Source organism: Syzygium oleosum, unplaced genomic scaffold (assembly GCF_021117445.2).
Source record: "Syzygium oleosum isolate NSW1041296 unplaced genomic scaffold, Sole_v2.1 Sole_v2.10, whole genome shotgun sequence".
Classification (NCBI taxonomy): Eukaryota; Viridiplantae; Streptophyta; class Magnoliopsida; order Myrtales; family Myrtaceae; genus Syzygium; species Syzygium oleosum.
This window is the reverse complement of record NW_026607494.1, coordinates 4825777-4965149: the sequence shown is the minus strand read 5'-3', so window position 1 is coordinate 4965149 and position 139373 is coordinate 4825777. Positions and strand designations below refer to the sequence as shown.

At 41.2% G+C, this 139373-nt stretch overlaps 14 protein-coding genes and 3 long non-coding RNA genes across 37 annotated transcripts in view; 10 read left to right on the top strand and 7 right to left on the bottom strand.

Moving 5' to 3' along the window:
- LOC115683377 (probable protein S-acyltransferase 1) overlaps positions 1-3116 on the bottom strand; it is a 3823-nt gene extending 707 nt beyond the window's left edge. The window contains exons 1-5 of one of the 2 annotated variants that reach the window (XM_030607906.2): positions 2779-3116; positions 1553-1732; positions 1158-1466; positions 670-891; positions 1-213 (exon numbers count right to left, since the gene is read on the bottom strand). The exon at positions 1-213 is cut by the window's left edge and continues 707 nt beyond it. In XM_030607906.2, the coding sequence (XP_030463766.2) occupies positions 1-213; positions 670-891; positions 1158-1466; positions 1553-1732; positions 2779-2889 (1035 nt within the window). In that variant the 5' untranslated portion in view covers positions 2890-3116. The remainder of the gene's footprint in view (positions 214-669; positions 892-1157; positions 1467-1552; positions 1733-2778) is intronic. The other variant, XM_056315458.1, reaches the window with a different exon arrangement.
- Positions 3117-4729: 1613 nt separating this feature from the next.
- On the top strand, positions 4730-13600 carry LOC115683363 (alpha-L-arabinofuranosidase 1-like). Of its 2 annotated transcripts, none has more exons than XM_030607871.2 (18): positions 4730-5026; positions 5875-6076; positions 6343-6397; positions 6886-7097; positions 7276-7397; positions 7491-7644; positions 8560-8629; positions 9150-9295; positions 9420-9465; positions 9566-9618; positions 9841-9985; positions 10797-10915; positions 11002-11073; positions 11149-11252; positions 11914-11970; positions 12082-12277; positions 12764-12910; positions 13285-13600. In XM_030607871.2, the coding sequence occupies exons 2-18, from the start codon at positions 5882-5884 to the stop codon at positions 13480-13482; spliced, it is 2091 nt and encodes a 696-aa protein (XP_030463731.2). In that variant the 5' UTR covers positions 4730-5026; positions 5875-5881; the 3' UTR covers positions 13483-13600. The 2 variants fall into 2 exon arrangements, with proteins under 2 accessions (XP_030463731.2, XP_056171155.1); XM_056315180.1 differs by lacking the exon at positions 4730-5026 and adding an exon at positions 5104-5242.
- Positions 13601-13963: 363 nt separating this feature from the next.
- LOC115683364 (50S ribosomal protein 5, chloroplastic-like) lies at positions 13964-15721 on the bottom strand. Its single transcript, XM_030607873.2, has 2 exons — positions 15464-15721; positions 13964-14424 (listed from the first exon to the last, which is right to left on the bottom strand). The coding sequence occupies exons 1-2, from the start codon at positions 15657-15659 to the stop codon at positions 14090-14092; spliced, it is 531 nt and encodes a 176-aa protein (XP_030463733.2). The 5' UTR covers positions 15660-15721; the 3' UTR covers positions 13964-14089.
- Positions 15722-16090: 369 nt separating this feature from the next.
- Positions 16091-23014, bottom strand: LOC115683382 (aladin). 3 transcript variants are annotated; one of them, XM_030607914.2, is made up of 15 exons: positions 22814-23014; positions 22655-22710; positions 22345-22536; positions 21817-21931; positions 21612-21711; positions 21291-21470; positions 20936-20994; positions 19592-19679; positions 19425-19500; positions 18191-18290; positions 17631-17682; positions 17234-17371; positions 17024-17111; positions 16718-16785; positions 16091-16512 (listed from the first exon to the last, which is right to left on the bottom strand). In XM_030607914.2, the coding sequence occupies exons 1-14, from the start codon at positions 22869-22871 to the stop codon at positions 16723-16725; spliced, it is 1365 nt and encodes a 454-aa protein (XP_030463774.1). In that variant the 5' UTR covers positions 22872-23014; the 3' UTR covers positions 16091-16512; positions 16718-16722. The 3 variants fall into 3 exon arrangements, with proteins under 3 accessions (XP_030463774.1, XP_030463775.1, XP_056171156.1); XM_030607915.2 differs by having other exon boundaries at positions 16091-16353; XM_056315181.1 differs by having other exon boundaries at positions 16723-16785.
- Positions 23015-25329: 2315 nt separating this feature from the next.
- LOC115683407 (protein sym-1) lies at positions 25330-31530 on the top strand. Its single transcript, XM_030607954.2, has 8 exons — positions 25330-25808; positions 26488-26575; positions 27084-27178; positions 27536-27608; positions 27732-27824; positions 29041-29127; positions 29780-29860; positions 31317-31530. Exons 1-7 carry the CDS (start codon positions 25423-25425, stop codon positions 29858-29860), a joined length of 903 nt encoding a protein of 300 aa, XP_030463814.2. The 5' UTR covers positions 25330-25422; the 3' UTR covers positions 31317-31530.
- Positions 31531-32309: 779 nt separating this feature from the next.
- LOC115683267 (protein ROOT PRIMORDIUM DEFECTIVE 1) lies at positions 32310-37386 on the top strand. Of its 6 annotated transcripts, none has more exons than XM_030607735.2 (3): positions 32310-34107; positions 35357-35443; positions 37083-37386. In XM_030607735.2, the coding sequence occupies exon 1, from the start codon at positions 32615-32617 to the stop codon at positions 33884-33886; it is 1272 nt and encodes a 423-aa protein (XP_030463595.2). In that variant the 5' UTR covers positions 32310-32614; the 3' UTR covers positions 33887-34107; positions 35357-35443; positions 37083-37386. The 6 variants fall into 6 exon arrangements, with proteins under 6 accessions (XP_030463595.2, XP_056171010.1, XP_056171012.1 ...); XM_056315035.1 differs by lacking the exon at positions 37083-37386 and adding an exon at positions 36822-37003; XM_056315037.1 differs by lacking the exon at positions 35357-35443.
- A 5862-nt stretch (positions 37387-43248) lies between these two features.
- Positions 43249-44511, bottom strand: LOC115683261 (calmodulin-binding protein 25-like). Its single transcript, XM_030607725.2, has one exon. It carries the CDS (start codon positions 44285-44287, stop codon positions 43478-43480), a length of 810 nt encoding a protein of 269 aa, XP_030463585.2. The 5' UTR covers positions 44288-44511; the 3' UTR covers positions 43249-43477.
- A 16374-nt stretch (positions 44512-60885) lies between these two features.
- LOC115683397 (mitochondrial import inner membrane translocase subunit Tim9) lies at positions 60886-63596 on the bottom strand. Its single transcript, XM_030607938.2, has 2 exons — positions 63290-63596; positions 60886-61254 (listed from the first exon to the last, which is right to left on the bottom strand). The coding sequence occupies exons 1-2, from the start codon at positions 63382-63384 to the stop codon at positions 61068-61070; spliced, it is 282 nt and encodes a 93-aa protein (XP_030463798.1). The 5' UTR covers positions 63385-63596; the 3' UTR covers positions 60886-61067.
- A 163-nt stretch (positions 63597-63759) lies between these two features.
- On the top strand, positions 63760-65667 carry LOC130139111 (uncharacterized). 3 transcript variants are annotated; one of them, XR_008817334.1, is made up of 4 exons: positions 63760-64086; positions 64202-64263; positions 64301-65234; positions 65323-65667. It is a non-coding gene; the product is annotated as an uncharacterized LOC130139111 (long non-coding RNA). The 3 variants fall into 3 exon arrangements; XR_008817333.1 differs by having other exon boundaries at positions 64202-64377; positions 64559-65234; XR_008817332.1 differs by having other exon boundaries at positions 64202-65234.
- A 1134-nt stretch (positions 65668-66801) lies between these two features.
- On the bottom strand, positions 66802-67453 carry LOC130139140 (uncharacterized). Its single transcript, XR_008817361.1, has 2 exons — positions 67237-67453; positions 66802-67131 (listed from the first exon to the last, which is right to left on the bottom strand). It is a non-coding gene; the product is annotated as an uncharacterized LOC130139140 (long non-coding RNA).
- Positions 67454-72580: 5127 nt separating this feature from the next.
- LOC115683369 (probable E3 ubiquitin-protein ligase RHC1A) lies at positions 72581-77670 on the top strand. Of its 9 annotated transcripts, none has more exons than XM_030607886.2 (4): positions 72581-72741; positions 74000-74065; positions 74238-74278; positions 76508-77670. In XM_030607886.2, the coding sequence occupies exon 4, from the start codon at positions 76528-76530 to the stop codon at positions 77449-77451; it is 924 nt and encodes a 307-aa protein (XP_030463746.1). In that variant the 5' UTR covers positions 72581-72741; positions 74000-74065; positions 74238-74278; positions 76508-76527; the 3' UTR covers positions 77452-77670. The 9 variants fall into 9 exon arrangements, with proteins under 9 accessions (XP_030463746.1, XP_030463750.1, XP_056171185.1 ...); XM_030607890.2 differs by having other exon boundaries at positions 76459-77670; XM_056315210.1 differs by having other exon boundaries at positions 74195-74278.
- Positions 77671-78367: 697 nt separating this feature from the next.
- LOC115683368 (transcription elongation factor SPT6 homolog) lies at positions 78368-89555 on the bottom strand. 2 transcript variants are annotated; one of them, XM_030607880.2, is made up of 17 exons: positions 89431-89555; positions 89139-89228; positions 87956-88091; positions 87616-87697; positions 87352-87505; positions 87134-87269; positions 86809-87055; positions 86530-86718; positions 86332-86454; positions 85830-86222; positions 85634-85741; positions 84738-85517; positions 83965-84106; positions 82716-83890; positions 81477-81686; positions 79708-80203; positions 78368-78993 (listed from the first exon to the last, which is right to left on the bottom strand). In XM_030607880.2, the coding sequence occupies exons 1-17, from the start codon at positions 89459-89461 to the stop codon at positions 78557-78559; spliced, it is 4929 nt and encodes a 1642-aa protein (XP_030463740.1). In that variant the 5' UTR covers positions 89462-89555; the 3' UTR covers positions 78368-78556. The 2 variants fall into 2 exon arrangements, with proteins under 2 accessions (XP_030463740.1, XP_056171040.1); XM_056315065.1 differs by having other exon boundaries at positions 78949-79087; positions 89431-89498.
- Positions 89556-100802: 11247 nt separating this feature from the next.
- Positions 100803-105614, top strand: LOC115683357 (uncharacterized). The gene is made up of 5 exons (XM_030607862.2): positions 100803-101291; positions 103114-103226; positions 103301-103672; positions 104022-104775; positions 105104-105614. Exons 1-5 carry the CDS (start codon positions 101054-101056, stop codon positions 105172-105174), a joined length of 1548 nt encoding a protein of 515 aa, XP_030463722.1. The 5' UTR covers positions 100803-101053; the 3' UTR covers positions 105175-105614.
- Positions 105615-111246: 5632 nt separating this feature from the next.
- On the top strand, positions 111247-119957 carry LOC115683353 (4-alpha-glucanotransferase DPE2). The gene is made up of 23 exons (XM_030607855.2): positions 111247-111338; positions 111430-111826; positions 112645-112762; positions 112866-112921; positions 113007-113134; positions 113251-113377; positions 113462-113658; positions 114310-114388; positions 114517-114555; positions 115406-115525; positions 115664-115765; positions 115888-115971; positions 116067-116309; positions 116423-116548; positions 116668-116742; positions 116880-116951; positions 117726-117842; positions 117963-118060; positions 118308-118467; positions 118537-118635; positions 118942-119139; positions 119319-119412; positions 119565-119957. Exons 2-23 carry the CDS (start codon positions 111473-111475, stop codon positions 119807-119809), a joined length of 2931 nt encoding a protein of 976 aa, XP_030463715.2. The 5' UTR covers positions 111247-111338; positions 111430-111472; the 3' UTR covers positions 119810-119957.
- Positions 119958-122228: 2271 nt separating this feature from the next.
- Positions 122229-123293, top strand: LOC130139055 (uncharacterized). The gene is made up of 3 exons (XR_008817308.1): positions 122229-122473; positions 122972-123015; positions 123183-123293. It is a non-coding gene; the product is annotated as an uncharacterized LOC130139055 (long non-coding RNA).
- A 553-nt stretch (positions 123294-123846) lies between these two features.
- On the top strand, positions 123847-125936 carry LOC115664066 (phosphatidylinositol 4-kinase gamma 8-like). Its single transcript, XM_056315244.1, has one exon. It carries the CDS (start codon positions 123986-123988, stop codon positions 125639-125641), a length of 1656 nt encoding a protein of 551 aa, XP_056171219.1. The 5' UTR covers positions 123847-123985; the 3' UTR covers positions 125642-125936.
- Positions 125937-126664: 728 nt separating this feature from the next.
- On the top strand, positions 126665-127723 carry LOC115664065 (3'-5' exonuclease-like). Its single transcript, XM_056315247.1, has 2 exons — positions 126665-127362; positions 127575-127723. The coding sequence occupies exon 1, from the start codon at positions 126711-126713 to the stop codon at positions 127335-127337; it is 627 nt and encodes a 208-aa protein (XP_056171222.1). The 5' UTR covers positions 126665-126710; the 3' UTR covers positions 127338-127362; positions 127575-127723.
- The last annotated feature ends 11650 nt before the right edge of the window (positions 127724-139373 follow it).

Below are 139373 nucleotides of genomic sequence, written 5' to 3'. Positions count from 1 at the left end.
TTCTATGTCAAAGTTTCCTCTGGAAATTACATAGCCTTTCTCAAACTCGGAGGTAACGGATCCACTGGTCTCGTATTCTGATGTCCAAGTTCTAAAATTGATCATCGAAGGTGGGATCTTGCCAAAGACAAGTTCCTTAACATTTCGTAGCATTCCCTTACTATATGGATTCTCCTTCTTTTCGTAGCGGTAGCGGAAATTTTCATATGTTGTCTGGAAAAACCAAATGCCAAAGAAACGACGAAATTTAGACCACAAGTTCATAGGGTTGGACTCATGGAGAAAGCAATGAGAAGCCGATATTTATTGGTTGTGTTAAATAAAAATAGAAGAAATCATGCAGACATAAAGGAAGAAAAGGGAGATCAGAATTAACCGGCCCTGCAAAAAACCAATGACTCTTTCTACTACGCTGGACATTTATTATGAGAAGAGCTATCTGATAGCTAATGAAGTGGGGCACCACGCGAAGCTTTCAGAATTGGAAAAAAACATGCAGTGCCCTCTCCATAAATTAGAGATTCTTGCGAGGGGCAAAGGAGAAACCAAAGGAGATGGAAATCAGAAAAGCAATCAAAGAAAAAGAAAATTGAATGTGAAAGAGAATCCTGATTCAAAAAATTAAATATTTTGAACAGCATGGGGAACAGATAGCATCAAGAGAGTTACCTGGTTGGTGCTAATCAAGTAAAGATGGAACACTGTGAGCCCGCCAACGAACCAGAAAGCGATGAAGCAATATATTATTAAAACAACTGAGAGGACATCATGCGACATGGCCTTCCAGAGATTGCCTCCTTGTCGAAGAATGTTGATCCACGAGAAGGTAAACACATATATGCACAAGATGGTTGATGTAGATATGAAACATATAAAGAACGGATAGTTACGCTGCAACAAAAGTTCATATGAATGATTCTGTTAGTTTCCGGCACCATAAGTACTTCAAGTGCTCGCACAACAACAAAATAAATATGAAGGATTAGGGTCTCTTTTTTATAGCAAAAAAAATGCTCATAGCAGCAAAGTGTGTTTCCAGATGCAGTGACAAATACAAGATGTAAGTTACGAAAGCACATTGACTTAAAAGTTCCAGAATAAAGAGTTTAAAAGTGGGATTGAACAGCATAACTTATGGTAACATGCAAAAAACTTACTAATGCGATACACTGACCAACCCATGGACAGTGATGATCGAACCTTTGCACACAGTTGTTGCAGATGGAGCAATGAGAAGCCCGTGGTGGTCGATATAGCAAACAAGTATCACAGAACTTCACTTTTACTGTCTGACCATTCACTTGTACATCCTTGGTTCTTGGCAATTTCAAATCTGGCATTTTACTATTGACCCACTCTGTTGACGGAGTAGTTGCATCACATACTTCATCTGATTCGGGTGGCTGTGAATTTCTTGGAATTATACCGGGATCTCTACCGGAGGTAAGGAACAGAAAAATGAAGTCCTGCACAGATTTTGGACAGCTTAACCCTAATAACTAAGTACTGCCATTAATTTGCAACATGCGAAAGAAACATTACATGAACCAACCAGAAAAGTGAGGACTAATCCCATGATCAGAACGGTGTACCCAAAGAGTGGATTCACTACACCGATAAGCAAAAGCATTTTTATGCAGAATGTTATTGTGGGACCTCCAATGAGGGTAGCGGTCAACAACACCGATGCAGCATCCGGACCGAAGACTAATCTCCCACCGCAGAGGAATTTCTGAGAGACAAACAAAATTCATCAATCAACTTGAAGACGAATAAAAGGTGAAAATCTCATCATCCACATCAAGATGGCAGATTAGTCGCGCTACTTGAATAATAGACTGGTAATTCATTTCTTTGAGTAGCTCTCCATTGAGCTTAACCCCTGAGGGAAAGAAGTCGGTCTTTAGATCAGAGAAGCCCTTATAATCGTCTAATAATTAATTCCTGGATTTTATTGGGTGAAAACACAAGGTCCAACTAAAGCTGCATCAACTTGTTCTGGTCTCAAACTCATTTGTGAGTCCACGATATAAGATTTTCAGCTGCAAAATGACATGGTTAAACACAAACGACCAGGATATAAGAGCCATTGAGCAGGCACTTCCTAACACCACACACCAGAATGTCAAGCTTCGAACTGAATACTCGAATGCTCATCAAGATAAATCTGCAATTACTCATATTTTTTGGCTTATCGATGTAGCAAATAGAAATTATTGAACATGCATAATGTCCTTGTAGCATCTAATTTGCAGAAAGGAGATGCCAACATGACAAATTCTACTCAACAAACGGAGTGATCACTCTCAGATTTATTCAGACAAGCATGCAAAGGATGCTGCTGAGCGGTGAGGATTATATGCAAATTGAATATGCATTACATTAACAACAGGAACAGTAAAAAGTGGCTCAAGTACATCAAATCATGAGGAGAGGGAAACCAATAGGGCTAAAGAGGTATCTTCTCTTTCTCAAACTATTCAATACCAAATCAAAAAGAATCTGCCGGCAGCGCCAAACACAACCGAAATGAAATCGAACCAAAAATGGGCCAATGCACAAAATGAAACGATATAATAAAAACGGAAAACCAGAACATCACACGACGCGATAGTTTAATTGAGAACCCAACCCAACTGGACAGATTCCATTTCAAGAACAAAGGAATGCTCGACAGGTCAGATATAAAAAAGAACAAAAACACCACCACCTTTTAGCAGCCAACGAACGATTACGACGCGCAAACACAAAACGAAACTCGGGGACGAAAAAGATTACATTGTTACCCTTCCAAACTTGGTAGAGCCTCCTGGGAAGGGGTCCAGGGGAGGCTATTTCTTTGGAGGAGAAGCCACCATCGTCATGGCTGTGGACTTTGTTCCTGCTCATCTTCTTCTCTATCGTCCGCAACGATTCCAGCCCTGTTCTCTTTTTCTAATCCCCGAAAACACCACTTGGTTTCTTCGTCCTGTTATTTTGCAGGGTTCCTGCGGATCAAAGTTTTAAGTATTCGGGAGGTGGTGTTTTCGGAATCCCCACGTCTTTCTCCTCTGTTTTGCCAAAGAAATAACTGCTTCCCCCCCTTCACCATTGCCCTCGCAGCGCCATCATCCCTACAAACACCACGTCCTTATCTCTCTCTCTCTCTCTCAACAGTTTCTTGTCCAAATCCGGCAAAGAGCTTCCAGATTGGTGCGACATTTGCGCGCGCAAAGCCTAGTAAAGAACACGTACGGAAAGGACGAGACGAAGACAAGGCACGACACCCCATTCGGAGGGCCGGGCAGTTTACCGTTGCCGAGCAGGTTTGAAAAACTGTCCTGACTATCAAACGAAATCACTTGGTAAATGTTAATGTCACGAAAAATCCTCAAACTGGTAAAAGATTTTCAAATTGATATATCTATGATAAATTCACCATCGTTAGTTTCCATTGAATTTTACAGTCGAATTGCTGAGTTGGATGACGCGTGATAATTGACGGGTGTACCAGTTTTGTGATTTTTCATGATTATTAATCTAATTTAATTAAAACTAATTGAGGGTAAATTTGTCGCAAATGTACTAGTATGAGGTTTTTGGCGATCGAAAAATTAATTTGGGATAAATTTGGTCACATGTGTATCAGTTTTGAGTTTTTTTATGATCAAAAAATTAGTTTGAAGTAAATTTATTATAGGTGTACCAGTTTGAGATTCTTCGTAGTATCAAACCTATGATAAAACCTTTCAAAATTCAAATATCACCTAATCATAAATTTTCCCGTCCGACCCTTCTAAATATATATATCCGTTCACCGACCATTCACGTGTCGTTAATCTTCGTGACAATCGCCCATTTATCATTAGTAAAAGAATGTTCGATTATGTCGTTACTTAAACAATGGTATTTATCTATCGCGCGAACGTAATACACACATCAAAATAAATTTGGACCGTTGCTAATGGTAAGTTCCATGTGGACCCGAGCAAATCTGTTGGTGGTCCATGTTTATTTTCCTACATGTATTGAATTCACCTTATAATTTCTCGTACCTACGTTCTTATATCGTGTCGTGATTGGACACACAATGTTTACAACTTCTCATTAATGAAATTTGATTTGATATTAGGGTTAATACCATAAAAAATCTCAAATTTTGTCCATTGTGACTCAAATACATTTGAACTTTTTTTTGTGCGGCTGAAAACTCTAAACTTGCCCATTGTGACATAAATACCCAAGAACTCCAAATTTATACCGGTGTGACAAATAGGCCCTAAATGGAAATAAAATAGATGGCACATATATCACACGTGTATAATTTTGGGTATTAATGTTAAAGTGAGCAAGTTTAGGATTTTTGGCGACACAAAAAACAAAGTTTAGGATATTTATGTCAAGTGAGTGTAGTGTGGGATTTTTTATGATATTTACTCGTATTATAACTCAGAAAAAATTAGATATACTATCGTGCGCCACGTCACCCCTGATGCTTTCCACGGCAAATAGCCGAAAGAACAAGTCAGAAAGCTATATCCCGAACGGTAAGTGGGCCAGGCGAGCTTCGCAAAACAAGGAAAAAACACGCATCATCATCATCATCATCATCATCATCATCATCATCAAATGTTAAGTCCTATTCCCTAAAAGATTTCTTTATGATCCGACTGTTTCCTTATCAACACCATCATCATCATCACCACATTGTGCCCAAGCATCTACGTTCAGCACTGAAATTGACATCTGAAAGCTGGCTTGCAAGACAGGACAAGACCCTTTTTGTGCTGCCTTGTAATCCACTGCCAAACGAGTCCGTCCCTTGGAAGCAAACCCAAAGGCCACTAATAAGCATTTCTTTAGTAAATGGCATTGTACTGACCAATTCCACTTGCTCTGTATTTGTGTGTATAAGAAGTCAAAACCCATTCATTGTATATCCACAACACCCAATCATTGCTTTCACTCATCTCTGCTTGCAGATTCCAGTTTCTCCTTCCCTCTCTTGAATGCCCAAGAACAGAGGCCTATCAGCTACACAGTCCAGGTAACACCATCGCTTTTGGCTTTTGAAATCCCACACTTGGTAATGGTAGCTGGGTAAGATTTATTCATGCTCTTAGACTACCGATGAACAAAGTCTAATGATCTGTCCAATGTGTCCGTTACTAATACTGTGTCTATTTTGCCGGCATTAAGAGAAGCATTTACATATTGAATTCTCTAACTTGTGCAAGTCATTTGCCTCCACCCGCCTGGCCAAGTGAGTTGTAGATGGCTCTTTGACGTACCCTCGTATGGAGAATTGAGGTTTACACTGGCGATTTGTGTTTAGTCTTTGAATGTTTCAATGTATAGCCACATCCAGACCCACCTAGCTATAATTCTTCTTGATTCCTCTTATTTGGTTCCAAAGACTGACCTTTAATTACTTGAACATACTTCTGTGTGTGTGCGCTTGTGTGTGTGCACACCTGTGATTGGACACCACACATATGTATGTGGCAGCATTCGCATCTGCGAGACAGGATGTTTGTTTATGCGTGTGAGGAAATTTTAATGTTTTGGCTTTGGGTGTGGTATTGGTGATGTATATGCCTTGGTGCGAGTCAACAGTTATGTTTGCATTTATCAGCAGGAAATATCGTGACGTCTGCTTTTCTTCCAAGAAGATTGCGCATGTCATAATTTCATTAGTACACTTTGAGCCTCAAATCGCATACCCGTACTCATGCCTGCTGAGCGATGAGTTTTGATGTCCTCAGTTGTCACATTATGTTGTCAGCGAAGTCATAAAATTGAATGGATTCAGTGACGAAACACTAACAAAAGACGAGGTCTCTAAAGAGACAAATCAAACAATAACTAATTGGCAACTCTGTCTTTGATTTCCAGAGATTGAATGCAGGAGGAGAAAATGGGTTCTCACAAGGCCTCATCTAACAGATTTTTTATCGACGTTTTCATTGGCATCTGTTTTGTATGGCAAAGCTTTGCTCTTGAAGTCGACAAGAACCAAACTGCACAGCTCTTCGTAAATGCCTCCGAAGCAGCTGGTCGGCCGATACCAGAAACTCTGTTCGGTATATTCTTCGAGGTTTGTTCTTGACCTGCCAGACCACGGCTATAATCAGTTGCTACAGTTTCCTTCCTGCCACGATCCATTTGTAATTTAACAGCATCGAGTTCAATACTGACTGCTTGATTAGCTTCTAATTTGCTCGGTCTTAATTTGTTCAGCCACTCAAATGACTGCCTCATTTTTCAGAAGAAACAGCGCCTTTGATCACATATTTGTTTATGTCTGCTTTGTTTGGTCCTGTTATATATTGGGAATTCAGCATTTCTTTGACTTTTTGGCAGGAGATCAACCATGCAGGGGCTGGGGGATTGTGGGCAGAACTTGTAAGCAACAGAGGTCACATATTCTTCTTGATTTTTTTTTTTTTTTTTAGGACAGTGTGTGAATATGGAGTCACATGTCTTTTTCAAGTAAATATGAATATTAGATACGTACGTGAATCTGAATGCAAAATTGCTGGTCATGTGGCCACCTGAGTTTAATGAGCATACTTTTAGACCAGGCTCTAAGATGAAAACCTCTGGACTTGGATGAGCACCAGCAGCTGTTTAAGCACTTAATGTTCTTCAAGCATACAGACTCGCACACCAATTGCCCACGTGCACGTGCTCTCATAGTTAAGCAAAACATGCGCGTGGAGAAAATATTCATCCAAACACCTTCATGCCATTCCTGCATATAGAGAGGCACAAAATATGTGCTATGATTCACAAGCCCATCACAGAATGTTTTGCATTTGAATTGTTAACTAAGGCATTAAGATGTAAATATTCTTTCTCAGATCAACCACACATTGAAATCCTGATTATACGTTGGATTTCCAGGCTTTGAAGCTGGAGGCCAGAACACCCCCTCAAACATTGACCCTTGGTCTATCATTGGCAACGAGTCATCTCTAATTTTATCAACGGACCGGTCGTCATGCTTTGAGCGGAATACTGTTGCCCTGCGAATGGATGTGCTCTGTGATAACCAAGGAACCAAAGCATGTCCAGCTGGGGGAGTCGGTATATATAACCCGGGCTTCTGGGGCATGGTTAGAACTTGGATTTCTATTCCTGTCAGATCTTGGTCAATTCGTTTTTGCATCTACTTTGGTATTAGTTTCCTTAATAGTCCCTGATTATACTTGCTTCGCTATACTCTCCCCTTCCTACAGTGATTATATTTTGCCTGCCTTTAGAAGGCTTTTAACCATCATTGCCTTTTTCCAGAATATTGAAAAGGGAAAGACTTACAAAGTAGTGTTTTATGTTCGGTCATCAACGTCAATCGATCTATCCTTGGCCTTGACCGGCTCAAATGGGATGCCATTGCTGGCTAGTGCCAACATAAGGTGCGCACCGCTTGCTATTTTCGTCCACATAGTTCTGTAAATTGTCCCTTAGCAAATGTATGTTGCCTTCTTAAATTCTAAGTATTTTTGTAGAGCATCTGCTTCAGATGTTTCAAGCTGGACAAAGATGGAGGTTCTGTTAGAGGCAAGAGGAACAAATCATAAGTCAAGACTTCAATTGACAACCACCCAAAAGGGAGTGATATGGTTTGATCAAGTCTCGGCTATGCCTCTGGATACTAACATGGTATGGTATGCATTCCTTTGCTTGAATCATCAGTGATTGTCATACAGATTATAGATATGACTGCAAATTCTCTAAGTGTAAACAAATGGTTGAGTTTATAAAATCTTTGGAGGAGAAGAGTTTTTTTCTATGTAAGACTCCACTATAATTCTTTTAAGCATAAGTCGAATCATGAAAGAAAGTCTTTGGCAAACTTTGAACAACAGCTTTTGTGTGACTGGGAAGGATTGTCCTTCGATTCTGAATGTCCGTGTAATCAGATGATGAGCATAACTTTATCATGACACTGGTTTCTACTTATATGTTCAAAAAAACCCGTGTCGGACTTATTTTGTGGTGCGATGTTACCGAAGTGTGATGTCATCATGCCATAGATGCCTCAGATTCTTCCAGTAACTCATAAGTTATCAATAAAGTACAAAAGAGTTGGCAAAATAAAGTGACGTGATCTGTAACAGTAACTTGTAAATCTTCATGTGCTAATCAAATGCATTCAATTTTACAGCTTTTGTCATTTATTGTGCATCCTTGCTTGGTTGCATGTTTAGAGTGCACCGTGCACCAGTAAAATTTTCTAATTATATGAAATTATAAAAGGCCATGCTTTAATGCATAACAGAAGGAAGATATAGTTTGCCACAATGTAGCATTGATGGACTGAATTTAAAATTGGAGGATGACTAGAAGATTAAAATATGAAGATGTGCAGTTTCTGGGCATATGCTAATATTGAATAGCTTCACACCGTGAAAAAACAGTTGAAAGCTAATCGATTTAGCTCGTTTACTTTTAGAAGATATAGGTGTTTAAATAATACCATCTCGGTGCTTCCGAAGTAGAAAAAAAATTTCAGCTTAATCATGTTCATCTGTTTCATAATTTGAGTCACGAGATTTGTTTTTTTGGGAGATGCAGGGACATGGTTTTCGGAATGATCTTTTTCAAATGCTTGCGGAAATAAAACCACGATTTCTGAGATTTCCAGGTATACATGGCCTTGCCAGTCGAATTCTTTCCATCTTTACATTTGGAACCTCCTTTCCCCTCAAATGTTAGGTCTACAACTTAATTCAAGCCCTTAGTTTGACAGAAGTACATCAGCCTCCACACGACTATGGTCTGTGCTTTGATACCATTTGTAGGATCAATGCCCGAATCCACATGGAACAAGCTCCAAAGGGAGCACTCAAGTGTGTTGCCTGGATATATCTCTTTTTATATATCACTTCACTACCTCTCTCCGTTTCATCTAAGACTCGGGGTGCTGCAGATTACATTCTAAAGTTATGTCCCTGTGATGAATCTGACATATTACAAGCCATTAAACCAATGAACCGAGTAACTTTTTGGCTCTAGCTCAGAACGGAACAATTACAGATTGTTCTGTTGCTCAAAAACGTTTCCTCTTCACTTCTGGTGTCGATCTTAGTAAACTGGAGCGACACCATTGTTTTATTTAGTCCCCAGAAATTGGGATGTAATATGTTCCCATACATCCATTGTAGGTGGATCTTTTGTGGAAGGTGAATGGTTGACAAACGCATTTCGCTGGAAAGAAACTGTGGGACCCTGGGAAGAGAGGCCAGGCCATTTTAATGATGCATGGAAGTACTGGACTGATGATGGACTTGGCTATTTCGAGTTCCTCCAGGTTGGTATCTCATGCTTCCTATAAAACTGTTTAGTTTCTGGACTGTATAAAACCCTCCCTTTCAAGGACTTTAGTTAGAAACCGCTTTTTTCTCATATAATTATTCTCACAAAGTTATCTACAGCTTGCAGAGGATCTTGGTGCTTTGCCAGTCTGGGTTTTCAATGGCGGTAATTTACATACCTTTATAATATGTTGATTCCATTTACCCTTAAAAAAATTGAAGAAACCTAACTTTTTCCATTTTCTATGACCTTGTTTATTTTTCAGGATTCAGCCATAATGATCAAGTTGAAACTATCAGTGTGCCGCCTTTTGTAAAAGTATGCCCTTATCCTGATTATCGTGTTTAGTTGTTAATTTCAATTCTAATACTGCACTTGCTAACATGAAGCAAGTGGGTGGTAGAGGTGAGAACTTTTAAAGAGCAATAGATTGTTAGCAATTTAAGAAGTAGCTTATAACTTAGTTCTGGTTTATACTGCCCTCGAAGCTTTTGAGTTGATTTGTCCCTAACTTTAAATATTTCGCCACCTTTGTCATAGGAAATCCTTGATGGTATTGAGTTTGCTAGAGGTGATCCAGATTCTACATGGGGTTCAGTTCGAGCTGCAATGGGACACCCCGAACCTTTTGACTTGAGATATGTTGCTGTTGGGAACCAAGATTGCTGGAAAAAGAACTACAGAGGTTGCTTTCTATTGCAATCCTCTTTCTCCTAATATTCCCTCTATTCTCTTTTCATCTTTTTGTTACATCTAACAAGTGATTGCAAGGTAGACCTCGGTTTGAAGTAGAGATGTCTGGTACATATTCTCTGTTAATGAATAGAAGGTCATGCCTATCTCAGCATATTTCTTTATCTTAGGTGTAGGTAGTAGGTAGCTCTCTGCATTGAAGGAGCGGATCAAATAATTATGCAGTGTTCTTTCAATTATAGTAATTGATTTAAACTTGATCCCAGTCGCACCTGCTATTTAATTTCATGGACAGATCATCTTAATAGAAATAAGTACATCACAGGATCGTCATCATCTCGGGACCTTGTGGACAGATTTTATATTTGAAGTAGCAAGGATGAATAAACATGCCATCAAAAGTAATATGTAGTTATGCTGATGTCGAGGCACTAAATCCAACTTTGACCTGCCTTTTCGCCTTTCGCTGAGGTTTTTCATGCTCTAGTTGCTTTACATTACTGACATCTGGACTAGAGTTTCTTTTGCTCCCCCTTGTGATATACCCTGATCAAATTTTGCCTCACATAGAAGCAGGCGATATAATTTCCTTTGATCTGAACAATTCAAATACCGTGATATTGCACCTCCTTCATATTATCTGGAATCTACGCCACTAGAATATTTGTTACCATTTAGTCTGTGCTATTAATTACGGGGATGGGTTGTGTTTTGCTCGAGGATCAGTGTAGTAGCTAGGTCATACCTATTTCTTAATATTGCAGCTAACCAGATTTTCCTCTTTCATATTCATCAATGACCAGGGAATTATCTCAAATTCCATGACGCTATAAAGCATGCTTATCCAGACGTGCAAATCGTCTCAAATTGTGATGGCTCTTCTGGGCAGTTGGATCACCCTGCCGATCTCTATGATTTTCATGTAATGTCTGTTCTTATCTTTCCTGTGAAGAACTCTTCTGTAAATACGAACCCCATTAAACAATGACATTATTGCTTCTTGATAAGGTCTACACTTCTGCAAGCAACATGTTCTCAATGTCTCAAAAGTTCAATCAAGTGTCTCGAAATGGTCCGAAGGTGCGTTTTACGTGCCTTAATGTATTTGAGAGGTCAAGTGTGCACACGAATAACCTTCAATTTTGGTGCTTTCAGGCTTTTGTCAGCGAGTATTGTGTTACAGGAAAAGATGCAGGCAAAGGAAGTCTCCTGGCAGCCCTAGCTGAAGTTGCATTCCTTCTTGGGCTAGAAAAGAACAGGTCTCTCTAATAATACATCTATAAATAAAGACCCTGTGATATAATCTGTATCATAGTCTAATTTAAGAGAAAACATGAAACACGATGGCATGTATCTTTTTGTTGAATCAGGATATATTGCTGAAGTGTCCACATGTGATGCTCGATAGTGAAGCCATAATTTCATCATCATCTCTCATACCACTAAAATGAGCGCTTTCATTGGTACCATGCATACAAATATGTACTTGTTTGTGTTTGAATGAAAAACCAATGCCAACATAAATAATATTGCAGATACGATATATCCATATGTTAACACTTGCCCACACGTGATCACACATTTTTACCATAAGCTTCAGTTGACATCTTCTCATATACAGTATACCTGGGTAAATATTAATCGCTACCAAAATTATTCAACAGATTTCACTCTCATGTCTGAGATTAGTTCGTATGCTCCAACAATATTTCAGAACTAAACTCCCACTTAATCTAAATATGAAAAAGAAAAATAAAGTGCTTTCGCAATTTTTCCATACTGCTAGACAAACTACACTCTCAGCTGCATTAAGTGCCTTAACAAAGTACTAACCCTTGAATGGCACTTCAGGTTAATTTTCCTCTTCATGCAAAAAGAGTAAATACTACTTAAATCTCAAAATTTTCCAATTTTTCGCAGTGATGTTGTTGCGATGGCAAGTTATGCGCCACTACTCATGAATGCAAATGCCAGAAGGTAATTTCTCTCATTCTTTTACTTAAGATATCTATCGGTTTATCGAGAGATTTGAAAAGCACAAAAGAAAGCAAGATTCTTCCTTTCTGACACCAACCTGCTTCATTGAAGTTTCACTCCGGACACGATCGTGTTCAACTCTTCGCAGCTGTATGGAACTCCCAGCTACTGGATGCAAAGTCTTTTCACAGAGTCAAGTGGAGCAACCCTTCTTGACACAACATTGAAGTCAACCTCGACACTACTTGTTACATCTGCTATCTTATGGAAAGATTCCACAAATGAGAAGAATTACATAAGAATAAAGGTTTGAAGTCTGTCCTTGACAAACTCAGAATTCTCGCTTACTCATGAACACATCCTTGTGTTGTCTCTCTCATTTGCCCATCGACCAATACCTTTACAACCAGACTCTGGTGGGATGAAAAGTAAATTCTGAACAAGGAAAGGAAAAGTATGAAGACAATAATCAAAGCTCTATTGCTGTTTGGTGCACAGCCAATCACAATCTTTGGCACAGTAATTTTTAGCGTCATTGTCATGACAAGACCGAAGTTATACATTGAGAAGTATCTGGTTGAGCATCATTTGGTAAAATAATTAAACAGCGACTCCATATGCTCCATCATCACAAAAAATCATGCATGTTATATTGGTTTCTGATTTCGCAGATTCTAATTCTTTGTTTGATTAGATTTGTCAACATCCTGCTCCTCTCGAGATTGATTATGCATATAATATATTCTTGTTTGGCAATATAGTGGCGGTTGAGTTCAGAATCTTGATTTTGTAGGCTGTGAACTTCGGAAACAGCTTGATTAATCTCAATATATCTGTTGGAGGATTTGATACAAAGTCCATACAATTGTCCAGCTCTTCAAAAACTGTCCTAACTTCTGGAAATTTGATGGACGAGAATTCCTTTGAACAGCCGAAAAAGGTATCTTCTTCTCTTTTTCCTTGCATACGTAAATTGAGTTATCACGTCCTAGTCTCCGACACTTCTGTTGAGGTCATGCTGTCTGGTGTCTCCATCGACCTGGAGAGGTCATTTAACACTAACAATTCTAGCTGGTTCATTTGTTGAATACAAGCCATTATTTTTCTTTGAATTATCTTCTTCAATCAAACTCTTACCAAAGGCACCTCACGTATAGGAATATTTCCGGAAGTATATGATTCAATGCTTGCTGTAACTCACTTAAAAATCATACAAGCAGAGTCGTTTCGAGGACCAGGAAAATGATGAGTTTATGCGGAGGTGAGTTGCATCGCAGCAGCATATTTGATGCATCTCTTCCTGATTGAATGCAGGTGTCTCCAAAACAAAGTCCGCTTAAAAGTGCAGGAAAGGACATGCAAGTCATACTCTCCCCGTATTCTTTCACTTCATTTGATTTGTTAGAAGAATATACCAGCTCCCAAGATGACGAAAGGCTGATTCATCTTCAAGATCCAAGTACTAAAAAAGGTCTGAAGGTAAAGATGAACGATAATATCAGTGACTCCTAATGGTTAGACCTTTTGCCTGCCAACCCTTCAGCTGGCAGTAGCATGCTGTAAACTCATCGATGTTGCATCTTCTTAATCCCAGCTCGAGTGTTAATTCATAGAATTTCTTTTAGATCCACTTTGTGATATATGATCAGTTTCTCGCAAAATTAAAAGAACGACGACAAAGATTTACTTTCCACTTGCTTGCAGCATTGTGACAGATAGTTTTACTTTGTCTTCTGATGCCCATGACAGGAAGTATGATGAGATGAATTTGCACATGCTCCCACAATTAAGGGTGACAAACCGTCCCATGCAGTATAGCCAGAGATTGCAATTTTCTAGGAACTAGAAGCAAAAAACTCCAAATTTCACTTGATTCTACAAGCCATTTCATACAATTAAGGGTAACAATAGTATTGGACAATGGAGCGAATCCCGGTGAACAGATAGACAGCTCTCAAATGAACGAGCAAGAATAGAATGGACAGATTCTACCTATACTAATCAGGTTTCAATTGTAATTACTCTATGAACAAGACATAAATGTCAATAAAAACCTAGCTCCTGAACTTCTAAGGAGCAGAAGGCGCAGAAACAAAAATGGAGTAAAAAAATCAGTCAACTACTTCATCTTCGAGGGCGGCCACCGACCTTTCTTCCTCATTCTTCTCTTGCGGACAAGTTTTTTCCTCCGGAGCCGTATCCTCTTCGGCACTTTCATCCTCATTTTCTGTTCAAGCTTCAGCTGAAGCTTTGCGTCCAACCAACATGTGTCGAACGGAAAAGCACCAACATCAGTGTCCGAGTAATACTCTCCATCATTCTCAGCAGTCTCTTCAACGTCCGTTGGCTTGACTAGCATCGCAACCCTTCTCTTGCCAGGCGAGATCACACTAGCACTAAGTGCTCGGATGTACTTCAGATGACAATGAGCGGGTTCCCTGGTCAACAATGATACTGAATACAAGAGCAAATTTAGATACAGTGAGCAATTACAAAGAAAGAAAAGATAGAATAATGTAATCGACATAAAAGAAGAGACATCGGCAGTCGTGAATAAATGACTCCTGGAGCTGAAATAATCGAGATACTTCCATCCAATTGCACAAAATATGTAAACAAAGTATAGGATAAGTAACCAGTATGGTGCCGTTGCATTCTCTATATCCGAGGCCAACTGTCAGCCTTCTTTAAACAACTTATTATCATGGAGGAAACATCACAAATCTACCATGGACAGTTCCAAGATACGTGGATCGACAGAATCCCGGAGACCGGGTGCATATAAACTGAAAGTGAGTCCGCAAATTGCTCCACCACGTGAAATGTGGCCGCTAGTCGAACCCTGATAACAGCTCGCATCGATGAGATATATAAAATGCGGATACTAAGACTCGGGATTCGAAAGGCAAGCTACTGCTAGCGCTGTGCGCGGAGTGAAGCCAACTACACTATGAACCTTTGGATTGAATTGATTCTGCCACTCTAAAGACCCAACAAACTTTGGTTAACCCCCGCACCCGTGTTTCAATCACTCTAAACCAGCAATACCCCTGACGAATTCAACCCGAGATGATTCTTCAAACCAAGACATTCTTCGAGAGAGCACGATCATCGTTAGAAAGATCTTGAGCCGTGCCCACAACTTCCACTCCCTCCTAACTTCCCAAATGAACTGAAACAAGCAACGAGCGAACCAAACCCCCCACACCCACATAGACATATCAAAAGACTGTCCACATAAAGTCCTTCTCGACCCATGATCATGCACATTCGTATGCACAAGCCCTCTCACGGCATACCCCACAAAGATTCGCCAGCGCACAAACAAACACAAACAATCAAGGCAAACCCACTTCGCCAATACACATAAGAAAGGAGATACGCGACGATCAAATCACGGACGTCGGGAACAGACAAGAAGCAAGAGCGATACGCGAACGTGGACGGAGGGGAGACCTCGCGATCGTACAAAAAAGAAAAGGGAGAGACGTACGCGACGATGACGACGAAGCAGTAATAGCGGCGGGAAGAGAGGAGGTGCGAGAGGAAGGGGACGACGAAGTGGAAGAAGGAAGGAGAGCGAGAGAGGTAGGTCTGAGAGAAGTCGGAAAGACGAGCGGCGACATGGTCTTCCGGTGGGAGCATGACGGAGGTCCGACCGACAAGGCAAGAAGGTTGACTGACAACATAGCCCAAAGCTTCTTGGCATTGCCTTCGGCTTATGAGTAAAAATGAAATATTTTCTATATTATTAGAATTTTATCCCCAAAGATATCATTTTTTTCTAATTAAAAATTTAGAGGCCATACCTATACCATTCCACCCGCAAAAGCCCAAAGTTAATGAATCCGTCGTCACAGCCCACTACAATCCTTCCAACTAGAATAGTAGAATGTCTCACCACCCAAGCTATTTCGCAACTAGGCAACACAACACGAGTTATTTCAGAAATTTGCTCACGACGTTAATCAAACTCGTGAAAGACGGATTACCCATATACCATTATACCATCCACCTTATACCATCCACCTTATTAAACTATTGAAGAGTTAAATGTGTCAAATTGTTCTCAACAAAAACGCAAATCCACCCTGACAGTATATTCTGTAAAAAGCCGACAGACAAAATTAGTATTCTCTTAGTCCATTCACAAAAATTCTTTTCCCTCTACATCGTTTCCTTTTGACAAACATAGAAACCAAAGATAAAGGCGGAGAATAACCCCGTTCAGTCGTTCACTAAGAGATGAGGATCACAACACTCTCCAGGTGCATTATCATTTCTGAAGACTGAGATAAACAGATGAAATTTTCACGACACTGCCTGCCCTCTGGTTTAAAGACGATTTCCACGGCAAGCTTTATTTCAACTTTTTGCGGCATCCTACATAACAATTTGTTCGATCTGTCGGATCAGTGTGTCAATGGCCAAAGTCTCGAGCTTAAAGGAGAGAGCTCAAGGGCCAGGAGAGGGGAGAAGTGCTGAGCAACAAGTTCACCAGAATCAAAAACTGAAGGATGGCTTCGCCAGCTACAACGCTTTCTGATCCAACCCAATAGAGAACCCAGATAAACAACAGTCAGTTGCAGGCTCGACCTGAGATTCTTGCTATCAGAAAAACCTCCTAAACCAACAGTTTAATCTTTAAGTTGACAATATAGACTCGATGTACGGTATCTCTAGGCACTAATGATATTAAGCTGACATCAAACTGCAAAATGACATGTGAACCACCACAAAGAAGTACCTTACTTAAGGAAGAGCATGAGAACGAAACAGGAGAGGGTAGGTACAGCAAAATCCACTGCTCCAACACTGCATGAAATTGCAGACAAACAGTTGAATTAAATAGAGCTGCTTGAGTCAAGGAAAACAGTGCATCGACATATGTAATGTCATTAGATTGCAAAGCATAATTCGGACAATTGCCCATAATGAAGCAAAAGCAAATACTTTGTGTTCCCTATACTTGAGTTTGCATATTCCCGTATTTAAGGCAAGATTTCCAAATCGGCTCAAGCACAATAGAGACATCATAATCATGAAGACTTACCACAGAAAGCAAAGGTCCCTGCTTGAATTTATCATGAAATGAAAATGTCATTGGCTTAGGATTATCACCAGGCCCTCTGATAAAGCCGCTGTATCTCAAGACAACATGAACAAATCTGTCAGTACAACAGTTTAAAATATACAGAGTAAAAAGCTCACCATCTGAAAAGTAGATGGACAACATCACAGGTATTGCTTATCCGAAACTCACACTAGTGAGGCAGAAACCACCGGTGTTCTTCTGGCATCATAAATGGCAATCAGACCCCTGTATATTTCATCCCCACCTTTAAATGATACCGCCAGTCGTTCGCCAGAAGCATTCCATGCTACCTTCTCAATCCCCTGACTACATGATATCACAAAAGTGGAGTCAGCTCATGCCATTTGGTACAATAAGTCCTGCCCAATTGTTTTGTTTTTTAAATGTGATGAATGCATAATGTTACATGTAACAATTTCTTTTGCTTCAATGATATGCATTTATACAGATCTGATTGATACGGAGGAATTATCACATTGCAAGACGAAGAGGGGGCAAAAGGAACATGTTACACTCCAAGATACATAACTAACCAAAAATTCACATTCGCACTAGCTTGAATTACCTGCCAGGCAGGGATGACATTTCTGGTAATTGAACTGGCAACAAGAGCGCATCTTCATAGCATCACCCAAAAGTAAAATAAGTCACGTTAACAATGGACTGGTACAAAAGAGAATAAGTATTCAAAGTTGCCTAGTAGATAATGAATATACATCAATTGATCGAAAGCACCTCAAATCAGTAGGAATTTCCCAGTTTAAGTTCCTTCCATGAAATTTTACTGTTTTTTCTCTTATTAACGCAATTATAAGAGATATCTACTCCATTGAGTTTCTCTAAGGATTTCCCGCAATGGAATTAAGTATGCCCCAGCTCCATCAAATCGCAAATAATCCACTCTGGTGTAAACTAACGCTGAGAGCCAAAACATCATATTTGTCTATGTTTCTTCTTTTCCCCCTCGTAAGTTATGCACAAGAAATGTGCTTGAGTTAACCGTACAAGTAACAATTGAGGAACATAAAATTTTCCATCATTTTATCGAGTCATAATACCACCTGCGTTGCCTTGGTACTTAATTAGTGGAGTCTAGAAGTACACATCTTAAGCAAAACTGGTTACCCAAAGATGGAGGCTTTGATGCAAAGTGAACAGAAGCCAACGTTGGAGATTTGGAGAAAGCAATCAGTATCATATGCCCATCAGAATCCCATGTTGCCCCCTGTTGCAACACGACTCCAAATTAAAAAAGTTCAAGGAATTGTAACATACAATTGAAAGATGCATAAAGAAGAGCAAAAAATTGAACCACTGGATAGATTAAGTGCACCAGCTGCTTAACATACAATGCAGCTTCACTACTTGCATACAAAATTAAAAAAAAAAAAAAAAAAAACATGTCAACAAAGATAGCCAAAGGTCTCTAAAAGGAACACATGTAGTGCAGGAATGATTGCATAGACATCAAACATATGACAAATTATTTTATTTTGTATAATGAGGAGTACTGGGAAATCAATTAGGCCTCTCCTCAATACAAAGTCACTGAAGAATTAAGCCCAACATTTAGCAGAGGGCATGCGCCTGCTACTCAATCAAGAATTGATTACACATAGTGCCTCACCGATTAAACCTACAGAATTTTCATATGGTGATGGCACCACAAGAGCAAAACACCAACAAAACTCTTAAGTAGAGAAACGCAATGCCGTCAAGCCTAGAGCACTCACCAAGTTAAATTTTGTTCCAGATTTATATGCTCAAAATCAACTAAGACACTAATATTGAATGCTAATCGAAGTCAAAAGTGGAGTGAGACGATTCAACCCTCATTTTTTTGGCGATAGAGATAAATATCACTAATTAACATACCAACATAACCATTGTCAGCTTTACAGTGCAGACACTTTTTCAATGTCTAGGAAAGTTACAGTTTTGACGCACAGATCTCATCATGAACTCCAAACACAACCCCAGCTGTTTTGACCAGAATTCTCATCAGGACATCAGGAATCTTCACCAAGTAACTAATAAATAGAGAAGAAACTGGTACAAACTTTTACAATATGCAAGCAATTCTGAAATAACAGTGACAGATTTAAATTTTCACTGCAAGAGTCATGTAATTTTCTACCTCTCTATGGTGCAAAAGCTGAAAAACTAGTCATATTCTCATATATCTTAGGCAGAATCTAATTGAAGGCAGAAAGAGTGCACCAATCCAAGAAATTAAAAGGAAAATCGTTCAAATTTTTTTTGTTAAGAGGCACAGCATTTGAGCAATGCACCACATCATTATTCAGCCTCTGATCCTATTTGCGGCAATCATGACAAGCCATCTAAATCACTTCCTCACCGTGACAAAACCACTAGTTGATGACCAAGGTTCAGAGGTCCACGTGTTTGTCTCCCATAGATAAAATGTTCCATCACTGTAAAGGACGACAGCGATCCAGATCAGACAGACAATGTTATCCATATTTGTCCACATGAAAACAAAGTAACTCAGCTGAATGACCATACAATTTTGCAGAAAAGAAGTAATCTCCAGTAGGAGACCACTTTAGCATGGATATGCCCCCTAATCCACGTCGAATAGGTGTCCCAACACCTGCAAATAAACAACACTTATAACTAACAAAACAATGCCTCAGAGAGAGAAACTTACTACTGTATCAACAGCACGATCCAAATATGAATGGCAGGAAGGGGGATAAAATGAAATCCAGAAACACTAAGTTCCAGTACTAAAATCATATCGATCAAGCTCCAAAATTTGGGTGTGCAAGCACACGCATGTGTGTTTTTATATAACTATTGATTAGAAAACAGGCAAAAGTTATTGTCAATGATATTTGGTCATTAACTTCCAAAATTTCACGTTCAAGAACCATACTTGGACTAAATAGCAATTGTTTGAAAATTTATTGTTTTAAGTGCTTTTGACCGACAAATTCACTCAACGCAACCATTGCTCTTCACTCAAAAACTTCAGAACCACCTCCACAGTCAACATTTTCAAAATTTAAAAAATCTGTTCCTATTTTTTTTTCATGCACATAAGATCGATAAAAATTTTCATCAGAATATTTTCTTTTTTAGCACATGGGAATTCCAGAAAAGATCCTAGATTCCAGTACCAAAGTTACATGGATCAAGCTCCAAAAGTGTGTGTCTTTCAATTTTCATGTACATATAGTCAATTTTAAAAACTCATTTTATTAACACTACAAATTTAATCAGAAGTGCGTTCGAAATAGAATTGCAACACAACTAGTTTCGAGTTTATCTTTCAAACAGCACCTTAAAGCTTGGACTCCATGAGTTATACCACTCCCAGTCTTATCGTATTAACTCTATGAACTATAGTTATATTTGCTGCCCGGGCAGGAAGCAAATTCCAATATGAGCAACCAGGAGTTAATTTCTGGCAGGTGCTTGTTTTTACGCATATGACAATTATAAGTGTGACTAAACCTTCATTTAATCAGAATAATTATAATTTAATTATTGAAGGCTAGGACTCACAAAATTAGTCCAGCAGATGCATGATGACCATGAGCTAAACCCATCATAGATGTGTGACAAGTAGATTCCTTTACCAACAAATAGTGCTATGGGAAAGAACTAAATTTTGGCAAAAGACTAGACTACTAGTTTTGCATGATCACTGGAAAAAGTAGAGTAGGAACTAGGAGCCCTAGAAACAAAATATAAGAGGTCCATTACAATATTAAATGAAAACAAACTATTAGATATACAATTTAAAGATATAATTGCAAAAATGAACATACACTCAATATAATTGCGAAAAAAAGTAGTTGATGAAATAAAGGAGACAAAAGATTTATCAGAATATTGAATGACCTTGTGCCACGTCCCATACAGTGAACGACGAGCTTTCACAGGAGGCTGATGCCAAGTACGTAGAGGTAGGTCAAGGAAACAGGCTATCAAGCTACACATGCACCACGATAATAGAAAAACTGGTTCTGGGTCCTCTTCCAGTCAAAAGAGTTCAAACATATGCCTTGGTTTAACTAAGTGCAAAAACCCTAGTAATTAATATTGAAGATCATAATATGTCCATCATGCATTCTGAAAACTGCAATTGGAAATTGATTATTAAAAAGGGGAACGTATGAAACATCTGGCGACTACTAAAACCATTGTTAGATGGTACAAAATGTATGTAAACGGGGCTTTTTCGTGTGAAGGATATCTTCCATCAGGGCTCCATGAGAGTGCAGTTATTTGCTCATCAGCATCACTGCGAAGAAAATCAACCAAAGTCCATCGGACACCAGTGCCTCTCGGTAGGGTCCCAACAAAACAAGGAGCACCAGATCTGATAGATGCTGCATTGCCAGGGAAAGAAGCAGCCCAAATGCATATTCCACCCCTAAAAAATAAATTGATTGAGCTTTCCATTGTTTTCGTGATGCTGATAAGATGAAAAAAACACTGAAAAGAATAATATGGTAGAAGAATATTTATGACCAACTAAACTTTAAATGAGAAAAAGACGAATCGTGGTACTTGCTTGCAAGACACAGAAAGCACCCTTCCACCATTTGGTCTCCACTCAAGAGCTTTAACGTCCTTTTGGGACTCATGAGTCAGGATACAAGGTTCCCTGCACTCTTTTGAAGATAACATTGCAAGCATTTTCAAAGGACGGAAATGAGATATGCGAGTATAAACAAGATAAGAATCAGCACTGGAGACAGACTATGAAAGATACGGACCTGCATCATCATAATCTCGCACTAGAACCTGATTCGGAGCAGAGATAAGCGCTATAATATGCTTATGCTGGTGCCAGCTTACTCCTTTTAGATCGACTTCAGGTAGCAAATTAACCTATAAGCATAATAAAGTTGTCGGTAGGCAGAAAACCAGAAATTGATCACATCTGCCGTGTAAAGTGCGTGTAAGTTTCTTTTACATTACGTCTCTCCATTGAGGTTTGAATTCAAGTTATCTGGTATTAAGGAAGCAATGACTTGGATAAGCTAAAAAGACCTCCCCTAATGACTAGAACTACATTTTCTATGATCTCATAAGTCATCTGGACAGCAAACTCATACCAGAGCTCTAGAATCTGATCCTCCCATTTGCACAACAGACCCAGAAAAGATAATTTGAAATGGGTAAAAGACTAATGGCGGCCAACTCAGCTGCAAGACTATTCGATTTTCAAAATGGGTTTGCTATATTATATCTCCAGATATTTTTTATGTATTTACACACAAAAGGGCACAAAGAAAACTCACATCGCAAGGATTAAAGAGCCGCTTGATACAACCGCTCGCGATCCCCTGCACCATCTCCACGGCGTTCTTCCTCTGAACAGCCACTCCATTCCCCGCACCCTCCTCCTCCACCTGCGGCTGCTCGGCGTCGAGCTCCGGCCCCGACCGGCCCGGCTGATCAGGCTGGAAGGAGACCGGATTGAACACCATTCTCTGCGATTCGGAGAACAATCAGGATACCAATGCCAGCAAACGAAAGCTACCCTATAAAGCAACATTCGCCAACAGATGGACCCATGCCGTCGCAGCGACTCGAATGAGAAAGACTCACGAGCAGCTTCCCGTAGGTTTCTTTAGCTTGAGTTTCCGACAGGCTATCGGCGGTAACTGCAGGATTTCAGGCGTTAATCGACACAAAAACCCCGAGTCCCGCGAATGAGTCGACGACACTCGTGCGAAAGCGAAGGAGAGGGAAGAGGGTTACACGTACGGAGCTCGCGATTGATTTCGCAGACCGTGACTGAGCCCGGGCTGGGAAACGAAGGCATGGCTGCGTTCTAGGGTTTTTGCTCGTCGCGCTCGGAGACTGGTCGAAGCTCGCTGAAGATGATGATGACGATGATGGCGACGGAGCTCCAGTTTTTGGGGGGAAAATGCGCTCGCTTCTCCTCCTTTTCCTCGCTCTATGAAGTATGGACGAACGACCGTACAGATTTTATTGCCTTCAAAATTTTTGGGATGAAACACGAAAAGCAATGGGCCGATGAGAAATCTTACGCCGTGGAATGTTCTATATTTGACACGAACATTAACTTTTTAATTTTTTTCCTTTGTTGCTTTTTTCTTTTTTTCCTTTTTTTTTTCTTTTCTTCCTCTCGGCCATGGCCGAGGCCGACGGAGTTCGTCGGCCTCGGGCGAGGCCGCCCTCGCCGCGTCGAGGCGAGGCCGCCCTCGCCGGTTGCGGCGAGGCTCGGCCCGCGCCGGCCGGGTGAGGCTCGACCTCACCGGTGTCGAGCGGCCGGCCTTGCTTTGCGGGCGAGGCCGGCCTCGCCCGTCGCCACGAGGTCGAGCCTTCGGCCGCCACGGCGGATAACCCTCGCCCGGCGAGGCTCGACCTCGCCGTTCTTGGGCCGGTCGAGCCGCGGCTCCGGCGAGGTCGAGCCTCGCTTATTTATTTCGAGAGAAATGTTACAACTTCAGAAAAAAAAAATGTTAAAAGATGATAATATTTTCGGTGTTTGGAAAAGAAAACATGATTTAATTTTTTTTAAATACGCACATTATTTGGGCTTTAGCGACTTGTGCAGGAGCAGCCAAGGAACTAAGCAAGGGCACCAGAATCCCTGATCCAGTCTTGATGGATCCCAACTCGGGCAAGGTTACTTGGGTCCCAGCAAGAGTGTCATCCATAGAAGCTGAAACGCGCCCGGGCAGTGTTGTACGTGTCCCCCGGTTCTCCCTGTCGGCGTGCGGGAGTTCCCAGGTTACCAAAAAAAAAAAAAACAACCATACAGATTTTATTGCCTTCAAAATTTTTGGGATGAAACACGAAAAATTGTAAACTTTTTCGATGACACGTTAAAGCTCTGTTTATTTATTTCGAGAGAAATGTTACAATTTCAGAAAAAAAAAATGTTAAAAGATGATAATATTTTCGGTGTTTGGAAAAGAAAATATGATTTAATTTTTTTAAATTCACACATTATTTGGGCTTTAGCGACTTATGCACGACTAGTCAAGGAACTAAGTAAGGGCACTAGAATCCATGATCCAGTCTCGATGGATCCCGACTCGGGCAAGGTTACTTGGGTCCCAAGCAGGAATGTCATCCACAGAAGCCAAAACCCAATGCTCGAACACGACTTCTTGGCACTTGGGCCCGGTTCCACAGAAGACGAGCTCGAGGCCCCAGTGTCCATGCTCAAATCTCCGGCACTCGAGCTCGGGTCCATGAAGGCCAGGCACAGGACCCTGATTACGCGGGTCCTCAACACTTGAGCTTGGTCCATCGAGGTTGGCTTAGAGACATTGGTACCCATGCTCAGGTCCCTAGAAACCAGGCTCGAGTCCTTAACGACTGAACTCGAGCCTATTAAGATTGGACCCGGGGTCCTAGCATAAATGGACACGGTCCTAGGCCCCAAGCACTCGGGCATTTTGTACTGGGATCCCAAACTCGGCCTCGATGAACTCGAGCATGAGCAATGAGGTCTCAGGCTTCAACCTCAATGGATCCGAGCTTGGACGTGGGAGATCGAGGCACTAGCACTAGAGCCTCAAGCACGAGGACTGGGCACGGGTATTGGGGTCTCGAGCTTGGCCACAATGGACCCGAGCCAAGGTGCTGGAGACCTAGGGATGGGCACTACCCATGCCCCGCCTCAATGGACCTGGGCACCGACACCGAGATCCCATGCCTCATCCTCAATGACTAGGGCTTAAGTGCTGGAGATCCGAGCATGGGTGCTAGGCTTTGGGCCAGGCCTCGATGGACTCGGGCTCGGCCTCTATGGACTCGGACCTGGACACCAATTTCTCGAGTCTATCAAGGCCTGGCCATTGTGGACCTAGGCCTGAGTACTAGGTTCCTAGTCCTAAGAAAACTTACTTAGATAAGAGTGAATCAATTCAAAACCGGTTCGATTTTAGATTCTTTGATAGAACCGCCGGTTCAAGGTATAAAACCGGAAAGCGGACCGATCACCTTGTGAAACGGCCCGGTCGCTCTCTCCGGGGCCACTCTCATTTTTTTACGTTCCATGGAGAAGAGAAGCATCAATTGGTGGCAAGCTCAATCGATTTCTGTCCCGTCCAGTAGCTACAACTTTCCCTCCTGCATGAATTGGATTCTCCTTTTCATTTCTTGTCAGAAAAAAACCACAGTATCAAACCATGGCTAGATTCAGAATATTAAAAGGAATAAAATAAATTTTCCATTGGAATGTTGGAGCCGGCAGGCAGGAGCTGCATTGCCTCTGTCTCTCGCGCCAAGCTGCAGCAACCTCAGCTGTCCAAAACCCTCACAAAACCCAACCCCCCACCCCCACGAGCTTTCCTCTCGAGTTTCTTCCCAAGAATCGATCTTTAATCGCAAAAGATATGGTCCAGTTCACCGGTAGCATCGCCCGGCAATCCCCAGCCGTGTTCCGGTTGGTGAGCCTCTCCCGCGCGCACCCTTTACATTTCGCCCCGGTTCATGCCAAGGCGGTCCGGAAAGGCGTGTTCTGGAGCTCTTCCTCGTGTCAAAATCCTGCCTTTCCTCTGAATTATGGCCGCTCCGGGGTTCTTAGGGACTCGGGTAAGGTTGAAATTGGGTTCAGGCAACTGGGTTTCAACCGGGCCCGGTTTTCGGCGGTTTCGGACGCGGGGTCTGGTGGAAGTGGTGATAATGGACGATCTGGCGATGGGAATTATGGAGGAAGAGGTGAAGGTGGCAGTGGCGGAGGCGGTGGGAGCAGTGGAAATAACTGGTCCTTGCTTTCTTGGTAAAAATGCGTTTCCTTTGCTGAAAATTTTTTGCCTATTGTGCCTCTCTCGTTAATTGTTTGTTGGCTTCAGAAATCAGAATTTCATAACTTGTCGTGGTCCTTAGTGGCTTTTATGCATAATCGTGATTGCTGACGGGGTTTTGATGATTGGCCTAATTATGTATTGGTTTAAGGATGCTGTGGCAGGGCATAGTGAATGTTTTCATGGTTTTAAGTTCTAGGACTGCAAGGAGGCAACTTTTCTCTGTGTATGTGGGTAAATCAAGGAGTGCACAAGCAAAAGTTGCTTCCGTCACGTTGTCTTTGATGAGTTAAGGCACTGAGAAGAGACATGACTCCTAATTTCATAGAGGCAAATTCAGGAAAAGGGGTGGGAAAAACAAAATCACATTTATCCGATGATTTGCAACGCTGATGAAAATGCGTTGATATAATAGTCAATTCAGGACAAAGGGAGAGATCGTCAACTTAGCATCTTCTTAATATATGATTTTGCTGTTATACTTGTTGCAAATGTCCATCTTGTACAATTCATTTCATTTTGTGTAGACAGACTGCAGTAAGGTTGTTCAATGCAGTATATGAATTCATTTGCTCAGGCACCTGTCTGACTGTCTGTGCTGTTTAAGTGAGCCATTCCAAAACCATTTCTTCTGATTTAATTTTCGTACTGCAGGTATCTGACCCTACTTGCAAAATATCCTGTGGCAACAAAAGCAGTGACTTCTGCATTGCTAACATTCCTTGGAGATTTGATCTGCCAGGTAGACTTTGTTTAGCTGCAACCATTAGTAAAATTTTATTTCCTCCCCTTCTAGGTCCTGTACTGATGTTGTTATACTAGACTTTGCCATAATTTTGACATGTTTTGAAGGTCCATGGCTGTATGATTAGCTCTGATCCTATATGTTTCATTTCATATAAACAATTTATTTGCGTATAAATCTATCAAGATATGAATGACAATAGGAAGATACCTGAAAACTATTGATTGCATACGAAAACACTTTTACTTACCACTTGATGCATCAGTTGAGATGAACTCTCCAGGGTGATTAGACAGGTTCTGGAACTGTTTTTAGTTTAAGCTAGTATAACTTTTAATGAAGGCCTTCCATTGTGGTCAGTGTTACTAAGCCCTCAGATTTGTGTTTAGTAGGTCGTGATCTGGATATCAGTCCTCTTTGTTTGTTGCCAGAAAAAATGAGCACTTCGACTACAATATGAGATTTTACACTCGGTCATACTAAATCTCAATCTTTTTTGACACAGCTCGTGATTGATCAAGCGCCATCATTGGACCTGAAAAGAAACTTCTTATTTAGTTTTTTGGGGCTGGTGTTAGTGGGTCCTACGCTTCACTTCTGGTAATGCCTCATTGCTTTTGTCCACTAAAGCAGTTAGTCGATGCTTCCTCTGGGTATTGTCTGTTCTATTTTCTGTAAAATCTTATGGTAGAAAGAATGTATCTCAGGTTTCTTGTAGTTGATAATGTGGTGTAATCTGTAGTTGTCTGCTGGGCGAACACTGGAATATCTTGGTCTCAACATGATTAGTTTTTCCATTGGTTATGCTGCATGTACTTAGATGATATATAGGAACAGCTAGTGCAATCACCTGAACCCATCTTGTTTTAACAGCAGAACATACTTAAGATAAACTATCCTGTGCTTCTTTGGAGCTCTATCCCCTGCATTTTATGACACCATTCAGTGCTCCTGCAGGTACTTATACTTGAGCCGCTTAGTAACTGTGCCTGGTGCATCAGGAGCTTTTTTGCGCCTTCTACTTGATCAGGTGATTCGGCGAAGTCTGTTTGATTTCTAAGATAGACGACTAGGTTCTTTATGAGGTCACTGAACATTCAGCTTGATATTTTGCTAATGAATCAAGTCTAAGTGTGATCAAACTTTTGTGCAGTTTATTTTCTCTCCTCTGTTCATTGGTTTTTTCCTAGCTACGTTGGTAACACTGGAAGGGAGGCCATCAGACGTTGTTCCCAAGCTGCAACAGGTAATGCTCAAATGACTTTGAGATGCTCCTCGTTTTGCTTCAGTTTTAAGGAATCAGGTGTGTCAAAGGGAGAGATAAAGGTGGAAAGCGAAAGTCTTCAGAACATCAGTGCGAAAAAAATCTAAAGGTGCAAAGTTTAGTGTGTCAAGGCAACGTTATTGGATCCTGTCCAGGTTATACCTAGCTATTTATATTATGAAGTAAAATATCTTACCAAGTAATTAATATTTCGATATAGTATAACCAAATATTTGGGTTGGAAACATATCTTCGACGTCAATTTTGGTACTAACATATTGACTAACTAATAAAAAAAACCAGTATGTTGATATTATGCAGCCTATTAAATGTATTGTTTGGTGAAACAGTTGTTTTTCCTAAAACCTTTAGTTGTCACTTCTATCGAGTATCTTAACACTCCCCATTTGCATGAAGCCGGACATTACTCTTGTTACACAGGATATGGATGTGGCCACATCATTCAACAACCATAGGACAAAGGGGAGTAGCATCCATAATGAAAACAAGAGGGAGTGTCAAGATTGAACCCTTTACATGATGTCATATGTTGAACAACTGTTTTGGTTAAAAGCCTGAGTCATACCAAATCACGCCCATAATGTGTAGCAAGGATGTATCTTCAAATGCCTTTGACACAGAATTTTCGTTCATTTTAAAGGAGCAGAACAAAAGAGCTTTTGACAGAGAGGAATTTTCCATTTCTGTTTTTTTTTTTACACTTTAGTTAAAATGGAAACTTGCTTATGCATGAAAATGCCTAGGTTGATTTAGTTGATGATTTGTCTTGTAATTGAGCTCCCTTTTGGTTGAGAGCTGTTTCATATATGGCTAGAAGCATTACTACCACTAGCAAAATGTTGCCTATTTGAGCGAGGTGCATCACCCCAACTAGTGTTCAAGTTGGATTTGGAACTCATACGGTATTTAGAAAGGGAACAAAGGTTAGTGCTAGGCTCTTAGCAAACTTGTGTCGATGCAGGTGTTTGATAAAATGTGAATGCCTCTATCCACCAGGCAATTGAATTGCCAAATTGGTTGTGTAACTGAGTTAGAGAGAGTTTCTTCTAGATAAGCTTATAGAAGAGGGACTCTCTTTCTTTTGTTGTTATTCTTCCTGTAGTAGCAGTTAATGCCCTTATCTGTGTTATCAATGCTATATTTATCATGGTTCTTATGATGGTTCTTTTGCTTGTAGGAATGGTTTTCTGCTGTTCTTGCAAATTGGAAGCTCTGGATACCATTCCAGTTTCTCAATTTTCGTTTTGTCCCACAGCAATTTCAGGTTCTACCTGCCCCTGTATCTGAAATTTTTGTTAGATTAATTTATTTAGCATCCGTCCATTTCTTCCATTAAGAACCGAATGATTCTCGATAGTTGTAAGTTTGCCTGTAAAATTTTTTGGGGATAAAGAAACTAATACGTTTTCAGCAGGAAAGATGAAATTTCTGTGCCAAATTATTTGAGTCGGTCAGCATCTGGACTCACAAAGGAATCTGGAATTGGAATGTCGAAACAGAAGCATAGTATTTAATGGGCTCCATTTTATAAGTTTGTTACTATAAATTTGTCTATGGTGGTGTTTATATATAACAAAATCTTTTACGATATTTGGAAGTAAGGACAAGAATTGTTGAAGGACCTGGAGTTATAATTCTATGAGGTCCTGCTCTCCACTTTCGATCTGATAAGCTCCTTTGTCTTTGGTGAGAAAAAGTAATTGCTGTTAATTGGTCTGTCATGCATAAAGCTTAGCACTCGAATTCTCAAGTTGCAGAAAATTTCATGAATACCTGGTAGATGATGTTTTGATGATATTAGCAAAAGGGAATGGGTGAAAACCAGCTGTTATTGAGTTTTTATTGAGTTCTTATCTATTACCATAAGTTTGCTTCTTGAACATATCTCAAATCTTATCTTATGGATATAATTTCAGGTCCTTGCCGCTAATGTTATTGCTTTGGTTTGGAATGTGATTCTATCATTCAAAGCTCATAAAGAGATTCTTCCTAAATAGGTACTTACTTCCTGGCTGCTCATTGCATTTTGTGGGGAGCTCTAAGTTTTGCTATGTATCATCCAAGTTCTACTGTTTTGAGCTTTTAATTAGAAGTTTACACTAGTAGAGGATGTCTGGCTTTTGAATAGCAATGCAGCATCTAAGACTACTTTTCTGCAATCAAGAACATGAGAACAACTTTAACCTTGTGAAGGCTCTCTACATAGCTGATGTTGCCATTTGACAGTGCAATTTCTAATCAGAATAAGGAATTGAGATTATAAATAAAAGATATTCTTTTCTTCTCTCTTTTTGTGGTGATGGCCGTTAGTTTGATGCATAGATTACCTTATATAAACAAATTCGACAGAAAGGATTACTATCAGTTCATCAAATTACGAATCAGACTTCAAGTTCACGATTCACATCCGCTAGTTAAAAAAACTCACGAAAATGTCTATCAAAGCGCATGGAAAACACGCCAGTCTTCGATCATTGTTGTAGGACAGTAATCTGTCTGCGGATATCACCTGAAATTTTTGTTACTTCACTAACATACAAATGCACCTTTGAACGGTTGTTGCTTGTGAAAAACAAGTACTTCTCGAGATTTGGTGCCTTATTGTATGTTCACAACCTGGAATGGAAGAGCAGTTTTGTGGCTGTCAAGATTTTCTTCAATGTGGGTCTCCACAAACATTAGAAGCAGACTAGCGTTTTCATGATCTTGCATCTTTGTGAGCTCCAGACCACCATCAGTGTATATGCAACAGGAATGTTTTGATTGGAAGAGCTTTTACCACCGAAAACTTTTGTGAAGTCTTGAACAGTAAATTCCTATGAAAAAACCATATTCACTGATTTCTCGGATAGTTTTTGTCTTCGAAATTTCAAGCATCTTAAGATCTTGTGTGGGTGGTGGCTGTGATTATATCTTCTACTAGCCAGCTGTGTGATCTTGCGACTTTGTGCGTAGACCTTTTCATGAACAGCCTTCAGAGTTGATGATCTGTTCTAAGGAAGCTGAATAGAATTGAATGCAGTAGTAGTGTCACCATTAGTTGTTAGATTGTCGGATCATGTCATCTTGGCCTGAGGAAAGCTCTCTGATCTCTTCATTAGCCTTTTTCTTTTTGTAAGAGAAACTAGAAACAAGTCCTCGAAAATCGATGAGATTATGTCACAGGCTTGAGGGATAGAGTGAACTGCATATAAAGTGCCAAAGGCACACCAAAATGGGGAGTTTAGACTACCCCACCTAACCAGGCATATGTGCAGCATCACTTTGGCACACCCAAGCGATGTGCGACTATGTCTCTACCCAGAGGCCTACCTGTCCTAAAAAAATCAATGAGATTAACTTACAGGTTTGAGGGACAAAGGCGAACTGCATATAAAGTCATTAGCTTATGTGATGTGTCCATGAATGCGACAACTTGCTGTCATTTATGGAATTGTGACTTTGTACTTGCAGGTCATTGTTCTTGAAGTCAATTTTGTCCGCTGTTGATGTCGCCTCATGAAGTTTGGTGGCTCAGGAGATGGGAGAACGTAATTTTTCTCATGTTTATGTTGGTTTGGATGGGTAGATTGTGATCTCGTGTTCATTGGTATGGAGATGTAATGTGGGAATGAATGGTTCAGTTGCTTTAAGCTTTCTTCCTTGCAAGGTGCATTAGTTTCTATCACGATCTCTCTCTGTCTGTCTCTCTCCCTCTCTCTCTCTCTCTGCCAATGTTCTTTTAAGGTTTCTTGAATTTGCCTTTCTTGCTAGACATGCTCGGAGGTTGAAGAAAATAGCAACAAATCATCCAAAGCAAGATGGATGTTTTAAAAAACGTTGACCAGAATGTCAAAGAACTTTGTTACAGGGCGGCTTTAAGGAATTTTAAGGTTAATCCAGTAAAACGGGTTTTGTAGTTTTTAGTGAATCGACCTTTTAGGTGCGTTAAACAAGTCTGATAAACTCGGCGAGATTAACATGACAAGGGTCTTGTTAACCAGGGCACTAGCTAAGTTTACTCAAAAAAGGAATAAAATTATTTTTCGAGACATTTCAAAAATTGGAAAACTACGCAATTTAAGAAGGTAGATTGATTTTATATTATCAGAACACATTTAATAAAACTTAACGAGTGTTTTAAGTAGGGATAATGGTTTTCAGATTTTGGCTCAATGTGCAATATATGATCCTTAAACTTTAAATTTATTTAATGAGGGCGCTAAACTTTAGCCAAATGTGCAATAATTGAATATTTTCATATAGTTCAAGGACTAAATTGAACATGTACCACAAGTTCAACGATCGCATTGAATAAATTAAAACTTTAAAGAACACATTACACATCGGGTTAAAGTTTAAAGATCGCATTGAACAAAAATTTAAAGTTTAGAGATCATATCGCATGGCCAAAGTTCGGGACATGCTGCACTCTTACGACATTTTCCGGTGGAACCTCAACCTGAAATGGGGGTGGAAATGGAACAGGATCAAGTGGAGTACGACGTTGGTTGCTGATCCATGAAGGAATCAAGAGATAAAGAACAGAGAAAGCCCCCAAAAGGTGGAATTTTTATCCCCTGTTTCGGTTGGGCCGTTCGAATGCACCGTGGCCAAACGGTTGATCGCTCTCCCTTTCCCTCTTCTTCAGTCCAGTAGTGTCTTCAAGTTCATCCCCTCCCTCCCTGTATCTCTCTCTCTCTCTCTCTCTCTCTAAGCCTGCGATTTCGAAAGGGCACTGCAGAGTCACCGGCCACAACACAACCACGAGAATGCTGCAGCTGCGAGCGCTCGTCTTCAACCTCCCGCGAGCACGGCTTCCGTCCAGCCCCTTTCCGACACCCTTCGGCCCGTTCAACTCGTGCATGCAGAGGAGATGGCGAAAGCCGGTCGCCACCGCCCAGACTCGCTTGGAAGGCCGAACCCGAGACCCCAAGCTCGACAGGCTCGCGACCCGCCTCGCCACCCTCAAGACCGTCCTCAGCCTCCACGCCCTCATGTCCGCCCGCAGGAGAGGGCCCTTCGTCTCGCTCCAGCGCGTGTCTCGCTGGAGGGGCCTCGTCGGGCTCAACGTCGCCGTGGGGGCCTTCGTCCGCAGGCACCCCCACGTGTTCGAGGTATTTACCCACCCGCTTCGTAGGAACTTATGTTGCAGAATTAGGCGTGGAATGAAGGAGCTGGTTAAGGAAGAGGAGGGTGTTGTCAAACGTATGGAACTGGAGTGTGTGCAGAGAGTGAAGAAGCTGTTGATGATGTCGGTTAATGGGAGAGTTCATGTGCACGCATTGAGGTTGATTAGGAGGGAATTGGGTCTACCCGAGGAGTTCCGAGAGTCGATCCTTGTCAAGTACTCGCGGGATTTCAGGCTTGTTGACTTGGAGGTTGTGGAATTGGTGGAGAGGGATGAGGATTTGGGCGTGGTCGAGATTGAGAAGTGGAGAGAGAAGGAATATAGAGAGAAATGGTTGAGTGAGTTCGAAACTAGGTTTGCCTTTCCAATTAATTTCCCTACTGGTTTTAAGATCGAGGGAGGATTTAGACAGAAGATGAAGAATTGGCAGAGGCTTCCATATGTGAAGCCATACGAGAGGAAAGAAATCGTTAAAGTGCGTACCTGCGGTGGTGTAGAGCGATTTGAGAAGCGGGCTGTCGCGATTATTCACGAATTGTTGAGCTTAACTGTGGAGAAGATGGTGGAGGTGGAGAGATTAGCTCATTTCAGGAAGGACTTTGGGATGGAAGTTAACATGCGTGAATTACTTCTGAAACACCCAGGAATTTTCTATATATCTACTAAAGGGAGCTCACAGGTTGTCTTTCTCAGAGAAGCTTATAGCAAAGGGTGTTTGTTAGAGCCAAATCCCATCTATGCTGTTCACAGGAAAATGTTGGAGCTCCTTCTGTTAAGACGCCGGAACACTAAGGTATTATCAGTTATTGAGGAGAACAATTTGGTCTATACTGTAGATGAAGGGCATAAAAGAGAGGGAGATTGGGTAGTTCCCATATTAGAGAGTTTGGAAAATCACGGAGTTGAGAGATGATCTGATTGCCATCATTTACATCAAGAGATGATATTTCTGGACATGAAAATGAAGTGGACAGCTTGACGCATGTGGTAGAATGATGAAGTTCCACCGTCCATGGTTCAGACACGTGCTTTTACAAGAGAGAAGTTATTTAGTAAGTTAATTTTACTGGACATTAAGATGGTTGGGATTTACTCAGATGACGTTGAATTACGGGCTGAAGTAGTCATGCCGTGGTGAGTGCATTCTTCTAGAATAACATTTGCTCAAATATCTCGTAATTTAGATGCATCTCTGACATGCTTTCAAATCTTGTCACTCCTAAGTGCTTTTCCTTAAAAAATTACTAGTTCCACGATAAAACGTGGGCATCTTGCCCTGCCATTTCTCGATTGCCGCTGTGAAATTTTTAGGGTGTACTCTCTCCAGTAAATGTTTTCAGTATACATATTAAATCTTCCCATCCTGATGTGATCTCAATGCAATGGTCTCTGATGCACGCTCGCTTTTTGTATATGAGCAGCTCAATCTGTGCTCTCGTAGGCAGTAAAATCTTAGTTGGGTTTTGTTTGGTGATGGTCTAGTTTATGCTTTTTGTTTATCCTTTCCTAAACACTGATTTTCTTTTCTTTAAATTGTTCAGTTTGCTGTGATTTTATTTTGATGGCATTGTGTATTCCATTTTTCTCTAGTGGATTAACACTATCTGTTCATTGATTGAGAAACGAGTTCGCATTATTTAAGCCTGCTTCTCCATCACAGTTTCTCAGAGGACGATCTTGTCATGGAAAAGCTTGTGTTTTGTTCTGGAGGGGATACATGTGCTTACCGTTTGGTTACATGATCATAATATCATGCAGAAAACCCAATTTGCATTTCCTTATTCCTCTTTCTACTGAAACCTGAAGTTTCTTCCGGAAATGTATATACATCTCATTTTTTAAATTGAAAAATTGGTTTACAGTGATCTCCTTCTATTCTTGGGAATACAAAGTGAAGTAACCGGAAACAGGGAAGATGAGGTTCATATGTTGGATAACCAGATCAGGTCTATTCAGTTTAGTCTGCTGAAGAAAATGAGTTGTGTACACTCAAAGAAATGTTTTAGTGTGCAGAGAAAGCTGCATAAATAGCTACTGCTCATTAATTAAAGCAACATGCTTAGGTTTGTGTGCTTTTCTACCTTTGCTTCAAAATGGTAGTCTAGCATTTTGCTTTAAAATGGTAGTTGGAGCTTCAATTCGGGGATCCCATTTACTGGTTAATTCGCAATTGCCATGACTCATATTTCATCAAGCTATGAGGGTGCAGCACAGCAGTTTTTTATATTTAACTTTCGCTTATGTTAGATTTTCATTAGGATTACTTAGTTTAACCAATGAGGAAGCATGTATTTCAAGATTATTCTTTCTCAGAGTTACCTGATTTCCGTAATGATCATAGCTATCACTTCGATTTTCACTTTCCTATGTCTACTTACTGCAGATGTGAGTCTCCTGACAATGTAAACTTGTCCTAATAAAAAGTCAGGATGTCTGCTGTTGGACATGTATTGGAGATTTGACCCGCCAGGTAAACTGCATATGATTGTATTCATTGGCAAGAGTTGTTAGGCAAGTAATTATTGTCAGGATCGTTGGCTTATAAGAATTGGAATAGAGGATTTGGCTCAGTATCATGGAAATTATGCATTTTCAATGATATTCAAATGGGTAACTCGTATATTGTCAGCCTTGGAGCATTGTGAAATTACGGGTAGATTTTAAGGAGAGAGAAGTCTTTGCACAATGATGCTTATAAGGATATGTAGCACCCAATGGAAATGAATAAAAAGAATTGGTTGATGATTGTTTTTCAGTTTCGTCTGAACCCATGATGATGCCCTCGTTTTTTTTGCTTCGAAGTGCATAGCAAGGCTTTACAAGTGCCTTATCTTTTGGGTAGTGGAAGATCCTTATGGTTTCCTGATAGAAGACAAATGGTCAGTTGTTGACAAGAGTGCGTTTTTCTTGGGTACTTGGAAAGGTGCGCAATCATATAGAGTTTGAATATTAGCAGGTCTCTTAACTGCTGGTAGAGGACATTATCGTCCCTTATTGACCAACTCTTTGAAAACCAAACTAGACCGGCCAGTTCAGCTGGGTGCAGGAGCCTGTTATAGTACTGTTCTACCACGAAACTCACCCAGACATTGAACCAGTCAAAACCGGATGTTGGTCAAACTGGGTGAACTGGGAACTGGTTTGACTGGATCTGGGAGATATACTAATTAAGAAGACGGGTACGTATCAAGGGGGTTGTAGCCCTGACCTGTTTGATACTGCACAAGTGCTCAGCCAACTAAGTTGTGTACTTTTGTTCATTTACCAAAATTAAATAGTATTTTCTTGGGTCAAAAGATTAAATTGTTATTTAAACACTGCCTCTACGCCTTTTTGAGGAAGAGAATGTAAAATTGCCACAGAGGCAATTTGAACTCACGACCACAAGCTTCATGCCAAACATCCCTAATATCTTCAACTGGGGATAAGTCAGCGTTGAGCATAATATTTAGTATGAATTCCATGTTCTATAGTAATGAGTTATTTTTAGCAAACCAGATAATCGGTTGAACGTGCATGCAAGGACTCATTTGGTTTATTCTCCATTATGGTCTTAGAAACACTGCTATTGACTTAAAAGTATGGTGTTACGCCGAGCGTGGAAAGGTGATTCAGTTTCGCTCTAGATTAGCTGAATGGGTCACATAGCTTGGGGCGCTAAAGCAGAAAATGCGTGTTCAATTAAGATGTCTCGAGCATGTCTTTGGTCTGTAGTGTAAGATTTCTTTCTATCCATTTGGGAGTGTCCTAAGCTTCGAGTTGCGGAATTCCTACATTTCAATTTCTGATGTAGCCAATCCGATAGCTTTTTGGGATTCTAATTTTCACCTCATGTTGGTCTGTTTCAGTATTGTCTAACGTTCTTTTGAGCGGAAAATGTGACATTATCATCTCTGCTCCAGAGCATGCTTAGTTTGAGCTTCTAGCATGTAGGAATACAAAGACTGGCGACCTTTAGGAAAATTGCTGCTTATCTATGTGCCTTTGCCTCTTGGCGTGGTATCGAGGCATGAGAAGAACTGTTATTACCCGTTACTTGTTTTGTTTCACCACGCGCCCGTGAGAACTTGGTTACCGCAACAATGACCTTTGAGAAAATGAACACGCAGGTTCTTTACCATCAAACTCCAATTGTTCCCACGCAATGGCCTCGACTCGAGGTCAGTGAATCTCAGGAGTGCGCGAGCGCGGGAGTTTTGCAAGGAAAAATGAAGGCTCCGAAGGGGTTTCCATCCGTTATGTGCAGCTAGTAACGGTATGGCTAATCTGCTCAGCTTTATCTGCATCGCTATCGAATATGACATCGGACAAGAAACGAACACTGACTAAGCACTGCTACGCGTGGCCGAAACTCAAAGAGTCCGGAAATGTTGCGAACTCGACTCTATGGGTAATGTGACGGAAGAGAGGGTCCGGTTTTTTTTTACCGTGGGGTCTCGCGACTTCTTTTCTCCGGCCGGCCCGTGCGAAATGACGGAGACCGCAGTCTGATGAAAGGCTCCATATCGTGTTTAGATTCGGGCTTCATCTCGTGGTCCCGAATAATCTTTCTTAAGTTCGTGAACATTGCCCAGTTTTTTTGGTCTGCAGAATATGTCCGTGCGCGCGCACGGCACGCAAACACGAAAGCTCGTCCATCCTTTCGACAGCTGCAAACTTTGTCCCATACGGGGGCGCGCGATCTCAGCTGTCGATCTTTTTTGCCTCGTTGGCCATGGAGGGCGGCTGCTGCCGCTGATCTTTCGCGAAAAGCGCCCCCTCCCCCAAAAAAACAAAGAAAAAACACGACCGAAGAGTCGAGCTGAGGGCGAGTGCAGTGACGACATGCAATCGCCAGCACGCGGTCATGCGTGACGGCCCAAGGGAATCAACAACGTTGTGGGTGGCAACACGAAAGGACGAGGAGGGCCCCACCCCCTCCTTAAATGCCAGTCCGACGTGGACGGCCCCCGCCAAAACGTCAAAACGCCACGTCGTCACCCGACGACTTTGACTCTCCCCTCCCCCCTTCACCCCCACCCCTGCTGTTGCTGTTGCTGTGCGTGTAGGTCAACAACCTCCCTCCCCCGCTACCTCCCGCCCCCACTCATCATTACGAAAACTACGACCCCCGAAAGGAATCCCACGTCATCGGTGACGCCGCGCGGCCCCCACCGCCACCCCGCGCTCCGCCGCGTGGGGATGGCGATCCGACGGCGGAGGAGCGGGGGTGGGGGTGGGGGGGACAGGGCGGAGGAAGTCAGAGGCGGAATCATGTGTTGGGGGTGGCTGCGGTAGAGTAGGCGAGTCAAAGAGGAAAAGAACGAAGACTGGTACGATCAGAGGTACTGCCTCTCCCTGCTTTGCCCATCATCTTTGACCTTTCTTTTCTTCGCTTCTGCTCTTCCTCCTCCTTCCTCCCTTTGAATCGTTTGGCTAACTTGGGGTCGCACGTCTCCTTTCGGGTGGTGGGCGGGGGGTTGCTCTTTGACGTTGAACTGAACCCGAAATTGCTTGAGAGATGTGGTGGCAAGCGGATGGACAAAGGGTTGTGTTCCGCTTCTTCTTCTTCTTTTTTATCGGGGCTAGCGGAATTCGAGACTGTCCCGATCGAGTGCGTCGGAACGCGGTGTGTGTGGACGGCAGATGGATGGGTTAGAGTCGGAATTCGGATGGACCGCGATACGCGTGGACCATGTCGGACCTATTCAACCGGTGTTATTCCATTCTCGCGTACGAACGAGAAGATTACCTTACCGACCCTATCCGGACCCGTCCGACATCCCTTCCTGAGTGACCCTACTGCTAGTGTGAAGAAAGATTTTCGCAAAGGTTCCTAACAAGCAACACTCGCATCAACGAGCAGAAAATTTCAAGTTCGTCCATTTTATAAGCGGCGTGGTGGGGGGTGTGATTAGAGATTCCCAACCCCTGGAAAACCATTTCGTGATGTCACAAGATCAAATGTTTTTCGTATTTATTCTATTACAAACATCGAAAATAAATAAACTATTACATATTTCGAGACTAGCCATTCGAGCGTCGCCAGAAACATAAAAACCGCCTGAAGACTGATCAGCCAGTTCCGACCTGGATCGGTTTTTCAGACCATTGATTTTTTTCATTCGCACCCGTGATAACAAAGATCTTTTTTCATCGCCGGCCAGTCCGATCCGATCCGATCCAAATAGGAATTTTTAAACCTTCGATTCTCGCATCATACCACACGTGCCGACCATCACATAAAATACCCTGCCCCTCTAGCTCCACCAACCCTTTCAATTCAGAGCTTCTATAAACGTTTTTCCCAATACCCTTCATTTATTTATTTATTTATTTATTATTTTTTTGATCAATACCCTTTAATTTAAGTCCTTAAGTTTTATACATTAAATTTATAAATCTAATTATGTGGACTTAGCTTTCCTCGCTGACGTCATAGCGCCTGTCATCTTGTAGACAGAAAAGAGGATTATTCCTTGTTTCCAGAACGGTGTGATTTGGACAGCCACGCGATGTGTTTGTCCAAAACAGCGACGTCGTTTTGTCCTGATCCTACCTTTTGTGTAATCCCCTTTGCCTTGTTCCAGAAGGCTGGGTTAGCCTCCATCTAATTTAATTAATTAACCAGTTGCAAAGATCCAAGCACACCAAAGTCACAAGATATTTAACTTTTGGTAGTTGTCATCTCCGCTGTAATGCGGGGAAAAAAGAAATCGCTAAAAGCTCGAAATTATATCGATCGCGACGCATTCACCGTGAACTCTCTTTTGTGACGTCAAAAACCCTAGACCATGCTCACCGTAACACATTTGCTCCGAACTATTTTCTTGTGGCACAAAAAACTCCAAAGTCATTCACCCTTCGTCAAGGTTCCGTCTGATGATTTTTCAACAGAAAACATCATTTTCCTCTTCTTTTTTAAGCCACGTGAGAGCCATGTCAACACCGCTTGCTATCCGGTGTTCATGTAGGCAGATTTTTAACGATGCTCATCGGTGAAATCTTGACGAAGGATAAACGCGTCACACGGATACGAATTCGGGATTTTTTGTGTCACGGAAAAAAAGTTTAAGGTAAATATGTCACGATGAGCAAAATTTGGGATTTTTTTTATGGCTTTTTGCTCTATAAAAAACTTTTTATTAAATTTACCCCCCTGCCCACACGAAAACACAAACATCTTTTTCAACGACCAGTATCAGATTAACGATAATCATGTTACTGCATGTGTTACATGGGTATGTATTTTTTCGACATTGTCTTTTTGTTTTCGTTATTTCTCATCATCCGGGGTCTTGGGAAGCTTGGCTAACCCCACCTTCCTTTCAATCTAATGAAACGAAGTTCCAGATACAATTAGAACAACAAATTCGATCGTGCAAAGGAATATCATTTCGTCTCCTTTTTTTCTCAACTAATTACAAAGAGAGAGAGAGAGAGAGAGATTTCTTGCGAAGATGAATAAGGATAATTTTAAATTAATTAACTAATTAAGTAGCTAGAAAAGAAGGAAAAAGGAAGGGAAAAAGAGTCGCGCTCGAGCGCGACACCGCCACCACCTCGCGCCAATGTCGCAAGACGTTTTGCGTGATTGATTCGACAAAGTCGCGTCAACTCATGTGATGCGTCAAATGGCTAAACGAATTAATTAATCGATCCCACTTTAGGCCATTCTTTATTCCCCCAAACTATAGATTAAGATACTCATTTAACTTAGGCGTGGCCACGGTCTTCACGTCCTAACCTTTCCTTGATTTTTTTTATTTTTAATTTTTTATAATTGGATGTAATATCCCGATCGTCGTCTGCTTTTTTTACTAGAACAAAAAAGGGTGGTCGAAGAGATGTTATCGAGACCTAAGTCAATTATATTTTAGCCTAAGGCGTCGCCCACCTAACGCATTTCGCGCTCGAGATATTATTATCTTACGCAGCTTTTTGACTCGACTAGATTAACTCTAATGAGTCGAGCAAAATAATTTGAGTTGTTTTTAAATCTTTTGATACCGGCACGAAAGCTTAGTACGATCGATCTGGAGACGATCGGAAAGAAATACCGAGTAAAACCGTTTCTCGCATCTGCCTACGAGGGTTTTTCGCGGGTCGAACTCTTAGGTTTCTTTCGATCGGGGCGGCACCGGCGAAGCTTCGATAGCAATAGATTCGTCTGGCCGAGGTCTTTTTGGCACCGCTACTGCCATGCACCTAAATATCATAAGACAAAAGGACAAAAGCCACCAAAAATCCTAAATTATGTTCACTGTGATACATTTTTCCTTATTTTTTTCCATGACACCAAAAATCTCAAACTTGTAAGCCCTGATAAATTTACCTTCAATCAAAGTTCTATCAGTGAAAACCGTTAAAAATGTGTGTTAACATGAAGTGAGATAAAAACGACGTTCGTTTGGCTGAAAAATAATTTTACGGAACATTGATGGAGGATAAACGCGTTACATACGTACAAGTCTGGGGTTTTTTATATCGCAAGAAAAAGTTCAAGCTAATCGTATCACGATGGACATAATTTAAAGTTCGGGCTAAATATATTATAGCGAACATAATTTACAAATTTCTGGGACGTTTTCGCAAGTCGAAAAAACGAGGGAGAGATATTTATCATCATCATCTTCGCCAGAAGGGTGCGTTGCTTAATGACAACAACCCAAGACGTATCGATCTCTAATTAAACCACGATTTTTGAACTTTTTTAAAAACCTGTCCAATCTGTCTTATGGGGGTTGATGGGTACGTCTGCGTTTGCATGTGAGGGAGTTTATCTAGGTGGCCGAGCTATTTCCACATATGACAAGAAATTGATAGTCTAAGACACTAAGGTCCAATTCTGCGAATATTATTATTATTATTATTATTATTATTATTATTATCATTACCAAGATGGGATTTGCCCCCTTTTTAATCTAATATTGCGTGTCGTTTTAAAACTATTTTTTCGATGGGAGCGTTCGGTAAGCAACCTCACAAATTTGGGGCATTCCTTGTCACCGTTTTATGCAATCATTTCATTGTTTGAAAAAGAAATATCTGATCGTTTCATTGGAGAGCCGATTACATCGAGTTCCACGAATCATAGTACAGCAATTTCGATCCGGGTTCTGTTAGTTTTCGCGAAAGAATGAATGGTTTGAAAAAAATTTTAACCTAAAAACGGTCGCTTGTATCGGTTGAAATAATTGGTCGACGAAAAATGTTTTCATTAACGATGACAACATTTTTGGTTCGTCCATTTTTGTACGCGATACAGACGATCGTTTTTAGGAAAATATTTTCTAAATTACATTCATTTTTCGCAAGACAAATGGAGTCAAAAATTAAATTTATTTCACGAATTCATAAGCAGAATAGTTCATAAGCATGGAAAACGAGATCTCTTCAAATTAACGAATGGTTCGGAATAATTTTGACATTCGAAGTTTCTTTCTCAACTACGAATACGAGAGGGGAAAGTACTCCGACCCTTCACCTCCGGATCTCACACGGGAAAGATTGAGGAAATCGCTCAATCATATGTTTCGTGCCACGTCTTGCAAACAACAAAGGGCATTAAAAAGACTTTCAAAAGAAGGAGATTATGCTGCACGACGAATCGAAATCATGTGAAGCATTCGAAGTTTGTCATTTTAAGTAGATGTCCAGAGGAATCACAACAAAAAGGTCGAGCGACTTTGAATCGCACGAACCGAAAAACCGGTTCAATTATGTGTTTCGAGGTTTTCTCATACCGAACATTTTTCGACGGTACCAATGACTCGACCTAAGAGCAACCTTCCCTCGTGTGCCCCACGAAATAACCCTAATTTGGGGACACAATTTTGCACGGTCGGGCCGGGTCGGATTAGGTTTTTTTTTTTCACATTTTACACGAAACCATGACTCCGAGGGCTGCCCGTTGCCACGCGGACGCCCAACGCACCTAACTGTACGGGCTTCTAGATCTTCTCCTGTCCACGTTATCATTCCGTCCGATGCAAGCCACCATACCATTTTGCACTCCTCTTCCCCAATAACTCTGACAAAAATTTCCATTGCCCCAAAAGACACCACCCCCGCTTTCATCCATCGGAGAGCCGGTTCTTCTTCTTCTCCGGCGACGACCCTTTCGCCGTCGGAGAACCGGTTCTTCTCCGACGGCCCCTAGTAAAAACCCACCCCCCCACGGATCGAACCGGGTCGCGAGGAGGTTTCGCGGGTGTTCTCCCCGCCCCCTTCTCCCCGTTTCGCGTGAAATTTCATAACTTCGCGTGCAAAAATTGGAGTAAATCAAGGCTCGAATTCGAAGAAATGAAGAGGACTATGATATACCATAACTATCAACAGATCCGACCCGACCCGACCCGATCATGCCACCCCGATGTCTGCTGCAACAATTACAAGAACTCCGACGTACGATCCCATACGCAGCATCACAAAACAGGGGGCAATTTGGAAAAAAGAAAGAAAGAAGGAAGGATGACAAAAATAAAATATAAAAAAAAAAAAGGAGGGAGCTAAAATTGATCCGTCACATGGCGCTAGCGCTCCACGACTCTAGAGTGGGAAACCCGGCGAACGACCCGAAATCGTAGCCGCCGGAGACGGAGCCGCCGCCGCCGCCGCAGGCCACGTCCGCCGCCTCCAAAAATGACAGGGGTCCCGGCGCCTCGCCGCGCGCGGCGGACATCTCCTGCTGCTGCTGCTGCTGCTGGTTGTGGTGGCCCGCGGCGTGGTGGTCCAGCAAGAACGCCGACGTGTCGAGGGTCGGCAAGCACCCGCTCGCGGCGGCGGCGGCGACCAGGCGGGCCCCGCCGAGCCTCTGCGGCTCCGGCTTGAGGATCGGGGCCGACACCTGGAGCCCCGCGCCGACGAACCTGGCGCCGGTCACCTGCTGCACCATCTGGCGGAAGTTGGCCGGGTCGGCGTTTATGTAGGTGGTCTGGGACCGCTTCGAGGCGCGCGACTTCCGCTTCGAGACCTTCCCCGACGCGCCGGGGACGGAGGCCCGCTGCCGCTGCTTCGACGCCGCGGCCTCCTGGTCTGAGGACCCCCAGCTGGGAGCGGCGGCGGCGGCGGCGGGGGTAGAAGGGGCGGGCTCGGGGAGGTGTTTGAGGAAGGGGGAGACGACGTCCGGGGTGAGGGTGTCGGAGGAGTTGTTGGAGTTGTTGGAGGTGGTGGCCGTGGCGGTGGCGGCGGAGGAGGAGATGGATTTCTGGAGGGCTTTGGTGAGGGTCTCGGTGTCGCGGGAGTAGGCTTCGGTGAACCAGGGGTCGATGAAGCTGGGGCGAGAGAAGATCCACGTCGGGTCAACGCTCGCCATGTGGTCGGACGACGCCATTGATGGGGCTACCCTCGAATCGCGCTCGCGCTCTCTCTCTCTCTCTCTCTCTCTCTCACCCTCTCTTCTCCCTGCGTGTCGATGGAAGATCACCAGGAGGAGCTTCTCGAAAGGGGTCCGCCGGACGTTAGAAATGGGTCCTCCGCTGCAGCAGCAGCAGCAGCAGCGGCTGGTGAGACTGAGGGGGAGGGGGAGAGGGAGAGGGAGTCAAGAGGGGGGTCAAAGCTGAAGCGGAGGACACTCCAGTACGGATACGTCCGTCGCCGCGAAGAAGAAGACGAAGACGAAGACGGAGGAAGAGGAGGAGGAGAAGGAGGAGGAGAAATGGCGAGGGATCAAAGGCGCAGAGAAAGGAGGGAGGGAGGGAGGATGAAATGGGAGAGAAGGGAGGATGGGTGGGTTGAGATTTATATAGGGCGGTGTCTCATTCAGTCAGTCAGTCAGTCAGCCAGTCGTGTTGAGAGAGAGAGAGAGCGAGAGAGAGAGAGGATGAGAGAGAAACCGCGTCGTTCGGGGGGGACACGCGTCAGCTTTCCGTACGGAAATCGATAACACCCGATGGCAAACCTCACCTCCCCCTTTAACCATGGTTTGTATCTAACCTCACCTCCTCAGCTCTTGTTCGTATATGTGCGATGCTCGACTTAACACACATCACATAGATTCTTTTTTTCTCCCCCCCAAAGGCAACATAGATTTTTTTTTTTCTCATCAAAAAAAAAAAAAAAAAACGTTCTAATCCGTCGTCTTGTTTCGAAAATTCCACTCGACGAAGCCGCTTTGATTGCAGCACATCGCAACATTATCTCCTCCCCGAAAAATTCGGCCGGGCCAGTGTGAACAGCAATCTCGCGATGCCTTTCCCTGAGACGTGTTCGATACGTTTCGAGAGGGAGACGAGAACATTAATCCTACGATATGCTAATAAGCAGGTCTTTAATAATATACAGGGGATCGTCCTGCTAAGTTTTCCTCTCGAATGTAGCTATTATTGAAGCATCGGAGAAAGCGAATTTTGGTTTTGGAAAATCCCTATTACAAAAACGGGGAACAAAATCTAGGGATCGAAATAAAGGCTGCACTTCTGTAGTTAATACAGGATTAGCGCGGTTAATTGGGAATTAAGCAAATTAAGGAAGAGGCGAAGGCGAGCGACTCAGTGAGTGAGTGACCCGAGCGAGGCGGCTCGCGAGCTCCGACAGGCGCCGAAGCCGCGTCGACGGCGCTCAGCTTTAACGCGTAATCTCGCCTCTCCCCAGATGCTTTTCTTTTCGCTCCCCGATCCTCTCCCATCCTATTTCTTTTATTATCTTCCCCGTTTTTTTTTTTTTTCTCTCGCTACTTATTTCGTAATATTTTTTTTAATTAATTCCATTTCTTTCTCTCTTTATTGCGCCATTGATTTTCGCGCCGTGGGAGACCATTTTCCCGTCAAACCCACACGCACAGCTCAGTGGAACTGCCGCAAGGAAGAGCGGAAAAAATCTACTAAAAGATTTATATAGAAAAAGGAAAGAAAGAATAAATAAGCTAAAAAAATTTTAAAAAAAAATTAAGAGAAAAGAAAGAGAGAGCTTAATTTCAACATAAAAAGCAGCGCCGGATTATTCATTCGTTTTCCTAATTTGAAATCTTAGGTTTTGGAGAGTAAAATAATGAGTACGGACTAGCGGTGCCATTTTGTTTTTTACAAAATCATGATAACATAGACTATTGCGGAGCCAAACGATGGATTTGCAAATCGCAGCAAAAATCTTTTAATTATTATCGAGCGCCGCCGAAACGCTGGTCGACGAAATTCTACGCGCAAACAAGCTTTTTTTTCGCTAACTTGTCTTCAGTCGTCGAATCGAGTGGCTAGGGTCGCCGGGCAAAGCGGGAACACTGCTCGGTATAGCTCCTATCGCCCGATCGTGCCTATTTCGAGCGAGACCGGTCTATCAAAATTCAAGACCCATGACGTGTAACAATGCTCCTAAATACCTTGTGAAGTAGGAGAAAAAATTTTCAGACCAAAAAAAAAGAGCAGGAGAAAAAATTCGATATATCAATTGGCATGCGCTCTTTAATTAATTTCTTCAGTGCAATACTGTTACACCATGATATCCTTCTTCTTTTTTATGACTTCACGATGCTCTGCAGTAAAAATAATATCACCTTATTCTTACAATGTGCCATGAATTTGTCGTGCCATTGTTATGAAAAATACGATGAGACGAGAGTCAAATCCAAAGTTTCATGTCTCATAAGAGTTGCAGCTTATAAAACATAATAAATAAGGAAAGTCCCGTTTGTTTCGTAGGAAATGAACGATTTGAAAAAGGTTTTTCATAAAAATAAAATCGCATGTATCGTTCAAAATAATTAATCAAAGAAAAGGTTTTGCAGAGAGCGGTACTCCCAGCAGCATGGACAGTGACGGATTTCAAAAATTAAATTTGAGACGTTAAGATCAAAGCGATTGACGAATATTTTCAGTCAAACGCTGCGGTTTAAATTATATTATTATTCTTGACCCCCCAAAAAAATTCACATTATTATTATTATTATTATTATTATAATTATTACTTTTGGGGGGGGGGGGGGGCAGAGGAGGAGATCGATAGCAATCTTGTAACTTGTGGCGCTTTTTAAAGCCGAAATTTTTTTACATAAAACGACAATCCATGCAAAGCCGAAGGTGGGGCCCAAAGGGGAGCTTTGAAAGCGCGTGGGTCCCACCGCCCCTCCCCTTCCCCTGCATTGATCTCGAGGAATCTCAGTTTTCCCTTCTTCTTCTTCTTTCTTTTTTTTTTTTTTTGTTTCGTAATTTTTCGCTTTTTCAATATAATATATATCAATATCCCCCCGTCATCTTCACCGGTGCATACGTCATATATTCCGAACCTCCGTCATTGGGTTGGATACGTAGCGACGGAGTTAGGGCCGGGAATGGACCGGGGATCGTGATGGGATGAAGCCGACCCCCTCTTGAAATGGACGGTTCGATTTGAGATTTTTTGGAATGGGACTCGGAGGATCAGGCTCTTTTTTCTTGCCTCGATTGAGGTTTAGTGCCGTAATTTCTAGGGTTAACATCACGAGAAACCCCAAATCAGTATATCCGTGATTAAATTTACTCCCAAACTAATTTTTTTGGTCGCTAAAAACCCCAAACATATTTACCCTCCGTTAGCTTCCGTCAATTTTACCGTAAAATTATTGATCCGGATGACGCCTGACAATAACTCAATTGACATGGCAATCCACGTGAAAATCCATATCGGTTTTGAGTAAATTTGCCGCGAATGTACCGGTTTTGGGGTCTTTGGTGATCAAAAAATTAATTTTGGGGTAAATTTATCACAGGTGTACCAGTTTGAGACTTTTCGTGATATTGATCCTAATTTTTATTTTAATTTACAAGTTAATAATGTCAATCAAAGGTGCTAAAAAGCCTATCTATTACAGCTTTGTCTAAGTAATACTGAAAGATTAGGAAACAATATACGATGCCGCGCGTTGATATTCGTACATTTTACAGTATTTCGAGTATATCGAATATTGCCTGTAGCCTTTGATGATATTTTGGTTAATAGGCGTCGCATGTTATAAATGAGTGCCTTAAGACACTTGTCAATTTTACCTAACGAAAAAAGTGCATAACACATTAAAATGATGTTTTGAAAACGATAAAGTTTCATTTATGCGAGTGTTTAATTAGCGTTTTCTTTGTGTACTTGTTAACAGAATCGATTGCCTTTATGTCGGAATCCCGAAGGAGAATGGAAACTCTCTCCTCGAAGATGGTTATCCATCCCAGAAAGGAGAGACAAAGTTTGTCCTTCCAGGCCAGCCCAACGCGCTTTTCTAGTCCGAACCTATTAACAAAGCAAACAAAAAAGGGAGCGTTTCGAATGATACGGGACGAAAGAACGCGTGAAAAAAACAAGCTCTTCGTGATACCATTCTTCGCGCAATTGTGCGGTGTGTAAGCCCTAAGGATGGCCAAGCAAGAGCAAGAAAAAGAGTTATAGTGGTCCTTTGCATTTGAGAATGAATGGTCACACTCCTCATGTAGGAAGCTAGAACTAGAACCCCAAGCACTACACCGGAGGAGGAAAGGCTTGAGAAGCTAGGCAGCAGCCATTTGGTTTAGAGGGTCTATATCCTTGGAGTAGATATATTAGCTTTATTTATAGATATATTATTGGTTTTTTTGCGAAATATTTTCCACCGACTAACAAAAGTGCATGCGCGTTGCTTGCGAAAAACAAAATATACGAGTGCTCGAATTAAAAAGAGAAAAAATTGGAGTTTTGATCTATTTGCGTAAACATAAATTCCTCGAAATAAGAAAGATATTTCAGCCAATTGAAAAGATTGTACGGGAGATTCAACAAATCGTGGTTAATATGTTATAGATTCATTTTATATTTTGACTTGCAATTTTTCCCTTCTTAATAAATATTGACATATAACAATGCACTTAACAGATGGGTTTTCCATGAAGTTTTTTAAATAAAATGTTTAAGGTTAAAATCTCCAATAAATTTATTTTGTAACATAGCGAGATCTGAAGTCGAACTGTACTATGATAGTTTTCTGATTTTTAAGAGGACGTGTCAAATTTTTTGTTTGTGGAGGGGGTTTCGATGTGATCTAATTATCATGACGCTCACCTACAATTTTATCTCATCATGTGTTAAATTGTTTTTGCCGATCGTGCCTTGTGTTTCCTATGGATCACTCCAAGCGTTCAAATTTACGGACGCTTCTACAGCTCACGACACCCTTCCGTACAACATCAAACGTCGATCGTGAGTTGTCGCTTATCGATTGATATAAGTCGCCGAATAATTTTAACAACGTAAAGATTGATGTACTACTGATCATGAATTTTTCTAAGCATGTGTCGAAGTGTGGTCTAGAATGGGGGAGAGCTAGTGTAGGCAAAATTAGGGTTTGGTACAATCGCAGGTAGATGCCCTCTCGTCCACCCTAACTCTTTCGACCTCGTCACCCTACCCACCTCAAATTATACGTAGTTGTGTATATAAATACACAAATCATCTTTAGACTAGGACCCGTAGCTAAGCAAAGGCGGCCAAAAGCAACTGCAAACTAATCACCCCACTTGATCTCTACTGAAACGGCCTCTTATAGCAAGTTTACAAGACGGTGCGACGAATTAGAAGCGATCGTTTCGATTAGAGAGAGCCCATTAGAGCACGCAACGAAAATCTGCCACGTCACTGTGTATGAAAAATTATCCATTCAGTCCCAGATATTATGTGCGGATGCCAATTTAATCATAGGTCTTTGCACACAATTTCCTCCTCGGTGCAAATCATTTTAGCATACTAATTTTAGTATCTTTACCGGTATTCGTTGTTTTTGTAAATTGGCTTACTTTTTTGGCAAAATTAGAACGAGAAAATGGTTGACGGTTCTCTTGCTACTACAAAGGTGTGGTCATTATTGGTTGGTGAAAGCACTTTTTTTTGGGTAAATATTGTATGACAGTCAATTGTGCTAATTTAGTCCTAAATCCTTTAATGATTTACCAATTTAGTACTATACACTTTAACGATTTACCAATTTAGTCTTATATTGACTAGACTGTCACGTCAGCAATTTCCGACCAATTCATGACTAAATTGACAAATCATTAAAAGATTTATGACAAAATGGGTAAATCATCACAATGTTTATGACTAAATTGGGATAATCGAAAGGTTTAGGACTAAATCAGTAAGTTATCAAAAGTCTTAGGATTAAATTGGCACAAAGAAAAAGTTTAAGATCGAATTGATCGCCATACAATAGGTTTGTGACTTTTTGAACAATTTTCCCAATTTTCTTTAGTGTAAGTTGGCTTTATTATCGTAAATCTTATTCTTTAGGGGTGAATTTTCATGATTTCATGTAAAATTAAAGATAGAGATCGGTAGACCACGGCATAAATGTTATTACTCAATGAATTTATTCTCGTTATGAGTCCTATCAAGTAATTTTTGGTGAAAACAAAAAACACGTTTTATTTCATATAATTTGGTATAATTTCCCGTCCAATAAAAACGTTTATCAGGGGCACGAAGCATCTTTTTTTACTAGGCAGGGAGGCAAATTCACGTGTAAAAGAAGTCAAAAAAATCACATTTTATTTCATGGAAGGTGAGGCAGAAGACCAAAAAAAAGTTCTACGACTGATTGTGACCCCCCAGCTCTTGCTACGTCATCGATGATCTAAGTTTTTTTGTTTTTGATCGGAATGATCTAAGTCGAACCCACGTTTAATTTCATGCTCGTCAAAAATCTTGTTTGAAGTAAAATCAAGGGTCCATACTACGAAAACTCCCAAACTGATACACCCGTGATAAATTTACCCTCCGTTAATTTTCGTTAAATTTTACTGTCAAATTACTGAATTTGATGACACGTGACAATTGACAAGTGTACCGATTTAGAATTTTACTATCTGTTCGTCACAGGTATACAAATTTGTGATTTTTCGTGGTATTAATTCAATTTGAAAGGAAACTAACGGAGGGTAAAATTGTCACAAATGTACAAGTTTTGGATTTTAGCGAGGCAAATTAAACTCCTTCAAGAAGGAAAATTTGTTCCTACGCTAGACCTATTTTCTCAATCTTGGCAAATTCATCATAGATGTACTATTTTGAGGTTTTATGTGGTCAAAAAATTAGTTCGGGGTGAATTTATCACCGGTGTACAAATTTTAAGGTTTTTCGTGTTATTAACCCTAGAATTAAAGTATGGTTGATACCAAAAATCTCAAACTGTGGTCATTTTGACACAAATACCCCGAACTTTATGGTTTCACTAAAAACCCTAAACTTGTCCATTGTGACATAATACCTCAAACCTTTTTTTGTGTCATAAAACAAGACCCCGAATTCATACCGATGTGATAAATATACTTTTGATGGAATCAAAATAGAGGGTATTCATATGTATAGATTTGGGTTTTTTTTTTTTTGTGAAGTTGGGGGTATTTGTGTCAGAATGGGTAAGTTTAAGGCTTTTTGTGGTATTTGCCTAATAAAGTAATATTTAGCTCAATTATCAACTTAGATACTAAATTATTGCGGAGAATATATTTGGTATGACTTTATGCTTTGATTGGTATATAGATCACTCCATGTCATTGGCTTGATTTATTGGACCTTTATTTTATTTTTTTAACTTTCTTCACCTTAGACAATTGAGACCTTTTGAGTACGTCCCCACGTCACCATAGCACTTCTGGGGTACCAAAGATTAGGACTCACTATTAAGGACTTTGAACCTAAATAATTTACATAAAGTTCCGTTTACACGAACCAAGCGGTCTTTAGATCCGACCCGGATTACTAAAGAGAAAATTTAAAAATTGTGCATGACCCAGTGCCGAAAATGACGTCCGCGTTCGGGATAACATGTAAAGACGCCTTTTTCGTACGACGCGATCATCGTGATATAATTTTTGGCCATTTTTTTATTATTGATTTCTGATTTGATTTCGTCATCGAAATTTCAATCGACCAATCGCACCACGAGAAATCAAGTACTCGACTGAAAGATACTGTTGGAATCTTACCTAAGCTGAGCTTCGTGACGTACCAAAGGTTGACTCCAATTTATTTTGTAATGTTGGAAAACTAAATGAACTTAGGTAGGCAGTGATTGGAGGCACAATGCATGGGTCTCTTTACCCTAATTTGACATTATCCAATAAATTATTTTCCTAGTCTATAAAGTTTTCTTCCTCCTATTTTTGTTAATTTCTGGTGATGGGTTGAATTGGAAGTTAAGATCATTTTTATTAGTTGGATGTGATTGAGGTCGTTGTGATATGATATCGAAAGGAAATGATGCCCCTTCTTCCTATTGGCCTGTAAAACTCGGACCTACCAGCAACGGGAAAATTACCTAATTAGTTCTAAACTTGTCATGCGAACATCATTTCAATTCTAAACTTTTAGATTTTATCAATTTAGTCCTAAAATTTTGAGTGAAATTTCATTCTAGTCATTTTGGTCAATTTTCACCATAAATCAATGACGTAGCAGTTCAACTATCACCGTCTTACATGGCACACTACCACTCGATGAAAATTGACTGCATGGGAATGTCGCATGAAAGTTTATGACTAAATTGACAAAATTAAAAAAATTCGGGATTGAGTTGGCATCCGTAAAATAGGTTCAGGGCTGATCGAACAAAATCCCCTACCAATAACCACGCCAATCTATCATATCACATATAATTAAAACGCGGAACCGAGGCAGTGTATCTTTTTAGTGCTCGTGATTATTGGTTGGCGAACCACGTTAATAATCGCGAGAAGTTAACTTAGCAGTTATTATCGATCAACCTCGAACTTTCGATAGATGGAGATCGGAATTTGAAATAATATTACGAAATTCACTCAATGGAAATATTTATTTTTTAGGTAAGCCAACATTCGCGCAACAACTAAATTGTAACGCGACATTATGACATCATAATCCACGGTCAAACTAATCTCGAGATGCGAAACGCCCTTTGCAACGCTTATCAAAATCCCGGCTCATAACAAGAAAAAATCGAATTCGCGGGACTTTACTACGGGATAGATCCCTAAGATATGAAATGCGATCGACTTGTTCAGATGTTGACTCATCATCCGACACCCATTAGAATTTCGAAACCTAGGACTATTTGCAAAGCCCGGCGGTCGGGGAAGCGCGATACGTGTACCGGGGGGGCGTCGCGATCCGAACTTAAGAAAGAGTAGCGGGCGAAAGGAGTGCGCGCCGGCGGACTTAAGTTAATTCGAGACCTTAATTCCGGTACAATCTTAGAAATTACAACAACGGAAAAGAAAACGTTCGAGTCAAAGTAAAATAGAAATTGAAGAAAGATCCGGCGAGCGAGAAGGAAGGAAGGAAGGAGAGCGCGCGCGCACGCACGCATCTCTATATCCTCATAGGCGTCCCCCCCCGGGGCCCCACCCCCACTTCGGCCCTTTTTCGAGCGCCTCTAGAAGCAAGTTCCCCCAATAGAAAAAACGGAAAAAGCGAAAATAAAAAATGAATAAATAGGAATCGTCGGGAGGAGAAGGGGGCGGGCGGGATATATTGCGCCAGCGGTGACGTGGAACCGTGACGCGGCGTGACGCGGCGCTGACGCCACCGGGACTTGGGAGGAAAAGTCAGGGCGACAGCGATAAGATGATAAGGTGGTGTGGGGCCCGGGGGGGAGGGGGGTGGGGCCCGCTCCCGCGGGTCGACGTGTCGAGCGTGTGATTGGGCGGGGGATGCGGGAAACACCGAAGGCTCCAGGCTCGTTCCCCCCTCCTCACATGCATGCAAATTGCAAACACCACCACCCCCCCCAAAAAAAAAAAAAAATAATAATAAAAATAACAAACAATAAAAAAAGAAAAGAGAAAACCCGAAAAATATCAGAAACTTTTTGGTGGGCCCCCCTACCTCGGCGGCTCGGCTCGGCTCGGCTCGGCTCGCTCTCTTCGTCGGCTGAGCTAACCCGAGGTTCGGTTCTTTTAGAGTTAACCGACGACGATTTTACCGTTGGGACCGTATCGTTTGCGGTTGAAGCTCGAGCGGTTAGCTAGCTAGCGCGCGCGCGCGCGGGGGGGCCTCCTCCCACAGCTTCAATCGGGTCCAAAAAATATTCAAATAATTTGAGGAATCTTTTTTTTTCTTACAAGAGAAAAATGCAGTCGTTATCGTGTCCATAGGAAAGCTAAATGAGCTCGTGGAAAATATATATTTACGGCCGAGGAGAAAATGGGAATATGCTGTGATCGTTGACGAAAGTGTTTGGGCGTAGCGATACCCGATTTTAAAATCCGCTTTTCTCCGAACCTCCTCCACTTCCTTGTCCAATGTTCGGCTTCTGCCGTGGAAGTTCGAGTGAACCGGTCAGACCTCTAAATAACTTGTGAAAGCGTCGGTATTGTTCTCCGTATTGCTTATTAAAAATAAAAACCGAGCCCGTTAATGAGAGGCGAAATTTCCCGAAAAGATGTGTCCGTGTGTATGACGAGTGCGGCGGGGTTTAGCCATGCTTCGAGTACGTATGAATGAGTTGAGTTGCTTATGATATGCTTACGTGGTTCCCAAGACTTCCCAAGATTGTCGCTTGTGAAGCCGGCGTAACGACCTCTATAAACTTGTGATTGGTATTGTGTTGCTTGGAGTGCACTAATGGTGCGTTCGTTTCGCGGAAAAAATGAATGATTTGAAAATTATTTTTCTAAAAATAATCGCTTATATCGCTTAAAATAATTAGTTAATGAAGAATATTTTCATCATCGACAATAATTCATATTTAAATTTTTTCGTGGACAGTGAGCTTTTTTTCATTCAATCATTTTTGCAAGCGATAACCAATCATTTTTTTCCACGAAATAAATGCGCCCTAAAAAAACACACGTATTTACTCCTTTTTTTAATCATCTTAAATGAACCAACTATGGAATTCACGTGCATAAACGTTAGGTCCCCACATGTTGAGTTTAAGTTCAGCAAGTTAGTCAAACCGGGGAAAGATACCGACCATAGTAAATAAGTTCTAAGGACCGGAGCCGAAGCAATTAAAATAGAAAATGACATTGTACATTGACAAAATGCTAATTCAAGGACGACATAGTTGAAATGGATGTATGGCTGTGTTTTTCCGAAATGTCGTACTGAGAGCTTACAAAGAAAAATGAGTGCTTTATGAAAACGACTTGGTCCGACAAGGATACTAGAGCGATAATCTAGGCAAGAAGATCCCGAATAAGGCGTAATTTCTAACGGGCTTCTGCTCTGACGAAAAAGGCTGGAATGACACGAATTATGTGCCAAACAAGGAGAAACTGTTCCCGAGTTACACATCCGAAAACAAAACTAACTTATAAAGGTCGCCTTTTGGTGGAGTAGCAGAGTTTAGCGTCGATACTACCGCACTAATTAAGCGCGCTCGTGTGAGAGCATTAATTACATGGATAAAATGACCTCTTGGAAATAAGTGCGGAAATGGGTCGGGTCTAATATGGTTCGTGACCCTCCCGAATCTTACTTTAGCGTAAACAGGTTGCGATTTAGGGTTGTAGGACGGGTTTGTGATTTCATTCACAAAACTCTATAAGTTTTTGAAAGGGGTTAGAGATTTGTCTCGAAACCCTAACCCAAAGTCAATTTTTCACTAAAAAAATTGAACCCTTCTAAACAATATAAAGATCACCCATATAATAATGGGTAATTAAAAATTCGTAGACCCAATCAAACTATTATAAACATCTCTGTTTACTTTCTTTTTTTATAATTTTACTCCATGGCAATTGATATAATCTCGAAAAAAAATCTCCAAAATGGGATTTCCACATGCTCCCTTCGCGACTAGAAAACAAAAATCCAGCGTGGGGGCAAGCTTTGACTTGTCAAGTCAAATCGAATTAGTACCCCAAAGTCAACGATGGGAACGCATAACCAAAACCCTACAATTTTTTTTTTTTAATTTGTCGAAATGGGCCAAAAAGAAGAAGAAAAAATACAAATTAAAAGCAAAAAATCCTGGTGACTCGGTCACCAGTGCAGTGCCACGTACTCAATACCTGTCTGCATTCTAAACTCTAGTTTGGTCAAGACCACCAACAACCTAAATTAATGCCGTGATCTGTTTTAATTCTGGTCGGCAACAAAATTGGCTTTACATTGAAAAAGGTCAAAGGGGAATTTTTATTGGTCCTTCAATTTTTTTTTTTTTTTATAAATGGGGGATAATGATATTGTTATATATATATATATATATTGGTGCGTATGGTTCAGCAGTGGCTTATCTTTGTTATTTTTCTACGACATCCACAAAATTAGTATTATTAGAGAGGAGAAAGGAGGAGATTAGCATTATCGATAAGAAAGGTATGGCTACCATGTATTTATGAGGGTGGCTCTTGGATGTTGGAGTTAAGGGTAAACAGGTAGATCGGTTCAATTTGGGAATCGAACCGGCTTTACTTAACCAGTTCCAGGCCGATCACACGAGGACCCAATTGGTCCCCGAGTAAAAAGTTGGAGAAACGATTCAATTACCTGTTTTATACTGTATATCGTCAATTCTATTAAAGAATCGGTTTTTCGGGGTTTTTAGCCTTGAACCACTATGTCAAAGATTGCTCACGCGATATGTTTTCTCATATTAATAGTTATATTACTTAAAGTCAGGTTGCCCCTAGAACCCACCGCCTTTCAAAAATCGAGAATTGATTCTAACAATATAGGTTCCGAGTTATTGGTCCTGAGCATACTCACCCTGAAAACCGACCACTCCTGTGGCCATATCCGTTAAGAAATGTAACCGTGTTAAGGAGTGAATTTGGAACACAATTTGATTGCAAATTCTTACCCCTTTACAAACACACTCGATGCATAAGCGCCCAAGTGACATTCTTTTTTCTTGTTTTGAAATTTTTGGTTATTACAATCGAATTAGCAAAATGATATGAACACAAACAACTGATTTATAAGCGGAGACTCGTGGACAACAATTTTTGCCCAAAAATAATAAAGTCAAGAAACAGAAATATCGTGCAAAGGAAAAAAAGCAGCTCTTGTCCATAAAATGCCTTTTAAAATTGGAGACATTGATGCCACTCCCACTTCCCAACACTTAATGTCGAGTGTGCCTATTTTTGGTTAGTCTTCTTTTCAACATCGGCCTCGCAATTTCCCTCTCTTTTTTCCTCTTCTTTTTTTTGTTTGGAATAATTACATAAACGGTCCTGAACTTTGCTCTATTATGCAATGTGATCCCTTGAGTTTTAATTTGTTCAATGTGGTCCTTAAACTTTAACCAAATATGCAATGTTGTCCCTAAACTTTCAATTTGTTCAACGTGCTCCCTGAAATTTTGGCTAAATTGAACATGTACAAAAAATTCAAGGACCATATTGAATAAATTAAAAGTTGAGGGTCCACATTGTGCATTCGGTTAAAGTTTAGGGATCATATTGTATATTGAGACAAAGTTCAGAGATTATTTGTGTCATTTTTTCTTCTCGTTTCAATTGAAAAAACGAAAAAAAAAAAAAAAAAAAAATTCCATTTTTCACTATTTGAGGCACCTTGCTCACATCTTTCTCTCTGTATATACAAGGTAGCTCAATTGGATTTTGCCGTACTAACCCCCCATTATTTTCGTGGTATTTACACCGAGCGCCATCCTTTCTTTTCGCATTTAAACATACGCAATAATAGATATCTTTGTTTTCATGAATAATATTAAGTTAGGGTGCATAAATAAGATTTTTTTTTTTTGGTAAAAAATTTGTGCTCACTTGGAAGAATCATCTTCTTCTTTTTCTATATTTCTACTTTGATGGAAGACACATCGCTAGAGGGCTTGACTCACTTTGAGGTTGGTCCTCCACGATCATGTTTGGATCTTCCTTTTCCATATTCAAGCTTCTCTTTTTCTTTCTTTTTGGGTCATTGTTTTTGAGCTTTGCCCTTCTTTTTTTTCCTTCTCACTTTATGAACGTAGCCATCAGGCAGGCTTCCTATTCATTTCCAAGTCCGTGCAATCCGAACTTTATATCTTCATCTCCCTTTTCTTTCTCTCTTTTCTTTGGACATGGGATCAAAAGCAGGGGCGTGAGGAGGCCCCATGTCTGGATATCACGGCAATTGCCGAGATCGATGCAATGGGGCCACAAGCATTATCGTAAAGGAACGAACCGCAGAGAAAAGCGGACGAGATCGATCGGTGGGGATGAGGAAAAGGGCATCCTTGGGAAGCTTGCAAAAGGGCAGTGAAAATGATGCCTGATTTTTGCTTTTTATGCGTTTAACTCAAGGAAGGAATCCAGAAAAAAAAATATATATGTGGGGAGGAAACCGAATAGGCTGGAAAAAGAACACGACCACCCGGGAAGCCTCCCTTCCGTCTCTTTCTGGGAAATGTATCTAGAAAGAGAATCCCATGTTTTTTTCCCATTTTAAAATTCTAGGTGCATGGGCCCGTTCGAGGTCTTTTCATGTCTGCTGCTAGACAGAGCTGCAGTTGGAGGAGGAATAAAGCATGGTCCTTCGGGGAAATGGGTTGAAGTTGACAGACCCGTGCTTCGGTGACGATCTTGTTGCTGTTCGTGGATGGCGAGCCTCGAAGGTGTTGGAGGAATGTTGATGCTGTTTCGAGGAATTTAAGGCCACGTCAGGCTTTACAGGAATCCTTAATGCTGGCGTTACTAGTGAATATGCTGCTGATATGTTGAGAATCTCCGGTTTGAAGCATGGAGAATTCCCGGTTAAGTACTTGGGGGGTTTCTTTAGTTCCAGGAAAGCTGATAGAGAAGGAGTGTGAGGCATTGATGGATAGAATCTTGCGGAGAATCACCGGTTGGAACTTCAAAGAATCTGTCTTTTTGCAGCTAGGCTGCAGCTCGTATCTGCTGTTTTGACTGGCAATATGTGTCGTGTGTTGAGACAAGGATATAACACGGTTATGGCTAGCCGGAACATGGCACGATTAATAAATATCTCGAACTGTCTCAACAAGAACATGCGACGTTTATATAATAGTTCACACGATACGACACGACATGATTAACACGATTATTTAGCTTGTCTATGTATCATTTGTCAACACGAAAGCACACGGGCTAACCCGTATCCAGATAATATGCATATTTTCACGATCTAGGCGCCGGGAGACCAGATCTAGGGAGTGGAATTTGAGCATGGATAGCGAGATCTGAGCTAGGTGAGAACGAGCAGATTGAGGCGAGAGCCAAGCGGGCCACAAGCAGAGGCGAGTTGGGGTGGTGAAGAATATTGTGGTCTGTGAGGTGAAGAAGAAAGGAAATTATTGGCTGCCACTGGCGAGGCGAGAGTGTTCTGTTGAGTGAATTGAAGGAGTTGCAGCACTCAGGTTTAGTTCAGTTTTTGTGACATTAGTGCTATCTCATAAAATTTTAAGGATTAAGAAAAATATGTTAAGTACCAGCAATATATATGTTATTACGTATTTAATCATGTTAACTAATTAAACGGGTTATGCACGGACCGTTTATGTTAAACTAAACCTGTATATTCATGTATTGTGTCGTGTCGTGTCGTGCAAATGGACCATGTAGAATAGTGCTAGCCTCATGTTCTGCAGAGCATTACAAGCTACTGGTGCAATGATTTTCCTTCTTCCAAAGAAAGCAATCAAGGGGACTGAGGGTGCGTGCTTACATTATATCTTGGTCGCTTCTGATCAAGGCAGGTTCTATCCTGGTGGCCTGGATTGATGTTTATAAGCTCAGGGGTGGGTAGGAGCTTCTGGACACTGCCTGTTACTGCTTCATCCTCTTACCCTGGAAGAGCAATTTGAAAGTTGAGAAAGGGTTTGCTAAACCAATGGCAAGAAGATTATTATCTAAATATACACAGATAGGTACATAAATATATTATATATTCTAAAATAAATAGATAGAACTTAAAGTGATAAAAAACAAGAACTCTATTCGATTTTTTTGTTTTTCCTTTCTTTGGGTCACTGGCTATTGGTCGAGAGTTTCAGATTTAATACCGATATCTTAACGACAAATCCAATGGATCAAAGTGTAGTCCTTGGTGTATTACTTTTTTTTTGGAAACGAAGTGTGTGCCAGTTGTATATTTTAAGAATTGGCCGGACAAAACCAAGTGCACCTTTATCATTATAACTAGTATAAAGTAAAAGATGCCCGATTCCGCCAATTAGTACCGAATAATTTAAGTGAATAAATTAATAAATAACTATTAAGAACCATAGCACTTCGTGAATCATTGATAAATCCACTTTGATTCTCGATGAACTGATAATGTGGGACCATTACTATGGTTAAAGCTAAACCTTTTGAAGTTTAAATGTAGCATGCTATCCTGTCTATTAGTATCTTAATTTAATACGGAAGAGTTTCAAAACAAATAATTGAAATTTTTTCTTTGATACAGAACACTCGAGTGATGAAACCATTTGAAAACTTCATTGGAAAAACAGGTGACACTTAACATCTGTTTGGCATGATTCTTGGCACCCTCATTTGCCACTTTTTTGTAAAATGGATATATTTTCAAATCGAATTTTTATTTTCTCACTTGCCACTTTTGGGATTTTCTGAATTTTTGAGATTTTATGAATTTTCTTTTTTTTTTTTTTTATAACTGTGGTAAAATGGAGAGTAATTCACAGATGCCGGTAGCATCTGGAATAAGATTTGGAATGGTTGCGGCCAAGTGCTGGGCCAGAGAGTCTGGTCCACATAAAGAGGCAAGCTATCTAATGGGGACTTCTGTATCCTAATGCCTGGGGGTTGGGGAGGACAGCTTTTTGAGGAAGGCTGCACCGGATTTAAAGCATGATGAGAACGATCTCATGATTAAAAAAGGCCAAGAATGAGTTGGCATCATCTCCCTCTGCTTTCCACTGGGAAGCAGCCCAAGCCAAAACCCAATTCTGCAGGTTCAGGCCAAACTTTTTCTTCTTTTCATCAGGTCCGGGCCTACAGCTTGGGACCCGGCAAGCTACCTTTATGACGCCCAAAGGGGAACATGAGCCAATTCATTTCACAGAACAAGTCGTGTCATCTTACCTCAAATTATTGGCAGAATGCATTTTCCTCTTCTCAAGTGACAAATAAGACATTGTGTTCTAGATACCAAGAATTTAAAAGTACATGATTAGATCGATAATCGAGTTCCACATGAATGCAGAAGAAGCCCCCCTGGGTTAGGCGGTCGTTTCAATCTTATGTTCTAAAATAAGGCAAATGAGAATTTCAATCTTGGGTCGCTGCTCCTTGGTTCAGCTCGGCAAACCTCATGCCAACCCTCATCGAATGCTTTAGGAACTTCTCGGCACATCGATTGACGCAGCTCTCCTCTTGCTTTTGCAAGTTCTTGTGCTTGAAGGAGTCCACACAATCATTGAAGCATCTCTCGACCAGGGAGTTGTACATTCTTAAACTGCAAGTTGGGACAAGGAATTTTCATGATCGTAATTTCAAACAGAAAAGATCAATCTAATCAACATTAGCAACATTCTGCGCACGAAGACAAATCGCATGTCACGCAAAGGGGTTACATAGAACTGCAATTACTTGCTTAGTGGCAAGTTGCACACAAACATGCTACTAGCCGATAGCCCCACTGCTGAGGACTTTGCGACAGCTGATGGCAATCATAAGGTCAGTAGCAGCAGCAAACAGAACAAAGACACGGTGCCATCACAAATTCTTAGCAAAACCCATTTAAAGAAGTTAGTAACTTCCGGTGCACCGATTCTCTCATGTTATGTGTAATCAATGCATCGAAAATCAAGACATTTCCTTATATGACGTATGCTCAACAAGTGCTTTGGGGCACTCTGTTAACAAGACCCGTAATATGACTTTATTTCACATCAAGCGGCTGTCCACCACTTTGTCAAATGCATCTACATATGAAGGAACAGAGACATATTGTCGAATAGATCTTAAATGATAGAAGTAACAATCCGCTGCTTAACTCAATGATTACAATGGGATTATGTTGCTTCATTTTTCACGGTCTTTCTGTCCAGGTGTAGTTAGTCCGCATATTCACAAATATGTCTATTTCACCGAGTTTCTCTCCGAGACAGTGCCTATATCGAATCAGGATCAACTAGGACAGAAATAAAGCATTGGGTTTTGTTGGTTGGTTAATTGGTCACAATTTTTTCCATGAAATGGGTTGAATTGGCATTAGTCTGGATATGGCCAGTAAACTTCCATACAGTGTCAGTAATTTTCCCCTAGAACGGATCAGTCACTCAACTCGGCGGATGCATCCTCTCCCTTAGCCCAGGCAAAGAAAATCCAGAACGAGATCTATGAGTTTGTAGAATAGAGGACGGAAAAATGTTTCGACAGAACGAATGTGAGATAGTTACAACGACTGCTGTAAGTTTTGGGCCAGCCCATTCCCAACTCCTGTAAACCTGTCAGGCACTAAACTCCTTCGTCCATCCTCCCCTCAGCTTTTGGGAGCTCAACCAAGACCAACTCGTCCAACATGCTATGTCGAGTAAAAAACCCAAGTAGGTAAGGGTATGCAAATAATGTCAACCTAATATTGCATAGCATATCTTTATACTTCGATACAAGCCAGAACTCTCACACAAAATACGACATGAATTAAGTAAACAAAAGTTCTGAAGAAACATCATGGTTATCAACAACTATTATGTGGCCAATTCATTGTCAAAATGAACAGTAAACTAATACAATGACAAAAGAAATAATTTGGACATGAACTATGATGCCCGCAAACATCGACAAACTTTATCCCTCGCAGATACTACAAGGCAATGGAAACAAAATGTGCATGTCGTTCCCAAAACGTCCAGAAGCAGCATGCACGCTACACTGGTTTTAAAGGAGAACATTTCTTATGGCTTCACAAGTAAATAGAGCTGCAAAAGAAAGTTCCAGATGCAACCCTCTTTTGGTAAAACAAGGACAAATGTGAAGCCCAATGCATAGAGCATCGATGTTGATCAATAACCATCACTTTTATGCGTCCGAACAGAATCACTTTGAGCGATCTCTCGACCAGACAAAAAGCAAATGAAGAAATCCACGTTACAGGACATAAAAAGAAGCTAATTAGCTTCATCCAGCGAAATGTCAATCGCCCATCACTCGTTCAAGAAAAACAAATTGAAAATGCGAACTTTCCATCCTCGACCCTCAGAGCAGGAAACCGGCAGCCAAAAAAGAGAAACTTTCAAGAGACCCGCCAGACCCTTCAATCCACATTAGCAGATGCAATCGCCAAACAACACTAAGCTCATACGGACGACCTGACATAATCGTTTAGAACCCGAACTACATCACTGGCATCACGCATCGCTAAATTCCTTTGGGCACAACTACGCGTCCGGCGAAGCAAGGCGAATTAAGAGTTTGAGCAACCAAGACCAACCGAGCCACTTTCACCATTCACACAATGACACTCAAAGAGACGGAAGGGAGAGAACCTGTCGCGGATCTGGAGCTGGTCGATCATGGCGGACATTCGAAGCTTGTCTTCCTCCGGAAGATTGTCCAGGTCGCCCATCATGCTCTTGTCCATCGCGAAACTGAGGTATTGCCAAGCTCGCTCTTTCGATCGCCGGCAGAGCTGGGTTGCGCGGGCGTCGGAAAACGATACGAGTCCGGCGGCGGCGGCGGCGGCGGCTCGGGAGTGCAACGGTGCGGTGCGAGGAAGAGGAGAGAAGAGAGACCGAGAGACAGAGATTGGGGAGGCTCGAGGCTTCAGAAGAGAGGTAGGGTTTCTGGTTTCACTTTCTCACGAGAAAATATTCAGTGGGAATGTAGTGCCAGGTCACCTGCTGGTAACGTGGCACGCATGTGTCCAGTCAGTATCTGTGAAATTTTGACACGTATAAATTTAAATCTTCTCAAAATAAGAAAAGGAAAGTTAGTTGGTGTCAGCCTAACCTGCTAAAGCAACCCATTCGTGTCAGAGCAATTAATGCTCCCGAAATTTCAATTGAGCACCCTTTCTCCTTCCCTCGTTGTCTCCGCTGATCAAACTCTTTCTTCTTCCTTTTTGGCTCTTCTTCCTCGTTTCCTTTTTCTCTCTTGCCCTTTTTCAGTTTCTGAAGGAAGAATTTCTGTTACGGAAGTGCAAAACTCTATTTTGCACAACAAAACAGAGGTGCATTGTGGGACGCTCTGGTTTGCACGAAACAGAGATGCTTTGCGGGACTTCGCTCAGGTTCACGCAAAATAGAGGTTTGCAGCACTTCGCTCCGGATCGCGAAAATCAAAGGTGAGGTTTTGGCCCTACTTGTATTTTGCATTCGCAAAAGTCTTAATTTCGTAAATGAGCTGCATTTCGCTATTGTTCGATCTTATGTAGGCTTTTCTTTTTCTCTTTTTTTCAGTTTCTGAAGGAAGAATTTCTGTTACGGAAGTGCAAAACTCTACTTCGCACAACAAAACAGAGGTGCATTGTGGGACGCTCTGGTTTGCACGAAACAGAGGTGCTTTGCGGGACTTCGCTCAGGTTCACGCAAAATAGAGGTTTGCAGCACTTCGCTCCGGATCGCGAAAATCAGAGGTTCTTTTCGGCCCTACTCGTATTTTGCATTCGCAAAAGTCTTAGTTTTGTAAATGAGCTACATTTCGCTATTGTTCGATCTTATGTAAACTTTTCCCGATCTTATAAATTGTTGTATGTAAATCATGGCACATTGCTTTGGCACCACCAATCCGAATTCCATCCATCAACTAAAACTTAGGGTAGTGGGGCGTGGATGAAGGGGTTTTAGAAGGCGAGCTTATGCAAGTGAGTTGCTCTTAACAATTATGAGGAACCCCAATGATGCCTGCCAACTGTTTGCGCAAAGGTCTACGCGTGAATTGGCTTAGCAATTGCGATTGTTTTCACAAATTGTGGTTATTTTCACATATGATCTTGCAACCGAAGAAAGGAAAAAAAAATAATACCCTTAAACTCAAGCTGTAGTCGCACTGCTCTATATATTTCTTTCTTTCTTTTTCCGTCTGTCATAAGTGCTGTTGGTTGATTGAAAAGCTTAGATTGAGATTGAAATTTCAATATAGAAGATAACAGTGCTACAACGAGATGCAGATAAGATTTTTCTTTTTAAAGCTTGCAAATTAGTGGTTATGGTAGATAAACTAAAAGGTTGTTGCTAGATAGTTTTTGAAAGGTTTCCGGATAATTCACGTTCGATGATTTCTTTTGCTTGGACTTCATCTATTTTTTATTATCATGATTATAAGTTTAACTACCTATGACATTATGATTTTAGTATGACATGATCTTCGAATACATTGGTTGATTTTCCATCCAAGATATGCCCATGTCCTTGAGGGAGATTATGCACGGTCAAAAAAGTGCAAAAGAATCCTATAAATTGAGGCAGATTATATTATGCCTCAACTTGTAACGTAAGTGTTTCAATTTTTAACAAATTATTTTTGCATGCTATGACATGTTGTAATACTTAATCTTGCCTTACACTGATTTTTTTTCCAGACAGATAACTGTCGTGGTTTTGTGCAATGGGTTGAAGATTATGTTGAGGAATTACGGCTCTATTCACCGAAAAATATTGACGGAGCTGAGTCAGGAGTTGCATCAAATGAAAATGAAGAAATGGCTATCATGAAAAGAGAATTGAAGTTAATTAGAAGAAGGATGGGCTTTTTTATGTCAATAATAGTACTATATGGAGTTATCATATCTTTACTTACTAGAATTGTAATCTCAATGTTATTATATAGGTAGTTATAGGAGTTATTCATGATAATTCTGTAGAACTTGTTTTTAATATGCTGTTGAAGTAATTTAGAGAAGAATGAATTTTTGTCTTTCTCAAAATGAATATGTAGATTGTGTCTAAACCAGACCAGTGTATGACACTCTGAATAGTGAATATAAAGCTTACCCAAACATCTATGTGTTAAAATTCTAGTTATAACCAACTTAGGGTGCGCATGACAATCATTCTGTGCCCGGGAACTATTTCTACTTAGAAATGATTCTTTTTTATTCTGTGCCTGGAAATAATTTCTGAGCATTTAAAGGCGTTTGGTAACTGTCTAAAATTTCTTTTTATTAATAATATTTTAAATTGTTTAATATTTTTTTTCTTTCTACCCTTCCCTTCTTTGGCCAAGGCCGGTCGCCGGCGCCGGCGATCGGCCACAGGCTAGGGCATCGTGACCTTGGCCGCCGCCCTGGCCGCCTGCCTCACTGCCGGCCTCGCCCAGATTAGGCGAGGCCGACCTCGCCATGATCGACGGCGAGCCGCCTCACCCAGGCGGCTAGGGTCCAGACCTCGCCCTCGCCGGCGAGGGCCATGACGCCCTCATCGGCCCTGGGCTATGGCCGGTCGCCGGCGGCCGGCCACTGCCCAAGGAAGAACAACACAAAGAAGAAAAGAAAAAAAAGAAAAAGAACTCATTGTCAAAATTGTGCCGAGAAACAAGAAGCAACTTTTTTTACTTCTTGTTTCTCTTCCAAAACTGTTTCTGGGCACAAATTTTTGAAAAAATGTGCCCGGGAACAAAAAGTTTACCAAACACATTTCTGTTCCCAAACTATTTCTGGGAACAAAAGAACAGAAATTTTCACTGTTTGGCACGTTACCAAACGGACCCTTAGTTATTTTTTTATGACATCAAAGAGAAAGAGATTGTCCCTCCTATGAGTGCCAAGGTTCCAGGATCGACATTGAGATGAGAACTTGTTATTAATATGATTTTAAAGTAATTTAGAGAAGAATAAGTTTTTGTCTTTCTTGAAACGAATATCTAAATTGTGTCCAAAGCAATGTATGGCACTTTGAATAGCAAATATAAAACAATGTATGGCAAAAAGCAGTGTACTGTATGGCATAATGAATATAAAGCCTACACAAACATCTTTACGTTCAATTCTAGTCATAACCAACACTAAAGAGATCGTGTCCCGACTAATAGTGCCAAGAGACCTCAGCTTTCATACGAGTCATTACAAGAAGTGGACCAACTCTTCCATCAAAGCCCCCAAGAGGGAGAGAATTAAAACTGACATCATGTGCATATATACATCCCTTCGATATGCCATAGAGGATAGATACAAAAGCAACCAAATATCTACAATCAGTAACTTAATCGCCAAAAAGGGACTCTTGTAAATAGAATCTAAAAACAAAACAACTACTAATCTGTTAACAACCAAATATTCTCCTGACAAAAACAAATCCTTGGAGATCAGATACACAAATTGCTTCCACATTGAACTTGCTTGCCGAAGGAAGATCAATCTCTAATGACCGCAGACTTTTACTGAAGATCAATCCTGCATAAAAAGTGACAAAATATCTACAATCACTAACTTAATCGCCAAAAAGGGATTCTTGTAAATAGAATCTAAAAACAAAACAACTACTAATCTGTTAACAACCAAAAATTCTCCTAACAAAAACAAATCCTTGGAGACCAGATACACAAATTGCTTCCACATTGAACTTGCTTGCCAAAGGAAGATCAATCTCTAATGACTGTAGACTTTTATTGAAAATCAATCCTGCATAAAAAGTGACAGTACTGGAATTATTTCATGCATTTCTTTGCTTGTACCCATTTTCATAATGGAGAAGTGCATATAAATAAACTGTCAAAAATAGATGCAATCATTCTTATATGTTAAACAAGCCAACCGCATCAACCTCTTCAAACGCAATGTCTTTGATTGAACTGCATCATGAGAGCTTTGTCCGATCTCATCACAAGGAGTCCCTTGCTTTGCAGCTTTTGTCCACCTCTTCAGAATGCATTGTGATGGAATACTTGTAACATTCACAACACGAGTCAAGATGCACAAAATATGCCTACACAACCATCCTTGCATTTCAAATAACTTGCAACTACATGTGACGATAGAATTGCTCGGACTAAAATGGACAAAATGCTTCCTTTCACTACTTTTAGTTCCCAAGATAGAAGATTGCAATGGCCAATCAACATCTGATCCAAAAACATGTTCACACAAAGCATGCAATAACTCAGCCTGGAAATTCCTATATATGATATGAGTGTATACATTTGCAGCATGTTTCAAAATTCCACTATTCTCAACCATAATACATGGCTTTCCTCGAGTACAGTCAAAATCATCAACAGCTTCAGTGTTGCGCATTTTTTCCGCATGCTTTTCATAATGATTGACAAATTCGGACAAAGTCATAGTCTTACATGCCATATCCTGAAAAACATTATTTGTGCTCTCACTTCTTTGCGTAGATCTAATTCCTGCGGAAAAAATATCATGCCCAAATGCAAGACACCACTTATGCCGCAAGTGATATATACCATCCAACCACTTGTTATCTCCCAAGCTCCATTCTTCACACATAGCTTTCCAAGTGGTTTCCATTTCAAATTCAGATTCGCGACGATATAGAAGCTTTTGCCAATATTTATCGCGAAAATCTATCTTTCCAAGAAGATGTGCAATATGATGCGTAGCATTTTTCCCAATATGTAATATACACAAACGATGATTAGTATTCGGAAAAACAGTTTTAATGGCATTTGCCATGGCATGATCTTGATCAGTGAAAATAGTCTTGGGTGTTTTATCACCCATTACCTTCAAAAAGGATTGAAATGCCCAAACAAATGAACCAATAGTTTCATCCAATAGAAATGCACAACCAAAGAGAACATTCTTCCAATGATGATTCAAGCTAACAAAAGGTGAACATATCATATTGTACTTATTCGTATGGTAAGTGATATCAAATACCACCACATTTCCAAAACTATTGTAATCCAATTTGGATACAGCATTAGACCAAAAAAAATTGGTCAGTCTCTGTTCATTATCCAGCTGAAATGTATAAGAGAAATTGTTTCCATTTGATTGTAAGGAATTAAAATGGTTAATGAGACTTTGACAATCACCCGCACTAATCAGGTTCCTTCCCTTTGATTGTAAAATTTTTTGGCAATCACGTAAAGTAAACCCAACATTGTCTGGTCCTCCTGCTTCACCACTTAGGTAGGAATATGCTTTCATAGCCCTTATATCCACCCCGGCCATAGAAGTCAAAATACTCTTACTAGTATCTGTAATGTGTCGATATGACCGTATCAAGTGCTTTTGTCTATCATCAATGAAAGGATGATTGTGAGAATTCTTAAACTCGGTAACTATCTAAACTCCATCTTCAATTTTGAATTTAATGCAAGCTTGACATCCGGTTCTCTTAATTGTTCTATAAACATCTCCTTGTTCGTGAAGTGGGATTTGTAGAGAGTGTCCTTCACAATTACAAAGAAATGTGCATCTACGCAATATTCCTTCACTATTGTATGCTTTTTGTCCTTTTCGTACTCCAAATTCCTTGCAAATTGCATATGCATTGTATGTATTGTATGCTTCGTCCTCATTAGGAAATGTCATGCCAAATCTTAATTCAAACTATTTATCGACCTTATGCGCGATACTATTATCCTCTGGAGCCTCTACAGTAAAAAATTCTAATCATTGAAAGAAGAAAGATAAAGCGAAAACAAGTTTAGTTATAACAAAAGATGAGGTCATACCTATTTATGCCGAGAACAAGCTGAGCTAGCTACAGGGATTAGGAATAATCTGCCATGTACATGTTAAAATATAAGTTAGGAAAAATCTACCACCATCATCAGTCATCACCAATTACAAGAAATTTGCATAGAAAATCTGAAATCATCCGCATAAGAGAGAGAACCTGTTATGACTGAAGGATGAGAGCACTTGAGTGGTCTTGCTGGAATGCCTAACCGTGGTCAACCATGCTCAACCTTCGCACCTTTTCTACTTCGCAATGAAGGTGAATTGCTAAACCCCCGCATCTCTCTGCTTCATGATGTCATAGGTAGTTAAACTTATAGTCATGATAATAAAAAAATAGATGAAGTCCAAGCAAAAGAAATCATTGAACGTGAATTATCCGAAAACCTTTCAAAAACTATCTAGCAACAACCTTTTAGTTTATCTACCATAACCACTAATTTGCAAGCTTTGAAAAGAAAAATCTTATCTGCAGCTCGTTGTAGCACGGTTATCTTCTATATTGAAATTTCAATCTCAATCTAAGCTTTTCAATCAACCAGCAGCACTTATGACAAACGGAAAAAAAAGAAAGAAATATACAGAGTAGTGCGACTACAGCTTGAGTTCAAGGGTATTAATTTTTATTTTCCTTTCTTTAATTGCAAGATCATATGTGAAAACAACCACAATTTGTGAAAACAATCACAATTGCTAAGCCAATTCACACGTAGACCTTTGCGCAAACAGTTGGCAGGCATCATTGGGGTTCCTCATAATTGTTAAGAGCAGCTCACTTGCATAAGCTCGCCTTCTAAAACCCCTTCATCCACGCCCCACTACCCTAAGTTTTAGTCGATTGATGGAATTAAGATTGGTGGTGCCAAAGCAATGTGCCATGATTTACATACAACAATTTATAAGATCGGGAAAAGTCTACATAAGATCAAACAATAGCGAAATGCAACTCATTTACGAAACTGAGACTTTTGCGAATGCAAAATACGAGTAGGGCCGAAAAGAACCTCTGATTATGGCGATCCGGAGCAAAGTGCCACAAATCCCTATTTTGCGCGAACCCGAGCGAAGTCCCGCAAAGCACCTCTATTTTGTTGTGCGAAGTGGAGTTTTGCACTTCCATAACGGAAATTCTTCCTTCAGAATTTGAAAAAGGGCAAGAGATAAAAAGGAAACGAGGAAGAAGAGCGAAAAAGGAAGAAGAAAGAGTTTGATCAGCGGAGACAACGAAGGAAGGAGAAAGGGCAAGAGAGAAAATGGAAACGAAGAAGAAGAGCAAAAAAGGAAGAAGAAAGAGTTTGATCAGCGGAGACAACGAGGGAAGGAGAAAGGGCGCTCAACTGAAATTTGGGGAGCATTAATTGCGCTGACATGGATGGGTTGCTTTAGGAGGCTATGCTGACACCAACTAATTTTCCTTTTCTTATTTTGAGAATATTCAAATTTACATGTGTCAAAATTTCACTGGAACTGACTGGACACATGCGTGCCACGTCAGCAGGTGACCTGGCAGTATGTTCCCACTAAATATTTTCTCCTTTCTCACGGTAGAATTTAGACGTTAATGACTATATTTATTTAACGAAAATTGAATGATTTTTTAAAATATTATTTTAAAAATAATTAATTAATAAAAATATTTTCGTTATTGGTAACAAATTATATCTAAACATTTTCGTGAATGATGAAAATATTTTTCAATTTATTCATTTTTCGCGAAATAAACGGAACTTAAATATACGACCATTTTATTATTTTTGTATTTATGTAGACTCTAATAATATTTTAATAGACTTAGGTTCTTAACGGAGGTTGCAACCTAAAAATTAAACAAATGTTGTCTACGATTATCGAATGCATTATTTTGCTAGAGATCGCTCAAAATGATGTTTTTCAAATTATTAAATATGCCTCGAATCTTGATCATTTGATATATCTCGTTAAATCCTAGCCCAAATGTTGGATTGTAAATTAGATCGTGGTGTTGTACTTATTTTAGATGTTGGAGGATGACATTCTAGAAATTCCATAAAAGAAATTGACAACCTCAAAAAATAGATTTGACTGTGATTATCCAGGCCATTAGTTTACTAAGATTGTTCTCTTTTTTTCCAAATTATTAAAAGAAACATATACTTATTTTAGGGGTCGAGTTTTGAATTTTGTATAATAAACAGTATATAATAGGATGTCAAAAATACCCATGCCAAATAAAAATTTCAGATCTTTTCGGTTTGGCTAATAAGTTAAGAATATGTATCGTTATAGTTTCATTGAATCGAAACACATGCCATTGGGGGCGAGGGAAAAAGGGGATAGTCACAAAGAATGAGTAATGGAAAATGACACAAATAGTATTGAACCAAAATTCATAAATTATATTGGATAAATTAAAGTTCAGGGATCAAATTGCACATTGAGCCAAAATTTAGGGATTACTTATATCATTTTCTCAATAGGTAAAGGAAGGAGGAGAGAGAAATGGAAATGGCTGCACAGAGGGAGTTATGGTGAAGAAGAAGAAAAAGGGCGGAAAAATGAAGAAGAGAAGAAGGTAAAATGCAGTACTCAAATTGAACCGAACCGTGTTTTCGGTTCGGATCCTGTACGGTCCGGGTCACAAGAAGCACACCGCCTTCCATGTTCGGTCCGGTCCGAGCACGGGAGAGATCCGACCCGACTCGAACCGTCGACACCCCCTGTGAATACAGGTTGACATCGTAGCCTGGAGCCCCCAAGTTATCTACATCAGAATCAATTCGAAAGCACCCCGTATCCAACCGTGGCTTCGGACCTTTTTGGGGAGAGATTGTGTCGGGACGTCTCGTTCTGCGAATTGGGCTGGGAAATCGAAAGGGGAGGGCCCCACCGAGGAGGGGGTCGGGGGGGGGGGGGGGTGATGCGAAATTCCAAGCATGCCCTCGAGAAAGGGACAGGTGGGATAGACTAGACGGATGGGGGGAGCCCACGCGCTCAGGCCCTCGCACGTGCCGCCCCCCTCCCCCTCCCCCTCCCCCTCGAGATTTACCGAAACACCCTTTGCTCGCTAACAAAGTGACAAAGCCCCCATCGCACTACTGACCAGATAATCGGCGATTTAATCAACCGGGTGCGCCACGTGTCATTCGAAGATGGAGACGAAAGGCATCTTCTCCTTCCCCCTGCTCCTTCTCTATCTACTTCTTCGTCTTCTTCGTCTTCGTCAAAGTCTAGAAAAACAATCGCAACTGAAAACTCCCTCGAATTAGGGTTTTTTTCCACCAATTTTTCCCTCGTTGCGTGCCAGTCTGCTTCAGCTCTTCCCTTCCCCACTTCCCCTCGTCGCGATCGCCAGTCCTCCGTTCGCATCCGCAGGTACTTCCGCCCGCCTCATCGTCAGCATCCGAATCTCTCCCCGCAAGTTTCAGGTCTTTCGATCGAGTTTTTTCCTTTGGATTCTGCATTCTCTCGCGGCAAAATTTCGTGCCCCGCGCGATTTGCATCTGCTTTTTCTGCTGATTGCCGAGGCGTGAAATCATCGCCATTGACAGATTTTTCCGTGAGTTTCAAGAGCGGTGCTGCTGCTTTGCTTCTTTTTTTTTTTTTATGTGTGTGCTCGGAATGGAGGTTGAGATTGGGCTGTGCTTTCTTTTGAATGTTCGGGGGGGATTTTCCGGCGAACGGCTTGCTCTGTGTGCGTGCGCGCGTGCTTGTGTATTGTACGGACTCGAAATGTTTGATCTTTGCCGCTGAATTAGATCTCTGACTTGATCGAGGTGAGAGTGATGAGGTGCTCTCTCCTCCTCCCTTTTTTTTTTGTTTTTTTTTTAGGATACGTAATTGGGGTCATTGACTTTTTTGTGAAGTTCTCTTGTTGCTAACTGGCCGTGGATTTGGTTTGTCCAAGGACTTCGTATGCTGGTAAGAATGCTCTTTGCTGGGTACTTTACACTGGAAGCCATCCGGGACATTGGTTGGTGCCCAATGAAAAATGGGTCCATTTTCGCTCCTTACGGATATTAAGACTTAGATATGACTCTAGCGAAATGTTGGTGACCAGGGTTCTGCTCATATCGATGCTCGAGCTGTTTAATGGGCTCCTGCTTAAAATTACAATGAGGTGCATCTCGAACATGCTGGTTTCTGAAGGGGCTATGCTGCATTCTTTGGTTGCTAGCAAAGCCTCGGGGTTGAAATGGATGTACAGCCCGTGTCTTTATTGCTCGCAAGCTGCTTTGGAGATGATATCAATGGCAATGACTAAATGTACAAAATGGTTGATGATTGATGGGAGAGATGGAGCAGCAAAGAGAGATGGTTGTTATTTGTATGCTGGCATGCTGCTGCTTGCTCATTTAAATGTGGTTACATTAGATAGCTGTTGAGAAGCTAATGATCAAGAATGTTGGAACCTTGCCTTTGCAAAGCATTCCTTTCACCGAAGTCGTCATCCTAGGTTTTCTTTCTGTTTGCTCGTGAAGGATGAGAACGGTTATCGAAATTTTTTTAGTAGAAATGGCTTTTTGGATTTTCCTATATGCTACTTTGTGGTTTTTAAACATTGTTGATAAAATAGCTTCACTTATGGCTGGAAACCACTTACAAGTTGGTTTGTTGAATGTCATTGCACCAGCTGTGATGCTTTTTACAACATGGAGGGAGGAATTTTGTAGTCAACCCTGCACTTGATTGTGATTGGGTTAGTACACTCTATTTTGACCTTAATCGGATTCTCGAGTCACTAATTCATTTCAATATTATGGAGAATACATCACTTGACTTCCATTTTGAGCTTTAGATTGATTTGATCTATTGTCACTGACCAAAGGTTTGCATTTTGGCAAACATGGGCTTCCATTTGATCTTCTCAGGATTACAAGGAGAATTAGATTGAAGCAGTAGTTAAAGTCAGGTGAGTTAGGGTCCGTTTGATAACTCGTTTCATGATGACATTTAACATTTTCCGCACTTAGTTTCCCCGTGTTTCATAATGATGGTAATGTCATTGTCGCCTGAATTTTTTTTATTCATTTAAAACTTGCTCTCAATAGGAAGGAACCTACTTAATGTAGGACACTGCACACGATGAGCAATTATCAGTTCACTCTGTATACATGTGGACTTTTGTTAGCCAACATTTCTTAGTATTTTCAGGTCCTATCCAATCTTGATTTTCACATTCTGTGCCTTGTCTTCTTTTTGGCTGAAAACTTTCCCGTCTCGCATACTGGACATTGGTGTAAGGAGATCCTGCTCTCCTATAAGGAAATAAGGAAATGATGGCATTGCGCCTTCCGCTGATAATACCTGTATGCACAATTATTATTGCTTTCGCAAGTAGCATACCGAAATGTCCTAACCTAATTGGAGTGGGGGAGCGCATCTGTGGCTCTGTCTGGGCGTGTGCGAGAGAGAGAGAGAGAGAGAGAGAGAGAGAGAGAGGGAGGGAGGGAGGGAGGGAGGGAGGGAGGGAGCTTCAAATTCACTGGTCCATTGAATTAGAAATGGCTTCAAGCATGTGATAAAACTTCTTAATGATCTGTGTCCCTCTGTGTCCCGTAAGAACTCCTCAAATTATTTCTAAGAGGTTTTGCACTTTCTGTTCAGTGGTAAGGATTGCAGTTGAGTGACTCGCTTTTGTGATTGTCTGTCCTTTTATTTTGAGGAATTCATTTTTCTCTCTGTGGAGCCCAAAGAGTTCTGGTGCTTGCTTATTTTTTAACCTTGGAAATGCAAATGATGATGAGTACAAAATTTCTTAAAAGCTGTGTAGAAACAAACCAAATTGTAAATTCATGCTTAATGTTAAAAGGCTCCATGTCACGCTTGATTTAACATGCGCAGAGACGTTAACAGTAGACCAATATTGTGCATGTTGCCTCTTCTTTTTATAATTGGTTTCTTTGTGGACTAAGATTGTCCTTATTACATAATCGGATAGAATCGTACGAAGCAATCGTTTTGCACCTGTCAAGATTCTGATGGTGATGAAACAACTCAGTTTTGTCATCGCTTAACAATAAACCAGTATTGTGCATGTTGACACTTCTTTTTATAATTCGTTTTTTTTTGTGGTAAGTACGAATAAGAATGTCTTTATTACATAGCCTGATAGAATGGTACAAAGCAATCATTTGACATGTGTCAAGATTCTGATGGTGATGAAACAACCCAGTTTTGTCATTGCTTAAAATTTCAAATACAACCAAACAAATTTATATGTTCCTACAAATAAAGCTCTGAGACTCTTGGGTCGTGTTGTTCAGATTTTCTGCCCAGACTCTTAGATTAGAACAAATCCAAGATTAGCGATAGAACGAAGATGAAATGCATGTTTGAGTGATTGAATCTGTAACTTGTCTGGAACTTATTAGATAGTAACGCTTCTGAATTCAAACGGTTGTTTTTCTTGGGCTTTAATTAATTTCCATCTCTACCTCTGCTACAATAGACATGGAGACAGGAGAGAGCGTCTTTATTGAACTGCTAATTGGGCTGCCATAATGCTAAGCACTAAAGTCTATATATTTTGATTGGAAAAGTGTGAAGCAGCCCAGAATACTTCTGACTAGTTGACGTATTTATTTGAATTGAGAAATATTGTGGCTTCTCTGTCAAAGTACAGTTTATGGACCTTGTTCCTATTAGGTGAAATTAGCAAAAATCTTTTCGCATTTCCCCCTTTTGGATGAACTTTTCTCTAGTACTATAACCCATTTGTTTTAAGAGGGCAGAACTTAGAGAAAGTTTCCCTAGTTGCAAAAGTACTGTTGACTGGTGGTACGTATACTGTGTTGAAGAATTCCTCGAATTATGTCGAGTGATTAGTGCTTTCCCCTTTGTTTTAGCTCTGTCTTAGGTGATAAGTGAGAGCACCTTTCAAATGAGACATTTCTATACGAGGGAAATGAATGATTCAGTAGTTTGCATTGAGATGGCATAATTTATTTTACTATGATAGTGGGAAAAGTTGTCTTATGTTATTTAGTGGTTATGCATGTATCAGTGTTACATTCTGGAATTAGGTTGGAGATTGTGCGATGTTTGGAGTTCTTGCAATATAAACCTTTTAGCATTATGCTTTGACTGCAGTTTTACGAGTTCCCTTGGCAAATTCTGATCAAATTTTGCTGATTATTAGAGGGACAGGGAGAGGAGACTATGTCAAGTAGCAGAAACACCCATTGGTGTTACAGCTGTAGACGGCCAATAAGATTACGAGGGCAAGATGCGGTCTGCCCCAATTGTCATGGAGGATTTATTCAAGAACTTGATGACAGGGTGCACACCAGCTCACTCGATCTCTTTACAATTGACAACGATGAAGGTCGTGACCCACGGTATCGGATGATGGAAGCATTCTCGGCATTGATGGGGCAGCGAATGGCAGATAGAAGCCATGGCCATGACATCAGGGGCAGATCCGATCTATTCTCTGAGCATAACTCTGGAGTCGGTCCTTTACTGATATTTGGCGGCCAGATTCCTGTCAGGTTGTCTGGAAATAATGGATTCGAGGCCCTTTTTAATGGGGTTCCTGGAATTGGATTGACAAGGGGTAACGGGGGTGACTATTTTATAGGGCCTGGATTAGAAGAACTGTTGGAACAGCTTTCTGCTAATGAACATCGGGGCCCTCCTCCTGCAGCAAGGTCTTCCATCGATTCCATGCCCACTATTAAGATCTCGCAGAGGCATCTTCGTTCTGACTCACACTGCCCTGTTTGTAAAGAAAAATTTGAGCTCGGGTCAGAAGCTAGGCAAATGCCATGCAACCATATTTATCATTCAGATTGCATTGTCCCGTGGCTAGTCCAGCACAACTCATGCCCTGTTTGCCGCCAAGAACTACCACCCCAAGGATCGAGCAGCAGTCGCCCAACTGCTGCGAATCGGAGCAGCAGCAATAATGGCAACAGCAGCGGGAGGGAGAGTCAAGGAAGGAGGAACCCCTTATCATACTTGTGGCCATTCCGTTCGTCGAATTCCAGCTCTCACAATAGTGGAAACAGCCCGAGCAACACCCCGACCGTGCGCGAAAATAACCCCCGCCAGATGGGGTACTCTGGATGGCCGTTTGACTGAAGTCAATGCACCTTCAACACCCGACTGCTTTGCAATTCTGATAAATGATTCATGGTAAGAGAAATTGCTTGTAATGGAACTGGCTCTTAGAGATTGTGTGTTGTTTTATGTCCGATACCCTCTTTCTCTCCTGCCATTTCTGTAAAACCGACTCGTTTGGTAAAATTCTGTCCGAGGTGTTTCTAGCTGTAATCTGTACTATATAATTTTGCTCTTAAAGCTTTGTGGAAAAAGTCCAGCGTGCCAAATTTTCAACATCTATTTTTTCTGAACCTTCGATGGGATTGTTGCCTCCAAACGAAAAAAGAAAAAGGAAAAAGCTACAAAAAATATTCTTAAATTGTTCTCATTACGATACATTAACTTCGAATTTTTTTTGTGTTTAAACTATATTTATTGTGACATATTTATTCCTGAACTCCTGAACTCTTTTTGTGACAAAATTTTAAATTTATATTTATGTAATAAATTTACTTTCCATTAATGTTTCATTAGATGATTTTTCAGTTAAAATGACGTCATTTTTTTTTAACTTAAGCCACATGAGCTTTCCGATGTTTATATAAGTAAATTTTTAACGATTTTCGTTAACAGAATTTTGATGAGAATAAATGTCACACAAATACAAATTCAAAATTTTTTGTAACAAAAAAGGTTTGAGGGTTAACAGAGCCATATGTCGATCTAACATGTGGCGGCAATACGAGTTTCCTTTTTGATTTGGGCTAAAAATCGGCACAGATAATTCATCGTATCATCTCAGGATTAAAATCTCAAGACTCATTCCGGACGCTCAGCCTTTTCTTCTCTATTTTTTCTTTCTTTTTGAGAAAATAAGGGGCAAGTTCTTTCTGCTTCTACCAGCTTCTTTGCTTCTCCGGCAGGATTTAAAAAAAATTGAAGGGGACGCTCGACAAAAGACAAAAACACTAAATCATATTTAGCCCGAATAATGTCAGCATTCTTCCAATTCACACGGCTCATTTGGGGGGGAAAAGAGGAGACGGTAGAAAGAAAATCTGGGTTTCATCTTCTTCTTCCTTGCAGTGGGAAAAGCCTCGGAGAGAGAATGAAAAACACCAGGAAGCTTTCGTCCAACGTAACATCACCAACCACCCCCACCAGACCATGCATCATCAGAAGCTTTCTTGGAGTTACTACCCCCCCAACCGCCGCCGCCGTTGTCGGTCCCGCCCTCGGTAGCGCCGGCGCTGCCCCAACTTCCGGACCCACTTGCCCAACCACCGCGGTCACCTCCGCCGCCGCTTCCGCTGCCCCCAGCGCCCCATCCGCCAGGAAACGATTCCTTGCCCGGCGAATTCTGGACTTTAGCGCCCGGAAAGCTGCCCCACCCATCACCTCCGTCCTTGCTACCGGAATCCCATCGAGGCGCGTCGTAACCTGAATCTTGTCGGTCATTACCGGGGGTGTTAGTCCCCCTGTTATTATTATATGAGCCCCGACCACGTCCACGCCCACCATATGGTCTAGGAAGCCCACTAGGATGCCCATCACGACCGCTGCTGTTTCTGTAGTCTCGACCTGTTAAAATTCAATCCGACATGAATTTTCAAATAAAGAAAACTAGTTTGGGCCATCCGAATGGATTAAAAACACGGAAGCACTTCCCAACTATCTGAAAACACAAAAGAGAAATGAAAAACAGAAAACATTCAGTCCTTACCAGGGGAGAAACATGACAGAAGGGAAATAGCCCATGACAGTAAATTACGTATGGCCAAAAAAAGAGAGAAACACGCAATGTGACATTAAGTACATGATGTAAACAGACCACATCACGCCCTAGCAATCCCTCCAACAAAATTGTAATAGCCAGACCAAATCTCAGTTATAGGTGGTCAACATCATGAGCTTCTGTTAAGGATCTTATTCAATCAAACCAGAAGAGACTCCCAATTACTGGATTCTGGTGACGAGTGCCCCAGGATACTAAGGAAATGCATTGATAGTCCTTGTATCATGTATAATCAGTGCTTTGAAAATTGAATTATTTTCAAGTCTAGTATATTCACAAGTCCACCGAGGCACTTGTCAACCGGACCCATTTACTATTTTAGAACAAAACCCAGTCTCGACTCATACATTCTAGGCTAAGCAATGAACTTAGGCCATCTATTCCTAACCTCAGAATGGTTAGCACTGAAAAATCCAAGGGAACCTTCTGCAGAAATTCCAATGGGAGAAACATAAAGCATCATCGCAAGTCTATATATTAGGTATCTAGACCACCCGTACCTGTTCTTGACCCTGGTGTTGAAGATCTATCCCTGTCAAAAGACTGGCCCCTCCAGCCGCCTTCATTTGTGGAACCACCCCAACCACTGCCAACAGATGTTCCTGAAGAACCTCCAGTTGCAGGGCTTCGCATAGGCACCATGGCAGCGACCGACCTAATTGATGGTGTCGAGTCATGTTGAGGGTCGTTGATATGCTTCTGAAAATATGCCACGAGCCGATCAATGTCCTCAAACATCCTTTTCCGGAACTTAAATCCTTTAGGGTAAAGACCGATGTACTCGTGGTGGGGATTTGTGCTCCTTATATAAGAAAGGATGAATGTGCCTGGATGTTCATGGGAAATGCCAAAGCAATAAACTATCCTCATAGGATACTCTGCTTTCTCAATCTTTAGAAGCTCATCAACTTCTGCTTTAGTGCCCTTCCTAAACTTTCGATAGTTCAGCATTGCCTTTAAATGACCCACCAAGGGATCAACATATCGGTCCATAACCTACAATATATGCAATTCAATTTTAAAAAGGATATCCGATCCCATTTCAGCACGGATGTCACATAAATTTAAAACAAGTATCCTAAATTTAAAACGAGTACACTAGCATCAGCCTCTGCCAATAAATCCACAATAGAAAAAAACAATAATATCGAGTATCTTCAAAACAATACAGCACTGGAAATATTTTCCAGAGTTAGATTAAAATGTTACGTCCCGTGTTAGCCGCCTGCTTTCAAGATCTCCCTTTCTTAAAAATACCCTTGGAAATAAGTCAGTTCTGGAACTCCAAAATGGTCATTTTCTGTATAAATCAACCTTAATAAGACATAATCCTCAATGCAAGCTAACAACTAGGAAAATTTCGTAAGTTTGCTTCTTAATAGTAAATTCCAAATTACAACCTACCAGAGATATTCCTAAACTAAGAATTTTACTGGATTCTGGTTCTTAACAATAGCTACATCCTGTGCTTAGCAAGAAAAATTGCTAAGTCATTATAGGAAAGCACAGTATATTTGCAATGGTTCAACTAAGCACTTCCAGCCCCCAAACCTACCCAGCCTAAAAAACCACCGTATGCAAGCGTTAGCAAGCATACACCCAAAGGATCGATTTTTAAGTTACAGAAAATTGCAAAAATCTCTACCGGAATTACCAAAAAAAAGCAAAGACAATGCATTGACCATAAAATACTAAAGCACGGTTAATTACAACCAACAACAACCACTATCAGGCAAAATCAAACAAGTAAAGAAAGAACCACAAGTTCACTAAGGAAAGGAAGTAGCCTTTAACACAAAAAATTTGACTCAAAAAAGAAGTCGGTTGATTTGTATTACGATGATTTGGAACTGTCCAATTTATATACAGGCAGCTCGGGCAATTCATTTGCAGTGAGCGTATAGACACATGTAGGGAGGAAGATATTGAATAAATGGACCCAGTCTGCAGTCTCAAGCCTATTTCACGAAAATTACCGTTAAACAATTTTCTCAGACTATATCATTTAAGAAGCAAGAACAAGTTCCTGATGCCCATCAGCTCAATAAATTCTCACTCTATAATTCTAAGAAGAGTTCCCACACAAAGAATTAAGCAATGTAACTCAGCATCTCAAAAATCTGATATAAACAATGCAATAAATAGACTAGCTAAAAAACAGCTAATTGATGCGAAGCACACCGATGCACTTTTCTAAAGGATCATGCAACGTGCAAAATATTTTGAAATTCTTCATGTGGTGAGTTGATTGACACTAAAAATTACTGACCTCATCCAAATCCTCGAAGGTGTCCTCCCCAATTTTCAATGTCTTACCAATGCGAAGCAGACTTGTGATGTCTTTGTGCTCCTTGCCACCTTCAACTATATCCTTGTGCGCATAAACACCATCATAAACTTTAAGAGTCAATGTCAGATAAGACGGCCCTCGAGAACTCGGACGAATGACACTTTCACCGGGATCTTTGTCTGACAAGAACTGCCACAAAAGAACCATTCTTCAGTACTTTGCTCAATAAATGATTTTCTTAGAAGTGAGGTGCAAAAGAACGCATGTAACCCTGCATTCAAACCAATTTCTATCAACACTCAACAGACATCCAACTTTCCTGGCCCTCAGCCCCAAAAAATTCCATGAGATCTGTATATACGTGGAATGCTGCCACAATAAAGTTTATGTTGACAAACATATATAAGAAAAATCAAGTTCCAGTTTATTAAAGCCAAACAAACTGCTGAGATACCAAGTTGAGTGCCAAGTATATGAAATCTATGAATAATTTTTTATTTAGAACAAGTACAAACAAAGCCTTGTCCTACTAAGTGGGCTCAGCTATATAAATCCTTATATGCCCAATTGATTCAAAGAGGTCTTGTCAAACAAGCACAAAAGCTATTATGTTTAAAAAAAATGCACATCTTTTCTTCTGTCATACATAAAATTACGAATGCTTGAACCAAATCCAAACCAAAATAAGTAGTCAAAAAAGTCTTAAGAACATTGTGCATCACAAAATATTTTGTCCCCATGACTCGATAAGATGGAGTAACTCCTCTTTCACAACTTCAAGCTATATCATGGAAAACCTAGTGTTCATCACTCTAGAGTACCCAAAGATGGAAGGGGGAACCAACAATTAAAAGCATCTCCCCAGCAGTACCAGATCAAGATCCTTTGAGGCCCAGAATTTCAGAACAACTGAACCATCTGCCACCCAACATATATCACCACCATTTGCAAACACCTTCTCACTCTCTTTCCTTCTCTTCCTTTTGAACCACCCTCATACACTCGACAATGATGCACATAAACTAAACTAACAACTTGCTGCCTAACCCGTCATCTATTTGTTTTATGTTCAGAAATGAACAGGATTGCCTACTTTAGCAGATCAAAGTCAATCAGAAATTTATTAGGGATATGCATAAGATATTGCAACATGACAATTCCGCAAACAATATCTATGCACTTAAACTTTAAGAAAGACCTTTATTTTAGGCCACACACCTCAATTGCTTCATCAGCTGTAATATTCTGGAAGCGAGGGTGAACAATCATTCTTGGTTTGAAATGTCTCTTAGCAAGCTCCTTCTCTTTCCGAGCTTTCTCTTGCTCACTCTGTAAGCTGCTCCTATCTTCATGGTAGTAAGGATCAACGTTCTGGACATTCTGATATCTGTTATTTCTCATCTCACTCTCGCGACAAACTAGGAAAACCTGATGCCTATTCTTCTGAATCGACTTTATTTTGCATGTAAGGATGTCGCCTTCATGCAACCTATCAGACAGCTCAGGTATGTCTCTCCAGTCATCTGAGTAGTCCTCCCTCATAAGGACACCAGTTAAACCAGATTCAAGTGCACAAATTGCTTTTTGAGGTTGCACCCTGCGAACTGTGGCTTGCACAATTCTCCCGTCAGCCAAAGTTTCCTCAGTCTCACCTGAAAGCATATAAAACTCCTCATCCTGACTAAGTTCCTCATATTGTTTTCGCCAATCCTGAAAACCCTGGATTAACTCCCTCACAATCATATGGAGCGTCTGTATTTTATTCACACGCTGCTTGTCTTTAGCATATCTAGGCAGATCAAGTGATTTCAAAAACTTCGGATGGTCCCTGACATATTCTACAGCCATTTCCAACGCCTCATCATCAAAGTTTCCATCACCGTCGCCATATTTATCATAAACATCTTTGGCCAACTCCTGGGCTAAGTTATAAGATTCTGGATGGATTCTTGTATCATCTAACAAGTCGATGAACTGGCTGCTGCTAGCAGCCAAGCCACTTCGTCTGACACGCAAGAAACCAACAGCATTCACGAACACCTTCTTACCAAGTCCGTGAACCGATACAAAGTCTTTTCGAGTGTAAATCGCTCCAGCCCTCACCAATGACCTCTGTAAAGATGCTGCCTTCCTAGGTCCAAGCCCGGATATGAATTGTAAAGGTGCAAACAACCACTCATGGCTAATAGCTAAATTAACATCTAGCCCTACTTGATTTGTCACATCTACCATGACCTGTTCAACCATGCTGTACTTTTCATCAGGAGTGAGAAAATTCTCCAGAGGATTAAGTTTCCAAGATAATATCTCCTTCCCAGGACCACAAAGAGTTGCGACCATTGCCAAGGGATTTTGGAGATAGCGCCCAAGAGCCACAGCTCGCCTCACAATGCCTGAAAATGAATGACAAGGATAGAGGATCACAATTTTAGTCTTCAATATATACAAAGTGCAACATTCTTTTTACCTTGTTGAGACGGCAGTTGATCCGATGAAATCCGAGAATTTTCATATAGACGAGGTAGAGATTCATCCCCATACACAATGCTTAAGCCATCCATCTCATGACCCACATCCCGAGGGTTTTCCTCCACCATTTTGAAAATAATCTGCAGAGAGCAAAACAGGACACTGATACATCAGCAGAGCAGAGAAGGCAACAAAAAAAGTTTTCAAAGAGAACATCCAACTCAAAAATCCCAACAAGAAATCATCTCCTATCCTTGACAATGTACAAGACGACCCAGAGAAAACTTATTTATACATTATAATCACTATTTCCAAGATAAGTACTGGAATACATGTCAATATTCAAACAGTGTAAGAGGAGGGAAAACTCCCTATCATTATCTTTTCCAGACAAAATGAAAGAGCATGAAACTAAAAAATGCAAGTTTATGTGCCTCCTACTCAACTCCATGACTTATAAGAGAAACACAACTCATGTGTGACAAATCCCAATTCATCATTCTCAAAACACTGGAATGATAAGAGACTTGCTACACACCATCGGTTGGACATTTGGACCTGAATCAATACCAAATAAGAACTTAAGAGGGAATATTTACTTGTTACCACAACTTCGGCAATCAACGCAAAATTGAGGTTCACCTGAAACAAGTAATTAACCCAAAAGCAAGAACAAACTCAAGGTCGTAACACTTTCAAGACAACCTTACTAATCTTTAGGCCAAGCAACAAAAGGAAAGGAAATTGATACAAATCTATTAGAGACATCACCTCATATATGTCATCCTTCAACCGTGTGCAAGACAAATTGACAGCTCCCAGAACTACAACATGTGGTTGGTGATCTGTCATGAACTTCAAAACCCTTTGTTGGTCATTTTTCTTGCGTTGCTGGTCATTTATATTTTGAGAACGCAAGGTAAGGGATCCTGTATAAAGCACATCTAGGACCTCCCCAGATGAATCTAGCATCACAAAGGTTGTCGCAGGTTTTCCTGGACCCCAGCAGCAAGCCATAACTCTTGGTGCTGCTTCATCATCCGAGCTAAACTCACTTTCCTTCCTTTGATAAGGTCCAATGGAAACTTTACTCCACAGAGCCTCGCCATATTCTGTTACCAACCAGTTCTTGGATCTACTGGTCAACAATGCTCTCGCTTCTTTCTCCATTGAGGGAAGAAGAAAACCATGAAGTGCATCCTCCAAGATTAAGTTCCTCTGCTCATTCCACAGCTGAGCAGATTTACTTACCCCATCACTCAGATAATAAATTGTGCAGTCATGTACCAACTTTTTCAGTGCTGCCTCGGGTAACTTGATCGAAACTTGAAGCAACTTCTCCTCTTCTGCTCTCTGGACTAAAAGCCACTGTGCATCCTCAAACGCACTCAGTGGCTTTTCACGCAGCCACTTAACAGGAGCAAACTGATGGAAAGAATCGATAGTCGAGTTTCCATCAGGTGTAGGACTTGTTGACACCACAGCATTATCCATGAATACGCTTCGGACATACTTTCGAACCCGGGGCTCACAACTAATTTCAACTGCTGCCTGAAAATTTTCAAAAAGGATCGGCAATTAGCAATAGCACAATATGTAACACCCATTGAAAAAGAATCATACACCATAAAGCAAACAATTAAAAAAAAATGGTGATGTATGTATACCATGTGCCGTGCCCCTTTAAGAACAGCTTGTGGAGTCTCAAACATAGCACATGTGAAGTTAGAGGCCATCTCTTCTGGAGTTTCCTTCGCATCTTCCAATTCATCCGTCTACATTGCAATAAAACACAAAGCAAGACCGTTGATTATTTCCTATCAATATCAATCTCACTCAAAAGCAGCAAGAAAACAATCTTACGTTCTTCAGATTTTCTAATGATATCAATAACCCAAATTGCTCCGAGCTGTATCCAAACTTGCTCGCAACCTCCCATAAGCCCGCCTTACTACAAACACTATATTGCGACTTCCTCTTGGGCCTCTTATATAGGCCTTCATCCAGTCCAACTTCGCCTGCAGGAAAATGCAAATTGAATTTCGAGTCAACATCATCAACCTCTCTTTCTGTTTCTGCAGCATTGAGTGACTTGGAAATCGAGTCAAAAAGCCGTTGATTCAGACTGAGCCTTGTTTCGTCGTACACTCGTCTAGACTCTTCCTCAAACCGCTTATAATAATATGACTGGAGAGCAGCCTTTCGTTTCTGAAGCAAGAGCCATTTCCTATCGAGATCATGAATAGCCCAAAGTACCTGCATTCAGGCATTGCAACAGTTAGTTAACACTTATTCCCCATATAAGATCACTCAAAACAGAGCCAACTCAAGATTTAATCGCAGCTTTCATGGTTGGTGCATCAACCTTGTGCCACTTCAGCGCAGGTGCTCTCTCAAAACTTTCATCATTCTCAAGACTTTCATTTCCGTCAGGATCCCTCAAGAGGCTCAAGCACTCCTCTTTACGATACATCGCAATGAAAGGTATCTGAGAGCCAATAAAGAAAAATAAATTTTCTTAACATAATAAAGCTGCTCAAGAAACAAACAGAGTGATACTAACATCCAACTTCTGAACGTGCAAAAGATTCAAAAAACTTGTTATGTCATCCTTGTCTATAGATATATCGTGCCCTCCATCCTTCTTGCGGAAAAGCAATGCCAATACACTTGTGAGCTGATTGTATATCCAGTTAGTCTCATCTTCAAAATCAATTTCATCTGTCCGCAGATTAACGCCTTCGTCGGATATCTATCAAAACAAGGGTATGACCATAAAAGGACCAATCAGCAAACACGTACATTGGAGCAAATAGAAAAATTGTGTTGATGAAGTATAAACCTGCTTCCTCTCCGGAACATCTCTCTCTCGAATCACGTCATCTTTCTCTGTCATATACTTCTCTGAAAGAATAACAGGTTCAAATTCATCTTCAAGTCTCCTTTCCCTCAAGTCAGTAGATTCTAAGCTTTGTTTGCGCAACTGCAAGAGGTCATCAACATCGCCAAAAATTTCATGGGCTTCTTGGAGCGCAGATGATGACACTCCAGGAGCCTGTCTAGACTTCTTTCTCTTAAATTTCCTCCTCCTTAAGAAAAGAAAGAAACACTGGTATAACAACTCGGTTACATAAACATTGTAATAATATACGGAGTTTCCGGAGTACCTGACAGGAGCACCATTCTCATCAACTTCTTCCTCATCAACAATAAAATCGGCCATGTCATCGTCATCACCTATCTCTGCATCTTCCTCCTCCTCCATTGGCTCTTCGTCTTCAGCAATATCCTCGAGCGGTTGTCCTATAATGTTATAAATACGAACCATTACGAATAAGTTAAGACCTAAGTCCATAAATTTTACAGTGCAATAAGAGACACAAACCCTCGTCATCCCCAAACAGACTGCGCTTGAGTTTCTCCTCCGCAGTTCGCCCACCTTTACCACTTCCAACAACCTCCTCCTCATCAGAAAACCCAGAGCTCTCCTCATCAGCATTCCTCCGGGCTTTCTTCAGCCGTTTAAACTTTTTGCTCTCCTAAAGAGATTCCAACCTTTAAATTAGATGTGTTTTTTTTTTACAAAGAACGGGACAATAGAGCAGCAAACAATCAAAAGATAAACAGGGAAAAAAATCCACCAGAATACCTTCGATGGGCGGTGAAAACCAGTGATATTGTTGTCTTCAAGGAGATCGTAGTCATCCTCATCAAGTTGGAACTCCTTAGCACTTTAATTCCCAATCACCAAGAAGAAGGATGAATGAAGAAAGATAAGAATTAGAGATTCACTCCCTTTTCAGACTGGGGCATGCTTTCAAACTAAAAAAAAATCTCCAATATGTGAAGAGCCATATCAAAGTCATATTCGCAGTTAAAAACTTATATATAAGCAAAGATCCTCTATTTCTGTAGATGATTTTCTTATTATGGGGAAAAGATCAACAAAGAAAGCTGTGCTTATTCCAAAAAGAGAAAGGAGATAATACTTCTTCTTTCTCTTTTTTTTCTTCTGCCTCTCCTCATCACTGTCCGCCCTATCCTCTTCATCATCCTGTTCTTCTTCTTCTTCATCAACATCATCTACGATAAATCCATCTTTCTCATACTCATCCTGTCCCTCTTCTGCCAAACAAAACTGGAGGATATGACTATGTACTCAAGTAGACATCCCTGTAAGAAATCACCAACTAAAAGGAGGACAGCTTGAAACTTAACAGCCAATGAAGTATGTACTGAATTACTGGTCGAAGGAAGAATACTAAAACTTAAGTAGAATGATTATAACATTGATCAAAACCCATTGCTATGGGCAAGAGCTACAGGTCAAGAGCTCAATTCAGCATTGAAAACACACTCATCCACTCATAGTTGGATAACCGAGCCAATGAAGTGCCCATATCATATGAAGAAAATCAAAATTATAGCAGAAATGCCAAACTAGATGTTACTCTACTTCCAAAGATAATGCCGGATACCAATTGCTCCAAGAAAAAGCACAAAACTATGACTCTCTCCAAGCGAATGCACGTGACCCTTTTCGTTTCTTAAGATTACCATAAATATTTCTTTGCTCAAACCCTGAAATTTACAGTTTCGAAGGATTCTTCATTATCTTTCTTCCAGAGTTCTACTCTTCCATCAATAAGCAAGTTCGGTCCGCAAGGAAGATCTACAATGTCAAGAGCCTCTCTCCGCACTCCGTGAGGTCATTGACATTCTCCATAATGATGTTCAAGTGCTCCAGTCAGTTCTCACAGCGAGGCTAATATATATTTACCACAACCATCCTGACCTCTAAATCTCTGTAATCCACTGCTTTTCACCCAACGAAGGAAAAAAAAAAAAAAACCTTCTCCAGTCACTATCATAAAAACACCCCAATCCGATCCATACGAAGCCTCGACCCTCACACTATACCATGCAATATCCCAAACCTATTCACTCGAACCCACCGTCGGATCAAAACAAAGAGAGAAAATTTTTTTGCCCAAGACCAAAACCTCACACCACCTCTCGAGCAAACAAACCCTAGACCAATCCATCACGAAGCCTCCTCCTAAAGCTCGAAACAACAGCCACGATCTCCCACCCCACCCCCCAAAAAAAAAGAAACGAGCCTTTTCGGCAGAGAAGATTGGTGGAAGCCAAAAAAAAGAGAGAAAGGAGTACCGTCCTCTTCGTCCTCGTCTTCAACGCCACGTCCCCCGACTTCGTCCTCGTCCTCGAGGTGTTCCCTCCCGTCTCCCACCTCGAGCTCGTCTGCCCACCGCCACACGACGCCCGCCGGAGACCAACAAAACAAGGAAGAAAATCACAACCGCAATGCGAGGGGATGAGGGAAAAAAAAAGGGAATCGGAGAGACACTCGAGGCCGGAGAGGATTCGTTCCGGCCGGAAGAAGGACCGAAACGGCAGGAAATGGAAAATTGCGCAAGGGGGGTTTTCTCGAGGGGGCGCTCACCTTCGTCGTCCGAGACGACCGCTTTGCCCATGGCCGCCGGAGGGAGGATTAGGGTTTCGTGGAGACTTCGACCGGAGAGGGAGCGCGTCTAGAGCGGAGAGAGCTCGCGCACAGAGAGATGATACTGAGATTGCAGGAAACGAAGATGCTTGGGGGACTTTGGGGGAGAGGAGGCGACGCCCCCGCGAAATTACGAAACGGCCCCCCCCCCCCCTCCGAGGGTTTTGGGCCCGGCCCACCGGACGAGGGGTGCTTACGGGCCGGGCTTTGCCCGGAATTGTTCTCGCCGGGAGCCGGCCCGGCCCAACCCGGGCTGGCCCGAACCTTCGAAGATATGAGAACTAATAAATATGGGAAAAGTGCCAAAAAAGTCCTAAACCTTTTGCATTTATGCCAATTTAGTCCTAAATCTTTTTTTGGTGTCAATTCAGTCCTAAACCTTTTGCATTAGTGCCAATTCAGTCCTAAACCTTTTGTCTTTATTGCAATTCAGTCCTTCCGATCAATTTTGATCAGATTTTGCTGACGTGGATGTCGATCGGCCGGCAGCCGATCACCGGCGTTGACGTAGACAACTTTAATAATATTTTAATATTTTTTTTGAATTTTTATTAATTTTTTTCTTTTCTTTTTTTTTCTCTCCCCTCCCTCCAGTGGTCGGCGAGGGCGAGCCTCGCTAATGGCCGGTGTGGGCGAGCCTTGCCGGCGCCGGCCTCTGGCCTCTGGCCACCAACCGCCGGCGACCGGTTGGAGGGAGGGGAGAGAAAAAAAAATTTAATAAAAATTCAATTAAAATATTAAAATATTATTAAAGTTGTCTACGTCAGCGCCGGTGATCGGCCGCCAGTCGATCGACGTCCACGTTAGCAAAATCCGGCCAAAATTGACCGGAAGGACTGAATTGGCATAAAGACAAAAGGTTTATGACTGAATTGGCACAAAGACAAAAGGTTTAGGACTGAATTGGCACCAATGTAAAAGGTTTAGGACTCAATTGGCACCAAAAAAAGGTTTAGGACTAAATTGGCACAAATGCAAAAGGTTTAGGACTTTTTTGGCACTTTTCCCTATATTGCTTTATTTATGGGATAAGTGGATTTGAAATACTAAAACTTGTCACGAAAACGCAATCGAACCCTAAAACTTTCGAAAAGTGCAATCGAGTCTTAAAACTTGTCACGAAAGTACAATTGAGTCCTAAAACTTTCAAAAAGTGCAATCAACAACTTGTCAAATTAGTCTAATTAGATCCTTCCGTTAATTGTATTTTTTGAACGTTTTAGGACTTGATTGCACTTTCCTAACAAGTTTTAGAACTTTCAATGCACTTATCCCTTCGTTTATTGATCGAATATGTCACACCCCGAACCCCATCGAGCTCGCAGCATACCTCTATGGTCGAATATCGCGACGTCCCAGGATGTCGCTGACCCCACACATCCAGATATAAGGCACCAGTGGAAGCAACAAACACCCAGACAATATTTAGAAAGGGGTAATAGAGAAAACTATACATACATTACCAAGTCGAACTTATACAATATACACCATTTACAATCCTTTCCAAATATACACGCACACCGGGCTTCTAAAGTTCACACCACCGATATAAAAAAGGACAAGTAGTCTGGGTATACTCTAACTCCAAAAATGGGACACTTCAAAAGGTTCACTTTACCCCTAAACTAGCCCCTACGCCCTCTAGACGGCGTCCACTCCGAGTCAGACTCCCCAGAACCCGAGTCTGAATCCCCCTGAGCCACCTGCTCCTCTAAGGACTCAGAATCCGCCTCGATCTCAATCGGGTTGTCCTCATCACCCGACTCTAACGGAACCTCAATTCGCTCCTCCTCTTCAAACTCCTCTTCTGACTCTTCCTCTGGTTCCTCCTCTGGTTCTACCTCTGGATCTTCTTTTGGTTCCTCCTCAGGCTCTTCTTCGGGTTCCTCCTCTGGCACTGCACCCAAATCTACATCCATCGGGTCGAACCCTGCTTATGACTCTTCCGGCTCCGGATCAAGCTCAGCCGCTGATGGTTCGGGTGCTGCAGGTACATGCTGATGTCCTGACTGTGCGAGGCTAGTATCAAGACTAGTCATCTCACCATCGGGAGGGGGTATAGCCGACGGATCCCAATCTCCCACTCCGTCAAACGGGACATCAAAGCCTCGAACAGGACCAAACTCGTCCATGCCATCCCGAAAACACCAAGCTATATAAGTGTGGGCCTGCCAAAGGGGTTGTCCTATATCTACCCAGACTACTGTAGTATGCTTAATCCAAGCCATATTATCATCTATCGGGTACTCTACCACTGCATGGTCGGTGTGCATAGGTATACCAAAATGCTGAGGCGGTGGCGGTGGAAGATTTATGGTCCAGGCCGGGGTTCTGAAATTGTTTGGTTAAACAACCATGAGAACCGTCTCAGCAAGTAAACAACCTAAACCCCACCTAGGCTAACACGTACCTCCAGACAAGTCCAAACACAATAACTCTCAACAAGCACATAACAGGCACACTATTGCACTTACCTGGGCTTTTAATGCGTACAATCTGCACGTTAGTCTCAATTACACAAATTCCAACCACATGCACATTCCAAATTAATTTCATGCCCAAAACACAAGTCGAACATATGGCATTTCCAATTTCGCATTTCACACACTCGGTCATGCCTCGCCACACTATTTTCATTAAACTTGCCCATGACCCGCGTAATTACGCATCAGGTCCATTTTAAATTCACGGTTCACTTACGACCGCCTCAAATTCACAACACTCCTTAGCCCGCGTTACAGTACACGCCTCAGGCTCAACATCCTCCACCTACGGCACAACCCGCGTTAACGAACACGCCTCAGGTTGGCGGTCTTCTAGTAATACCGGGCATCGTCCCGCGTCAAAGTACACGCCTCAGGACGGCACAATTCCCCGCGTTACACTACACGCCTCAGGATTTTCGTGACCATATGCACGACATATCGCATAAATTTTTCACCCATTCACTCGCTCGAACATCATACGAACATGCTCGATTGACACACCAATATGCCAAATTACCAACCGATCCAGTTCAGCCCATGCACGTATCAATCCTCACGCATTTCACATGCTCAATCGGCACACAAACGAGCCCCATTTCCAGCCAATCCAATTCAGCTCATGCACATATAAACGGGTCCACATTTCAACCCATTATTCTACAATTCGACGAGCATGCAAGGTCGCCATTGGACCCACAATCACAGCCACTAATATGAGCATAAATTCAACATATTCATGTCTATTTCAAGCCATAACAATCACCGCAACCAGCCACGACACCACACATCAAACCAACACGTTTAGTCCCCAAATCGAACCATATGCTCATCATTTCAAACCACGATTTTCAGCACTCGATTCAACAACAAATCAGTCCCGAAACCATCACAAATTCATCCACAAAACCAGCCAAGATCAGCCCTAATTCAGTCTACCAACACAGCCCTTAAACAGCCACTAAATAACCCAAATCAGCCCCTAATTAAGTCCGTTAGTACCCGATATCCTAAGTAGAGTTTATGATGCCACTTACTTGAAATCCTAGGCTAGCTCGGGCAAGAAGGGAGGGGCGGCTGGCCGGCAGTCACCCGGCGAATGGGCGGCGGCTGAACGGCGGCGACGGTGGCTGGACGATTTGCTGTCTACCTCGGCTGGGCTGAACCGAATGAAGGCTGGTGATGGTGGTTTCGGTGAAGGGAAAACAGGGGAGAGAGAGGGAGTGAGACAGTGAGGTGATGGTAGTGACGGTGAGGCCGCGGCACCGTGGACGACCAAGCGGCGACGATCCGGCACGGCGGGTGAGCGGCGGCGATGGCTGGCCTGGACGGTCAATCACGGTCACGGTGGAAGGGGGAAGGCTCGGCCGAGAGGGAGAGTGAGGGAGAGATTGCCGAGAGAGAGAGAAAATGAGAGGGTGAGAGAGAAAATCAGAAGAAAAATGCTAAATAGCCAATAATTGGTGTCTAACCCCTTTGCCAAATGACCATCTTACCCTCCTCTCTATTTTCAAATCAACGGCCACGATTCAATCTTATCTTGAGATCAACGGCCAAGATCAATCCTTACCAGAAATATCCAAGGGCAAAATTGGAATTTCACAAAATTTTCAAGGGCAAAATTGTCCAAAAATTTTTATCTCTAAAGTTGGTGTGAAATGACCAAAATGACCCTCTCACATTATACTTGGCCTTAACAAAATCCCAGGGATAAAACGGTCATTTTCCATTTCTTGCCAAAATTCGAATTTTCTGAAGAATCCGGACGAATCGGAGGCTGACCGCGCTAATGACAACGTCGTCCAATTATCCTGTCATGACTTTCGAAATTTCCAATGCCCAAACTTGGTCTCTAATTAATGACTAAGTTTAATTAACGTAACTTGAGCGTATCTCGAACTAACTAGTGGCTTTCGGGAAATTCGCACATTCGACCCGTGGCCGATACTGAATCAAGCCACGTTTAAGTTCACTCGGATCGTGACGACCTCGGTTGTCATATAATCACGAGGATCGATCGCTAGTTCCGACTGGCCCGATCGTTTGGTATAGATTTAGGGTCATTCGTCAATTCATCTCGTGGTCAAGCGGAATCACCCGCGATCCACTCGTATGACAGCAGCGAATTGATCCCTAACTATCCTTGGATCGGCTTACATTGGCTCAAAATGTCACCTCGACAATTTTTATGGTCGAAAGTCGGTTCACGATCGAGTTTCTTTGGTCGCGCGAATTTAAATCCCTAATTAGCCATTCCCTAATTGTTAGTATCCCATGAGTGATCAGTTCCGGGCGAGATCTAACTACAAGCACGTCCATAAAATCATCCATTTTATAAATTCCAAGTGGGTCGGATTTCAGAATGTCACCGAATATATAAGACAATCTTTTGAACTCTGGTGTCCCCCCGGAATTTACCGTTATACCATCAACTTTATAATTAAGTAAAAACTTGTTGAAGTAGTTGAGGAGTGATATCGACTTTACCATTTTGCAGTTGCAGTCACACTTACGATCCAAAGATTTCGAGTATATCGCATGAGAACTGTTTCGAGTTAAGAAAACTAGGAGATGGCCGGACGAAGATATTCATTTATATTAAGAGAAAATAGGAGAAACCTATGTTAGGATCAATCTTAAAAATTCTTGACAAACCTTCTAAGTGTCCTTGTGGCGAAAAAACAGATACAGAAGATATATGTGCTGCATTGTGTTTGAAATTTCCATATGCAAATCAAGTTCGAGGTTAAACATTTGACGTACGGGTCATGGATGATACATCACATATTGTGTCATACCCAATCAATGCTCAATGTTCCACAATTTATCTAATTGATCACGAAGGTTGTATTCGTTTTGGTGAAAATTTCACGATAAAGAAAAATTCTTTCCCCTTTGAGTATGCACAATTTTTTTGACCTCAAATGATCGATTGGTGTTTTTCGGCAAACCAAACAACCCTTTGAGTATGCACAATTTTTTTGACCTCAAATGATCGATTGGTGTTTTTCGGCAAACCAAACAAGCGAAAAATCATTAAAACCAATTCACGGAAATTTTTTTTCACTGAAACATGCCCTAAGCAGAGAGATTGCAAGAACCATTGCCATATATGGACGATTCCATATAGGCCGGTCAAAAGGGTTGATTGGGAAGTCTTTTCGAAAGCTGATTTCGTAGATTGATGGCGACATTACTCGAGAAAAAGGAAACTCAACGATGGTGCAACGACTGTCTATTAATTCAAGCTCCAAGCATTCCAAATCGTCACAGGAGAAAAGAGCCAAGAAGGCGGTTGGATGGACGGAACTGACGCACCCGAGTGAACTTTGGGAATACACATGTTCATTCTCGAAAATTTCAAACTCGTAATTCTTACCCAAAACTTGTGATTCGGATTTCCATTTGTTTTTATATTCATTTTCTCCTTTTGGTATTGTTTATATTTAAATCTTTCTTTACTTTTAAAATGCCGCGCCGGGAAGCTATGTCGATATCACCCTCTATAATTCTAACGGAAGGACTATCCCGAACAAAAAAAGTTTAAGGACCCAATTGCTTAAAAAGAAAAGTTTTGGGGTCTGACTGAACAATTTAGAGAAGTTCAGGGACCCATCATGCTTTTAGTTCAAGAATTTTATTAATTCAATTCTAAACATATCGCGCATATTTCAATATAATCCTAAATTTTTGCACGCAAAATTCCAATTTAGTCATTCCGGCCAATTCTCTTTTGAAAATGGCTAACATGGCGGTTTAGTCATCGCCGGTCGTCCTACGTGTCGTGATTGAATCTGACTTGGCGTTTGCTTGATTTTCTGAATTTTCTTTTTTTTCTTTTTTTTTTCTCTTTGGTCACTATTTATCTTCATCTTCTTTTTCCTACACTGTTAATCTCCGAGTCCGACAATTTGCTCTTTTTCGGTTTTATTTTTGAGTGTCAATTTCAGGACCCCCTTTTCACCAAATATTTCCACCACTCCATTTGGCTGTGCTCGGTCAAGAGGCTAAAGACGGCACTCCGGTCCTCCGTCGGAAGCTCCCCCATCGAACCCTCAACCCCGAGTTGATCTAGGCCTGGGCCTCCGAGCCCGAGGTCGTGACATAGCTCGAGCCATCCATATTTGGGGGCTCGGGCGGTGGTTGAGTCCTCCATATCTCGGGTTCAAGCTCAACACCTCAGCGGAGCTCGAGGTCTTCAAGCTTGTTCGACACTTGTGGAGCCACCGACGTCGACACTTCATGGGGAGGCTCATGTTCTGTGAAGGGCCGGGTGAAGATAGCATCCCCGAAAAAATATTTAAATATTAAACCGCGGTTTCATGCGTTTAAAATGGTTAGCGTAGTCCATAAAATTTAACATAATATCATAGCAAGAGTCTTAAGTTCGAATTTTTTCAAGCTCAGGTTGCCTCTCCAATTAAATAAGTCCACGTTTGGTATTAAGCCAAAAAAATCAAATTAAGCGTGAGGGGAGTGAGAAAAGATTTAAATATTAAATCATGTATTCATATAACCGCTTAAATTTTTAGAACAGTTTAACAATAATCCCATAAAATTTCAAGCGTTCATTTTGACTGTTCATTTTGACTGTTCTCTGGTCCAAGACTCCTTTTTTGCGTAAATTAGTGACCACGTAACGCATTCTCCCCGATAACATTGTTAATTCTCATGGCGTTGAGCTATTTTGAGATGACGGGCGGCTCCATTTCTCTTCGGTTGCGCGAAAACTCGACCTTGGACGTGCTTTTTATGAAGATTCGACGGCATTGCATGCGGCTTTCCCTCTCTCTCTCTCTCTCTCTTCGAGAGGAGAGGCTGAAGTAGGAGATGGACGAAAGCGACGAGATCGAGTGTCAACTCTCTAATGAATTTTTCGGTCGGAGCGTAGGCATGAATTTTCTGACTATCTTTTGAGAAGAATTGCTCTTTGACATCAGATTACAGTCCTAAGTTAGTTTCACTTTGTGCCGATAAACCAAAGCGTGAAAGGCGTTCTAAGTTTGAGGCATACTAGATGAAGGACGATAGTTTGTTCTTCTTTCAAGGGTTGGAGAGCTCGGTTTGAGCTTTGAGGCTCCTTTGCGGTCTCTCTCGCTGGGAGGGGCTTATATGCTTCATAGGGGGAACACATGGAAATACATGAACGAGAACAAGGAAATGAAAAGGTACCAAAAATCCGGAAAAGATTCGGAAAATTAATCGACGTGATGTCATTCTGTTTAAAATCGTTCACGCCGGATCGCCGCAACGACGATACTTACATGCCGAAATCGGCGAGAAGGAGTATATCGAAACTTTCACACAGAGGTCTATGACCACATTGGAATAATCGAAAAAAGTTCAGGACAAGCATCATGATCCATACGATAATCCTGATACCAAATCGGTGATCTACCCCTTTTACCCCCTAATCCGTAACGAAGGGGATACCGATGTATCCAATGTGGATCAAGAAACTGGTCACGACGGGTGGGTGTCGGGCTACCCGTTAGAAGTAATCGATTTCTCTTTATTAAGGGTGAGCGATTCCAGATTCCGTGTAGGTTCCACATGGGACCTAGAACCTACCCGTTAGAGCACGTTCCTCTTCCTTTGTAATCTGGAACAGCATCACAAGTTCCATGGTCGGTTTCAAGGTCTACCTAGGTTCAACATGCACTATTAATTAAAACGATTACAATGAATCATCGCCCTTAATGACCTCCGCTTACTGTTATAATCTATTTACCACGACATATATTTAGACATACGAAGAATAGTAAAACACCGACAAAGCAAAAGTCCTAGTCATAAAATGGAAGCTCAGACCAGTGGTTCTATATTATAAACTCGTCATTGGACACCATAAAATGTTCCAGGATCATGCGAAGACATAGATAAAAAAAAAAAAAAACACAAAAAACTTATTCAAGGTTCCACCTACCAAAAATCTAAGATTTCCCAATTTTTAAAATCCGGAACCTATCTTACATATCCTGAAACTGGACAGATTCCCACTAATCCGGTTCTCGAGTTGCCCTGCTCCTCAAGGTCTTCGAGCGGGGCGAGCCCCAAAAAAAAAAACACACACGAGATAATGCGAAGGGCAATGAACCACCCCCCCTCCCCTCGTCCATCCACACGATGACGTGAGCCGGGTCTTAATCTTGATCACGGGGAGGGCGCGGTTGGCCGACCAAAGCATTAAAATTCAAAAAAGAAAAAATTATAAAGAGAAAGAAGAGGAGGAAATCAGGAAAATGAAAAGAACGGAAGGAAAACTGGGAAAATCGGGGAATTTTATCCCGTGACTGGCGCGTGGGCCTCACGTGACTACTTCTAGAGAGAGAGAGAGGAGGGAAGGTTCGCTCTCGCTCCTCTTCCCCCACATTCCCACTTCGTACCCCCGCGATGGAGATTCGTAGCCTACCGACCATTAACCCCTCTCAATTTAAATCCATCCGTACGTTTCTTCTTTTCATTAAAAAAAAAAAACCCGAGGCATTTATTAGCGCCCCGTTCGTTTCGCCGGGAAAAAAAAAAAACTAATCTGGAAAATATTTTCTTAAAAAATAAAGTTTTTATATCGCCCGAATTAATCGGCCAATGAAAAGAGAAAACTCGTTTATCGACGGCAATTTTTGTGGACGGTGGAGATATTTCTCGTCCATTCATTTTTTCTGTGAGCGGCATGGGCAATCATTTTTAGGAAAATGTTTCTTTCCCAAATCGTTCATTTTTTTTCCGCCGAAACAAACGGAGCCTGAGATTTAAATAAGAGTATAGTTACGAACTCTATCGATTGAAAATATGGTAAAAGGGAAGCCGAACATCCCGTACGATTTTCCGCTCATGCTTTTAATACGTGCGCGTGCTATCTAACGTGAGAAAAAAGGAGTACAACCCGTTATTCGTATGTCGGGGGACGGAGGAAGCCGGCGCGTGATCTCTTGCAAAATATCGTGTAACGATTCGCATCGGAATTTGTACTTCGAAATTACCCGGGTGATTAAATTGAATCTGCATATTTTGTGGGTAATTTCGCAATTTGCTAGATTAAATATGTATATAAAGAACCAGTATTGATTAAATTTTGTTCCTGTGGGTCTCGCAGTCTCTGGTTTTTAATGAACACATTTGAATTTCTTTCTTTTTTCCTGTCTCTATTTATTGGTTTTTTTTTAAATTGGATTTAGCTTTTTTATTTTTTATTTTTCATTTATTTTTATTTTTTCTGTCCTTGTGTTGTGAAGGGGGATAGGGGATCGTGGCGGGTCACGAAAAGGGCCAGCACCGTGTACAACACTGCAGACGCATCTAGATTTATCCATTATATTCGGACACTAAAGTCCGAAGTCTAATTCCACGATTCTCGAAATCATTTAGGCTATTATTATTTCGAGAAAATTAAATGATTCGATAAATATTTACGTAAAAATAATCGCTTATATTACTCACAAAATGATATAAATGAAATATATTTTTATCACCTACGAAAATATTTAGACTTAAAATTTTATCGATGACGAAAACATTTATCGTGGGCTAATTATTCCAAGCGATACAAGTAGTAATTTTAGGAAAATATTTTTCAAATTATTCATTTCCGTGAAGCAAACGGAACCTGAAAATGAATGATTTATTATATCGCTTTAAATGATTAACAAATGACAAATATTTTCGCGATTCAAACATTTTCTTTGACGATGAAAATATTTTTTATTTACTCATTTTTGTAGGCGATGCAATCGATCATCCCTGAGAAAACTTTTTCCAATAATTCATTTTCCGTGAAATAAATGGAGCCTACAAAAACGAGTGAATGAAGAATATTTTCATCGTCAACGGAAATATTTAGACATAAATCGCAATCGATCACGAAAATATTTTTCATTGACTAATTTTGAAGTTACACAAACAATCATTTTTAGGAAAATAGTTTTCAAATCATCCATTTTCTGGGAAACAACCGCACCCTTAATTCGAAAAGTGATCGCCATCATTTCCTCTAATTTGACAATTTCCTATGTATCAACTTCGAGTTCCTCTAATTTGACAATTTCCGATGTATCAACTTCGTGGGTGTTTTCTTTTTTTTTTGGTATTGAATCATCAAGTATTGAATAACAAACAATGCCACCGAAATTATGATTTGAAAATCTAGGATCTCTTTTTTGGAAGGTGAAAAAAATAGGGAGTGGTGGGGGGGGAAGACTTTGGTTTTAACTTTGGTTGACCAAACTGATGGTTAGCTTGCACTTCACCCCGGCTTACGCCACACGCCTTTCACTACACTTTAGGCCACGGGAGTCAAAACCACCCTCACCACAATCGCAGACTCTTCCCCCGTCCCTAATCTCTCTTGATTAACCCATCCCTAATCAACTTGGAGCAAAACTAAGCTAAAACTTCTCTCTCCCTCCCTCTCTTTCCACGATACTCGCTGTCTCAAAGTGCGCAGGGAGGTGCCTGAGGTTTTTTTAATTCATTCCATACCTGCCTCTCTCTCTTCTCTCTTCTCTCTCACTCTCTCTTCTGTGTGCATCACTTTTGAATGAAGCCAAGCACCCACCATTGAAAAGATAAAAGGGAAAGAAAAGGAGTTTTTGTTTGGTGGGTATTCTTGAAAGATGGGGAGGAGGAGGGGGGGAGGCGGGGTTGTGTACATACAAGTACAATACAATGCATGAGAACAAACAAAAAAGCTCACAAAAGAAACAGATAAACCACCACCATCCCCCATGAGGGCCATGACTAAAACAACTGTGATGGAGTACTAGAGAGAGAAAGGCTACCTAGAGAGAGGGAGAGAGGGAGAGCATGGAGTGATCCGTTTGCAGAAGAGGGAGCTGCTCTGTTTTTGCTCACTCACAAACCCTTTTGAATGCGTACAAAGACATCGGCAAGGGGAGCTCGGGTTTCGCTCTGCTGACGCCATTTTTTTTGGTTTTTCCTGTGTTGGTTCCTCGCTCTGCAAGCAAGGCGGCGGAAATGGGTGCGCCTCATTCGGGCCCAGCTCGCCGGGCCGGACGTGGGTTTGGCGGTGGCCTTCGCCGCCGGTGCTCCCGGGACTAGCCCTGCATTGTCGGTTCTTCACAATGGGGAAGGGCGCCGAGGAAGAGCAGCAGGTGGCCGCGACGGTGGTCTCGATCACTTCCGAGCGGAATGCGGAGCGATGGCGTTGTGGGTGCGGCGGGGTTTCGAAGCGTGTCGGGGTCAGATGCGTGGCGGCGCTAATGTTGTCCGTGGCCGTGTTCTTGTCTGCCGTGTTTTGGTTGCCCCCGTTCTTGCGGTTCGCAGATCGGGGAGATCTGGATCTGGATCCGAGGTTTAGAGGTGGGTCTTCGCGGTGGATTCTTGGAATCTCGTCTTGATGGGTGCTCGCATTTTCCTGGTTTACTTGAATTCGTGTGCCGACATTGCCTGGAGATGACACGTGGTTTCGAGGGTTCGTTGGTTCTTGAAGCTGTTTGTGGTACATGGTTTAGTTCTTGCTTCTGGGGTTGTTAGGAATGTTTTGGGAGTAATTGCAGATGAAGATCCGAGGAGGATAGATATAGTGGAGTTTTAAGCGTGCGCGTTTGCGGAGAATTAGTCGCAGTTCCTCTGTTTTCATTTGATTTGAGGGGTCCCTTCATCTTTAATTGCTAGAAGTAGAAAATGAGGGAATTTACTCTATTAGGAAGACTCTGATTGGCTTTTGTCTACATATAGAACTAAGTAAGAATTCGAATTAATGCGTCTTATGATCCTTCCAATTTGCATAGAAGTGGAAAGTTTCCATTCAGTTTTGATGGCAAATGAATAAACACGTGGTTTAATTTTAGCTTTTAATTTGGTTATTCTGTTATAGTCAATTAGAGACCTGCCTTATGGGGATGAAATCTTTACCAAACTGGATTGATGGATCTGTCTTTCCTTTCGGAGCATATACATGCTTTGTGCTTGCTCATGCTCCCCTTTTCGTGTGTCCAATTATACCTAATTTATCTCTTGCTGGGTCAGGTAGTGTAAATGTTATGCTTTCATAATATTCTGCACCTGGTTTGTCAGATGATATTCGTGCACTCAGTTTGCAAAGGTTTCATGGTTATTCAGGGTTTGAAATCTGGTTTCTAATCTTGTGGCTTTTACAAATTCTGTTGCACGCTTTCTAGCTTGTAACAAAGTGGAAATATATGCTGTTACCTGTTAATACAACCAATCAGACCCTTTCGATAAAATTTTGAACCTTCCCTCATCTTCGTTTAGTTTCATGCACTGAGATTCCATCTCTTCCAAAAATCTTTCATTGTTGCTTTTGTTAAAGGTATTTAGTGTATCCATCCTTAAACTGCTTGCCAACCCATGGTTGTCTTATGGTGCATCTTTCTGTACCGGAAGGGTCATATTGTTGCTGCTAATCAAATGACAGAGCTGTCCTTGATTTTCTTTTCGGGGTTTACAATCCACAGCTTCCATGATGCTGGGTTTCTCATCTCTCTGTCCAACGTTTCACCTAATGTACCTGTACCAACTAGCAAAGAAAGGCTTGTTTCAGGCTTTTGTTAGTTGCGTCACTAGGAGTAAAGGATCCAATGACTTTTATAAGGGTTTTTGGTTCTGCCCGACTCTTGATAAAACTGCATGATTGATTAAATTTTACGTACTTCGTCCACTGGGGATATATCAATTTACCAAAAATTAAATCGATGCCACTTTCCATACAACAATATGGGAAATAATCGCGGCTGCATAGTTGGGATTCGAGTTTGCAGTCACTGACAGTTTCTTGTTATTTCTTATAAATGTACATGCTGGCGCATTCTGGGTTGAGTATGCCTGTCATGCTTTGATGCAGGTTTGCACATGTGATAGAAGCTCCTCAGTACCAATGTAGCTTGTCGGCCTGACAAGATTAGGATGTTAAAAAAAGAAATCTATGAGTTGTTCAATCTATTGGAATTCTTGAATTCATTTTCACTATTTCTGGATCTTGTTCACCTTCATGCTTTTGATCTAAGCCTTGCATTTTTCAATTTTCAAATTTATCTCTTTATTTATCCTCTCAATGTCTGGTTGGAATGTTCAAGTAATGTGATCCTTATGGCCAAAAGTAAAAGAAAAGTACTCTTCTATGCTTAAGATTGATCTGTTATTCATTTTTTGATCTTTCCAGGTCATGATATAGTAGCTACCTTTAATGTTGAGAAGCCGGTTCTCCTACTTCAAGATAATATCTTGCAGCTCGAAGATGACATTTTTGCAGAGATCAATCACGTGGCTACCAGAGTATGTGCCTCCCAATTCCTTTTTTTTAACCATCTTATTGATTATGAGGCTGATCTTCCCCGTCCTCTGAACAGGTAGTTATCTTATCTGTGGAGCCTTTAGGTGGATCAAATTCAGCAAAGGTCGTGTTTGCTATCGATCCCGATGCCAAAAATTCAAAAATATCTAATACTACCGAAAGTTTGATAAAGGAGTCCTTTGAGTCTCTGGTTACACGCCAATTATTTCTCCGTTTGACTACATCCTTATTTGGCGACCCATTCTCATTTGAGGTGCTAAAGTTTCCCGGAGGAATTACCATCATCCCTCCTCAGAGAGCATTTCTTCTGCAGAAAGTGCAGATCTACTTCAACTTCACCTTAAACTACTCCATAGAGCAAATACAAGCGAATTTTGATGATCTCATAAGCCAGTTGAGATCAGGATTGCGTCTCTCGTCCTATGAGGTTAGAGAGGAGCACCTTTTCCTTGTTTCTTTTAGAATGTTCTGACTTAGCACATTCGTGTCTTCAGTTATCATCTCCTGCAAGCAATATTTTGGTTAACCTTATAGTATCCGTCCTCCATTTTTATTTGTTTACTTCTGTGGATCACTAGCATTATTTCTCATGCTTCTAGGGACCTGTGGGGATTTTTAAGGTGGTGTGAGAAAAAGTTTGGCTGTTATCATTTATCTAAAAGGGATTTTTCTTACCCCCCGTTGGATTATACTTATACGAGTGTGTCTATTGATGTAGTGTGTGTACTAAACAATCTGGTGAATCTTACTAGTTCTGGCGATTTTTTTCTGTGTAGAACTTGTACATTAGCTTATCGAATACCAGAGGTTCAACAGTGGCTCCTCCGACTATAGTTCAGTCATCCGTTTTGCTGGCGATTGGAAACATGCCATCAATGCCAAGGTTGAAGCAGCTGGCACAGACAATCACGGGTTCTCACTCAGGAAATCTTGGTCTCAACAATACCATATTTGGCAAGGTCAAGCAAGTCCGTCTTTCATCGATATTGCAGCACTCTCTCAATGGTGGCGACGGAGGTGGACCATCATTACCACCTTCTCCAGCTCCTCTTCCTGAGCCCCACCATGCACACCACCACCACCACCACCACTCTCACCACCATCACTTCCATAACGAGCATGAGCCCCCTACGATTTCACCAGCGCCTGCAACTCATGATAGTGCGCATTCACCTCGAGCCGTTTCACCTGCCCATAGAAAAATCTCACCTGTACACAGCAAAAGCTCACCGTCACCTGCACCTGAGCCGAGTTATGAGGCAAGGCCTCCTGGCTGTAGATTCGGCTATAAAGGGAAGTCTTCAGGGAACAATGGAAAGCAGTCTCATGTAGCTCCAGTTCCTGCACCAGCACTTGCTCCCCGGTATTCTGGGGTTTCTCCATCCCCACAAGCACATCATCCGCGTAGGGTTCCCGTGTCTAGTCCCTTACCACATGTGGTCTATTCTCATGTTCAACCCCCATCGACGACCGAAAATCATACAGATAAACCTGTGCAGACGCCGTCGGTTGCTACCTCACCGAATTCATGTAAGTAATATGCATCCTGCTTCACTGCTTCATAAATCTGATTAACTGTGTCTCCCATCTAAGTTCTTGTATGAGTTCTTCTATCCCCGTTTGTGGTAGCCATGCAAGATAATTGCGAATGAGATAATTTTTTGTAGAATCACGATTAATTCTTTTCAATGCACTTGTTATTCTTATCATGAAACTTATTAATTGTCTTTGGCATTTGTCCCAGACCAGGAACTTTTCCATGATATATTACAGTTGCCTCTAAGTTAAAAGCGTACTAGCTTTTTTTGATCTTCTGAATAATCGCTGAATCTAATGTTGTACATCTCTGCATTTGCAGCTTCTGCAGGTCTTGTTCCCGCGGCACAATGGGCATTCACTGTGATCTTCGCGATCATATTGCAATTATGAGGTTATAGACGAAGCTATCGTATCTTGAACGGTTGAAACAGACAGTCTCTGGTCCTTGTGAAGGCCTTGAATGATCAACAACCTATACTGCGTAGAAGGAACCATAGGAGCTTTACAGGTGGGAGAGGCCACGAAAAGGGGCGGTCCGCTCGCATCTGGGTGGATGGATGTACGTAGGTTTTGGGCGCGCGCTTGTGTGTATATATGTTATTCGAAATCCGGCTGGCAGATGCACCATCAGGTCAAAGTCACAGAGGTGGCAGGCCGTTGGTTCACATTGCATCTCCGCCGCTGTGTATTCTCTTCTGCGGCAAATGTAACGGTAAGGGGAAGGAAAAAGAAAAAAAAAGGAAAGACGAACAAAGGAACTGCATAAAACTTTCCGTTTTTTTGTTTTTACGATCTACTTTTCGAGTACGTAGAGTACGATTTTTCGATCCCGGGCGTGCGCCCATTTCAGCTGTGTATTCGGTGGCGGTTCGACATCATATCCGTGTGTTGTGGTTTTATCAGATAGGCGAGAGAATTGCTTATGACACAAGTTTTTCTGGGTTGAACTGAACCCGTGAGCAAGTGGGGTGGCTCTTCACAGTCGATGGGGGTTCCGGCATTCGGCATCGGACCGTTCCCACGATCAAGCTAATCCCGGCCATGCCGATCGAGGCCGCCGCCGGGGTTTCAGCTGTTGAGTTCAGTAAACAACACACCATGTGTTTTGCCCCTAATTAATTTTTAATTAGTTAGTTAATTAATAATGATGGGTGTCCGTGGGGCTTGTGATTGATGGGTTGGTGGGTGGATAACTCTTGCATCTGGACAATGGCTTGGCGGGATATTTTCGTTGAAATAGAAATGCAAATTTTGAATTTTAGCAATCCGTCGGTGGCACCTGCGGACCCTGAATTAGTATATGCCTTTTTGAAAGCACTAGGAAAATATGCTGGCTTTTTTTTTAGGGATGCGTGCACTAGCGGTAATAAAACTTGTCGCAAAAATGTAATTGAATTCTAAAACTTTAAAAAAGTGCAATCGAATCTTAAAACTTATCAAATTAGTGCAATCAAGTCTTTCAGTTAATAACTCCAATTTGTCTAGCGGAAAATGTTAACATGGCATTTTTAAATTGATTTCTCTCTTCCACGCGGCATTTTTTTTAATGTTTTTTTTTTTTTTTGTTTCGTATTTTCCTCATCGGCCTCTGGCGAGCGGGCGAGGGTTGGCCTTGCTGGCCTTTTGCGACCTCGCCCCTACGAGGGCAAGCCTCGCCGATCCTCGTGATGGCCGACGACTAGCAGAGGAAGAAGGAAATAAAAGAAAACAAAAAAATTATAAAAAAATTCAAATTTTAAATAATAGCAAAAATTGGCCAAATTGACTAAATTGGCAAATGGTTTATGTCTAAATTGGCTAAATTGCCAGACGAAAAATTAAATTGGCCAAATCGAAAAATTTAGAACTAACACAAGTGCAATAAGCTTATGACTTTTTTGGTAATTATTCCATAAAAATTTCACATGACACGAGAGAGGATCGTTGTTGATGGCAATAACACGAGACGAAGAAGAAATTGTACGTTTCTAATTAAATAGTGAAGACTTGCACTGTGTTTTGATGCCATAGTTTTCACCCGACTAACTAAATCAAAGATAAAGAGAATCGTATTTCCGATTATGAAAAGAAAAATTAGATTATTTTTGTTACTTACATTCGGAAAATTCCGATTTTATTCGTAGTCGTTCAAAGAATATTTTCACAAAAAAAGAAAAACACCTATTATTACAGACTAGAAGTCCTAAAACTTATCACCAAAGTGCAATTGAGTTCTAAAACTTACAAAAAGTGCAATTAAGTTCTAAAACTTGTCAAATTGATTCAAATGAGTCCTAAAGTTAACACCGTCAAACTTACTAACGGAAATGCTGATGTAGCGCTGACATGACTTATTTTAAATAAAATTAATATTAAAAAAATGAAAAAAGCCACATCATCGCCACATTGGATAAAAAAATAAATAAAAAAAGTTACGTCATCATTTTTCATTAGCCAAATTGAACAGTGTTAACTTTAGGATTCGATTGAACCAATTTGACAAGTTTTATGACTCGTTTACACCTTTTGCAAGTATTAGGACTTAATTATACTTTGGTGATAAGTTTTAGGACTTCTAGTGAACATATCCCAAACATATTTATGGAAAAGTAATCAACAACCCTTCAGTTTTCCTAAAATCATGTTTGAACAAATAAGGGCGAGAGAGGAGAGGCGAGTGATGAGTAAAGAAGAATATAGGAGATCACGTTCTCGCACGATTGTAGATTCAGCAAAATATATTATTTTCACAGAAAAAAAACCTATTATTTTTCATTTTTCTTTTGGTTTTCTTTTTTTGGGAGCAACCACAGCATTCCTTTTGGATTTATGTGCATGTGCTTGCTAAGTTAGGAAGAAATTGTTGGCAGAGAATAAGGAGGAATCGTGGTCTTAAAATAAGATTTTTAACATCTTAAAGTATAGTCTATTTGATAATCAAGATATCTGAAGCATTTGCGACATTATATGAGGTACAAAAAATTCCATAAAATAAACATTTTTATTTGCTAAAATTAACGTAAAGTGTGTTTATGTAAGTTAGAGATGATGGTAACCACGTGAATAATTATAATTATTTCGTACAAATGTCGCACTTATATGAAATCAATTGATTTAGTTCATTTTTTTCTCTCGCCAGTGGTTGATTATGTTTAATGATCTAATGATTCTCGTTTTAAGTTTTTTGGGATAAGCTTATGACTTTGTGAGTGTCGAAATCACATGATATGATTTCACATGGATAAGCTGACCAAGTAATACTTATCTCCATCCTTGTTTTCGTTTTTGAGAATAGAATAGCAGTTATTCCTCGTTAACTAAGTGCAATGTCAGGATTATCATCAAAAAAGTCATAAATTTATTCTATGTCGGCCAATTTACTCTTGAACTTTTCAATTTCGATCGAAATTGGCTAGCAGAACTAGGGGTGAACGGTTCTCGATCCGGTTCGGCTCAACCCAAGAATCGAGAACCGGACCGGGACGACCGGTTCCTAGTTTCTAGGACCGGAGACTAGACCGGCTAGTCTTGAGATCATGGATCGGACCGGTTCCAATAGGACCAATCACTTATTGGTAAAAGCAAGTGGGAATTGGGGAAATTAGATTAGGACTTCTATTTTTTTCAAAAATTTTAAAAAGTAAATAAATATATAGATATAAAAAAAATTAGAAAAATATATATTTATTGGTCCGATCTGGTCGGTCCAGTACTGTTTCCACCCTAGAACCGGGAACCGGACCGCCCAGAAACTGGTTCCACTTTTAGGAACTAGGAACCAGGCCGATATTCCTAAGAACCAAACCAAACCGGTCGGTCCGGTCCGGTCCCGATTTAGGCGGTCCATCTTGCTCACCCCTTGGAAGAACTATATTGGTAAATTGTCAAAAGGTTTAAGACTAAATTGGCAATAATGATTTTCGGCCAAAACTGGCTGAAATGACTATATTGGCAAACCGTTAAAAAGTTTAGGACTAGATTAGCAAAATTAAAAAATTTATGACTGAATTGATCAATATACAATAAATTTACCACTTTTCAGATAATTTTCTCGTCAAAATCACTCATCTACAAGAAGTGTGTTTGAAAGTCAAATACGCATGTAAAAAGTATTTTATGTGATGATTACGCCGTACGGCAGCGATGAAATATAAAAAAATTATATCGATCACTATCCCTCGCGTGTTATGAATCTCGTTCCACTTGGGCTCACATTATTTATGCGTCTCGCTTTTCATTGGCTTGCCATGCCACGTGATGTGACCGCCACGTGATCGTCAAAATACACTCGCCCATGGGCGATCCAAATGTGAACGATTTTGATAAGCATGTTTGTGGGCTTGGGCTTTCAAGGCAAGATTCCATCTTAGATCCCGTTTATTTTACAGAAAATGTATAATTTTTCATTATCGTTAATAATTTACATCTAAATATTTTCAGTAACGAATTATTTTTTTTTCATTCGTTTAATTTTGTAAATGATACGGACGATTATTTTTTAGAAAATATTGTCAAAATCATTTATTGTTGGCGAAACGAACGCACCATTAATATAGAGGAAAGAGATCTGAACCCACGTCCTCGAAAAACTTGCAGTCATTTAGGAATCCAAATTATGCACGTGATATCTTTTTCATTACTAAGTTTGGATTAGGAACATGTGAGCACATTAATCCAATCTAGATTAGTTCAAGATTAAGTAGTATTTTGGCTGATTAATCACTCGAAGAATAGAGAGAAAGCAGGACAAACTCGTGTTTTGAGAGAAATTAAGAAAGGGATAGATTAGAGTATTTCATCCTACTTGGTTTTGAATTATTCATACAATTACAACATTGTTGGCGAAAATGAAAGTAATAGACTAAAAAGACGTGGGGAATCTGTTTTCCCCGAAAAAGTTAATTTGAGAATTTTTTTCGAATTAATATAGGTGGTGTAAATGGTACTTGCCCAACTGATATTAATCAATTAATTTCCAAGTTTGGATTGAGATTTTCAATTATTTATTCTTAAACATGAGCACACAATTAGATTTGAGTAGTATAGTCCTTGTTTTGGGCCGAAAGAGTAGTACTATTCTTTAGTTCTCATCCAAGTCCCTTTGTTAATAATTGGGTAATCGAAACTATTTTGAAGATAACTAACCATAGTAGAACGTAAAATTTAGGTATTTATGAATCATACAGTACAAATTCGTACTCGTAATAAGTCATGAAGTGATTCAAACTCATCTCTCAAGTTAAACAGCACATTGAGTTTGGGGTTTTGTGCAATTCTGTCCCTTATTGTTTCTTTGGTATAATCGGGTCTTCAAACTATCTTTATTTATGCAATCAAATCTCTTTGTTGCACTTCTTTAAAAGTGTCGTTGAAAAAGCCGATGTGGAATTTTTTATTTAAAAATTGTTCAAAGCTAAATTATTGAAGCATACAGAGGGAGAGAGAGACGGCCTTACCATGGCCACTAAATTATTGAAGAATAAAAGGATAGCTATAACTTATGTCCATCGTGCAATTGAACGCGTAAACTTTTATTGTTTTCAATCAAGTCCCGTAACTAATATGATTAATGCAATCAAATCCTTTTGTTATTAATGCACTCGATTACGATTTTTTTTGGTCAAGACACTTGATTACGACGACAATGGCAGCTGGTTTGGCAAGTTTATGTATCGAAACTAAGAGAAATTGGATATATTAAAAGGTTTAAAAATCAAGATTAAGATTTTTGGAGTAATTCGGAAGACAAAAAAGATTTAGAGAGAGACAAGGTTTGAGAAAGGGAAGAAGGCGGTGGTGGCGGCGACCATTTGGTACCATTAGCCCCACTCGGCACCGGCGAGCCCTCATCGATGAGGACCCTCGTTGGTCTCGATGCCCGTTGATGCTGACTCGAAGATGGTGGCATCGGGCTGTTTCCGGCAGTGGCTGCCACCGCCCGCCTCGCCTTCCCTTCCTCAACCCGTCTATCATCAAATTTCTTTTTCTTTCGGTTCCTTTCGACTTATCATAAAATGTTCGTTTCGGTTTTTAAAAGCTTTCTAAATATATTTATCTGTCTTTCAACGTTCGACCCATCACGTGGACCACCACGTCATCATAATCATGTGCATCAATAACAAAAAGATTTTATGGGAACAATCATATGAATCCCAAGACTCGATCGAATGACTCGAAAGTTAGAGGACTCGATCGCACGGAGCATAAAAGAGCAAACTTTCTGGACCAAACCATTCCGAGGAGCTCTCAGATTCTCGATAGCGCGACCCTTCCTTGCGAACGAAAGAGACGCTTCCCTCTTGCGGAGAGGCAGACAAAAATATCGTCTCGATCGGACAAACTCCTCGCTTGCTCTCACCCTTTTTCCTTTCAGTGTCTTCACGTTCTCGCAGGAGCAAAGCCACCGCTTTTCCTCCCGAAAAAATCCGTGCGCGAAAGTGGTGATCCTTGTGTCTCTTTTTGTTTGTCTTGTGAAATATCACTCCAGAAGCCAATCTCTTTTCCTCGCAAAAGTCCCAGCATTTATATGCAAAACATAAAGAACTCTGACAACGTCCTGTAGAAGTAACGAAAAGGTGAGAGCTTGACAACTTCGGCTGCCTCGGATTACGTTCGCTCGATTGAATTCTACTCCAGTCCTGAGATTTCTATCTTGGGTCTTGCTAGATATCGAGAAATCCCTTCTGGGTCAGAGCGGTTTCCCTCAAGAATGGCGAATTGGGGAATGTTCTCCGGCTCCAAGTTCGCGGAATCCGTGACCGTCAGCTTCAGGATACCGTACTACACTCACTGGGGCCAGAGCCTGCTCGTGTGCGGCTCTGAGCCGGTGCTCGGATCGTGGGATGTGAAGAAGGGCGTGCTGTTGACTCCGTCTCACCACGGCGACGAGCTCATATGGCGTGGGAGTGTCGCTGTGCGGAGTGGTCACACGAGCGAGTACAGTTATTATGTGGTGGACGATGGCAGGAACGTGTTGAGATGGGAGATGGGGAAGAAGCGCAGGTTGGTGTTGCCCGAGGTAGTGAAGGATGGTGATGTGGTGGAGCTTTATGATCTTTGGCAGGTTATCCTTTTTCCGATTCTTCTTTTGCTAAATTTTTAGTCTCTTAATGTGTTGTGGAAACAAAACAAAAGTTTATGATTCTTTGCTTTTATTTGGTTGGTAACTGGAAAGGGGTGATGAAGTCACTCTTGATGAGTATTTGTGGAGTTGCAATTCTTGCGAATAAGCTGCTCTACTATTGTCGAGTGGTAGATTCACTTCTAGATTCTTGGAACTTACCTTTGTTCTCTTTCCAGATCATACTGGATCTATGATAAGATCATTTATTTACAACGGAGTATTATACAAAGTTAACAAGCTGGGAATCGGGGGTGAAGAGCGATTGTAATGGGAAGATCTGTACAATAAGATAAGATAGAAGAGTAATGCAGAAGTTGAAAATCGTGGCAGTGCTGTTCCCTTTTATATTTTCAGATTGTGTTTTGCTTTCACAACCTGCATCGTTTTGGGGTCCCGTGACTTGATGATTCTTCACTTAATTCTGAAGTTGGATTGCTGCTTTGTACTTCTCATCTTCCATCTCCATGTTTGTTTTGTTATCTTTGTTTAGCTGTTGTAAATCTGAAAAGCATAATGATTGGTCGAGTGCTGCTTGGATCATCCATCTTAGAGCAGTTGAGATTGTGAGGTGTTTCTGAGGTGTCTTAAACTGGAATACTGGATACATTTACATCGAGTAATTTAGCCCCAACGATTGTGTTCTCGTTTAGCTTGCATGGTTGTTTGATGTTGTGAAAGTTTTTTGACAAGAACTGGTGCTCAACTTCTTCTTTGAAGTAGATCTTGATGAGTAGTAGCTGACACCTTTTTCCCAGCAGACTGGTTCAGATACTCTCCCATTCAGCAGTGCGTTCAAAGATGTCATCTTTCGTAGAAGTTCGAGTGTGGGCGTAGAAAGACCCCTTGTAGTTCTTCAGAATTATTTGGATGGAATTGGTAATGGGTTCATTTAGACTTTTGACCAAACCTTTGCATGTAATATCTTTTGAAACTTTTCGTGTAACTGACTGGTTCTTTTCTGAGCTTGGGTTAAATGCAGATTCTGTCCTCATTCATTTTCGAATATGCTGCCCCGGTATAGAAGAGGACACTGCAGTAAGCTCCCCTTTCCAACTGAACTTTGGACTTGTTTGTTTTAAACAATTCCTATGTTCCATATCTTATCCTGTTGGGCTTTCAGGTGTATGTGATAGGGAGCTGTTCGAAGTTGGGGCAGTGGAAGATTCAGAATGGAGTTAAACTTAGCCATGCTGGTGATTCAGTTTGGCATGCTGATTGTGTAGTCCAAAGAGGCGACTTTCCATTAAAATATCCTTTTGAGTTTCTTTTGGCTTCAACAGTTTGACTGCTTTCAAGTAGTATCTTCTTGGCTGGTAGTTTGGCTATTGCAAGCCTATCTCTCCCTCCTTAACCATCTTTTATACGTACAAGTATTGTACATATGGCAAGGCAGGGAACATTTCTCTCGAAATCGGCTCTCAACGGGAACTTTCCCTCGAATCCTCCAAAAGTCAACCGAGATATATGTTCCTCTCTGATGGCATGTTTCGAGTAAGCAAGTTCACTATTAATTAGCTACTAAGTGGTATGATATGTGACATTCTGTGACATTCTCTTCATCAATCTGTTTCTTAGGCAATGCCATGGCGCGGTGCTGGCGTTGCTATTCCCATGTTTTCCATGAGATCCGAAGAGGATGTTGGAGTTGGAGAGTTTCTTGACTTGAAGTTGCTTGTTGACTGGGCTGTTGAATCTGGATTTCACTTGGTTCAACTTTTACCAATTAATGATACATCTGTACATGGGATGTGGTGGGACTCGTATCCTTACAGGTAAGCTGTCTCCTCAGAAGTTCGTATACTTGCGATTATCACGGGAATAAGTATGTCTTCTTTCATCCATTCATACCTGAATCTTACTTTCTTCTAGTTTATAGTTGCAAAAAAGAGAAATCAAATAACAAATATTGTTTTTGCACCTTATGATCTTCACGTACCAGTTACCACATGTGGTTTATTTTTTTTGATCGACTCACGACCATGGCGTCATATTTAATCTTTATCCGTCTTGTTTTGGAACAAGAAATCTGGACAAGAGTTGAGATTCTGGATAGAGAGGTGCAAAAGTATGCAAAATTCACAGTGATAAATACATTCTGGCACAGAAATGTAATTAACGTATGCCTCTGTCTGGAGTAGGACACTATCATAGAGAAGCACCTGGAAGTGGGTGAAGAAGCACAGAAACTGACCACTAGGCGATATCTTGTTGACGAAACTGTTTAAAAAGCTACAGCTTTTATAATTAAGAGGACCAGGCAAAAAAGAGCTTGATGCTTCTGATGCATGATTCATTAGCGAAATCAATTCATACATCGCTAGCTATCAGTCGTTTACTATAAAGAAGGTTGAAGTTTCTTATAGTAGTTTTTGGGTTTTCATCTGGTTACCTAATTGGTTATTTTCCTCCTTGTGGTCATGCAGCTCACTTTCAGTATTTGCATTACATCCACTTTACCTGAGACTGGATGCTCTGTCGAAGAACATACCAAATGATATCAAGGTGGCATATGTAACTTTTAACCTTTGCTTGCGATTGATAGTATGAGAGCAGCTTCTTTATTGTCAAGCTTTGATCTCTCAAGCACGTCTTTAGTTACAAAATTGATATGTATTTTTTTTGTTTTCCAGGATGATATTCTGAAGGCCAAGGAGGAGCTGGATAAGAAGGTAACATGGTTTATTATTTTCTTTGCTATCTAAGCATTTTTTTTTCTATGTATGCTCAGTAATTCTAACTGCAAACATGCTAGAATTGGGCCACGTGGCTTCATTGGGAGAGAAAATTTCTGAAAAGCATGAGAGATTCGTGCATGACAATAAATGATTACACAGAGGCTGATGTCCAAATTCTCCCTTCTCTTCTTGCTTTCTTTTTCTGGTTCTTTTTTATGCTTATGATTTCACTTGTTCCATTATTGTAGTAATCCTGTCCCTTAATCAAATAAAATGCCTTTATCTATGCATTTTTAGCATTAGATGTTGAACTGTGACTTAAAGGTTTGGGTTACCAACTGTAATTATTTCTCGAGCTAGCAAAAAAATTATTTCTCAAGGCGGGATACTCATATTTCTACTCCAATGCTGGCCAAATTTCCTTAAAATGGTTCCTCATGCACGTAGTTCTATCATAATGCCCTCTTGTTTTGATAAACAATGCTGGAACCATCCTGCTCTATCGGGTTAGTCATTGGTTTTGAAGACTTTCTTCTTGATAGAGTGGAGCAATTGTCTGTTCCGCATTAAGTCTAATTGCATCATCTGTTCATCTATGTTTGCTTCTATTTTTGAGATTGGTGATATGTTCTATGAAGACAAGTTGGCAAGTAAGTGCGAAGCTGCTCTTTGTGTTTCTAGTTGAAGAAAGGCTTGCATCAGTAATTTTCTGTATGGGACATTTTAAGCATAATTGACATCTTCAGTGTTGCTAATTACTAAGTACCTAATTATGTTATTGCAGAGGCTAATTTTTCTGTGTATCCTGACACGCTAATTGCCTTAATTGGGTTTGGATGTCTAGGATGTTGATTATGAAGCGACAATGGCCGCAAAGCTTTCAATTGCCAAGAAAATTTTCTCTCTTGAGAAGAATCCAGTCCTTAATTCAAGCACCTTCCAAAAGTTCTTTTCAGAGAATGAGGTCATACAAAAATTCTTTTTGTCCCGTTCTTATAAATTTATGATGGTCTTGTGAGATGAGGATGCATGGTAGCAACTCACGAGCTGTGTCCTTTGAAGCCGCAGTTTTCACTCTGACTCCTGCTTCAATTGTTTGTAGGAATGGTTGAAACCTTATGCAGCCTTTTGTTTCCTACGTGACTTCTTTGAAACTTCCGATCACAGCCAATGGGGTCGCTTTTCCCAATTTTCAAAGGAAAAGGTGATTCTTGCTTCATTTTTTATAGTCAATTTAGTGTGTCTGTTTATTCAGTTTTTATTGATGAACTTACTAGATTATACACACTCTAATTGAAGATCTGATAAGACCTTCTTTCCTCACAGCTTGATAAACTTGTCTCAAAAGAGAGCTTGCACTATGACATTATATGCTTGCACTACTACATCCAATTCCATTTACACTTGCAAGTAAGTGTGTTACATTTTCTAATTTTGATACGTTCTGGAAACTGTTAACTAGCCATCCTGACATTTTTATTGGTTGAAACATTATGAATTGGCAGTTGTCAGAAGCAGCCGAGTATGCTAGAGAGAAAGGAGTGGTGTTAAAAGGAGATCTGCCTATTGGTGTTGATAGAAATAGTGTTGATACCTGGGTCTATCCAAATTTGTTTCGGATGAACACAGCAACTGGGGCACCTCCTGATTATTTTGATAAGAACGGGCAGAACTGGGGGTTTCCTACTTATAATTGGGAGGAAATGTCGAAGGACAATTATGCTTGGTGGCGTGCCCGTTTAACACAGGTTGTTGTTGGAATATAATAGCACAGTATCGTGTGTCGATGACTTTTGGGCTCTTGCTTTGCACAATGGTCATTATGGACTTAATAAGCATGAATATGAATTTTTCTCACCAGATGGCGAAGTACTTCACAGCTTTCCGAATTGATCACATACTTGGTTTCTTTAGAATCTGGGAACTTCCAGAGCATGCCATGACAGGCCTTGTTGGTAAATTTAGACCGTCAATTCCTCTAAGTCAGGTACTCCTAATCCTCTTGATTCATACTGAAAACGAAGTTCACAGAGATTATTTCTTGTTATAAAAGATTCATCTTCCTCCTTTTAAAGCCTTTTTAGTAAAAATGATGTCTAATTGTAGGAAGAACTTGAACGAGATGGAATATGGGACTTTAATCGTTTGAGCAATCCTTACGTTCGGCAGGAATTATTACAGGTTCCTTACTTTTGCTTCTTTGATGTGTTGTGATTAGTGTTTGTACATTCAAATGATTCTATTTGTCAATTTGTACCACTTGAGGCTTTTTGGTCCAAGGTTTTATACTTCATGGGAACAATCTTCTCCTCTTGCAGGAAAAATTTGGAGAATCTTGGCCTTTAATTGCTTCTAATTTCTTCATTGAATATGAGAAGCACCTTTATGAGGTAACAATCTGTAGTTAAAGCACCATGAAGCTTTATGTTGTTCTCCCTATTCTGATTTTTCACATGTAAATTTAGTTTGACATGTCTCTTTGAGGGACTTGGTTGTCTCAAGTATAGTTGGCCATGTCCGATAAATCCAGTTCAAAGTTATATTGGTTTGACCTTAAACTAACGTTGATGGAGTTTCTTGTGACTGTTATATGTCAAGATGTTTAGTCGTGGTTACTTTTGTGGAGAAACAGGTGCCACGAAATTCTTATTTTAAATAGAGATAAGTGCACTGGAAGTCTTAAAAACTTGTCACGAAAGTGCAATTGAGTCCTAAAATTTACAAAAATTGCAATCAAGTCCTAACACTTGTCAAATTGGTGCAATCAAGTCCCGTGAATTCCATCCAACTTGGCTAACGGAAAATTTTGACATGGTTTTTTCTATTATTTTTTCTCTCTGACGTGGTACTGATGTGGCTAAAACAAAAAGGATATGGCTAAAATGATATCGTTTTGATTCAAATATAATTTTTTAATCTAAAATTTTAAATTAAATTACAAATAATTTAAATTTCTCTTAGTGGTTTTACATGTGTCTTGTAATGGCGAGTTCAAATGAAGTAGAACTTATTTGCCCCCGGCGTTTAGCCTTGTTGCTTTATTTGATTTTGGAATTTTATTGCCTTGTAGATGTGTTATGATAGCATCTTGTCCTAGCTCAACTTCAGATAGTTCTTTATGTCCACTGATCCACTGATTCACATGAGATTGCTTGATTTTGTAGTTCAAGGAAGACTGCAACACAGAGAAGAAAATTGCTGCAAAGCTCAAGTCATTTGCGCAGAGGTCCCTGTTGGAAGATGAAAATAAGATACAACGGGATCTCTTTGATCTTCTGAAGGTAATAAGAGTCAATCTTCTGTTTCTCCAATGATTTGGAGCACTCGTTTTTTTTTGCTTTGCGCCTTTACTTGTAAGATTCTTTTTGCATTTGCAATCCTACCACTGTTCCATCTTGCAGAATATAGTTCTTATCAGGGATCCTGAGGATGCGAAGAAATTTTATCCGCGTTTCAATCTGGAAGATACAACAAGTTTTAAGGACTTAGATGATCACAGGTATCAATCTTTTGGTTCTTGTTGAGTATGACAAACCTGAGCTTAACTAATGTTGGATCAGTCTACATTAATGGTTTAATTGCTGGTTATTATGTCCTACTGAAAAAACATGGTGTTCTTTGATCTCTTCAGTCAAATTATTTGACCTTGTGCTGTGTTTGGGTTTCTTGATGGGAGCGAGGGGGCTTTACTAGAAGATGGATGACTCCTCCGCTATGTGACATTTAACATGATTCTTTTTATGCAGCAAGAATGTTTTGAAGCGACTGTACAATGATTACTATTTTCACCGTCAAGATAACCTATGGAGACAAAATGCTTTGAAGACATTGCCTGTCCTCCTGAACTCTTCAGATATGCTGGCTTATGGAGAAGATTTAGGCCTTATCCCGTCGTGTGTACATCCGGTATGTCTCCCACTTTCATACGACCACTTTCTAATAAGTGGCTCTTGTAACTTTGACATTATCTCACAGGTTATGCAAGAACTTGGACTAGTAGGTTTGCGCATCCAGCGAATGCCTAGTGAACCAGATCTTGAGTTTGGTATTCCTTCTCAGTACAGCTACATGACGGTATGAGCCTATAGGAAACCACGTTGCTTGTTCGAATACTTCACCAATCTTACTTGTGAAACGAGTTGTGCTTTGAGCTTATTTCAGATATCTATATGTTTCTGTATCCGTAGCAATCAGAGAAAGTTAAAATTTGCAGTTCTGGCTTTTCATTGCTCATCAAGTGTGCGTTCTGTGTGTTCATAAGAGAACTTCTTCCCTTTCCTTATGTATGCGTGCCTGTATCAAAGAAAAGAAATTTTCTAAAACCCGACATGTTCTATTAGAACTAAATAAGTTGATGTTGAATCGTCTCCTGTTACTTAGGTGTGTGCTCCTTCTTGCCACGACTGTTCTACCTTACGTGCTTGGTGGGAAGAAGATGAAGAAAGAAGGCGTCGTTTCTTCAAGAATGTGGTGGGTTCTGACAAGTTGCCCCCAAGTAAATGCGTTCCTGATGTTGCACATTTTGTTTTACGCCAACATGTCGAAGCTCCATCTATGTGGGCAATCTTCCCTCTTCAGGTATTTTGCCTGACACAGTTCAGCTGAAATTTCATTTGCATCGAACTTGTTGTTAGGTGTGGTAGATCCATTCTCATATCCTTGATAGTTCCGTTGCTTAATTTCTTAATTTACTGTTTATTTTGTTTGGATATCCTGTGACTTCGGTTGTGCTTAGGTCATGTTTGTGTTGATGTCAGGACTTGCTGGTGTTGAAAGAAGAATACATGACTCGACCGGCAACTGAGGAAACAATCAATGATCCGACCAATCCAAAGCACTACTGGAGATACCGTAAGCCTAATCCTCCCATTGTTTTGAGGCTGAAATATGAGAGATGATTCTGCAGTTCTTTATAGTTTGCTTAAATTATATGACCCTTAAATTAAGTCGAGAAGATAAAAAAGACTGCACCCAGCTTTGAGACGTGTGCATCTTGAACTCAGGCGTACATGTGACGTTGGAGGCCTTGATGAAGGACCGAGATCTCATATCCACGATTAAGAATCTTGTACGTGGGAGCGGAAGATCACATCCTCTTCCTGTTGAAGCTAATACGAGGGGCAGTCGAGAGGGAAATACTACTACAGAAAAGAAGCTAGTCAGTGGAGAGGCATTAAACCACGCAGTTAAATGGAGCTCCACAGAGGGAGAGCCTGGTGGTTTTGTAATCCAGCCGCTTGTAAGCTAGACGTTTTATTGGAAAATCGGGAGGATGTCCCTGGAGGGTCTACTTTATTGAAGTTTGAATATTTTTTTCCCAATAAGCATAGAATAACCTTTCCTGTCACACAACTGAGGGATAATACTATATCAAATAATACGATGCGACTTAGATACATCAGTATATATCCACTTATCACTCGAGATAGTGAAGCGTATAGTCGAACTGATTCATTCTCATGTTGCTCTCGTACTTTACTGCACAGAAACTACTATCAATTGCATCTTGTAGGCAGCAGATTGTGGCGGCCTAATTTTGACTTTTTTCAAGAGAAGGACGTTCTTCTCTTTTCTTGCGGCTATGTCATGTGGCAGAAGTTATGTCTTGCGGCATGGGACCTGGCAGGCTGGCAAAAGGTCTATTGACGTCACCAGTAGGTCCGGTATGAAAGAATTTTGTGAATATCATGAAAATCGAGATAGAGTAGAGCATACGTACTTTGCCTTATTTCTGTCATTATCGAGTATTCTTCGGTAATTACACTGTTCTTTAGTTACATCAATACTGATTAAGCAGTCTCTGTTTGAATGACCGAGCTCGTATGCTGTGTTTTATTGCTCAAGATTTCAAGAATGGTATGGGGTCGAAGCTTGCATTGACATCTACATGGTTCAAGGTCGTTGATGTTTAATCACGCAAGATCCATGCAGGTCATGTGATATTGACATCAAAAGGGGGAGACTTGCTGTGACTATTATCTGTCTTCTGATGCAGATACACGAGCCCTCGCCCGCACGCTTCGGGGTGAGATTTTCGTAGTCTTTGTTCGCCAAAAAGGACCATTCTAGTACAGAATCGTTGCTATATAACGAGCCGAAAATGGGATTTCAAAACTTACCCAGAAGGAATCGTGACTTTTATGAGCCAATGCATTCATGTGTGAACTTGCGTAGTCCAAAATGCTCATTTGATCGCGCGCTCATGAATGTTCAAGAAAGGAGCATGAACCAGAGCTAACAATCTCTTTTCCATCTCCTTCTTCCATACATGATATCACATTATTAGCGTCTTAAATGGTGTTGGGTCATATGAATGGTCTTTGAATTTTGACATAATATATAATATGGCTCCTGAACTTTAAATTTTTTTTAATGTGATTCTTGAACTTTAGCCCAATGTGCAATATTGTTTATGGATTTTTAATTTGTTCAATGTGGTCCATAAATTTTTGGAACATGTTTAATTTAGTCTATGGACTGTATAAAAATGTTCAATGTTATCCCTTAACTTGACTTAATAGAATGACAATATTGAACATTTTTATGTAGTTTATGGACTAAATTGAACATGTACAAAAAATTCAGGGGCCATATTAAATAAATTAAAAGCTTAGGAGCGACATTGTATATTAGGTTAAAGTTCATGAACTTAATAGAATGACAATATTGAACATTTTTATGTAGTTTATGGACTAAATTGAACATGTACAAAAAATTCAGGGGCCATATTAAATAAATTAAAAGTTTAGGAGCGACATTGTATATTAAGTTAAAGTTCAGGGACTACATTGAACAAATTTAAGATTAATAGGTTGTATTATACATTGGGTCGAAATTTAGAAATTATATATGCCGTTATCTCTTTGATTTATTCAAGACGAACATGGGAGACTTACAAATAGAAGTTCATACGCTTGATTGGAGGTCCCTCTCTCTCTCTCTCTCTCTCTCTCTCTATATGTTCATATTTCTCAATCATCTCTTTCCCCTTACCAAAGAAAGAATCAATTGCTTTATCAATCAGTCATTTTGGGTTGGCGGTCAACTACTTTTTTTTCTTTTTTTGGTCGATTGCGGGTCAGTTACTTGGTTCGGTGGAAGGTTTGAAAAAGATTTTGTTCGGCCAATCAGATAAAATTTGCCCTTGCCTAATTTATGTTCCCACCCTTCACGAAAAATGACAAAAATTACCTCCGAGATAAGAGGAAGAAAACAGGAAATCACGACCCACGGACGGATGCACCCGTTGATCTAACCACGAAAATCCTCGTCCAAGGATGACATGACAACCGAAGCAATGATCAATACAGTCAATCGACGAACACAAGGGATCCATAGATCGAGAACTTTTGGATAGGGGAGTTCGGTTTCGCCTCGGCCTAAAAATTCTCAATTTGCCATTAATACGAGGTCCTTTGAATTCCCATGGTGATTGCTAAAGCTACCCCCCCCCCCCCCCCACCCCCAAAAAAAGAATCGGACCAACTAAATTCGGCCCCAAAATCGAAACGATCCCGCGCCAAGAACGACGTCCCCGAAACGACATTGTTCGAGGCATCCGCCTCTTGTTTTTCCCTTAATAAAAATCGTTTTTTCCTTTGTCGGATTGGGAATTTAGGAGGGGGGAGTGTCGTCCAGAAATAGGGAGCAGTTACCTCGGAAGGCGCAGCGAAATCAGGGGGAGGGGAATGGAGTTGGGTTTTGTCGCGTACGAAGAAAGGATCGATCTTTGTCGTTCGATTGGCTGATATTTAACAAAAGGGCTTGTGGGTATCTGTGGAATCCTCTTGGAAAATTTGTAAAAATAGAAAAAAGGGGTTCCTCGGTTTTCTTTGATAAAGTAGCGACGGATTGATCCTCTCGCCCTCCCGTTGCTCTTCGTCTCCCCTGAATGCCTTAACCAGTGTTCAGGGTCTGTTTCTCCCTCCCTCTCTGTCTCTCTCTGTTTGGCCCTTCTTTTGTGATTCCGTGTTCGGTTCTTGTCATTGCTTGTCGTTTGTCTAGGAGAAATTTTGGCTGTCTTGTTCATCTTTGTTGGCTTGTGCCATTCGTAATTCCATACGGGCCATTTTTTTTTTTTTTTAGTCTTTTAATGTCTTATGTTGGCTCTTCACGGTAGATCATTTCCGTTTCCTCTGCATTTTGTTCCCGCATTGTTGAAATGTGATGCATCTGTAAGCAAAACGAAGAAGGAGAAGAAGGAATAGAAATGTGACGCCTGAAATCAGTTTGCATAATTTCAAGCATGCTTACCTCTGGTTGTACCTGTTCCACTGCCCGGGAAACATAATCCGGCAAAAAAGAGAGAAACAGAGGAGAGCCCGCGAAACATTTTTGTTGTCATTTTTCTCTTTAATGCGTGTTGGATGAAATTACTCTGTGTTTATGACATTTTATCTCATGTTTTCAGAAAATTGTGGCAATTTTTGTGCGGAGGAGCGAGGGATTTTGTAGGTTGGTGCATTCCATATCGGATCCTATTGTTCACGAGATAACTCAAGACTTTCTTTCTTTTCATTACACGATGCTTGATGAGCTTTTGTTTTTGATTTTGGTCTGTTCTGTGTGTGTGTGTGTGTGTTTTTTTTTAATTCCTTGTCCTTCTCCATTGGAATATGCAGGTTATGATGGATCCAGTGGGTATGAGTTGAACCTACTATGTGATTGTCATCAGCAAGTCAACATTAATGAAGCTAGTGTGGAACTGTACATAGGCACCTGCATTATTTGGTGAGGCAACATTTATTTTATTTTTTCTAGGATATGGTTTTGCAAGCATTCCGAGATATTTTAGTCGTTATTCTGTTGGGAACGAAGTAGCGATCCCACTGGATTAGCTTCTGCGTCTGTTTCACGAGCATTACTCGATCGAGTAGGAAGTCAATTCAGAAAGATTTCTTAGGTTCAAGCATGCAGAAGTTCCATCCTGTCAAGTCACACAACATATTCCACTCTCGTCAGTTTGACCGTGCCACACGGAGAATGCTCGTGACTAGTACTATGATGAATGTGCACATTGTCACCGTTGATCATGTTTAGGTTGATATGAAAACCAGGGGTTTGAAGAGAGCGAGAAATGAACCATTTTTTTGTTGAATTTTTTACTGTCAATAGAGATCTGCAAACAAACTTTTATCCAGAAATGACGACTGACGAGAAGGACGCAATTATGTTGCTCCAAAGTTATGCTCGCGTGTTAGGGAATGTTCTTTCCATGTAATAACTTACGCGACTTGTTTTAGTTGTCAAATGTTCATCTCAGTGGATGTGTCGTCTGGACTGACTCGAGGCTGTCTATTCTGGGATGCAGTTTCTGATGGCCAATCCATTAAGGAAGACTTGTTCTCTGGGATTCCTCTGAGGATTACCCTTACCCTTGCCCTGCCCTGCTGCCATTTGTTCTCTTGACTGAGATTTTTCCAAAATGGCGGTAGCTGTCGATCAGCATCGTGGATTTAGGCCACCGAGCCGACCTCAGAGATGCAAACTACAGTCCTTCACTCATCTCGACTTCACCGTAATTGATCTCGGCCAAACCCATCTGGCCCGTTCCTCGGACCCAGCATTTGATATTGCTAATTTCCACCGATGCTTCTCCACCCCTTGCCTGTCCTTGACCACCCAAATGGAAGAAGACTTTGATAGGAATCCGCGAATTGAGATTCTTGGTGGCTGCAGGGCCTTCAGAGCTCGCGCTCTAGTTGTAGAGGTTGCCATAGCAATGGCTTCTGGTGTCAATCCTGTGCCAGTGTCGAGTGGACTCGGCGGAGCATACTACATGCGTGGCAGAGATGGGCATGACATTGCCGTGGCAAAGCCTGTTGACGAAGAACCTCTAGCTTTCAACAATCCTAAAGGCTTCAGGGGTCTGATGCTAGGCCAACCTGGCATGAAACGATCCGTATGTGTCGGTGAAAGCGGCATTCGAGAACTGGCTGCATACATTCTCGACCATGGCGGATTTTCCGGTGTTCCTCCAACTGCTTTGGTGAAGATCTCTCACGTTTTTAATGAAAATGATGCGTCGCCAACATCATCAGCACCTTACAAGATCGCATCGCTGCAACGCTTTGTGGATCATGATTTCGATGCTGGAGAATTGGGTCCCTCTAGCTTCTCAGTAGCATCGGTTCATAGGATTGGGATCTTGGACTTGAGAATGCTAAATCTTGACAGGCACGCAGGAAACATTCTGGTTAAGAAACATCTAAATGAAATTACTGCCGCTGGGTCACTGGAACTTGTGCCGATAGATCATGGCCTTTGCCTACCTGAGTTCCTTGAGGATCCTTATTTTGAATGGCTGCACTGGCCTCAAGCCTCTGTTCCTTTTTCCGATTTAGAAGGAGAATACATATCCAACTTAGACCCCTTTAAGGATGCTGAGCTATTGAGGACCGAGGTTCCTTCTCTGAAGGAGTCCTCTGTCCGGGTTCTCATCCTATGCACCATCTTTCTAAAACACACTGCGGCTGCTGGCTTCTGTCTTGCAGATATAGGCGAGATGATGACTCGCCAGTTTTCTTGTGGGCAGGAGAATCTCAGTTTATTGGAGGAGCTGTGCGTTCAATCCAAGGCTAGCATGCTGATGACTTCAGGCGATGAAGTGCCTGATGACGAAACCAACGAAGAAAACGACCTCGAAGTTACTCAGTTCGACATGGAAAACGGAGATGACATGGAGGAGGACTCGGACCTCCCTGAGACGGCTAGGCCGCATAAAGTTCCCAGGTTTTTATCCGTCAAGTCAATGTCCGGGCTGCCTGACACGTTATTATCTCCACAAGGGTTGGAAAACGACCCCCTTATTTGCGACTACGAGTCATATGCGATAGAAGACGATGAGGGTGAAAATCGTGACGCTGCCATCAATGGTCACAAGATGGGGGTTTTCAACCGGAGCATGAGTTTTGCAGTGCAACAACACGTCAATGAGGGCGAGGGGATCTCTTTCGGAGACATGAGCGAAGACGAGTGGGTTCTGTTCCTCGAAATCTTCGAGAAGCTCTTGCCCGCGGTCATCGAGAACGCTAGATGCAACGGCTTGAAGCAGAGGTTGGGAACTTCTTGCGACTTCTGAGGATTCTCCAAAGCGATAGACGATCAAAGATCAGCAAAAGGATAAAAAGAAAACCGGGCACGATCGCTTGTAATTACTGTGGATTAATTTTCCTTTCATGTTTCCCAAATGACATGCTAGTGTAGATTTGTAGATAATGACCGATCGGGCCGACGTGAGAGGAAAAGTGATCGGCAAGTTGCCGTCCTTTCCTTTTTCGACTGTCGCCTGTTTTTCTCCTCCGTTTGTACTATCACCATGCAAATGGATAAGTGTGTATGTATTGTGAATAAGCTCATTGCCCCATTTATATCAATGTGTTTGTTCACTCTGATATGCACAATCAAATTCGAGGGTCTGGTTGTCTGGAACATTTACAGTAAAGCTACTCCAAAAGTCTTTTTCAATTGGTGTTGTTGCATCTCTAGTCCTGTGTCGACTTGAGAATTGTAAACATGCCAGTAGCTGATGTACATAGAATGTTTTTGTTTCTCGGGATAATGCTAGAAATGGTTTCTGAATTTTGGCCAAATATATAATGTAATCATGAATTTTAAATTCGTTCAATGTGGTCTCTGAACTTTATCTAAATATGCAATATTGTCCCTCAACTTTTAAAATGTTCAATATGGTCATTGAACTTTCGGAACATATTTAGTTTAGTTCCTAAACTATATGAAAATATTCAATGTTATATTTCTATTAATTCAAAATCAGAGATAATATTGAATATTTTGATATGATCCAATGATTGAATTGTACATGCCCCATTTTGAATAAATTAAATATTAAAAAATTATATTACACATTGAGATAAAGTTCGAAAATATATTAAACAAATAAAAAATTTATGATTTATATTATACGTTGGATTCATGTGCACGGGTCACCTGTGTCTTTGACACGGAAGAGAGAATTTTCGTCGTATTTTATCACACTGACAAGTCACCAGCTTTCTCTTTTATATCGAATAACGTAGGTAGCAAGCAATCCATCGTCAGTCAAAAGTCAAGACTTTTTCTCCTCTTTCTTCTGCTTCTCCTCTTCACTTCACCCCTCTCTCCGAAATCTCTGCAACGCGCCGACCATAATGACGATCGGCATCGTCGACCACGGCCTCCCCGACGACACTCACAACCTCTACGACGTCTCCTTCTACGGCCTCAGCGTCCGCACCCTGCTCACCCACTCCCCTCCCATCGCCTCCTCCTGGCTCGCGTCCCGCGGCTCCCAGCCCCTCCTCGTCGGCTTCGACGTGGAGTGGCGACCCAACTTCAGCCGCAACGTCGTCAACCCCGTGGCCATCGTCCAGCTCTCCGTGGGCCTCGACTGTCTCATCTTCAAGCTCCTCCACGCCCCCGAGATCCCCCAGCTCCTTGCCGACTTCCTCCGCGACCCCCGTCACGTCTTCGTCGGGGTCGGCATCGACGAAGACGTCGAGAAGCTGCTCTGTGACTACGCCCTTGGCGTGGCCAATGCGGTGGACCTGAGGCCCCTGGCCGCGAGGGAGCTGGGCCGGGAAGAGCTGAGAAGGGCCGGGCTGAAGACGTTGGCAAAGGAGGTCCTAGGGAGGGAGATCCCGAAGCCGAAGCGGGTCTCGACGAGCCGGTGGGACCACCAGTTCCTGAACAGCTTGCAGGTCCAGTACGCGTGCCTGGACGCTTTCGTGTCGCTCCAGATCGGGGAGGCTCTGAATGCCGGTGGTGCTCGGCCATGAGGCTTTTGCTCGTGGATGAAGGAAGGTAAATTTTGGGATTTGGGTGGAGGCTCTTGGTAGGTTTTTCGGGTTTTTATATTTGCTTCTTCTTGTGCGAGAATTTGACTCCTGAAATCTCCGACTCCGACCGTAAAAAGGATTGACTGCAATTTGTGGAGAATTTTAACTTTCTCTTTGATGTTATACTGACTGATGGTTTGACATGGTTTGATGGTTAATTGCATCTTTTTCAAGCAGGTTGGGATGTTGTATATCTGCTCTGCTTGTCATAGTGCTGTTCATGATCTGGGTTTTGGATACGATCCATAAACATGGCTAGTAAAAATGGGGATTTGATTGCATTCTTTACATGAACTGAACAAGTATGCAAGGAGTTTAAATGTATAGATGGTTATGTATGTCATAAACGCCAGACTAATGAAAGCATCTTTGCTGGAGGCTCTCTCTGAATATGTCGCCTTGTCGGAAATCATGGATGCGATGCCCTTGACCTTGAACGGCTTTAGAAAGAATTCTCCTGTTTTTTAGTTAGGATTTGAGTTCGTTCCAAGATTTAGATATTTCCCATTTAGGTATTTGTTTTTCGCATTGGCACGGTACATCTGGTGGGATTTATGAACTCACAGCCGTCATTTTTAGGACTGTAGAAACCGTGCATAATTAAGGTCCGGAAGCACGTAAAGTTTTTGCTCGCTCCATCTCTCTCTGGTTAAAAATCTCTGCTTTTCATCTTATCTTGATCAGGCAAGGGAAACACGAGACTAGTCCTTATTATGTGGACAGTGGAGCTCATGTATCATCCTGTCTTCTTGTGGCCTGGAATAGGCAAAACTGGATTTCATTATTTAAACTACTGCTGTTAAATTGGAGCCAAACGGTGCAAGGATGAGATTTAGCCGATGATTAATGTGCAGTGCTTCTTTTTCCTTGTACTTACATGCATAGGCATGGGTGGCAATGAAAAGGAATGGATAGAGTTGACTGAGACCTAGCATCTTTCTGCTTCAATTTTGAGTATTGAATGATGATTAATGACAGATTAGTTGGTTTCAAATCCGGCCTGCAATGTGTTCGTTTTGGTATGGATCTTCTTTCTTGTCGGTGCATTAGTTTCATTGCCATCTAGCTTTCTTCGTTGCAATCCTTACTATAAAACTGAATTAATTTTGTTAGCTGTGCTTTGGCAAAAGAAAAAGGAGAGATCCTGATAGCATAATCCTCACTAGTGAGACTTCCCTTTTGTGAATCACTACTCTCATCTTCAATGTAAGCTTCTATATTTCCTCAAAAGCTAAGTGTGTGTTTGTGATAACGGTCTTTACTGCGATTGAATGCATTGAAACGAAGATGGGGATTGAGGAATGTGTCTGAGCCATGTATAATGTGAAAGTTTGCTTGCAGCTCGGGACTGATCAAACATATGTTAGCATGTGTAATTAATTTTGTGCATGGTTTCCAAACCAATTACTAGTCGGCTGTGAAATGGATGTAAGCATAAGTCGACATGTATTTGATACTTGCGAGATGAATGCATTGGAGGAGTATCGTTTCGTGGCTATGCTCATTCATGTTCCACATTTGAGGACATCGAGATTTGGCAGATTTGATGCATTAATTTGCATTTTTGCAACAATTGTACGTGAACATATGAATTTTGAAACAAATACGCCTTCGATGCACGTGAAGTTGGTGTCTGTTGCGTATATATGACTGCTAGGTTCTATATTTTTCCATCTTCACTCGTCAACGTGAGAGAAGAAGAGACTAAGCATATATACAAGCAGATTCCCATTTACTAGTTGTGTTTATACAGCATCCCAACCTGCATGTGGCACACGCACGCGACTCTTGCCTTGTTAGTGATAAGAAAGAAAGATTAAAAGAGAATGGTATTTGTTCTCTTATAATGGTATGTTAAACAATGTACATGAGCAGCTTTTATATAGGCTTAGAGGAGTAAAGGAGCCTAGCATTCTTCCTATGTGGGACCAAAGAGAAAGAATAGATGTAAAGGAAAACCTACAAAACTATACAACATGTTCTAACACCCCCGTCAAACTCAAGGTGGATCAAATAACGAGAGTTTGGAAAGAAGAAATTTAAATCGTTGTGATGTAAGAGCCTTCGTAAAACAATCGGCAAGTTGATTCTCAGTTCCAACAAAAGGAAGTGAAATAGTGCGAGCTTGGAGATGATGACGAGTCAGATGACAATCGATCTCAATATATTTGGTACGCTCATGAAAGACTGGATTTGCATCGATATGAATGACACTCTTGTTGTCACAATGCAGAGGAGTAGGATCCAGAAGTGAAACTCCCATGTCAGCAAGTAAGCGGTGAAGCCAAACAATCTCAACAGTAGTGTCGGCCATTGCACGATACTCGGACTCTGTAGAGGAGCGTGAGACAATATGTTGTTTCTTGGAACGCCAAGAAATAAGTGAATCGCCAAGAAAAATGCAATAACCAGTGATAGATTTGCGATTAATGATATTGGAAGCCTAATCAGCATCAGAATAGGCACGCAACTTGAGAGCAGAAGAAGATGGTAGAAATAAGGAACGCGATAAAGTGCCTCGAAGATAGCGCATAATCTTTAGAACAGCTGCATAATGAGTTGTTCGAGGAGCAGTAACAAACTGACTGACAACATGAACAGCATAGGCGATGTCGGGTTGGGAGATAGTAAGATAAATAAGACTGCCAACCAAGGTCCGATAGCGGATGACATCAGAAAGAGGTTCTCCATCGTCTGGGCAAAACTTCTGATTGAGCTCAATAGGAGTGACAGCAGGACGTGAATATGATAGAGCAGTCCTGGACAGAATATCAGCGGTATATTTCTGCTGAGAAATGAGAATACCACGTGAACTGCGAGCAATCTCAAGCCCAAGAAAATAGCGCAGTGGTCCTAGATCCTTAATGTCAAAATGTTGCTGAAGGCGCCGCTTGGTATGCTCAATATGGTCACGATCATCTCCGGTGATGACCATATCATCAACATAAAGAAGAAGAATAGTGCAGCCTGAAGAAGAGGTATGAACAAACATAGCATGATCAGCCTCACTTTGAATGAAACCAGCAGACTGAATAGCATCACTGAACTTCTCAAACCAAGCACGAGGGGCCTATTTGAGACCATAAAGAGCCCGTCGCAAGCGGCAAACCTGTCCAGAGGTATGAGCAAGACCAGGCGGAGGTTGCATAAAGATATCTTCCTGAAGATCACCGTGAAGAAAAGCATTCTTCACATCAAGCTAAAAGAGAGGCCAACTGCGAATTGAAGCAACAGCTAATAAAGCACGGACAGATGTCATCTTTGCTACTGGAGCAAAGGTCTCCTCATAGTTGATACCATACTCTTGCGAGAAACCTCGAGCAACCAGACGAGCTTTGTAACGCTCAATACTGCCATCAGAACGAGTCTTAATCTTATATATCCATCGGCAAGATACGAGGGAGCGACCTGGAGGAAGAGGCACAAGCTCCCAAGTACCAGTACTCTCCAAAGCCGAGAGTTCCTCAGACATAGCCTGGCGCCATTCTACATGCTGAACTGCCTCGCGATAACTATTAGGTTCTTGTACAGCATGAACAGCAGCTAAAAAAGATCCAAACTCAGTAGAATAAGAAGTAGCAGCAACATACCGGGCAGGTGGACGCCGATCTCGAAGAGGATTACGACGTGGCTCTAGTTGTGCAGAATCGTCGAGAGCAGATACAGCAGGAGGTGCAGTACAAGGGATAGGTGAAGATGGAGAAGGTGGCAATATATCTAGATTCGATGTAGAAGAGGGACTAGAAGGATCAGGTAGAGGATCAACAGGAAAATCCATAAATGGAATAGGAGACGAAACATGAGGTGTAGTATTTGTCGGAAAGAAAGGGATGTGTTCATGAAACGTAACATTACGAGAAATACGTACACGTCGCGCATTTAGGTCATAACAACGATAACCTTTGTGCTCAGTGCTGTAACTCAAGAATGCACATGGGATAGAGCGGGCGGTAAGCTTTGTACGTTCAGTGAGTGGAAGAATGACAAAACAAGTACATCCAAAAACTCGAAGATGATTATAGCTAGGAGGTCGAGAGTAGAGACGCTGAAACGGGGTGTCTTGATGGAGAACATATGAGGGTAGGCGATTAATTAGATGAACAGCCGTGAGAAAAGCCTCAGCCCAGAACTCAGTGGGAACGGATGTGCCAAGTAAGAGAGCACGAGTGGTCTCTAGAATATGACGGTGCTTGCGTTCAGCAACTCCATTTTGAGCTGGAACCCAGGACAAGATAACTGAGGAAGTGTACCATCACTAGCTAAGAGGGAACGAAAGACACCAGAGAGATATTCTCCCCCTGAATCTGAACGGAAAACTTTGATTTTTGTATTAAATTGTGTGGAAACCATGGAAGTAAAAGACTGATAGATGGTAAAGAAATCACTACGTTGACGCATAAGATAGACCCATGTATAACGAGAATAATCATCAATAAAAGATACATAATATTTGAAACCACTCTTGGAAGAGAGCGGGGCAGGACCCTAAACATCAGAATGAACAAGATCAAAGATCGCACTAGTTCTAGAGTTACTAACAGGAAAAGGCTTAGCAGATTGCTTGGCCAAAGGGCAGATAGAACATGGAGGAAGACTACCAGAAGAAATAGGACCCAAAGCACATTGATGGTGAAGGACGGTGAGACGAGAAGACGGAATATGTCCAAGACGCTGATGCCACCGAGCAAGATTAAGGGTAGCCAACACAGGATGAGGAAGAGAGGAAGTTGGAAGATGGAGATGTTGCATAATATAAAGTCCATCCCGTCTACTGCCCCTGCCAATCATCTTGCCACTCAAACGATCCTGCACAAAGCAAGAGCTATTTGTAAAGCTTACAGTACATCCAGCATCGGTGAGTTGTCCAACAGATAATAAATTGAGAGCCAAAGAGGGAACATGTAACACATCAGGGACATTGAAATCTTCAGAGACGGTAAGAGTACCCTGTCGGGTAGCTAGTAGAGGAGAACCATTAGCAGTAAAGAAATGTGCTGGTTGCTTGAGCTCAGAGAGCTTAGTGAGAAAAACAGTGGAAGTAGACATATGTCTAGCAGCTCCTGAGTCAAGTACCCAAGTAGTAGAAATATCACCTGAAGGTGGAGTAGCTGCAGCGATGCTTCCAGCAGATGAGAGAGATGTAGAAGTACCAGAATCGGGAAAAGACTGGGTAGAGAAGGACTCAATCGGGCAAGTTGGGCCTCAAGAGCAGCAATACGGTCATCCGTAGAGGGAGAAACCAGAGTAATAGGTTGAGAGATTGGAGATGCGGTAGTGACTCGTGGTGATGCAGAAAGGCGTGAAGCATTCCTCTTCTTCCAACAATGTGACTCGTCATGACCAGGACGATGACAATACGTACATGAAAAGCGGCGAGGACCACGAGTAGGCGAAGGACATGGTGGAGCAGCCAAAACTGTAGGCGGAACACGTGGTGGAGCAGCCAAAATAGCAGTTGAATCAGGAACTGCCGAGGAGGAAAGAAGACCAAGACGAGTTTCCTCAGACTGTAATTCTTTGACAGCGTCAAGGACGGATGGTCTTGGAGAGCGGTGAAGAAGTTGGCTGCGAACACCTTCATAGGGAGAGCCGAGCTTCATAAGAAAAGAATGTAGACGGTGCCTATCTTGAGTCTGAAGCCGAGCAGATGGACATCGAGTACAGTTCAGGCATGATGGACAGAGAATAGGAGCAAGAATATCCAGTTGACTCCAAAGTGAGTGCATGTAATTGTAGAAATCTCGAATAGAGCGAGACCCTTGCGTAGCACTGTAAACTTCTTGCTCCAACTGATAAACTCGAATGTCCCCTGTCTGGGTGAACATCTCGGCAAGTTGATCTCATAAACTTTTCGCCTCAACAACATTAGAAAATTGTGGGCGAAGAGCAGGATCAATGGAACCAAAAATGATAGCCCATGCCTTCCGATTAGCAACTTTCCATGCTCGAATTTCAGCGGCACGTTTCGCAACTTCATCAGATGAGTCACTTTTAAGAGCACCAGGACAAGGATAAAGTCCCTCAACATGCTCAAACAAGTCGCGGTAAACAAGTGCTGCCATTGCCGATGGTTTCCAAAGAGAATAGTTTGAACCATCGAGTTTGATGTCAATACGGTCACTAGAATCACCCATGACGACAGAAAAAGAAATCACTAGCAAAGCTAGAAATATGGATTGAGGTGATCGAAAGGATCGAGAAAGAAGAAGCGCGGATTAGAACAAGCAAGGATGATGGCCTAAAAGCCCTAAACTCATTATCTTAATTTCTGATGCGGAAGATTCAATTTATGGCAACCGCAGAGCATACTTTAAAAAATAATGAACTCATTGTCTTAATTTCTGATGCGGATGATCCAATTGATGGCAACCGCAGAGCATACTCTTCAAGACAATGAACCTGGCTTTGATACCACGATAAGAAAGAAAGATTAAAAGAGAATGGTATTTGTTCTCTTATAATGGTATGTTAAACAATGTACATGAGAAGCCTTTATATAGGCTTAGAGGAGTAAAGGAGCCTAGCATTCTTCCTATGTGGGACCAAAGAGAAACAAGAGATGTAAAGGAAAACCTACAAAACTATACAACATGTTCTAACAGTTAGAATGGGTTCTGGAGTTCATCCGACACGGGTTTTGCTCTCTCTGTGTGACCCGCCTTGGATCTTGATCCTTTGCAATATCAAGGCTTTGTACAGGAGATCACAATCATACCTGAAAAGTTATGATTTAGAAAAGGAGGAGGCGAGGGTGATATTAACGAAGCGTTAATTCTCCAATAAGATGATAGGCATGCAAATTTTCGCCATGTGACTAGGGATGAGCATGGTCCAGGTTGGGTCGGTCCATTATCTAACCTAGGGACCATCCCGCACAGTATTGGTTCTCAACTAGGGACCGACCCTATGGGTTCGGTCCAATTCTAGGATCAATCCGGGACCAATCAATTTTTTTTTTCGTTTTTTGTATTCCTTGAAATAACAAACAAACTATTTGAAATTACATATACACATCTACAATGCGATATCGAGCAACCAAACTGTGAACACCGTTACAAATCAAATAGAAATATAAGATAAGGCAACCACAGAAAACTCTACTTGCCAAAAAGAAAGATTTTTTTAACAAGCATAAAGCCTCTGATCAAGCATAAAACGGGGAAGCGAAAGGGGAAACATAAATACGCAGCATAAATCGGGAAATCACATGAACTTGAAGTTCAAAGATGAAGTACAAACTGAGAAGCGAAAGTGGAAAATAAATACTCAACACAAGTCGAGAACTCACGCGAGCTTGAAGCTCTCAAATCAAACACAGACAGAGAACTTACTAGTTGAGTTGCGTTCGTGGGGCAAGGGAAGAGAGGTGAGTGAGCTGCATTTGTGAGGCGGTACAAGAGAGGCAAGCGATTCACTAGCTAAGCTACTGAGTTGTGTTCGTGAGGCGAGAGATCTATCGAAGAGAGGCGAGCGAACTCAGCTCGGAGAAGAGAGGCACCATTTGACCAAAAAAAAGAAAGGCAATAGGGTTTTTAACTCTCTCTCTCTCTCTATATACCGGGTTGGTTTGGGTTGGATCAACCTTAAAGTTTCAAGAGCAACGACCAACCCATACAGTCCAGGTTCCGGGGGTCCTAGGATCAAGAACCGGCTCAGTCCCCTTGGAAACTGGACCAAGACTGGCCGGGTTGGACCGGTCGAGGGTCGGTCCAGGGTCAACACCCCTACATGTGACTCCTCATGATATGAAGGCGACCAGATTGGATTATTTTCTTCATGCAGTCAGAACTAAAAACTCATGTTTTGCTTGATCGAACTTCTCTTGCGTTTGATGAGTTGCAGAGATGTAAACTTGTGTTCAAGGAGCATAGAAAGAGAAGCTAAAGGAATACAAGGTTCATCAGGCCGAGACATCTAGTACAATCCTTTCAAGGATGGCCTAAAACAGAACAAAAGCAGTTACCAAGCATCGAACTGCAGATATTCCCATTACAGCTGTTCTTCTTTGTACAATTTAGACTCCATTATGTAGCCTGTGAAGTGCACTCAAGGGACAATGGATAGATTCTGTGTTTCTTCCAAGCAGTTTGCTTCCTTTCCAGAGTCGGTGAGATAGCTCCGCGACTTCAACTGGCCGATGGTGCTGAATTTTTCAGTTTAATAGATGGGCTTCCTCTCTATGAATCAAATGGTTCTTCGCAAGTTTGCAAGATGGAGATAGTCTGACGGTCTCAATGTAAAATAGCGACAAGAAGCGGGTGAATGGTGTTGGATCTTTCCGCTCTTTGCCAATTGGCTAATATTCAACGAAACGTGTCAAGCTCTAGAGATTTTTTAAAGCATTACAAAGGCTCAGAAAGGTCTTGATGATTCGCTGCAAGATACAATCTTCTGCAAAGAACATCTGATATAAATGTTTGACACCCAGTTTTGTAACTGTGGAAACTTCGTGGATGCGCATTGCAATGCAACTAGCGTGTATTTGTACACATGAACGTCTTCTAATAAAAGAGTTGTATATCATATTTTAAACTATGGCTTAATGAAATTTTACAATAATCACATGAAAGTAATTTCCACGTACAGAAAGGATGGAGATGACAAGGGATGAATGGATGAGTATGCAAACTTCTGTGCAAATATTTGTACTTCTTAAGTTTACGTAATGTCCATGCTCATCACTTTTTTTTACTATACTTAATGACGTGCATTTTAGGAAGAAGCGGTTGCCCAGAAATGCAAGAACTGCTTCTTATCATATATAGAATTTGATTGATTGAGAAAATTGGTTCCTTGGCTCACTCTAGTATCTCCGTTATGAAAAGCACGTTACGTTCGTCCATTGAAAACGGAAACATTGATCTCATCCCGCATAAATTTCTATTTCATTTAATCAATGAGATTATGCAAAGGCCGTTATTGGCGTTATTTTGTTAGTTATACTTGAGTATGCATTAGAATATTATGGTTAACTACACACGTGTCATTTTAGTTGGCGAGATGCCAAGATTAATTAGGATATTCATCACATCTAATCAATCCACATTAATTACTTAGACAATGCGAAACATATGTTTATACTAGAGAAGTAGCTTGACATCGACGACACCAATGCGATACGAAAAGCATTTCTCCGGTCATGATCAGAGCCTAATGGACAAGTCCAACCCTCCATTTTCAAGTTCCGGAGTGCCGAAGGAGCTTCCATTGGCAAAAACATTGGCAATTGGTGGTCGCCGTCCTGTGCTCTGAGGAGGAACGCTAGTACAGAAGTTCGGGTCGCCATTATAATTCATAGGTTGTTGATATACCATTCCATTTAGCTGATTCACCATGGCAGGTCGGTGCAACGCCAAGGCTCGAGGGTTTGCTGCTGTTGTTGTCGGCTTCAGCATCGAACTGTAGATAGGTCCAACAACATCAACAAGTGCAGGCCAAGTGCGAGGCCCACAGGCAACGGGGTGTCCCGTGACAGGAAGTGCCTGCATGCCAAAATAATATTGGTTAAAATTAGGGTTCACCTGAGAAAGACATTAGCAATCCGATTCATCACGTGCGCCCGCCTTTTTGTGGCATGCTCACGCCTGTGGGCTTTCTGGTGGCCCCCTAACGACTGTGTTAGAAAGTCCAAAGCAAGAGATTTAAACTGTTACATAAAGACGTTGTTTAATATTTTCATATTCTAACATTCTTCTTTGCAAGTAGATTGGATGTTGGCTTAAGCCTAAAGCGTAAAAATATTTAATTGGAGAGGTATATAAGGGGTTTAGAAAAATTTGAACTTAAAAGCTCTTGCTCTGATACCATTTGTTAAGGGCACGCAACAAATGCCCAGTACATTCACATAGGGATATCGCCAAGAGAGAGCTCAAATCCGAGAACGTCAACATATCCAGTTCAACTCACCTTTACTCAAAAATTTAAGCCAATAAATTATGGGGCAACTAAGATATTATACATTAACTGCTCCAAACCCACCAATTCTTCAATGTGTGGCCTTTTCCTAACACAACTCACATTACAACTCAACAATTTCTCCCTCATGTGTGACTTTTTGTACCGACATGTCTCAACTTGAATCTCCAATGCGACTTCTCATCCTTGGTCTCTTTCTCCAAACCGAACCATGAGACTGCCATCAAGACTGTGTTTCTACACCACAATGCCCACCTTCATCCGGATCTCTTTCGCTAGATTGCACCATGAAGAATGCTTGAAAATCTTATCGGTCATGAGATTTAATCATTGAGATATTCACCAAACACTTGAACAAATTGGGGGCCCATCAATCTACCATCGGTTCTGATATCAAGTTCAGAATAATAATGTGGATGAGAAGTCTGGAATTTGTGTATATTTTAATATATGTTGAATAAAAATACATGAACCTATTTATAGATTTTATTAGGTAACGATTTTAGATAACATATCAATTAAAATATTCAAAGGGAGATATATGCGCAGTCTTGAAAGATGCAGAGAATCAACATAATTATTTAATTATCTTTCATATAGAAAATTATCTTGGAGAAATCTCTAATTCTCTCTAACATCCTCCCTCAAACTCAAGTGTCTAAGTTAGCTTGAGTTCAAAATCAAGTCAAACAATTTCATGAAAACTTGTTTCTCCAAATCAACACTTACTGGCGTTGGGCTTGGTGGATCCGTAACAAGGCAACATGTGGCGATGCGTGAGGCAGCGTCTGGCAGCTGTTCGAGGCAAAACTTCAGGCTATGGCTTGTCGGAGGGCGGTGAGTCTGGTGGTGGTGTTGGCTTTTCGAAATGAGCAATGAAAAAAGTTGAGAATCGGAGGGGAATAGTAAGCGGCCTATACGATGTGGTTGGCTTGTGAAACAATAACCGAGCGACGTGGCCGATATCGTGACTTATACGGCCGGCTTGTGAAAATAGTTACTAAGCGACACGGCCTATGCAACTAGTGTCAAAAGAAAGCCACCTCCATGAAAAAGGCTTGATTGGGCAACGTGATCGGTGTAGTTGGGCTCGAAACACGACTATCATGGAGTGGACTCAACTAAGTGCTTCTCAGATGAGACTTGTGCGCACGGGGTGAACATTGTTGAGTGGTAAGGATGGATTTATTTGGTTGTGCATTGGGGTGCACCGGGTGCACACTCATGAACGGTGAGTTTTGATACCGTGTTAGAAATCCAACCCTTAAACTTTCTAATATCGTATTAGAGCAAGCACTATTTCTTTCGCGAATGTGCGTCCACCTCTCATTAGTCACCACGTGCCGTGGTCAAAATTCAATGTGTCGCTCGTAATCCGACGTGCACGTAAGAGGAGGTGCTGAAGTATTATCCCACGCCACTTGACGACGAATCCTAAATACTCTTTGTAATTACGTGGTCTCCCTCTATATATCAGTTTAATCTTTTAGAACAGTTGGTAGTGGTTCCGCAAAAAGGTGCCAAACTTCGCCTCGCAATGCTTGCAACAATAAATCCTAACTGCAAACTTCGCCTTGATGAGCTTTTGTTTTTTATTTTGGTTTGTTCTCTGTGTGTGTGTGTGTTTTTTTTTTTTTTTTTTAATTCCTTGTCCTTCTCCATTGGAATATGCAGGTTATGATGGATCCAGTGGGTATGAGTTGAACCTACTATGTGATTGTCATCAGCAAGTCAACATTAATGAAGCAAGTGTGGAACTGTACATAGGCACCTGCATTATTTTGGTGAGGCAACATTTATTTTATTTTTTCTAGGATATGGTTTTGCAAGCATTCCAAGATGTTTTAGTCGTTATTCTGTTGGGAACGAAGTAGCGATCCCACTGGATTAGCTTCTGCGTCTGTTTCACGAGCATTACTCGATGGAGTAGGAAGTCAATTTAGAAAGATTTCTTAGGTTCAAGCACGCGGAAGTTCCATCCTGTCAAGTCACACAACATATTCCACTCTCGTCAGTTTGGCAGTGCCACACGGAGAATGCTCGTGACTAGTACTATGATGA

Bases quoted from the DNA above. Each gene is read 5' to 3' on its own strand.
- LOC115683363 (XM_030607871.2), top strand. From the start codon at position 5,882: ATGCAGGAGGAGAAAATGGGTTCTCACAAGGCCTCATCTAACAGATTT. The intron at 7,645-8,559 runs GTATGGTATGCA...TGGGAGATGCAG, and splicing joins TGCCTCTGGATACTAACATG to GGACATGGTTTTCGGAATGA. The intron at 9,619-9,840 runs GTATGCCCTTAT...CCTTTGTCATAG, and splicing joins GTGTGCCGCCTTTTGTAAAA to GAAATCCTTGATGGTATTGA.
- LOC115683364 (XM_030607873.2), bottom strand. From the start codon at position 15,659: ATGTTGTCAGTCAACCTTCTTGCCTTGTCGGTCGGACCTCCGTCATGC. The intron at 14,425-15,463 runs GTACGTCTCTCC...TCTTGTATTCAG, and splicing joins TGCTTCGTCGTCATCGTCGC to TATCATTGTTGACCAGGGAA.
- LOC115683382 (XM_030607914.2), bottom strand. From the start codon at position 22,871: ATGCCTTCGTTTCCCAGCCCGGGCTCAGTCACGGTCTGCGAAATCAAT. The intron at 21,712-21,816 runs GTCCGTATCTTT...TATCTTCAAAAG, and splicing joins GCGAGATTATGATGATGCAG to AGTGCAGGGAACCTTGTATC. The intron at 17,112-17,233 runs GTGAGTTTCGGA...CTTGAGATACAG, and splicing joins GTGGTTTCTGCCTCACTAGT to CGGCTTTATCAGAGGGCCTG.
- LOC115683407 (XM_030607954.2), top strand. From the start codon at position 25,423: ATGGTCCAGTTCACCGGTAGCATCGCCCGGCAATCCCCAGCCGTGTTC. The intron at 27,825-29,040 runs GTAATGCTCAAA...TTTTGCTTGTAG, and splicing joins TTGTTCCCAAGCTGCAACAG to GAATGGTTTTCTGCTGTTCT. The intron at 29,128-29,779 runs GTTCTACCTGCC...ATATAATTTCAG, and splicing joins TTGTCCCACAGCAATTTCAG to GTCCTTGCCGCTAATGTTAT.
- LOC115683267 (XM_056315037.1), top strand. From the start codon at position 32,615: ATGCTGCAGCTGCGAGCGCTCGTCTTCAACCTCCCGCGAGCACGGCTT.
- LOC115683261 (XM_030607725.2), bottom strand. From the start codon at position 44,287: ATGGCGTCGTCCGACCACATGGCGAGCGTTGACCCGACGTGGATCTTC.
- LOC115683397 (XM_030607938.2), bottom strand. From the start codon at position 63,384: ATGGACAAGAGCATGATGGGCGACCTGGACAATCTTCCGGAGGAAGAC. The intron at 61,255-63,289 runs GTTCTCTCCCTT...CCCAACTTGCAG, and splicing joins CAGCTCCAGATCCGCGACAG to TTTAAGAATGTACAACTCCC.
- LOC115683369 (XM_030607888.2), top strand. From the start codon at position 76,528: ATGTCAAGTAGCAGAAACACCCATTGGTGTTACAGCTGTAGACGGCCA.
- LOC115683368 (XM_030607880.2), bottom strand. From the start codon at position 89,461: ATGGGCAAAGCGGTCGTCTCGGACGACGAAG. The intron at 88,092-89,138 runs GTACTCCTTTCT...TTTGTTTGGCAG, and splicing joins AGACGAGGACGAAGAGGACG to AAGAGGGACAGGATGAGTAT. The intron at 86,455-86,529 runs GTTAGTATCACT...ATTGGCTCTCAG, and splicing joins TGCACGTTCAGAAGTTGGAT to ATACCTTTCATTGCGATGTA.
- LOC115683357 (XM_030607862.2), top strand. From the start codon at position 101,054: ATGGGGAAGGGCGCCGAGGAAGAGCAGCAGGTGGCCGCGACGGTGGTC. The intron at 103,227-103,300 runs GTATGTGCCTCC...TCCTCTGAACAG, and splicing joins TCAATCACGTGGCTACCAGA to GTAGTTATCTTATCTGTGGA. The intron at 103,673-104,021 runs GTTAGAGAGGAG...TTTTCTGTGTAG, and splicing joins TGCGTCTCTCGTCCTATGAG to AACTTGTACATTAGCTTATC.
- LOC115683353 (XM_030607855.2), top strand. From the start codon at position 111,473: ATGGCGAATTGGGGAATGTTCTCCGGCTCCAAGTTCGCGGAATCCGTG. The intron at 112,763-112,865 runs GTAATGGGTTCA...GGTTAAATGCAG, and splicing joins GAATTATTTGGATGGAATTG to ATTCTGTCCTCATTCATTTT. The intron at 118,468-118,536 runs GTATGTCTCCCA...ATTATCTCACAG, and splicing joins TCCCGTCGTGTGTACATCCG to GTTATGCAAGAACTTGGACT.
- LOC115664066 (XM_056315244.1), top strand. From the start codon at position 123,986: ATGGCGGTAGCTGTCGATCAGCATCGTGGATTTAGGCCACCGAGCCGA.
- LOC115664065 (XM_056315247.1), top strand. From the start codon at position 126,711: ATGACGATCGGCATCGTCGACCACGGCCTCCCCGACGACACTCACAAC.